Source organism: Pagrus pagrus (assembly GCF_965226575.1).
Source record: "Pagrus pagrus genome assembly, chromosome: 19".
Taxonomy (NCBI): Eukaryota; Metazoa; Chordata; class Actinopteri; order Spariformes; family Sparidae; genus Pagrus; species Pagrus pagrus.
In genome coordinates, this window is record NC_140203.1 from 18,115,594 (window position 1) to 18,259,772 (window position 144,179).

Genomic DNA, 144,179 nt, shown 5'->3' on the forward strand with positions numbered 1-144,179 from the left:
ACACTCACACATATGGGGCAGGGGCAAATGAGGGGGGAAAAAAGAGACATGAAATAAAAGGCTATTAACAGAGAGAAATGAGGGATGAGAGAGTTACACCAGTTTTTCTCTTCCATCTCTGCTCTCCATCTATCCCTCAATCCATCTCTCTCTCAATTAGGAAATGAAAACTACGATCGTCTTAAGAGTTTAGAGATTACTCTCTGACCCTGATGTGCATCATAGGGTAATTCACAAGAAAATACCCCACTTTTTGACTTTTACCGTAATTATGAAAATTCAATTCACTTATGACTTTTAAACCATCTTACAGATCTTCAGCTTAGCGCAGTTCTCTACTTTTGGATAGAAATGCTTTGCTGATTTAACTTGTACAACTAAGACAGAAGTCGTAGAGTGCATTGACGTTAAAAGCTGGTGCATTAACGGTATAAGGTTTGGCCTTAACCATGATGGAATAAAACTCAGGCTTTTTTTCCTGCAGTTTTCAGTCTGCCTCTCCAACCGGAGTGTAAAATGTAAGTGCTGCGTTTCGTAGATGCGACTTTTGAGAAATTGCAGAACTTCACTTTTACTGCTGGTATGTCCCTGTTCCTATAGTATAAACAGTAGGAATCACTGAAAGTTTGTTTCATGGATGTATACTAATGAATACAAGCACACAAGGACTATTTCCTTTTGTATTTCCTCCTTCCTCTGTTGCACATCCTCCAGAAGACAAACGCTCTATTATTTAAACCTGTCAGCTGCACTGAAGAGGGGAAATAAACTTTTCTTCTTTTGAATTAATAAATTACAATAAAATGTGTGTGTGTGTGTGTGCGTTCGCGTGCGTGTGTGTGTGTTTGCAGTACAACAGTGGAAGAGGTCTGGTGCTCCGTATGTTCCATTTGCCCCCCTATGGAGCATGGAGCCCCTCCATCACCCATCATCTCCTGCGCACACACATACACACACGCACACACGCAATGCATGCCAGTTTGTGCTTCTATACTTGTGAGGACCTTCATTGACATAGCTCTTTCTCTGCCCCTATCCGGCCTAAGGGGTGCCTGCTGCTGGCAGGTCCTTCCACAATGCCCGGTTTTACACCACATGAGTGACAGCAGGCATCAAACTTTTTCTATTTGTTATGTGTTACTGTGATAATTGCAGGTCACTGAGACCTCATTAGACTTGACGCTCTAGTAGTTGGTTGACATTGGCAGTCATCCCTTCAAAATTGTTGCAATATCGATATCAAGGTATTTGGTCAAAATATCATTGGGGAAATTGTAGGCGATACATAGAGCTGATGATATCAAGCCAAATTGCTTTTGTTGATTTAACAAGCGTAGCATCTACACACACAGGTACAGTAAGTGGTGGATGCACTTTTAAAGTTGGTATACGATCCCTAATAAACATAAGTCTCTACGGAAGGTCTCTGTTCAGCTGTGCTGTGGATAGGAGGGAAGAGGAAAAGGGTTTGTGTAGATTTATGAATTATAAAGATGAAGAAGACAGATGGAGAACAAAGAAAAAAACTAGAGAAAACATTATTTGTGTGTGTGTGTGTGTGTGTGTGGATGAGAGGTGGTCAGAAGTGGTTAGAGGAACAGTGGCCTCCTCATCCCCAGGGCGGTGAAAGAGCCAATGATGGCCTTTCTGCTGCTGCTTAGCTGATAACACATAGTAGCACCACCTAATGTCCTGTCTCTTCTCTCTCACACTTTCTTCCTCGCCATCTCACTTTACTATCAACACTCGCTCACTTACTTTCTCTCCCTTCCCTCTACTTATCTGTCTCGCTCTCCATTTATTTCCCCCCGGCCCTCTCTCTGTCTCTCTGCTGCTCTTGTCTGCAGGAATGAATCAGACGTAAGAGGCCAAACAAGATTTTCAACCCATTGCTTTTGATTAAGTGACTTAACACAGAGGTCTGCGGCCCGGCAATATCACTAATGGTCCGAAGAAAGAGAGATAGTGTTTGGGGGAAACGGAGAGAGACAGAGAGGGAGGGCAGGAGAGACAGACAGAGAGAGAGGGAGAGAGGGAGAGAAAGTCAGACGTGGGCTAAATCTCCCACAAGTAGTACCATTATCCCCAGCTAAAGGAGAAAGTGATTATGAACTTAAAAGGAGCTTTGCGCTCATAGCTTTCTCCACAGCAAGTTTAGTTGGAGAATTACGATTAAGCTGGATTTAGATTCACGCGAATGCCTTTTTAAACAGGGGAGGCAGAAGGAGAGAGGAGAAGCCCCTTGTGTTGCAGAGTGAACATCTCTAACAATAGTGGCACCATGCTGTCAGCACACAGCTCACAGTTGGTTCAATAAGGACTCATTGGATTTGATAATCATGATCAAGTGCTGAAATTTGGTAGTTTCCAATATCAAAAAAGTATACAGTTTGTTTTTTTTATTCCTTCTGAAGGTCACAGGAACTCAATGAGGAAGTTCATGAACAGATGAGCGTTTCTAAATTCCCCGTTTGGGTTTTTACAAGCCGATAGTTAATTCTACAAATGTTGCTTTTATGGAAATGCAAAACATATGTTGCTACTTATCTGATTTCCTGCAGGATATCAAAACAATTTGGGATATGATCTCCGTGATGACAGGATATACTTAAAACACCCCCACCTCCCCCCCAAAAAACATGAAAAATACATTTTTGTAATCGTTTGTTTGCTGGAGATTTGTTTGCTGTTTTTGGATGATTATTTTTAAAACCAAGAATAACTATTACACACCATAAACACATGCAAAACATATGTTTTTGTTGTGATATATGATAAGGGCTTTGCCTGGTCCAATAATTTATCATAGGAGATAATTCCTTTGTTGTTACCATCTAAAATGTTTTTTAATTTTCTCCTTAAGCTTTAGCAATTTAACTAGTGCTTATAATCCAAGTACAATAAGAGAAAATGTTCCCGTCATCACAGTCAAGCTAAAATTAAATTAAAAGTAATGCAGTTCCACCGAGAAAGCAGCCATGTGATGAGCTTACTCACAGGCCTTAAGGGACAAAAATGTGATATTTGTGGTATGCGATGACGCTTAAAGGACACCGATAAGACATGAAGTGACATATAAAGACCATTATAGGATTTTGGCTGCTGTGAATCGCACTGCTTAAATGAGGCAACATACGGAAAATGAATTAAGTTGCCTAAATTTCACTGTTATTGCTTTGTGCATCAGTCACAGTTTCCAAGAAAATAAGTATTCTCTCGTCGAGGTGTTTGCACGAGTGTGCTGTGAAGGAGGATATGTGCGTTCAGGTGCTTGAGCTTCCACCTGCATGTCTGTTTGTGTACATGTGAGTTTATGTGTGTGTGTGTGTTCCTCTCTGCACATTAGCGGTAATTATAGTCAGTAATAACCCTAACGAGGAGAGAGGGACAGGCTGCGTTCAGAGCAGCAATTACAAGTTAATCAGCTACCATGTTGTTGGGAGTAATTAGGCAACGCTGTGAAGAGGATTTAGATCTCAGATATTTACTGCAGCAGTGTGGGAGTAGGTGTGTGTGTGTGTGTGTGTGTGTGTGTGTGTGTGTGTGTGTGTGTGTGTGTGTGTGTGTGTGAAAGAAGGATAGGTGGTGTGTGTCTGTGTGTGAGAATCACTGCAGTCAGGAGACTTTTAAAGGGATTTTTCTTAACTGTTTTCCCTTGGGCTCCTATGTCTACAAACCATGCTGTTGTTTTAGCTTAGGTGTCAATTAAGATTGAGCATTTATTTCCAAATGAATTAATTGATAAATTCGACCACATTTCACTTCGGCATCAACCACTGCAAAATGTGTGCCAGCTTGTCTTTTACTTGGCGTGCACGTATCCTGATTTTGCTTAAAATAAGATGGTACAAGTGCCACCCACGAGTCATGATGGGGTAATCTTCATTTCTTAATTACAGAATATTCCATATAAATAATTGTACATTTTGAAACAGAATGAAAAGCAATTCAAATCATCTGTTTAAATGATTATGTGCCAACAGAGGTGACAGGAGCTGGACAGTGTCAGTCCACCTGCATATAGTTTACTGCAGCATTACTGTGCATATACTGCTGTGTCAAGATAATTAGGTGTTAACGTGTTTTGGCGTTGAACGTGTGTGTGAGGCCTTTTTTAATTGTTTGACTGGGAGGAGAAAGCTGCTATTCAGCTCCCTGCCAAGTGCCATTTAGGCTGAGGTGCTAATAGCAGGGGTCTGACACTGATACACACACTTTAATTGTATGTTGTGTTAATGACACGCAGAGGAGGAGGGAGGAAGAAGGGTGAGGGGGAGAAACACAGAAAGAGACAGACAGGGATCAGCCAATGACCTGTGTGATGCAGAGAGACTGTTCTGACAGCTCATTGCCCAGTCCCGTCATCCCTGCTGTGTCTGTATGTCTGTGAGTGTGTTCGTGCTTGTGTCTGTGTGTGGGTACGTGTGATGAACATATTCTCCAATGCGTGATTAGCTGATAAACACATTAAAGTTATGTATCAAATTACCATATTAAATGTTTTTAAGGTTTCATTAATTTATTTTTCGACAATTCTAAGTACTGAGAAGGGCAGTGTGGACAAAATTGCTTTTAATGATGACTCTATATGATATCATTTAATTAATTTTATTTCTGTATTATTCAAAATAGCGTGCAAAATGTGAAAATTAATTTGATCCTTCATTTATTTTTCCTTTGTTCTAATCATTTTTATAATTTTAAACCGTATGTAAAAAATTTAACATTTTGATTATTTAGGCTCAGAAGTCAGCTGGGGGACATGTCCGAACTACATGTAAAAACTGCAGTAAAAAAAGTGGGCTGAAATAAACCGTGCCTTGCACCAGTCGAGCATGTGTGTATAAGTCGTTCTAAAACTTGATTACATTTCCAAGACTTGTATTTTAGTTTTCAAAGAATACATTCTCATGTGCTCATGATCTTGCACTGTGACAGTTTTTTGGTCAAATTTAACAAATCACCATCATGCAATTAGACTTGATAAATGTGCTGCAAGATATTTCAATCCAAACTTTTGTTGTTTGTTTTTTTTTGTCACAGATGATTGAAGATAGATTGTAGATTGTATGGATGAACTCTTTAGTATAATATTAATTAATGATCTCTTCACCTTAAAAAGTTGACTACTATCATTAAAGGTGTCCAATAATCAGCTTTACTTTTATACCAGCAAACCGTTTGCAATTGAGTGTCACTGTTTTTCAAACTAGTATTGACAGTTATCCGTCTTAAGTGTGGGTGTGTCTTTGAGCATGTGCATGTTACTTTGTGTGTGTTTGGGCGGAGCTGATGCAGTTGCAGATGCAATGAAGCCGTCACGTTCTGTGCTATCAGAGAGAAAAAATTGTGTGTGTGTGAGTGTGTGTGCATGTCAGGGTAAATGATAGAAGAGGGTTGGATTGACCTCCTAATTACTGCAGCGGTGATGGGAGGAGAGACACGAGGCCAGAGGTTAATAGCTGGGTTGTCGGACAAGAAGGCAGAGCAGGGAAGAGGGACAAGGAGGGGGGGAGCAGTGGAGAGTAGAAGGGAGGGTGAAAGAGGATGGAGGGAGGAGAGAGTAGAGAAGAGGAGGAGATGGACGGATGTTGGTGTAGTTGGCATGGAGAAAATGGAGCACCAATATTTCTCAACACATTTTTCCCTTAGAGATTTCAAGAAGTTGAGTTCATGAACATAATTAAAAAATCTTTGCTGCACTGAGCCACAATTCATCCATTCCAGCAAGTCCTGTAAACTACGTTGTCATTGCCTTTCAAAACAACCCTTAACGTTTAGTTAATTTTAAGTAAAACCAATTTCATCATGGTGACTGTGACCTAAACACATTAAACAACCAGGTATGTGTGCTTGCATGTACTTCATTGGCAGAACCTTGACTTATGACATTACGTTGCAGTTGAAAGTTGATCCAGGTTCATTATTTCTTACATTGTTTTGCTGGAGGCCCTTGCATTTACAACCAACCTGCACCGACTATTTAAACGGATGTGAGGTCTTGCTTCTTAACTTCTTACTTTTAAGTGTGACAAAGCTGTCATTCTCTGGTGAAGCCACTGTAATCCACCCACCCACCTATCAGGTTTGAGCTTATCCCTGAATGCATTGGGTAAAAGAGCAGAGGTACCATGAAACGACTGCGTCTTTCCTTTCTCCCGCAGAGTGACCATTCCCATCACAGGCTCTTAAGGGCTTCACCTGTCATGACATTGGTTGCATGAGTCAGAAGGCCTTGGGAGAAAATTTGACCTTGGTTAGGAAAGCATTACTTTTCATTCCCATGCTGTTGTTGAGTGGATCGTAATCTAGGCCATGGGACCAGAGCAAACATTGTAGTTAACTGCTGGTGAATAAAAAAATCACAATTAATTTAGACAGGCCCCCTCCAAAATAAAAGCAATTTCCCCTCTGTGTGCGTCTGGTACAGTTTGTCTGTTGCCTGGAGCGGTGAGAGGCGATTAGAGCGCCTGAAAAAGGGGGTTAGAAGACAGAACCTCATCAGGAATATGGAACGGCTCTCGGAGACAGACAGAGACACACCAAGTGACACCTATAACCCAATTAAAACAGGAGCAAATGAGAATGAAAAAGACATATTGAGTATCGGTGAGGACTTACATGCAAATAAATCTGTAATGTTTAGGGAATGGGTGCTGAAAAACTGAAGTCATTTCTAGAGATATAAATGTTACGGACAGGTTTCTGACAGTTTGTGGATATGTCTGTACGGGAAATCACTTGAGCTCAGTTTTATTTTCAAAGAACATATCATGTACAGACAATTTAAAGGAAAAGCCTTCTCCATTCTCCAATAAGTGTTCAATTGATTTCCTTTTTTTTCATTCTTATCAAATCATTCAAAGACCCTCCATGTCCTGTATGAAAGCAACCATACTTTACATTTTCTCGTCTCCTTCAGGTTTTCCCTACAGGTTTGTCACCCATCTGTATATTAGGTAGGTAGGTAGTCAGGTAGATCTAAAGGTATTAGGTAACTGGGTCAGCTGGATCCTGTAGGTGTCACTCTGCTTGAATGACTAAGAATATCACAGACTAAATTAGGTCTAATAGTCACAAAAGATGAAGTGAGTGTCTGTCTTTCATTTGATTTTCATCATTACTAAAAGTTAAGATGGAAATGTCATGTGTGCAACACAAAAAATCAACAGTTTTCATTTTAACACATTTCATGACAAAAATAACTAACTTTATGTAATACTTTAAAAAGTTTTGTTCAATAAACAATCACATTAATAACTTGATGCTGCTGCTTGATGCTGTTCTGCTTATCTGAATTGCATTTTTCATTACAAACCATGTTAAAATAACAATAAATAAGTGTCAGTAAGATAAACAGTAAAAAAACGACTTATAATTGAAAACCAAAGAATATATCCAATACATTGAGAATCAAATTGGTCAAAACTAATTAAATCAGCATTTCAAGTAATTTAAAGCACTGCTTTCCCATTCTATGCTCCTAAGGCAGGTTGCTCCAAAATACTTTATCTTTTACAACAACAGAAATAACAATTAAGTTTTGCCCTGGGACAACCGCTCATAAAAAGATAGCAGTAAACATGTTGGGGACCCGTACAAGAAACAATGAGGCCATGCCGCTTGTTTCAGGTCTCAGCCTGCAGTCTGAGAGAGAAGTGACGTGAGAGCACTGCAGAGTCTGATTGTAAACATTATGGAAACACTGATGGTGGTGTTCTTGTTTGTAATTAATTGCCCTGATTGATTCCGACTGCAGCTCGCTTTTGAGTGGCATTTCATCATGATGTTCTTTAGTTAACACCCCCACTCCCCGCTAATAAGGCAACAATTAAAACAGTCATTTGCATCTAACATTATACCCTCTATTAGCTAGTGAGGGAAGAACGTAGCTGAAGGGGGCAGAGGTTGCTGTGTAAAAACACAAAACAAAATTTGTGTGTAACCATGCAAACACATACACAAACACACACACACACACACACACACACAGGAACGGACAGTCTTGTGCACACGCTCAGACTTACACACGCTCTCCTTCTGCACTGCCCAGCTGATTTATGGGAAATGTGACTGCCAGTTCCATGACCCTGCGACGGTACTCCATGTCCGACCCTTGGTACCCTGACACACACACACACAAACACACACAAGCAGGCACCCAGCCATCACTCGTAGGAATATGAGTTGCCACGCCAAAAGACGGGGGGGTCCACGGGCTGTCCTTGGGGCTGATTGGCTGAGAGTTGTCAAACGATCACGGCGGCGGCGAGCAGGGGGCCTCTTTCCCCCCTAAAATCAATTTCAATCAACGTGGAGACGCAATATTATCAAATGTCAAGTCCACCGCGGCCCTCGGCCCCGTGCTGCAGCAAAAAATTATTCCTGACAGCCACTTGGCGACTTAATTAAGTGCAAAAAAAGGGGACGAGGAGCGAGGAGGGGAGGAGACGGTGGTGAAAAGGAGGGAAGGAGGCGGGTAAGGAGGGATGGGGGGGGATTAAGAGTCAAAATATCTCAATTGGTCAGTTGGTCTTTTTCTCTGGTTGACTGGTCGTATTGACAAGGCCTCAGAATGATAGCCTCACAGGGGAGCAGTCAGGAAGGGAGGGAGAAGAGGGGGGCTGGATGGAGGGAGAGCGAGGAAGGGGTAAAATGGGTGGAATATGGGAAGAATATGGAATGATGAAGAATCAAGAAAGGGAGAGACAGAAAGGTAAGATTGGGGGAAGATGTGAATTGATAGAGGATCGGTGTAGGGAGGGAAGGCTGGACATAAAGGGGGGGCAGATAAAGTTAGAGAGGAGACAAGGAGTTGCGGGTGAGGAGGAAGGATGTAGCAAGGGAGTGCGAGAGGAAGAGAAAAAAGCAGAGGAAGAAAAAGCAGGCAAAGAATGTAGAGATGGACAGGTTGAGAGAGGGCTAGACGGAGGGATACAGGAAGAAGAAGAATAGAGGAGTAAGTGGTAGTTTATTGACAAGGATCTCCCTCCACACAGACACACACACACCCTTTCATCTGCTCGCCGGCTCTCTTGATATTGAAATGATTCCTTGGGAAATAAATCACATTTCGATTGGCTTGTAATTGCTGAGGATCGATCAATGTGCTCTGCTCGACCCTCCAAGGGATATTCCTCACTTTATCCGCAACACACACACTTGTATACACACACTCACACACACAAGCACACACACACACACAAGCACACACTCAATGGGGACCTTGAACCTCAAGGGAGACTTGATACCTGATTGGGCGAATCAGTAAACATGAGCTGCTGATTGTTCCTATGCAGATTAATAAGAAGGGGGAGGTGATCGAAAAAAAAGAAAACGAAAATGAGAGAGAGAGAGAGTTGGTGAAAGAATGGGAAGGAGAAAGGAAAAAAAACAGGAAAGAATGTAAAATAATAACTGAACTATAACTGACTTTATACTGAAATAAAGTCATAACAATGTGAGGCAAAACATCAGCCAGAATATAACTAGTAGAATATTTATAGTACCATAACCACCGTGTTATTTCCCACCAGAACATCTCACATTTTAAAATGCTGTGTGATTCATGAATGAGTAATTTTGATCAATTCTGCAATCAGTCAGCGGTTAGAGGTCCATCTCCCCTCATGTTAAACTATGATTTATAAATGGCTAGAGGTCGTTATGACGCTACGGGCACTGTATCAGGCTAAATGAGAATGGCCTTTCTACTCATGTTCTCTGTATGACAGGGACAAGCAGGTTGTCAATACAGAAATGACCCTGCTGGAGGGCTGAAAAGACAAACACACACATACACATACACATACACAGGAGCATACAACCACATGCCTGTTTGCACACATTCAATAACACAAATGGAGACATACACACCTGCAGGTGTCCGGTGCACAGACACTAAAAGGTGTGAAGCAAGCAAGAAAAGTTTTAAAAAATGTGAACATGTAAAAAGCTACATTGCTCATGCAGTGTCCCCAAATACACAACTAGAGATTCACATACACAAACATACACAAGACACACACTCATGCAATGGATGAGTCAATACTCACATTGATCACCTTCAGATTTACAGAAGCCGCACGCACTGTAAACAGCGGCATGGATTTTTCTGTTTCCATAAAATACATACACAATTCATTCACCTTTTAAAGGCAAATCAATGTGCTTCTGTGGACGTAGAACAAATTTCTCTCGCATGCAGTGTAAAAAAACAGACAGGGTTGTTATTCAAGCATACATTAAACCTGGAGAAAAGCTGCTGTTGAACTGTGAAATATATTGTCAGGGATTCAGATTTATTTGCACAGCTGGAAACAGCTGATTGACTCTATTTTGAGTACTCTTCAGGAGTGTACATGTAAGTCTTGATTATGTCTATTAAAAAAAAGGAAAAACAGGAACAATGTTCTGAGACTCACTAGGGAGTATATACCGTGTTTTTGGCTCAGCAAAAGAGTCTTAAAATTATTAACTCCTTTAAAAACAAACTTACATGGTGTGGTTGAATGTGCAATTAGATTTCTTACTTTAACTTTACCTCTGTAAGCCAACAAACATGCTAAAATTTTAAGATAAGAATGAATAAATAAAGATGTAATGATAATACGAAACAGTCTGCAGAGATTAATATTTAACAGGAAAAATCAAACTCCAAAGGGAACACAAAAGCAAATGTTTTATCCTGAGAGATCATCACTGTGTGTGTGTGTGTGTGTGTGTGTGTGTGTGTGTGTGTGTGTGTGTGTGTGTGTGTGTGTGTGTGTGTGTGAGTGAGTGTGTGTGTGTGTCTCAGTAGTGGAAGTGCTGCAGAGTTTTCAAACTAGCTGATTATTCTGGTCTTGTTTGCATGTTTATTACCTTTCCATTTAGAAGAGGTTTTATTTTCTAAACATTTCAAAGAGGCAAACATCAGTGCCTCAACATCTTAAAAGCTTTTAGTGAATTTGCAGAGTAATGCTTTTTATTTGTCTCTATGCCCGAAAACAAAGCAACTTGACATAGGTACATTACTCCCATTTAACCAAAAAGCATTAATGACGTCAGCCATCATCCGTTGTAGGGGGATGAGGCCATTTTTATAAAATATAGTCTTATTTGGAGTAAAATACACGAAAAGCATGGTGCTCTTTAGGGCATTGTCAGCTAGATGCAATCAGGATAGAGGCAAAGCAATACAAATCAACCCCAGGTCCAAATATGGTCACTTCAGGCTTCAAAGAACCAAGTTACCGACCCCTTAATGCCAAACTCAAGGCGTCAAAATAATAGTCCACAAAGCGAGAGTGGGTTTACACTTGTTCCACACAAAAGTTAAAAAACCTAGGTTTGCATAGAGGTATTTTCATGTTAAAACAGGAAGGGGTTTTCCCTAAAGATTCCCTTAAGTTGAACTTGGGTCAAACTTGGAAGGAACAATCTCTGGCCATATACTGTATGTGCAGCCCTGTTTTGAGAAAGTTGTTGGTTCAGTTTTGTGTATTTCTATGTATCTCTACGGAGATACATTATTGTTCCCATCTGCAGCATTAATTTGAGATAAATGAGCTCTCATCTTTGTCTAAAATGTTCTAAAATCCCATCAGATATTGAGCCTTTGGGAGTTTTTAAGTTATTTCCCACCCTTTTGTTTTGTAGATTTATCCTCAATGAGGGAGAAAGGCAAAGCCATTCATATATACTGTATATATTAGAAATGTTTGTATTTATGGGTGTTGCTTTCTGTAAGTCTAAGTTTGGATGCTTATATCACACACAAACACTCAAACACACACATACACCTACACACCTAAGGGTGCTTTGTGTAAATAAGCGTGCCTGCACCCCTGTAGGGAGGTCAGAACACCCATCCATCTAACCCTGCCTACAGTCATAATACACACATACACACACACACACAGTTTCTCTCATTCACACGCCCACAAAATCTGTCTGTCTCTTTCTCAACACACAACAGACACACACCTCTTCCACCCTGCAGCCATCATTTACTGGTTTGTGTTCAGAAAGTGTTTTGGATGTGTAACACTAGAGATGACACGGGAAGACACAGGAAGACAGAACACTGTCCAGAGGTCACTGTGTGTGTGTGTGTGTGTGTGTGTGTGTGTGTGTGTGTGTGTGTGTGTGTGTGTGTGTGTGCGTGTGTGCGTGCGTGCATGTGTGTGTGTGTGTGTGTGGCTTTAATGTATTCGAGCTAGAGAGGTGGCAAACACCTGCGGAGTCCTTCTCATGCTGCTCACTCCTTAATGTCTTTGTCCCCTGTATACTAACACACACATTCACATAGACAGGCTAAATGAGGGATTCAAGTTTTTTAGACAGAGGAGCTTTTTGTTGGTTTATTTTTTCATTTGATGAGAGGAGAATTGAAAAGGATTTTTGTTGTGTAACTCTCTCTCGCTCTCTCTCTCTCTCTCTCTCTCTCTCTCTCTCTCTCCCTCTCCAGAGAGGTTGTGGTACTTTAGCCTCTTCCTGCGAGCAGACCTCTCATCACCCTCCCTGATGATTTCTAATGTTTAGGGAGGGACTGAAACACAGAGAAGATGGAGGTGTGGATGGATGGAGAGATGGATGGGGGGGAACACAGCAAAGAGGTAAGAGGGAAAATGCAAAGGTATGCAGGTGTTATTTAAAGACATGTTGATAATAACAATAGTTTCTTTATTTTGTTATATTATTTTCCATGTCCATTTGAAAAAGAAATGCTTAAAAGTTATTCTATCTCTTAAACCCCTTGACCTGCTGGTTGGTCAGTTATGTAGGTACGTTAGTCTGAATTTTGGGAAAAAATGATGTACAAGACGTCTCAAACATCTCCATTTGATAGAATGGTGCAGCCATATAAAACATGATGTATTGAGTTTGAGGTGTGAACACTGCTTTAGTAAGAAGTAATGAAGAATACACAAGATACTATGAATGTGTGGAATAAGATATTTTTTCCAACCTTAATGCTACTTATAAGCCACGCACCCATCCACGTGTTGTCAATATTGTCTGATTAAACCTCTAGAATGGTAAAGGTGTCTAATGAAGTAAGTGAAAACACCTGTGTGAGTGGATCTTACTTGGTTCTGGGATATTCAGAGCTGCAGAAGAATGTTGTCCTCCACCAACACCTCCCTCACCTGAATTGTTAGACCAGGAGAAGGACAAGGGACATAAATACACCTTGACCACAATGTTTTGAGATGTAAACACAAAAACTTCTTGTCTACAGAAATCCAAAACGCACACGATATCGATCTGCTAGCTACGACAAGCTTATAGTTAGTTTTATTGATCATTAGTTTTATTACTTCTATGATATGTAGGCCAGCTATTCACCCTCAATCAAATTTGATTGAATGAATTAATGTATGCATGGCAGAGATCAACATGAGTCATCAAACGTATTAAAAATAAAGAAAAGAAAGGTCTTGTGATATAAAAAGAACAAGCATAGAACAAGAGACAGGTGAACAACAAAGATATCAACACTGGATGAGAACTTGAAAATGTTGGGGTTTTTTTTCATTTCCCTTTGTCCTAAAACATATACGGTAAGAAAAAGGAAAGTTGATCTTGAAGTTACTGTTCATTAATTTTATGTGACCATGTGTATGTGATGTATGTGAAATTTGTGTGTGATTTAAATGTTTTTTTTTTAAATTGGACCCAAACTCTGAATAAGAAAACTGTATTGAATGATGGAACTTTTGCAAAACAAATTAATGGTTGATTGAACCTAAAATTGTCTTCCTTGTTGCTTTGTTTTTCTAATTTTGTTAAGTTTTTGTCATTATTCAAATATTTCAGATTGCGCTTCAATGTTGTCAGGATACTGGAATTTCTAACTTTGATACAATACCTTGAAATGCAGTAATATTTGACACCATTTTCTGATACCACTGAAAAAAACTAAGAACACGCAGGGCATAAAACAACAAATAAACAAGGCTTGTTTACTTTATTAATCACAACAGCAGCTAAATCAAACAGCATTTGAAATATTCATAATATATGTATCAAAAAAGCAAGATTTTTGACAACACTAAATAATAGAGGATGTTGTACGCGCTACAGACTGTAAACTCCCCTTACACAGACCTGTGATTTAAGCTACAGTTGTGTTTTGATAAATTTGATTTGAACAACAACTATTTAGAAGATTACTCATTTGGGAGAAAAAATCGATATATGCGTACATACAACAGATCTGTGGCAAAGAGGTGTGAATGCAAACTTTGCAGGCTGACTAAAACCTGTCTACCCATGTACATACAAGGTTATACATTTACAGTACACATACATGTGTTCATACATGAATGCATAAATACACGCAGTAACATTAACATAAATCAGTACATTTTAACCACAACATAAAATAAGCATGTTGTGGTTACGGGGCATTAGCAGTTGTATTTACCATCCTGACCATCACTTAACAGCGCTCACTGTCTCTGTGTGTGTTTGTGTGTGTGTGTATGCACATGTTTGCGGGCGTGTTAAAGCTTTTAGTAGGACACAGACCAAGCAATTCCTCATCTCTAACTGTCAGAGAGACCTCATCTTGTCTCTCATTGTTGTTCTGTGGTTCTGGCAAACACACACATACACACAAACACACACATACGCACGCCTCGAGAGTGCAGGTCCCTCCTGGTTTGCCCAGCCCACACACAACACTCCACCTCCGCCCTCTCACTCCTTTTATGTTCTTAAATATTGATAAGTAGCTTTGCAACATTAATATCTTAGATGGCTTACAAGAACACTTAAATAAAATCTCACTCCCCCTCGCTCCCGCTTCCTCCCCCTCCTTGCCTCTCCTCTGGCCTCTCACTTGTTTTTCATTTGTGTAATGCATTTGTCTGTTTGGGAAGCGGAGGAGGGGGGGATTATAGGGAGTGTGTATGTGTGTGTGTGTGTGTGTGTGTGTGTGTGTGTGTTTGTCTAATGAAAGTGGGTACTCCTTTTTGGATTTGACAGACCTTTTGGTGTGTAAAGTGGTGTGTTTTACTGGAAAATCAAAGCAGGGTCACAGACTAAATTGTTTCTGATTGGCTGGCATGTCTTAATTAAAATCATATAGCAAGACACCTTTTACATAGTTCTGGTTTATTAAACTGAAATCGACAATAGCGACAATATTAATACAAATACCTTTACCAGTTCTCTCACTGGTGAAACTAATCTCCAGTTTGAGTGACCACAAACAAACTTTTAAAAATGGATGACAATTGAAACAAATGTTCCTTTAGTAAGAATGCCCTAATAAAGAAAAACATTAAATCACTAAAGAATATATCTTCACCAACACCTCATCCTTTAATTTCTTAGATCAAGAAAAAAAACCTCAAAAATAAAACATGACAGATTCCTGTTTATACTGAATGTTTCAGACCTTTGAGAGAGTTATGAAGAACTGGATGGTGCAAAATAAGGGAAGCAACACCATCACCACCGTGATCACTTTTAAGTCATTTTGGAGAACAAAATCGTCAGAGGTACATATCTACAGTGTTGTTGCCATGCATTGTCTCCATTTCATTTTTGTGAGGTTGGATGTAAAGTGAATGCAGAGTGTATTTAGGTGTTTGAGTGAGTGAACAGACAGAGAATTAAGAAAGGGAAGATGAAGCTCATTCAACCACAACCTGCTGTGAGAAAAATGTTGATATAATCACGTTTAAGAAGTGGAGAGAAGCTTTTTTCACTTACAAGAGATGACAGTGATTTGTTAACTTAACCCACAGTACAGGGCCCTTGTGTGTGTGTGTGTGTGTGTGTGTGTGTGTGTGTGTGTGTGTGTGTGTGTGTGTGTGATTTGACAAGTTTCAATCCTGCTGAGGTCCTGAGAGGCTGATAGAGAGTTTTAAAGGGATTAGAAGCGGATTAGGGACCAACTGGGAGGGATTAGCCCCCCGACTCTCATAGCTGCTCACATAGCAGATAACAGACACACAATGCCTTTGACACACTCACATGCACATATATACCCAGTGTGACCTCTGGACAGTGTTTTGTCTTCCTGTGTCAAGTGTCTACATAATGTTTAAGATCATTTTACTAACCTTCAGTCAACTTTTCACTGCACTTCCTTCAAAGTCGAATCATTGTAATAGATGTGTCTAAAAATAATCTCAAAAACAAACCACATCTGGGTTATTATGTGAGTACACAAACACATGCGCACACAGACAAAAAGGGCCTCTTGACCGCGTATTTACCCGAGCGCAGCCTCTTCCTTCAACAAGACAAATATTTGGTCCAGAGCGCTTGCCACTTTTGTGTGTGTGTGTGTGTGTGTGTGTGTGTGTGTGTGTGTGTGCGTGCACTTGCGTGTGTGTGTCGCAGGGTGGTTTTTCCGGGGGAAGCCAAATGGAGAAGAGTGATAGGCCGACGTACGGCGAGGTTCATCAAAGTCACGGCGCACGACGGCACTCATTTTTCATTGGCTGAGGGGTCCCGCGCACCTGCAACCTGCAGCAGCCAGCCCACCTGAGAGGGAGGGAGGGAGGGAGGGAGAGAAGAATAAGAGAGAGAGAGAAGGATGGTGACAGAGAAAGAGAGTAAGAAACAAACATGAGAAAGAGTCGCTTGAAGAAACAAAGAGCATGAGGGAGGAAGAGAGAAAGGGAGACACGGGTGGTTGGGACAGTTTGAACGACAGCGTTCTCCCTTTTACATTTCACACCCGGACGCTCCTCGCACCGCTGGGGGGGAGGAGGCAGGGAGGAGGTGTGGAGGAGGCGTGTGTGCTGTGTGTTGTTTTGCTCAAGGGAGAAAGATGGGCAGATACATTCTGAAGATGTTATTATTATACGTTTACCTTGTTTTGGGCTCACAGGGGGACAAAAGAAAGACACACACACACAAAGTGTGCACACACAGATAGAGCACATATCCACATACTTGCACCAGCAGACACACACAAATACAAACGGATATGTGGTAGAAGTCACACTCTGCTTAAAGTTCACTTTGCTAAATCAAAAAGTTGTATTTATTTTACTCACTCTGATGAGACCCTGAGATACTGTAATTTTCCAAGAAAGGAAACAAAGAGATAAATTACATGAAATAATTTGTGATGTATAGTAGTTTTTACAGAGGCCCATTTCTCATGATCCGCTATATGAAAAATATTTTTTTAAAGTAAACCGCTGGCTTGTATCCAACCTGTCTGATTATCTGACTACTTTTCCCACTCAGAATGTGCTGTAGTGATGACGCTATGTTCATGGATCTCAGCTATTATTCTAGTGATTTCTCCTTTAATTTATTCCTGATCGTCACATTCTGAATAACTTCAACTATCTACTGACATCTAACTACTCTTCTTGTTTAGATTATTTTAAAAGACTTATTTTCAGAGGACTGAACCTGTTGCTTTTATAACATGGAAGACACCGTAAGAGTAAGACATGTCAGTGGACATGTATCAGCCAATCAGACACAAGTGCTTTCCAGAATACATATACTTTTTTCTTTAAGTTTTACTTCAGAGCATATTCGGGTAGAGTGATTCTTTAAACACCTAGATAAAGATAAAGAGGTACAAGATAAAAAAGTATGTGAAACATTAACAGTGATTCAGTGTGTGTGCGTGTGCGTGTGTGTTTGCGTGTGTGTGTGTGGTGGTGGGCATGTGTGTCACCTGCAGCAGGTTGAGGTCATCATAACCGTGTGATGTCCATCGCGCCTGTCAACACACGTTTGATTGTACACACACCTCGCCGTTGCCCCCGGCAATAGAAACCCAGCGTCTGTCCGCTATACTACACGCTATACTGGACCCATCACTCAGCCACTGTCACACAGACACACACACACACACACACACTCACGGAGACACACACATGCAGGTAAAGACACATATAAATGGACACAATGTGACAGAAACACATACTCACATCCGCATGGTCCAGCAGACACACGTATCACTTACACACTCCCTGCTGCCGCTTGGGTTCAAACATACACACTCTCACTCGCTCACAACAGACGGCTTACACTGGAAATGAAGCTAATCCATCACCTGGAACACACACTCACACACACACACACACACACACACACACACAGCAGGCATCGTCACCTTCACAGCTCACCTACTATCATTGTGACATCCATGCCTGCTGGACACTGTAGCTGCTGTGATGAATTCATATAAATACACACATATTCACACACCCATGCACAAGTCACTGTATAGAAGACCAATAAAATACATAAAGTCCTTTTAGATTTAGTTATGTATATTTTATTAAGTTCCCCTTCAGTTTGCTTTCATCCTTGCTTTTGTCTTCTCGTCGTCTCTGTCACATCTCTACACTAACACTGGTCATGAACAGTCCCCTAACCATCCTGCCGCAGCAGACACAGTCAAACACATTTCTACACATATCATTCAAAATACTCCAGGATCGAAAACAAACAAACAAACAACAAACAAACAAACAAACAAACAAACAAACAAACAAGATCTTTTATCGGACACCCAACAATGACATTCCAACAAAAAAATGCTAAATGCTCATAATTGCTTAAAGAGGAGGCTCTGGCTCCAGGGCCCTCTGACCCCTCGGTCCTCTGGGCATGTGCCTCATAAGCCCATTCAGAAATCCATCCGTTCCTGTACAATTTCATTAATTTAAAAGTCACACCTAAAACTGAAAAAAAAAAGGTAAAGATAAAGTGGAAGAACGATACAACATGACATAGCTTTTCCTGCAATCAACGTTTTGAACAACAGTAATTGAGACAATAAGAAGTATCAGATTCTCAGTTTATGTTAAAGTAATAATACACTCGTGCAATAATTCGTTCAGAACTGAACATAAAGGACAGGCTTGAAATATCAAAATACATCTCTCGAATATAGACCATATCTGCTTTAAACAAGTTATTGGTCACTGTGGTCATTCTTTCTCTCCATACCAGCAGTGAAGCAATTACTACAGGGGACAACACAAATAAACCCATCCTCTAAGTAGAGTACTTAGAGAACAGGTGTAAAAAATAAGGATTAACATTTATATTTCAGTTAGGTGTGTCAGGGCCTGCTGCTGTGCTTGCCTCTTCACAGGCTTGACTCACTGGGACATCTAAATGGAACAGAAGCGTTATGAGTGTTTCACTTGTACCGTCCCCTCTCTGACAAGTCAAAATACCATCTGTAAAAAAGGCCCCTTTATTCATTCAAATGAAAACGCTACAGCAAAAACAATCCACAGCCACGACCAATGCAAAACAAAAAAAAAGAAATGATCCCCAAAAACAACAACGAGAACACAGAATTCCTTGGGGAATCACTGGCGTGCATGTTTTGACAAATGTTCGCCAGCAGCGCTTCAGTCTCGTCCAGCAGCTTGCTGAAGGCTACAGCAGCGTCGTTTCGTTGCTCTCTTGTTACTGGGCTGTAAATTCAGCGGATGGCTCCTGTCTCTGCGTATTGATCCGCTCCGTCACCTTGAACCTCGGTATTGACACATGGGGCGACGCTGAGCGGGGAAAAGCGGCAATTTACAGACCCTCAATTATGACATTCATAGATGATGTCACAACAGGGGCATGGGGCTTTTGAGACACACACACACACACACACATACACAGACACACACACAGTTCGTCGAGGGATTGAATCCATTTGTTTGAGCTTTGTGCACCAAAATACACACTCAAACACACACCAAGCAAAGGCTTTCCATCCTAAACAGCACTTAATAGCACCCTGTGTGCTCGTGTGTGTATCTGCACACACATACAGTACCTCTATGAGTGTGTCTTTGTGTGTATAAACTCTGACAGTCGATCTAATGTCTGCTGTCCTCTGGTTCCCCAGACAGATGGTTCACTGGACCATGTCATTAGCAGAATACAGTTGGCCATTATAATGTCATAGTAAATACCACGTATTAGTAGTATGATAGCATGAGGCCAAACATACTCTGCACCCTGCTGAAACCCTCAGCTCTGTATCTATTGTCCAGTAAGGCCAGGTATAGCAGTAAAAGCCATGTAATTACTGCACAACAGTCAGACACAAACATTTTTATTTTCTTGCTTGAACCTTGTTTGCATTCAGTAATACAACAGCTTCCAAACTGTAGCCTAGAGCTCAATCAGTCAGGTTTGTGACCAGGAACATCTCTTTAGGGAAACCTGAAAAGGAAATTCTGTCCACTTCCTAAAAAGTGATCATGTACAGTAGCCATCCTTCAGCAATGCAGCCCAGTCGCCAGAATAAAATGTTGCCATTTTACAATTCTGCAAACCTCGGACACGTTAAAATATGCATGTGTCCTATGTATGTTTTTTTTCGGTATTTCTACAATACGTGTCATATGACATTACTTTATATTATAAGCTTATTGTCACGTACAGAGGAGAAGAGGATGGTGGTGTCTTGACAGCTTTGCAAGACAGCTGCCAAGCAAGAGACCACTGTAAGCATGAACATTTGTAAGCATGGAACCACTGAATATTTTTAACAAGACATCTGGACATCTCCAGCTGTGTTAGTGGCAGCAAACAGAGGAGCCAAAGACACGACCTCTTCCTAAACCTAACCAAGTGATTTTTGTGTCTAAAGCTAAACAGACCATAAGCACAACTTTGTCATAACATGAAATGGAAAACTGGACCCAAAGATGTATAAAGTTGCAAAATAGAGAGATGTAAAGTTGTAAAGTTTCGACATATTCGTGATTTGCAGGAACGTACATTACCAAGATTTGTTCTAGTGAACAACACTATTGAACACTATTGTGGGAGGCGCTGGTCTCTGTAAATCAGACGAAGGGTAGAAGATGAGGGAAAATGTAATGCTTCTCAAGCTCTCAGGGATGCATTCATTTAGTTGAGCATTGTACATATACAGTATTATTGGCAGATTAATGAAAATAATAGTATGCAGGCCCGAACAAGGTTTGACTTCCAGCAAGTACAGTATTATGTAGTATTGAGAAAAAACAGCACTCTTTTCAAAAAGAGCAAATGACTGATTTTGGGGCCTTTTGCCTCCTTTAAAATAATTATAGTCTTTCAATGACCCAACTTTGGGTCCTGACCTTCACATAAAGTACACTGCTATATTACATTACAAATGGATTTCAAATTGAAGCCATATCATATGTCACATATCTGATTCAGTAAGTAGTGGCCAGGGGCCACCCAGCCATCGTTAATACTGTATTCACAATCCATTGATGAGATCATGAAAAACTGTGCGCGCGTGTGTGTTTGTCCTCCTAAGACTCACCCCTCTATGTATTGACACACAGCACACAAAGAGAGACACACTCCCTGGGGCCTGAGTGCTCTCAGCGTTGACCGTTGAGGATGTGGGTCAGAATGAGAGGGCAAAGAGGGAGAGGCTCTCAACGGCCCACACAGATGGGCCATAGTCACACACACTTAGACAAACACACACTCTGGGAGGTCAGGGTTCACCTGGAAAAGCTCTGGTCACCGTCCATCCATCAGTTTTATTACTGAGCCATGTCAAAACAGAGAGTGGACAAGAGATGTGAGCTAGAAACAGATTGCTGAATTAGAAACATCTGACAAGAGACTAAACTAAAAGATTTAATATAAGAAAACCGTGGCGATAAAGTTCTTGTAATGTTAATACACTTACATGCTTACTTTGTGCACTTTGTCTTTTTCATAGAAGGCCTGCATGTATTTATGAATGTCTGAGTGAGTTCATGCATCATATGTACTTTAGAATGAGGTCTCCAAGGTAAGTGTGTCTCTCGCCGTGTGTATGTGTATGTCTGTCTCCCCTTATTTCCCAGTTTTCCCATGGGAGAATGGCGGCCATTTTGTCCTGTCACTCCCCCGTGCTTTTTTTCCCTCTTCGCCTGTCCAATAATGACAGTTTAATTTGCCAGCCAATTACACCTGAGCGGTATTTAAATGAGCCAATCAGGACTTGTGACAGGATGACTAGTTGCTCCAGTTAGCACTCAGACGCAGAGGTCGATTTACTCTCTGACTCACTTAGTGATGTTGTTTGTACTGTTTGGCCAACAGTATTTATTCTGCTCAGTTCTATTATATTTGTGTATTTATTCAGCAGATATATCACTTACTGACAGTATATACTGTACACTATGCACATTATACAGGTTTAAATACACCATTAAAAAAAGGAGGTTAGTCCGTGAAAAGTATTACTTTTAATTAATAGAATATATACTGTATTTTGTGGATTCACAAAAGGACAATAAAATTAAAAGGAGGAAGACAACGTAAAAGAGGAAAGAAGAGAAGATGAGGCAAAGCAAAATGAAAAGAGTGGATGGGAAACTGAATGAAACAAAAGGAAGAGGGACTGACAGAGGTCAATCCTAATCCCCTCTTGGCCCGTGTGTAAATAACGTCTAAGCATCTTATCCTGCTCATTTATGTAATGGGGGCCTTAACTGAAATACTGTGTTCATAAGCTTCTGGAGGCCTTATATGTATTTGCACAAGCCTTGTGTGTGTGTATGCGTGTGTGTGTTGCCACACATACTGTATTTGTACAATTTGTGTATAGACATCTGAAAGTGTAATTGTAAAATGTTTTTTTTGTATGTGTGTTCTATTTGTTTGGGTGAGTGTGTTGTTGGGTGTGTGTGCGCACTCCTTGATTAAACAGCCCCTTTAATCTCAGCTGCTTCCTGCTTTCCTAAGATCCCCTCCAATAAGCGTAAATGCCTCCTGACCGCACAATAACTGTAACTGTGTTTTTTAATACCAGCCGATGGTAAGTAAAAATAACCTGAGTCTAATATCTTCAGATTAAACACATCTTTTACAGTCCAGCTTTGGCCTGCTGTGCTGCTTTAAGCTGTGCCCCCCTAAACACACACATACATGCACAGATACACAAATCCGTAGACACCACCATGCATACACACACTGAACACATAAACTTATAATCACAGTGGCATAACCATACTTAAAAATATTAAATGTAGCTAGACAGCTTTGCAAATTGCACTTTTAAATAAGTGACCTGACCTGTGAGGCCTTCTGGCACCCTGGAAAAATTACTCTGCTTGACGAGCATGCAAAACCATCAAAAGATCAAATTTGGCTGCATGCAGTCACATAGGGAACCTGTTAGAGTAATGACTTACTGTGGTTAGGCCAAAAGCAAGGCGCTAATGCTGCCAGAGTTGCAGATTTAATTGCCACCTGGAGTAGGAGTTAGACGCTAACTTAGGTCTGATAATGTAGCAGGTTGATCCATCAGTCCGTCCATTATGAAGCTGTATGTGATGAAACGTTGATGAAATTTGCTGCTTTGAATGATCGGAAATTGAACTGATTAAACGTACCTAATCATACTTTAATCACACTATGTAAATGAATTAGAAGAGAAAGAAAGGAAAACAGGAGGGTGGAAAAGGAAAGAAGGTAAGAAAGCAAATAAGACTATAGAAATGGGTAAACAAAGGAAAGAGACAGATGGGAAATCAGGCTTACGTTTTATGTGTTTGTTAATTATTTCTCTAGTTAATTTCCTTTTGTATTTAGATGCCTTGTTAATACTGTTCATCTGAGATTCATGCCAATAAAAATATTGAGAGTGAGTGATGAGGATAAGTCGGGAGAAGTCTAACAACCATAAGAAAAAGGATTGATAATTAGAGTGAGGTACGAGAGATAAATGGTGGGAAATCAGATGAGGGATAAGTAGAAAGACGGAGAGGGACATTTTGGCAGTGGTCCAGTCATCACACTGAGTATCTCTTATTGAATTGAGGGTTAAAGACTCAATGTCTATAGTCACAGAGAAACACACACACACACACACACACACACCATTGTTCTGTCATGATATCTGGACACCTCTGAGTGAGGGGTCGTTGCACATAAAAACACACACACACACACACAGACGCACACCTGGAGCAGAGCATGCTGGTCTTTTCATAGAGCAAGAGGAACCCCGCTGTGCAACTGAGAACATCCTCCATTAACTCCATTGCACACAAATACACACATACATGTACATGTCTGTCTCACTTTATGCCATAGACACACACACACAGTGAGGAGAGGAAATAAAAGGAAGGGAAGAGATTAGACGAAAGGCAAGATCAAAGGAGAGGAGGGGAAATATGAAAAGGGAACAAGAAGAGGAGGCAAAAGAGAAGAAAAAGATGAGAAAAGATCGAGTCAAGAAACAAAGAAGAGGATAAGAAAGTAAAGAAAATGAAATACAATTAAAGAAAGAAAGAGAGAAGATGAGAAGAAGGGAAGGAAGTCAGGAAAGAGGGACAGAAGAGAGGAGAAGGCATGAAAATATAAAAGTAAAAAAAGAACATAGAAGGGGGGAATAAAAAACAAGAAAAGGGAGAAGAAAGTAGTGGGCAAGATGAATGGCAAGAGAGAGGAGGAGATGAAAGAAATACATTAAAAGTGAGAAGAAGGATATAAGGAAAGGATATGAGAAGAAAAAAGAGGGAAGGGAAGTTTTGAGGAGATGTAAGGATAGAAGGAGAGGAGACAAGAAGAAAAGCAGATGGAAAAGAGATGTCAGAGGAGAGGGTGAAAAAGAAAGAAACAAGACAAAGAAATGAAGAAAAACAAGATAGGAGATGAGAAGAATGGAAAGAAGCAAGGAAAGGAAGTGAGAGAAGACAAGAAGCAAAAACAACAGGAGAGTGAATGTGGATAAAGAAGAGAAACCGCAAAACAGCAGCCAGGAGATGACAGAAAAAGAACAGCTGACATGAAGGGCACGTAAAAAAGAGAGGAGGAGAGAAAAGAAAAGGAAAAAGAAGATAGTACAAGGAGAAGGAAAAGGGGAAGGTGCGAAATCATGGCAGGGGACTAAAAGTGGAGAAAAAACAGAAAAACAGTTAGGAAGAAAGGAAAGCGTAACATGAAGAAGACGAGCCAAGACGAGGGAGTGCATCGAACGCCTCCTTTGTTTGTGCTCCATCTGTGTCGGCGTGATTGCAAACAAAACGAGCATCGGCAGCTCAGTTAGTTAGTTAGTTAGCAGGGGAATCAGTGAGTACTTAGGCCCCAATTATCCACTAAATCTGCCTCTCTCTCTAAATGAGATTATTGCCACACACAGAAGCTGTGGCTCCCATTGGGTTCCATTAACTTTGATTACTCCTCATTATTTACTTACAGCTCTGCCACTGTTATTGCTTTCACTCACACACACACACACACACACACACACACACACACACACACACACACACACACACACAGAAAGAAGAAGAGAGGATGGGGGGGTGCACCATACAGGGAAACACACATATAGTGATATACAAACACATATTAAGTCTGAGGAAGATACACTTAACAAAAGCACAAAGTGTAAGTATAAAGACTAAATAGTGAAATGGCATATTTGCGTATAGGGCTAGAAAACACAAGTCCTGAGAAGAGCAAAAGGGAATTTGGACGCAAAGAAGACGGATGCATAGAGAGCAGAGAACAAAAAGACTAAGAGAAGAAAAGAGTTAAAGGGTTGTATGTATGTGCCAATGGGAATGAAACGAGAGGGTGAAAACAAAAGGGGTGAAGAACAGAGAAAATGACTATTTAAATAGAGAGACGGAGGGAACCAGCAAACACCACCATGAACATTTCATTTCATTGCACACATGCTGGTAATACAGTTTTCAGGGAAATGGCATCAAAGAGAGAGGGAGCTGAAAGAGAGAAAGAAAGCAACAAATGGCTATTTGAGTCATTCTGAGTGAAGCTCAAAGACAAAAGGGTAAAAAACTAAGTGGAAATAGAAGAAAAAAAGAACAAAACATACAAAGACATAGAGAGATGCAGCATGAAAATGGAGAAAGAAGGAAGGGGGTGTTAAGACAGTGACAATAAGAAAAAGATTATCCTCACTTGAAAAAGACATAAAACAGCAGCTTTGCTTGTTCGTTTCCAGTATTTACAGCGAAACAAAATGATTTTTAGTGTTTGTGACAATGACGTTGTGAAGTCATAGTTGTTAATAACAACTGTTGTCTGTCAGCGGCAAATGTAGAAGCAGTGATGTTACAGTGCTGGTGGCATGCAGGGGTGAGGGGATTGAGTGGCACAAGCAGATCGGCCCATCAGGATTTCTCCCAGTGCTCCTGCCTCTTCTCTCTACTTTTAGTGTGCCGCACATACAAAACACTTCAAGCACCATCAGAGAAGAGCAGGCAGGTGAGGATTGAAAGGAATTGTCACCGAGTGCCCCCTGGTAATGCAGTTTATTTAGCGCCATTATGAATGGCCCAAAGAACCTGTTATGGATAGGGCAAAAAAGCAGCAGCTTGTGAGAAGAGCCAGTGGGAAAGAAAAAGTTACGGTACACCAAAGAGTAAAGTGTGGAAGTGTTAGTACTTTGTACTGGTGAGTATCAGCTAGAGTGCTGCTGCACAACCATGTTGGAATGCGGTGAGGATGGACGCTTCACTGGTTTAAATCTATCGTACCATAAATTAACCATGGAGATGGCATATATACAAACAAATCATATTGATTTATCAAAATACTCTCATCTCAAAGTACAATTTAGCTTTTATCAGAGCTTTTGGCTGTAACCTACAGCCTTCATCGCAATGTTTGTTCAGTGAGCAAAGTGGACCCCTGAATTAAGATTTCCTTTTCTGTTTGTCAGTCGTCATATGCATCAGAAAACATTCATGTAAGGTGTGTTGAAAAGCAATGACAAACAATATATTTGTGTTATATGCAACTGAATGAAATTTGTTACTAATTGTAATTTTCAAAAGTAAGAAAACTCTTTTATTTGAGGTCTTACCAAATAAATGTTTTGAATTTTTAAGCATTCATACGAGGTGGTTGTGGAACAGAAATTGTTGAACAAAAATAAGTGCTAAATTAAATTGCTAGAGAGGCGGAGAGGATCTCAGTCAACCCCTAAGCAAACATTTTTTTTTTTCCTTCTCTTTGACAAGGAAAGTAACACTTGTGTTTTTAAAGAGGCCCCTCACCACATAAGAACCCCCTCCCTCAAATCGTTACTGTAGAGAGGAAACAAGTTTGTTTGGTGACTGGAGAGCTGTTTAGTTGTTGTTTTGGGGCCGTGCCCAGCGCTCACGGCACACTTTACTTTAATGCCACACTTTGTGCACTGAGCTGCCATACAGGCCAAATCACCAGGGCACATGTGTATGTGTGTGTGTAAATGTATTTTGGCGTAGTGTGTGTGTGTGTGTGTGTGTGTGTCTGAAACCCATTACCACATCAGCATCAAGAGATCACAGCTGTTTCGCCTCCGAACTTTCTGATGGCATAAAAGAGAGAAGACTATACAGAAAGCCAAGGGAGGGAAAAAAAGGAAAAAGCAGAGTGAGAAAACTCAGCTCTGAGGCCTAATTTCACCGACATTGTCCCTCGCCTAATTGCAAAAATCCCTCCGTCTCTCCTTCCCTCCCTGTCGTGCAGCTCTGTGGCGCTCCAAGGTAAAAAAGAAGTCGGGTTCTAATTTCATTTCGGTTTGTCTTAGGACAACTCTTAGATGTTTAATTCTATCCCAATTTCATGTAATCAGGCAAAAGACTTCCCTAGAGGGAGGGCAATGCAGGCCAGGGCCAGGCGTGTGCTATTTGCAAATGTAATTGGTCCACCTTTATTCTGCTCTCCCTGATGTTCAGCCTGTCTTTTCTCTTCTCTCTCCATTATCTTCACATCCCTCTCTCTCTTTCCATCTCTTCAGTCGCCCCACATCCTCCCTTTCTTCCCATCTCCTTCTTTTTCTCCTCCCCTGTCCCTGCCCTCCCCTTTAGGCGAAGACAGCGTGGTTGTTATTGTGATTTCATATTTTCTTCTCATCCCTGCCTCTGCAGCCTCTGGACATTGACTACAAAATCCATTATCATTTGTATATTTTAATTATGCAAATGAGGATAGCTCAGCTGGCCTGTTGGAGGCTGCAGGGGAGAAAGCAGGAACTCCATTGCGGGTGATTACAATTCATCCGCTCGTCTCGCTTTAATTGTAACAAGCTAATTACCTTGTTTCCATTTAGTTTGAACAATGCCAAATAGAAAAGGGAACAGTGATAGCTTTGGCTAACTCACATTGCGAAGCTAGCTGACAGGCATGAAAGGGAGAGGGAGGGTGGATGAGGGGAGGAGTGACAAATGAAGGAAGTAAGAAAGACAGAAAGAAAGACATTGGTAATGCAACTGAGACCAGAGTTTACAACTATGCAAAGTTATGCCTGCAAACAGGGTAAATATTCAATATGTGTTTGCATTATTTGCATTGCAGGATAATGTTGCATTAAATTGCAGCAAGAAATGTAGTCAGGTTGAACTTTTTTGCTGTGTTTCTATGTCCGTAGCCCTCTGCATCACCACACCTGCTGTACCCACTCAGTAATCGCATTGAATTACTTTATTTTTTCATTCAGAGCTAATGCTGGTGTGAATTCACTCGTGACATGTATGACGTTAAAAAAAGAATTGAATGCAGAGTTGCATGTTTGATGATGAAGACTAACTTACCTAGTGGTCTTTGGAAGAGAAACTGTGGTTGACAGCTAATATCACAAGACCGACAGCCTGCATTAGGTGTTATGTAAATTCACAATGTTTTTTTCTTGCTTCCCTACGTTTGTTAGACACTACAGAGACTTTGAGACATTTCCTCAACTATCACACAAACTATCTAAACTTAATTATGTGACCAACTTTATTGATCTAGCACGTTCATCTGGAAGTTAATTGTGTGCCTGTGAGCATGCAGGTGTTAATGATGTTTATGTCAACGGATTGACCTCTTGCCAACATGAAAAAACTTGAAACAAAAATGTAGATGTAGAAACAGCACTATTTTTGAACATTTTTGGGGTTGTTACTCAAAAAAAGTATGTTTCACAAATCACTTGTCACTTTTTGAAAAGATAATGCATTAGTTTACTTGTTTACTGCCTGTAGACGGTAATTTGTTACACTACTCAATACATTATTTTTGCATTACCCCGCAAAACACCTGAGATAACAATTTAATGTTAAACTTTAAAGGTCCAATTTAAAAGATAGTTGATTTTCGAGTCTCATTCCCAACTTGTCACATACTGTACTGACACTGGCCAACCCTATCTACCAAGCCAGAATGTCATTAGTTAATGACCTGGAGAACCCAAAACATCAGAATTTGACAAGTTTGGAAAGAGACTCAACAATCAACTTTCATGCAAATTGGGCCTTTAAATGCTGCATGTCCACATATCAGCACACATTTGCAAGATATTTCATTCCTCCTTCCTTCCTATAGGATAGTGACAGAATTCAAAGTGGTCAAATACATGCCTTGAAAATGTGATTTTTTTTTTATGAAGATAATTGAGGACGTTATGTAACACATGTAACAACAAAATTATTTGATTATTAACTATATGTTTACTGAATTTAAGAACAGTAACATTACTGCTTTACCTTCTAACACTGTTCTTAAACCCTTCACATTGCAGTCAAAACCTTCTTCTCTTCTGAAGCTCGTTATAGTTTACTATTAAAAAATAAGGTATTATTCTCAGTGATACTGAGCCAAATTTACAGAGGTTACTATTCTGGTTAAATGCACTCCTGTTTCAAAACAAGCCAATGTTGTTGCAGTGGCATCGAGATCTTAAAATGGTTTACACAGATATGATGATAAAGCTTTTAAGCTTTCAGTGAAATAGTTTGAGATCAATAATAGAGTTAGAGTCAACTAGATGCCATCTTAGATGATATAACAACCCCAACCCATAACCAATACTTGGGTCATCAAAGTTTCAGTGCCCCTTTTCTCTGCTGCACAGAATAAGAGTTCAGAAAAGGCAGCTTCTCTCTTTAGACAAAGAAAACCCCTGCAGACTCTGTGCAGTGAAGAATTGGTCGAGGAAAAAGCTGATTATTTTATTCCTTGAAGAGAAATATTGTCAAAAAAGTTCTCCCTACATTGAAGAACAAAGGCTTTCATCCTGGACTTATATAGGCTTAAAGCGCATAACAGACTCATAGTCCGCTTGGATCCCTCTACATCAGACCAGGTTTGCGTTTCTGCCAGAGGTGCTCAGTCTCATATTCACTCTGTTCAGAGGTTTCTCACTGAAATGAGTCCAGGGCTTCTGGGGATCAAGACCAGGCCTCAGCTGAACAAGATCTCATTATCTCTCCCTCACAAAGACCCATGTGCACACAGATGTGGGCACGTACTGTACATAGACATACACACAGAGATATATATTCACACATGCACACGGCCTGTCATGCCACGATGAGCAGCATGTCACAGTGAGGGACCCTGTATGTGTGTCACCATGAACACTCCAATGTGAAGTATATTACTGATTTAAAGGGGATAATATATTCTGCTAAGAGAACTCAAAAGGCCAAACATGTCTCTCTTTTGTATTTCCTGTGTGTTTGTTGTTTCTCATCCTTGCCCTAACACACATTTGCATACAGTACACAGGTGCAAATACAAACTGATGTACTCTAGCAAGCACATGTGAATAAAACTGAACCTACATGAACACATTCACTTTTGACATACAAACTCATGTACACATAAGTGACACACTCCTCACACACACACACACACACACACACACACACACACACACACACACACACACACACACACACACATATCCACCTTATCTCCTGTCTTTAAGAGGCAGCTTGGCATTTTCCTCTTGCCAGCTCCCACCTTCTCCGTGCCCACCTACTTTGCGTTGCCATCTGGGAGAGACTTGAAAGGTATTTGAAACTGTCTTCCTTAATCATTTCCCGGATCCCGCAGGACACGCTGCGTGACGTGACGGAGGAAGGACTGAGGGAGGGAAGGAGGGAGTGAAAGAGGAGGAGGGACGGGGGAGAGAAAGTGATGTCACATATCAGTCAAGTCCTCTCCAAGGGTTCAGGAGGAACGCCCAGTGACACAGATGGAAGGAGTGAAAGACTTGAAATGAAACCAGGTTTTCTTAAAGGTTGCAGTAAAATAAGTGTTTTCATTATGGAGCTGCAGGAATTAGTAATATTCACAAGACCAGTTATGTGACTCAAGTTATAATCTTTTTGCAATGATCACTAAACTGGGTCATGGGCCCCATTCTGCCACCACCTGCATCCCTTCTCCATCTGTGACATAACTAGTTGTATTTTATAATAACATTAGATTCCATGTTGAGAGGCTGGATTCACTCTCTATGTTGCCTGGCCATTAAAAAGTTCAATAATCCATGCTTTTGCTTCTTATCTTACCCCCTCATGCTTTATTCCTTCATAGGCATTTTTTGGCCAAACACTCAAATTAAGTAAATTTAGCGAGCCAGTGACAATAACGCAGTATTGTTTAAGGTTGAGAATACCAGTGGTTTCTAAAGCTTTTTTTTTCTGAAATACTCTTTTTACTTTATTGTGATAGAGGGGTGTGTGTGTTCTGGTGACCCTGAACACCTGACCTTGGGTCTCCAAAGACAACTGAGTCCCACAAAGGGGCCAGACTAATCATTTCACCTCGTCCGAGCTAGGATAGAATGCCCACCATCAATGATGTTTGGTCTTGGAGCCCTGTTCATGTGTGTGGAACAGTATTCACTGAACATCCTCTGGAACCAAACTCTTGATTAGGTGAGTTTTTCAAGTAGTCGGCTGGATTGAGACCTTGGCAGTGAAAGCTTAACAATAAGGTCAGTTTTTTTGTGGGTAGGTGTTTGGCTATGCCAAGGTTGTCCTTGTCATCAATTCTGTAGGACAAACTCTCTAGTCGCAGCTGATCTGTGTCAAGCTTAAGAGGTTTTTGAATCAGAGTCAGCACCTCCAAGTCTGAAGCCCTGGTAACAGGTAATAGTGGATTGCTCCATTCAGGTTGAGAACAAGTTATTGCCAAAAGTAGTGGATCTTGGGGTCTTGTTCACTTGTGAGCGTAAGGTAATGCCTGAGACCGACAGGTGGATCACTGTGGTGTGGGCGTTGTACCAGACTGTTGTGGTCAAGATCGAGCTGAATCTGAATTACCAGTCGTTCTGTATTTTCTACCCCGCACCTATGGTTGTAACCTCTGCCAAGTGACCACAATTATCACATCAAGGATTTAAGTGTTTGGAATGGGCTTCTTTTGCCAGATCCTTTTCAACGTTAGAGACAAAGTAAGGAGCTCAGACATCAAGAATCGTCTCAAAGTAGTCCTGCTGCTCATTTGCCTTGAAAGAAGCCGGTTGAGCCTGGGGATATCCCTCAATCGGGCAGAGCAGGAGAACGTGGCTGGGGAGAAGAAAGTCTGGACTACCTTGCTCACCCTGCTGCCACTGCTGCTATCCCAGATAAGCAATGAGCCATAGGTAGGCTGAGCTGTGGTAATCACAGTGCATTGCTGTCCTTTCACAGAATATTCTGGACTTTTTAATGTCATTCCTATGTAGCATGTTCGCAAATAGCTTTCTCTCAATACTCTGTACTGTGTCTCTGTCCAGGGTGCTGAAACACAAAAATCAAAGTCTTGGCAGAAAAAGGTATTTATTTTTTTACTTTTTGAAAGGGAAAGTATTTGGGATTCAGTGTTTGTAACTTTAAACTGTAATAATCCTTATCTTGAACTTATTAAATGTACTGTACTTTAAACTAAAAAAGTCATATAACTCATTGTTTGATCTTATCAGATGTGTGGAGAGCTGCATATGTTTTAAATCCTAATCCTTAAAACCTATGTCACACAACAATAAGACCATAATGGAAACATCTGGGGCCAATAACACCCATTATTTTCTACTTACATTCGGAACATTAACTTATATTTCTAAGCTGTAGACAGTCACGCATATTAGTGGGTACATTTGTGTATCATTGCGTGTTTTAATGAATAGTAAATCTCCTGTACTTCAGTCCATACTTGTTACATGGAAAATCAAACACCACCCACCAAAGCTGATCATTTATCATAATAATGAATTAAACAGATTCACAGATGGCATTCGAACAATCAGTTTTGCTTTGAGTTTCAGCCATACTATATACTGCCATAACTTTTTTGCTTTATAGTACTAGATTCTAGTAGAATCAAAGTATGAATAATTAAATCCACCAAGATTTAAATTTATATATATATATATATATTTTATACTGTGATTATTTACATCTCAAAAGGTCAAGGAATACTTAACCTTAACTGTAACCCTTTGCACGGAAATCTGCCGCTGGTCTAACCTCTGATCCTATTACAACTCTCGATTACTTTCAGATACAGATGTCATGCTACGATTAAAAGCTGCTGTAAATACCAGAAAGTCTTAATGTACAGAGACAGAAAGTGAGTGATTTGATATCCTTGGTAAATATGCAGCGATCACAGATCACCCAGTACGGCAGCTAAGTGACTTGATGCCTATTTGACCTATATGCGCAGTATTACTGTAAACCGCCGTGTCTCTACCTACCCCTTCACTGTTGTTGAAAACCCCATAACTTAAACCTTGGCATTTGTCATATGTAAATAATAAAATATAGATTTGAATTACACATGCCCAGACAAGTTTCAGCAGTTCTCAAGAGTTTAGAGTCCAAGCAGCGCACTTTTCTTCACTTCAGTAGCCACTAATAAGCTTTTTTTAGGCATCTATGGGATTTAATGATGACAGCATCCATATGTCCATAGCCATATGTCATCCGACTGTATTTCTGTGTGTGCATCTGTTTACTTGTCTGTGTGTGTGTGTGTGTGTGTGTGTGTGTGTATTGGTTGGCTATATATAAATAGTGGTGGGCAATCTGTCATCAGTTACTAAGTACATATTACTGTGATACACAACTCTCCAAAAGTCTTGACTTCTTGTTCACTCACCTTCCAACTGTAAATAAAGATGGCCCCTGAATGTAGGCGTACCTGTCGATAAGATACAACATGTGAATAAGAAAACCTTGGAATTCCCCAGAATTACCTCTTTTGGTAGACGTTAGCGGTGCATGTACAAAGACGAGCATGCTTGTGGGTGTTTATAAACTGCGGTAAAAGCATTGAGGGAAATGCACAAATATCTATTATTGAGACAATATTTCACTCTTAGATATATTAATCAACTAAGAAATAATCAGGATTTAAATCTCTGTCATTTATTTACAGAGATTTTTGATTAATGCAGCGAAAAACACATTGAGATTAAAGATTTCAAAAGACATTGTGCAATAATCTTAAATGTCAGTCTACATTTCCATTTCACACATACAGTACTGTACATGATGTACAGTATGTACACCCAAACATGTGTGCAAATGTTAAAAGCTATCTCCGGAATGTGTCTGGCCTTTGGCCGAGGATGAACCTTATGTTTCAAATACATCTCAGAGGCTTATAAAATTGTGAGCTGCATCAGCCGGAGAGACGACAGCCATATGTACTAATCCCACATCCCTGGTATGTAGGAATCATAGCCTCTGACAGCACACCTAAAAGTTTGTCCACTAGTTATGCTTCATGATATGATGACTTCTTTGGCTTTTCAGCCATGACCAGCTGTGATTTAGATCACAGTGGGAAGGCCAATAACACACCAGCAGCACTGTCTGCCTGTCTGTTATGTGTATATGTTGGATTCCATTTTCTGTAGGCTGTTATTTGATCTTTTAATGTCTGCTTGACCGGACCACATAATTCACAATTCCTTACTCTGAACAGCACAGCAATGAAATACTCTGTCTCACTGGAAATGTCAGATCAAAACGATATTGATATAATAAGAAATCTTTTCAGGTGCAACATTTTCAGCCTTTTATCAATGGACAATATTTGTTGAAACAATCTGCCTTTCTGTTGAGTTACTGGAGTGTTTATACAGAAAATTGTCTTGCATAAGAACATAAACATTAGATCAGAAGATAATGACAGGTATTAAAATGCTCTTTTACTGTCTGCTGCTTCCCTTTGCAAATGCAAATCTGTTAGCATGCATCAATCAAATGGCTACGAAGGCTAGTGGACAGCACATTTAAAGATCTACTTTCTCTTAAATATCTTGTTTATGACCTCTGGCTTTCAAATACATCTCAGCGGTTTAGGTTGGGATCAGAGAGAGAGAGTGAGGCAAGAGGAGAGAGTTAGAGAGGGAAACATGGAGAGGGATTTGAACGTTAGTGTTCATTTAGAGATCAGACACTCAGAGGATCATTTTTGTGTCTGAAAAATAACCATTTTAAATCGCCTTTGATTTTTTGCACCACATGACCCTGCATTTCTCTCCTGTACTCATGCCTGAGTGTGTGACATGTACATGCACTTGTGTTGAAGCAAACATCTGAACTGCACACACAAACAAATACTGCATGGGTAAAACATTAAAACATTAAACCCATATGTGATTGATGAACATCTCATTGACTGCTCCCGTTCAGCCCCAAGTGCGTTAGTAAGGTGCACTGTAAGGGAAGTTTTGTCACCATTTGTAAGTAATCCATGGATGCAATGCAAAGATGAGTTAGGGTGATAATAGGGGCCTGAATTTTGCAGTGTTCCTCATCCAGAAGAAACAGGAATGAACCAAGCACTTTACATCAATAATCAGTGCCTGGTCCACTGACTCCAAGATTTTCCAAAGAGGTGATTTAACAAAAGAGGAAAGAAAACCAAGATTTTCCCGAACCTTAGGGATAAGGCGGCTTAAGGGGTCAGAACTTCCCCAACATATAGACACATTTTGATCATCAGATTAGGTGCTGTATCCGAACATTTCAGTAGTTTTTAAAAACTCACAACCTAACATTCACACCGATGTCACACACACACAGTCATGGATGTGGGTGTTTGGAACATATATATATACACATTTGACTTTCAACCTGGTCAGACATCATGTCTTACAAACTATAGTTCTGAAGGAGATTGCCCCAGCCCGGCAGAACTTCTGCTTTGTCAACTCTGAAGTGAAAGAATTTATCTACCATCAAGTTTTTTTTGTTTGTTTTTTTAAATAGAGATAATGCAGAGATTTATGATGTGTTGCATTGTGCAACATTTTTAGGCTTAAAAGGCTGTGTAATTAAACATTTTCTGCATAACAGGGATAGAGGTATTTTTAAAATGACTTACTACACCCAAAAGGAAGCATGTACAAGGCAAACCAAATAGGACCCAGGACAGAACTTTGGGGAACATCAAAACAGAGTAACAATGAGGAGGCATAGTTATAAACAGTAATTTAAACACTATCAGAAAGGAGAACCTCTCCAGAGATATGTCCTGCATCATCATGCATTAAGATGTCTTTGTAGAGTTCAGTGGTTGAGCAATATCTTGTTTGAAATAGATAGGGCCATGATCAGGTTGTCTGTCAGTACAGACAATGACACTTTTAAACTTAACTGGCACTAAATGGTCTAGCCCTAACCATGACCATAACCAACAGCCCCAGAAGTTTACCTCTGTCCACATAGTTTTAGCCATCTTGTGCACGACGTATCCTGTAATGACCTGTACCACTTTTTATGTCAACCTGTTTTTAAACATCTGTATTTGCGTGTCACTTCCTGTTGCCTGCTCACAGAGCACTTTCTTTGTCTGTAATGCTCTGCATTAACGTTCTCATGATTAAACTTCTGGGCCAATCAGAATAGCAGAAGGCCCGGGATTACCACTGCAACATCTGGGGACTATGCTAATGGACCGCATATGTTTTTAATGTTTAGATTTAGACATCAACATGTTGCTCTTAATTTCATCGAGGAGAGGAAGAGAGGGTGAGTGAGGATGGCATGGGGGGATTTACTCTTAAAATAAGTAAATCACGACTGATGACAAGAGACCCACCCAAAGTGTGTGAGTGTCCCTGAGCACTTAAGGAAGCCCAAATAGCCCCATCTGTCAATTTTACACTGTGTGATTCTTACTTAGCGCACAGAGCCCCTGTAAGTGTAATATGCTGTGGGGATTTGATAAAAACCAAACACACACGCCAAAGACACAAACATATTTATGCTCTCAGCTATGATTTTTAATCCACGTTTTAGAGGAGTATTTCAAGAGTCAGAGGCAGGGCAGCAGGCCAGTTCAGGACAACTGGAACTAAAATAAAAATATTTCAGTTTTTCTCTCAGTGTTGTTTGAAATCTTCCGTACAAACAAACCTGACTTCCCAGAATAGGATTTTTTAACTAAAAGAGAAAAGAAGGATAGGATATGTTTAATTCCAGTTACATTCAGTCTTACTGAACTCTGACTTCGAAACAGAGAGATTCACTATTTTCCAGCCAACTGGGATTGACCTCTGGTTACAGTTTATAGAGTTGCTGTTTCAGTCTATCCTTTTTTGTTAAATGTCATGTTAATAGAAAACAAGCATCAACAGTGCCTTAGTCAGTTTTTTTTAGTTTGACTTCATGCTAAAATCAGGATGCTAACATGCGCCCATTGACAATGCTAACATGTCATGATTAGCAGATTATATTTACCAATTTCCCCATCTAAGTGAGGCCCATTCGCGACACAAAGTGCAGCTGAGGCTGATGGGAACATCATCAGTTTAGCAGGTACTGTGATATAGTAGATGTTGAGCTATTTCATGAATTAGTGAAAAGTGACATTTTGACCTGCTAATGGCACCTGGGGAAAAGTCAGAGGATCGCCAAAGTCCTCATGATTGATCTTCTGGGGACCATGAATATGTGTACAATATTTCATAACAGTACATCCAACAGTTAGTGAGATATTTCAGTCTGGAACAAGTAGTGGACAATCCGGCCAAAAGACACACGGACCAATATTGCGATCCTTAGGGCCACGCCACAAGATGTTGCAGTCGACTTTAGAGTGGCAAACAAGTTGACAAGCAAGACGTTTTACTGTATGTTCAGGCGTTTATAAGCAGAGTTAATCAAACTCAAACTTTAAATGTAACACCACTGTGTAACAGCAGGTTTACAGAAAATCCATTCTGGTCACAATTACTGTACAAAAGATATTTAACTGCCCTGATTATCACACTAAAATGTAATCAAACTCAAAAATAAGTCTTGTAATTATGTAAGGATAATGAACTGCATGAGTGAACCTCAGTTGGTGTCCAATGTTGGCATTAAAAATGTTTTTCTTCTCTTATTCATAACATCTGTCATTAGGTTGTGAAAAATAGATTATATTAATGTCGAGGAGAATGTTAATCCACCAAAAATATCATGAAAAACATCTTGCTGGGTCTCATGTTTGTGTATGTACTTATGCCAGCGAGCATTATGCCAGTTGTATGTGTTTGTCAGTTTGCACGTCACTCAGGCTTGTTGTGTTATCACCATCGCAAAGAGTAAAGACACAAATTTCTGTCATCATTAGTGCTGTCAGATCAGTGTCACATATCCTGCGTGTCTCTTTCAGCCCTGCTGTTAATCCTTCAGTTCACACACTGTTGTAGAAGGGTATTTACGCATCAGTGGATCAGCAGTAATTCAGTGAGAGATCAAGCAGAACAATAATAATAATGATGATAAGAGCTGTTTTGATGCTGAGTTTTAATGTGGGGGATTAGCACATCAAAAACAATACAGATGTAAAATCCACACATATGTGCTGCGGATGATCCTGTTTGGAAGTTGTTGTGTCAAGAAACAAGGGATGTTTTTTTGTGAAAAGTCAGTCCAGATACATTTGCAGAATTAAAAAAATAAAGTGAAGAATGTAAAGGGACACTGAAGCAGTGTCACTTTAGTACTTTTATACTATAAACATGTCTGAAAAATAGTAACTATCGACAACTTTTCACTGACAAACTAATCAGGAATAACTAAAAATAACCCAAAAACTTCATAATGGAGTTTGAATAATTCTTTTGCTCATAAAAATTATTACATATTTGACAAAATAACACACTGTATGTGTTCTTTGTTATCTGCAAAACCTGCTGTGTGTGTTTTAATCTCCAGCTGCATGCGTCTGTGTGTGTCTCTGTGCTTGCCTCTTGTGTGCGCCTATCTGTGTCCTGCATATGTGTTTCAACTTAAGCCACATCATCCTCTCACTCACTCACACACACACACACACACACACACACAAAGAAGAAAAAAAAGAGAGGTAATACTTGTTATTTAAACACCAGAGCAGATAGGCGGCTGAACAATAATTATTTTCTGGAACAATAATTATTACCATTTAATTCTGTTGTTTACCATTTTGCCCGGTGGCCCCTCTTTAAAAGCCAGCCTCTATCTATAATGGCGAGCCCTTGAGCAGAACTGCATTTAAGACAAATATCAAATAATTAAAAATCAAATAATTGAAAAATAAAAGTGCTGCTTTTTTTGTGTTTGAACATTAATTGCCAGTGAAATGTGTGAGCTGGTTCTTCCCAGGAGACCGTTCTTGGTAAAGTTTGGTGTCAGATTTCATATTTTTCCATATTCATTTTTTAATTTCATGTTTTACAATGACATGAAGTGATCGCTTGGAGTTATTTTATCCAAACGGAAGCATTTTTCTTTTTCCTTCATATTAACATAGACGATTATTTGGCAATTTGTCAAAAAGGAGAGCGTTGGAAGCTTTTTGCATGCATTTTGTGATTTGCTTTTTTTCCTTTATTTTGCCATTGTTTTAGTATCTGTCTATTCTTTTCACATCATATAAACGATAAACAGAGATCAACTCTACACTGTATAATCTGGCAGAGATCTCTGATATTGTACTGTATGTTTGAGGGGATTACAAGCCGGATCGCAGGATTACACAATTAAAGCTTGTCTGGGGTGCGGGGGGGCATTCTGACAAGTGATGACACAAACACCAGGTACGCACACGCACACACACACACAAAAACACATGCTGGGATTTAAGCATGTATTCCCTGACAGTGAAAAAAACATGCTGATGAAGGAATACAATACTGTATTATGTTGTTTTTTTATTTGAGATTGACAATCATCCAAGTTCACTTATCAGAATGATGAATGTTTACATCTCCAAAGGCTCAACTCACACGCAATATAGTGGATTTGCAACCAAAGAGGAACCCCACATTGGACTTCAATGGCCACGGTATGCACAGGCCTCAAGTCACAACTTCTAAAATCTTGGCACATCTTCCTCCTTTTCTATGGGAAGGGAAATATTTTCTTTCCACTCCATAATGAAAATTCCTGGCGCATTACCAAAAGCTATTTTGAACGTGTGTTGAGTTTTTGTAGGCTGAATAAGTTTTCCTTGGGGCAAGACAGCTGAAAAAAGACACACAGATAGGAAAGAATACTTTCAGAGAAGCGTTATCCTGGTTTCATTTTCTAACATGAGAATTGCTGTATGATCCCAGACCATTTTAACTAACAACAGTGTTCTAATGGGATGATCTCATGTTTTAACCAATTGTCAGAGGGACAGTAACAGAGGTGTTTACACACCCACATTTATAGTGAAACAACTGCTGATTGATATAGCTGATGAGGTCACTGATGGCTGTCTTTCTTCCATCTGTTTGATGTCTGTGGGAAACCAAACTCTTTCCACTCTCTCCTTTTTATTCATCCCCTCCATCCTCGTATCTCCGCATCACTCTCTATGTAGCCTGGTGATTAAGCGGTAGATTAACCTCCAGTCCTCATTAATAATAGAGGAATAGAAAAAGCCCTGGTTGTTCCGCTTCCTGTCTGCAGCACTAATAGAGCCCTTAACGTCCACATTAACGCAGCTCTTGTTTACTCTGGCAGATGGACAGACGAGGCAGAAACATGGAAAAGTGGAAAGGCGAGGCTAATAGATGCATCACATGTGGTGAAATGCATTTAAATGACATGGCCAAAAGTATGTGGACAGGTGAACCTTACACCTGTATATGACTATTTGATATGTAGCAGTAGTGCAATTTGCAATCTGAAGTTTTTTCACAAGATTTTGGCACCTGGATGCAGGGACTTGCTTCCATTCAGCCACAAGAGTGATGGTGGACAATAAGATCGCAACATTTGACTTTATCCTATTACACTTCAGTGGGGTTGGAGTCATGGCTCTGTGCACAAATCAAATTCCTCTACATAAAATTCAAAAATTGCTTGCTTTATTGACCGTGCTTTGCGTATGGGGAACCGGGAGCACACTAAAACAACCAACACATTCTCCCTCTCAACTTTTCATATTCGGCAGCTTGGTCAAACTATAAACCTCAAGCTACCCCTCTAGTAAGACATTATGACTTTTGTAACGTTATTAATGTTGTGAAATGGTCACAGTTTGGTTAGGTTTAGGCGCAAAAAGTTAGGAATTGGAAAAGATCATACTTTGGGATAAAATACCTACATTCAAGTTAATTTCCTTACGTTACATAAATAAAAGAGAAATCATTCTTGATTCTTGGTCACAAACAGGATGTGAACCCTGGTCCCCAGAGGAATGTCCAATGACTGACCCACCCAACCACCCTGTGATTGGACTTTCCTTGCTATTTACACTACTACACTAGAGGAGCGCTTCAAGAAACACTGCTACAGCGTCAAACATACAGCCACTGACCAGGCTGCTGTACTGAGAACAGGCAGAAAATAACAGAAAATGCTGAATCAGTAAGATTTTTTTAGGGATGAACAGGGGTGTCTACCTATTGATCAGATTCAAGCTGCTACTCTTGTTCCTTGATTTACTGAGGCTCAAACTTCGGCCATCCTGTGACCCAACAGGTTGCGTGTTCGATCCCAGCAGTAGTATGTGCTCTGACGTGCCCATGAGTAACACATGCAGCCCTCACCTCACCTACTGTCAGTTGCTGTATGAGCTCCAATAAAATGTAATAGTACAAACACAGGAAAGAGACAAAATACTTTCAATTCCATTAATCATGCCTTTTCTTTTCAAATGTGCTCATATCGTTTAGGAGTTAAGCACTTCACATATGAGTACTAGGTTAATAACAATGAAGAACTAAAGGTTTTGTTGAAAAATAAGCTTTCACACACACACGCACACACAGATCGAGACAATACTGAGTACAGGCCTTATGGGACGACATTTGTGGTAATTCATTCAGAATCCATTTTAACGCATTGTGCAGGCCTAAGTGCCAATCTTCCTTTTTGGTGAGTTTCCATGATTTTATGTCCCATATAAAACGACGCAGTTTCCTTCACAATGGCCTATTTAAGTTACATTACCGGCGAATATTCCCCAGTAAAGAAAATTAAGCCGTGATACTGTGAGATCATCTCGGTTAGTTATCTTCTCCCCGCCGAGATGTGTCGCTTTGACACCCCGTGGAGAGCTGAATGATTCTCTTGGACGAGAGATAATAGTCTTATACAGAGTGTCGCTTGCCTCTGATCTCTCTTTTCTGTGTCTCCTTGCCTCCCTTTGCAAACCTGATCCAAAAAATATGCTGTATGTTTGGTGTTGTATAATGCTGTTAACCATAATTAGACTTACATGGGTTGACAGAAATGAAAAAACGGCGTATGTGTCAGTACTGTTACATTAAGATGACAGGACAGAGGCTGGAGGAAGCGTTCTTCCCAGTTGTCTCTTTATTTACATTCTAGTTTAAAGTTGCTTGAAGATGAATCCCAAAAATGTGACAATTATCAACTCAGGTATCGCACTGCTGAATCCTAACCTAATGTGATAAGAAATTATGTTTGTAAACAATATAACACGCACAAACAATATGAATGTACCATTAGTTCTACTGACATGTTACTGCTTCACTTTCTTGTACTCTCTTTCTTAGGAAAGATGATTCAGATATATCTGATGATAAGACGTTTAAAGAACCAGACCAGTGGTTTAACGTGTTTTAGCCCATTAACCTCAAATTGTATGGTATGTTACATTACTGCCACCAGTTTTCTATAGCATACCACAAGGTTTTTAATAGATTTCCCGGCTTAGATTGATATCAGAGCTTTCCCACAAGCACATGAACATGAAAACAAAACATTTCGAGTCCATTATGAGAAGATGCTAATAAAACTTTCACCACAAAATAAAGCCAACTAAATACTCACTGGATGGATTTTAAGGCCAATAGTAGTAATGTTTTTGTAGTTGTGTTGTCCATCTCTGTGGGGGAAATTGGGACACTTGCTCATGTACCACTCTGCTAATGAGAAATGTGGATCACCTGTCCACATTCAGCAAATTGAAATGAACATTATCACATATTACAGTTGGTGGGTGTAGTTTGGTAGAAAGAAAATAGTTCCATCATGAAACTGCTCACAACAAAGTCTGTGGATTATCTTGAGTAACTGGGTCATGATTTCTGCTACGAGACATTGCTGTTGAGTTTTTCAAGTGTATTTTTCCAGCTCCTTGAGTACCACAAGCCGGGTACCTTCTAGTTCCATTATATTCTAGAGAAAGCTGACATCCCTACGGCTGATATCTCCAGAAATCTGCAACTCTCATCAAAATTATCGAGATTGGATAAACAGCAATACAGGTAAGAAAAATATGTATTTTTGATTTGATTTTGGAGTTTAACAAATCTACCAAAGTCTTTATTATGTTGAATGTTTGCATAGTCCAAACAATTTCAGGCTTTTTGCTTGCTCGTCCCTCAAACACACAAACAAACAAACAAACATACACACACAAACACACACACACACACACACACACACACACACACACACACACACACACCGTACCTCACCCCCTCTGACCTTGTAGGCTCTCTGCTCGCCTTTAAAGCGCACTGTAGCGCCCAGCAGTCTGCCTGCACTGGAGCTAATTGGCTTCAGCTCAGTGTTCAATGTTAACGTCTCATTACTCATTCCACTTAGAATAACTTGCACAAGTTTGCTTGTGTTCAGGGGTCATTAAAAGTCAAGCAAGCCTTTAATTACTAAGCCAGATCGTTCAGTAAGTAAAGTTGCGTCTCCCAGCAGCTCTGAATGTACAATATCAGTCCTGTTCAAAATCACTCATGAAACACAACTGCAGTCATCACATGGTGAGCAGTCAAAATGTCATGTAATGGCAAAATCAAAGTAATCATGGGAAACAATAAAGATATATACATTCACCATAATACATAATGGTCTGCTCCATTAGGTACACCTGTACAGTGTAATGCAATCCAGTACACAGCTCTACCATTGAAGCGTTTTTATTGACATTGTCAGAAATGTAATGATTTTACTTGTAATGTTTATTATTGAGATCATTTTTGGTGCTTGCGTTGTGCTGGAGTGCATTATACTGAAAGGTCTTTCTAATATTAGGCTCCTCATGCATGTAAATGTGGTGGCCAGATTATTAGAAACATCTCTCAGTATAATGTAGTCCAGTTCAACACTGCTGCAAACTACAACCTCAATAATAAACATGTAGTTAAATAAATACCTCTCTGTCAATCAAAGCTGAACATTCACGTTCATCACGTTAGATTGCACAAGTGACCTAGTGGCTAGTGAGTGGCTAGTGAGTGTTGATTTACTGTAAGACTGGTTGTTTTTGACCTTTCACCCCTGCATCAGTGTCTCAGTGTGAAATGCTAAATAATTCCAAAATATGAAAAAATAAATAATTTATATATATATATATATATATATATATATATATATATAGTCAATTTTAAAGTTTGTTTCAACACTGTATTTTAATGGTCTGCTCCATTTTCTGTGTGTTCAGAGACAGAGTAGATCACCTGATTCCGTCTCAGAGGAAGATTTGTCTGTATGGAAGTAGAGTCAATTTAACTAAATTAAGTTAGATGTGTTTTTTTTTTCTTTTTTTTTCAAAACTCTGCAGGGGTATTTTGTGATAGATACCCAAAATGTCTCTGGAGTTACAGATTTGGAGCAGGTGAGTTACAGATCTGGAGCAGGTAAGACCTACTGTGTCGTTAACCTACTCTCACATGAACCTGCAATCAGTCTGTGTCTTTTCTGACACAGTATCATAATTTCTATATGGACTTACTTCAAGTGTCTCTACAATGTAATGCAAACTAAATGTTTTTTATAACCTGCTACAAACACATATCTTGTTGTGTTGTATGTTTTTATATTCATGTTGTGATTAATTGTCTGTCTAAATGGTTCTAGTTTTATTATTTTTTGTTTACTGTTTTTAATCTTCAGTGGTTATCACAACAGGTTTTTATTTATTTATTTATTTATTTACTTGATCTTGTGTTATTATACGCCACCTTCCATTTTTTATAGTTGAGAGGGGACGTGTGAAATACACACAAGCACTCACCACTGCACAAGTAATTTGAGGGATTAAGAAACAAATGCTCTTTAATCTTTGACCCCCTTTCATGTATATCTTGCCTCCATTACATTATGGTCAAATTAATTATTATGCACAAATGTGAGAAAAAAAACCTCATTACTTTATGTTGAATGATAAACAATAAAACAAACAAAAAATAAATAAATAAATGACTAAAATCCTCTGGGGCCTAAGCATTTAATTATAAACGATTTAAGGCCTTTGGTGCATGGTTGATAAAAACACTCAGCCTCTCTGAACATTGCATCATGTGTGTGTTTTGGGTTTTTTTTTTTTTTTTAGAATATTTTTTCAATCATTCACTCTGGCTAATGTTGCAGATCTTCGATGAAATACGGGAATCTTTAGTGGTTGGTCTGCCGTGCTAATTGGTACAACCGCCTCAGGCGAGCTCACATCTAACAAACTGAGGACAGCGAGACCATGTAAAGATAGAAACATGACAAATAAAAGCGAAATCAGAACAGATGGCTTTGTATGAATATTACACACGTGCTGCTTCTACTGGGAACATTTCAAATAATGATGTAAATAAAACGAAAAATGACCAAATTGTTTAAAGCATTAAAATAGGAACAATAAGAAGAGTGTAGCCTAACCACGTGCTGCTGTACGCCCAGATGTGTCAATTTAACTAAAACTGTGAATATAGTTCAACATTGTTTTCGCAGCCGTTTATTTTAGCCTACGTAGGCCTACTTTATTAATATTGCAATAAAACGGATGTAAAAAGAGAGTCATGACCCGCGGGACGCGCGCACGCAACGCACGCGCGCACAACCAACTCCCCTCTCCAAATCCACAAAATAACGTTTTTTTCCTCATCAAGTTGAATGGGCGGACTTAAAAAACAACGTCAGCACTCGTCATTATGATTTTCCCCAATTTATGTAAGATGTGTGTTAATTGTAATGCACAGTTAAATCTTGGCTGCAGATCAACAGAAGAGTCCCATTCAGTAAAAGACGTGCGGCATTAACTAAGGATTAAAACTGGGGCATGCAGGGCGACTGTGCACCATATTGTAGCCTACATCTGCCTTTAAATCCACAATAAATTAATAAAAGCACTGGCGGGTTGTTACAGTGAGGACTGGGATGTGTCGTTTGGCACATGGTTAAACACTGGTTATATTTTGATGAAGAAATAATCTGAAACAATTTGGACTGAGGCCGGGAAGACTTTTTGTTTTATTAAACCAACCAGATTAAATTCGTGTGACAAAATTCACTTTTTTGGGGGGGAAATGATTCATAGATATAAATATAAAATCTAGGCTGTGTTGTGAGTCATGTTTGCTCCAGTGCTTTTTGAGAAAAGGAGGTGATGCATTTCAATATGGTAATCGCTCACCCGGGGCATGTTTCATTTATTGACAGATTTGATGTTAAATGTCTCAAGCTCACTTAGTGTTGTAGCTCTTCATTTATTACGTTTGGAGCTCTCCCTCTCTCCCTCTCCCTGTTCCTCCCTGCTTTGACCCTTCGAGGTCACACAAGCAATTCTTTTTTTAAACGCATGATTAATTTCTCAGTAGGGCGACCGGCTAATGCATTATGAAAAAAAGTGAAATGTATTCCAAAGGGGCTAATAGCGCTATTGTATTCCAATAAGCCTTTTCCTGCTTCACATGGTTTAGACATGCTCCGCTTTTGATAACATGTCAGTGACATCTGTCTCAGGGAGAGAGCAAGTTGTGCATCATCTCAGCTCTCACTAAAAACGGTTGAATTATTGTCCTTTAAAAACAGGGAATTTGTCGGTAATTGATTCATTAGTGATATCAGTGCAGCTATATACTTAGTTCATTGGCTTCTTGTTGTTATAATAGAAAATTATGGCTACATTTCTTGGCGGGAGAGTATTAAAGCTTCCAACAAATAAATAAATAAGTAACACATAAAACATATATACATATATATATGCATAGGCTTTAACTGGAGCAAATTCACAAACGTGGACTAAAAAAAATCTGCGGGTAATGGTTGAAGTTACGCTAATAATATTGGATGTGAAAAAATCCCATAAAAGTTACGAGGCCGTGAACTCACCACTGAGCTCTTTGTAATTCTAGAAATATTTCATGATTTTTTTTTCGCTCTCAAAATGATTGTTTATTAGCTCTCAGAGCGAGTCTACCTGTGTTTTTGTATCCTATTATCATTTCCTCTCATCTCTCTATTGTGACGTCAGCCGTCTCAATAGCTGCGGCCCGCGCGTAGCCCGCGCCCGTCAGCCCCCCCCCACCCCCCCGTCCCATCGCAGCCAGTGTTCCCGTGGCGTCCGTCCGCGAGACAAAAGCACGCGCGGTGACAGCCTAAATTGGTTTGAAAAGGAGCAGATGGGGCTCGTGCTCTCTGCTGTGTCGCTTACGCACAAACACACACACACACAGACTATCACAAACAGATTTGAGTGAGGGTAAAAGTGACCCTGTCATGTTTATCAAGATGCTATTGAGAAAAGATTGGGCGAGAATAAATTACAGCCTTTTTAACCAGATTGAGAGAATTGCTTAGACAGAAAAAAATAATAATTTAGCTGGATTAAATACTAATTGTTTTTTTTCTTTTTTAACTTTAACTGTTTTTGTGAGTTTCAGAGATTTTATGGATAATCTGGCGAAGGGGACTTTTCTGTTTGAGAGTCTTCAACATCTAGAAAAGAAATGGCTACACTGAGTTATAACTCGCTCGAACAGATATCAGGATACAAATATATTCTCTTTTAAGACTTGCCAAATTACTCAAAAAAGTGTGTATGCAGGGTTCAGAATCTGAGACTGAATAAACTTACCAGCTGCTTTATTGCATCACTTCTTGTTTTGACCCCATAGTAATTATTTATTTAATATTTAATCTGAATGCATGCAGGCCTATATGCCTCAATAACAGCAGTAATAATGTGCATCCTGCAAAGTTACTCTAACCTCAGCTCTTTTGGAGAAAAATTCATTCATGTTTCATCCAAGAATACTTCAGAGAAGGAGTTTGTTTAACCAAGCAAAGGTCCTTTCTATAACAACAATCCTGAATGTAGAGTTCAGTAATAATCTGTTGGTCGCTTAAAAAAACACGTGTTCTGTTTGACATGTGTGCATTTACACTGTGAAACTGTCGTCCCACTGGCGTAAAGGCTTTGTTTTCTCCATCCCAGACATGAAACATACAGTAGGCCACAGAAGGATTGTCCTGAAAACAACTTCATTAAGTTCTTTTAATTAACAAGCACAATCAGTATTTGGGACACCACTTCACTGCATCCCCATGCAGAGTCAAATGAGATCCTTTCTTGCCTCCTTCAGCCATTTGCTGATGACTATGAGGCAGCTAATATCTGGGTTACAGACTTCATATTTAGGTCTGTGCCTTCATATCTGTAATTTGCCTGCATATTTTTAGTGGAAGAAGTAATTGAGCAGCAGGAGCAAGATGCCTGGTTTAAGATCTTGGAGCAGGGCTGTAGCTAGGAATTCCTGGGCTAGGAATTCCTGAGAGAGTCCAGAGCTGGACCCCCCGATTATGTTCTTACGCTGCAACTTTTGAGGGCCACCCCTGCCTTGTACAGAATTTGGCACTAGCTGGGAGCTCCTCTGACCACTAATTACAACATACAGACTACAGTATGCTGTACTGTCAGATGTTATTCTGATGTGCCCATCCGTCTGCTGTCTCAATCTTTACTTTTTCTATCTTCGGCCCTCTGGTCAGGCTGAAGTTTTTTCTCCCTGTGTTTAAAAGCCACATTTCTGATGCCAGGTTCCTTTGGCTGTCTGCTGCCAACCTCGCTTTTATCAGATGGTTGGGAATTCATTTGCAACTCAGGAGTTGTGTATCAAAAGTCACACTCCTTATTCCAACCCTTAAATATCTAAGACACCCATCAAACACAGTCCACCAGCAGACCTCCTCTGACATGACAGCTTGTAGTTCTGGTTGCAGAGCTGTCACTTAAGGTAGCAAGCAAACTAAAAACTAGCTAAAAACGATGCTAATCTTAAAATTCCAGCTTTGCTCTGCCGTGTTGTCATTAAAGTTCAGTTCAGTTTCACCCTCGGAGACTTTCATCGAGTCGTTTCATCCGCGCGCCACCGTGCATGCGCAGGATACCGTCCGGGCTCGCGCATCCGTTCCGTTAGTTTGACTAGGGACGTCATATTAGCGGTTCAGTCGGACGGGGCAGCACGGCGCGTGAATGAAAGGAGGAATAAAGTGTGTGTGCGTGGAAAGGTGTGCGTGCCTGTGTGTCCTGGACGGTGGGCTGAACTCGCGCTACACGCCAATCAAACGCAAGGCAGGTGCTTGGTCGAGAGAGAGAGAGAGAGAGAGAGGGAGAGGGAGAGAGAGAGAGGGGGATTAGGACGGCGCGTGGCGTCTCTGAAAAGCGAATAAAGCCGGCGCGAGCGGCGCAGTTTACTCACATCTCACGAGCTGCTCACTCGACAGTCGGAGACAAAAGCCGGTATACTCAGTTCATGTGTTTCCCGGATATAACTCCGTGAAATCGGTTAGTTTACGTGTTAAAAATGAGTTTTTTAGAGCTTTGTAGGATAAATCGATTTCTCTCGTGACAGGGATATTTTTTATTTATTTTTTATTTTTTGACGCTGTGATCGTTTGGGGATTATTCTCCGGAGTCAGAGGTAAGGACTGCTCGACCACTTCTGATGTAAAGTTGGTTAAAATGTTGGTCAAACTGTGTGGGACAGAAACAGATGCGAGGCTTCAAAATGATTCAGAGACGAAAACGTTTGCGAGGATGTGTGTGGATAACTAACATTCCTTTGCATTCACTTAGAATTGCTATATTATCATTATATTATTATTATTATTATTATTATTATTATTGTTGTTATTATTATTATTGTTTCTTTTTTTTGCTAAAACTCTCCCGTTTAGTCAACTAATATTGTTCTCTGTAAGTTGAACATGATGCCTGACTGAAATGGCCTACACTGTTACTTTGCTAGAAACGAAACTTTGAAATGAAATGACAAAATGACTTCGATATATTGTGTAATATGAAGCCAGTGTCTTTAACTTGAGTTAAAGTGTGCATACTGTGTTGTTCGATCCACACAACTCGTACCGTATCAGTTCATATTGCGTTGTAATGAGTTGTTCTAATTCAAAACCTGCCTGTTTAAAACATTGTAATTATATATTGTATTGCGCTATTATAGTAATGTTTTCTTGATATAATGTGTAAATAATTGGTCATGAATGTTTGTGGAATTAATTTGTTAAACAAACATTTGCTGACATTGCTGGAAAAAAAACCCTGAAAGTGTTTTCTCTTTTTTCGGAAGTTGTTTGTATGTTTTCTGTTCTTAAAACATATAACACACGAGATGTAAAATTTCTAAAATATAAATTGTCAACTTTATGAGATATTTAAGCCCGTTTCAGGAAATATAATGTGATTACTAAGTAGACTTTTGATATAAAGCAAAAAAAAAAAGTGCCATAATTTGTAATAGCGTGTTAATTTTGCTGTCATCCAACACATGAAAATTTACAGAGGCACACTTTCATTTTACAGTACATTTTCTGCCAGTTTTATTATGATTCTTTTGAAAATATATGTAAATAAATTCGGGGGGAAAAACGATGGAAGAATACATAATTTCGACGAGACAGTGGCACTAAAAGGAGGCTGACTTATTAATAAAATAAAATTGTGGTCTGATCGGTGCCAAAAAATGTCACATTTCTGTCTGTCTTTGGAATGAACTTTTTAGGTTACAACGTTTTCTTAATAACAATTGAACTACATCAAAACACAAGATTGAAACATTAATTTGTGCCTATTTGTTTTGGGGAAAATCTTGATGAAATTGTACTTTCATGAAGTTTGGCAATTATGTATTATTATTACAATTATTAAGAGTGTGTTATTATTTTCTCTCATAGTTTGTTCACTGGCCAACTACTGTTGAAATCAAACCAAGGCAAAAACATTCATTACTTTAGAGCTATGAATGAAGAGCTATAAAATGCTGCAATGTCTGTCATCTTGGGGAAATAATTAAATAAATAAAAAGATAGGCTAAATAAAACAATTTCTGTTTTAATATGTTTTGGGTTTTTTTTTATTCAGAGGCGCAACAATAAAAAAACCATTTTGTTTTCAACCAAACACTTTGTAACACAGATCAATGATAATTCAGTGTTTGTTTCTCCTGTGCCCTCAATAATTTTGTGAGAGTACTTAAGATGACAGCAATCGCATGTTTGGGTCCTTTTTTTTATACAGTGATGTTGTATATCCAAATTTAGTATGTTTAAAAAATAAAGTTTATTTAATTTATTTCGGTGCTTGTCTATAGATTGGAAATCAGACATATTTAATTAAAAATGCATTTAGTTTAAGATATTACCTTTTTTCCTTTCTTAAAAACAATTTCAGCACATCATCAAAGTATTCATCGCCTCACTATGTGGTAGGATCAGTGTATATAATATGAATTAGATAGATAATAAATCTTAATTACTGTTTCATACTGTGTGTACTACAGAGAGTTTATAAACTTTAACAAGAAGTATTTTTTTAGGATTAAAAAATTAAACGTTGACCTTTTCTCTTCCCTTCTTCTCATGCAGGTCTTTCTACAAACACTTTTCCTCCATTATGGACAAGACCCATCTTTCAAGCTCTAATGATATTATAATGACGAGCTCAACAGGCCCCTATCAGCAGGAACCCCTGACTCCACCTAGACCTGCCCATCACCACTCCTCATCCTCTTCACTATCCTCCCCCTCTCCGTCCTCCTCACCCCTCAAGCCCAACCAGGTCGGCCAGGTCATCCTGTACGGCGTTCCCATTGTGTCGCTGGTCATTGATCACAATGAGAGACTCTGCCTGGCACAGATTTCCAACACACTCCTCAAGAACTACAGTTATAATGAGATTCATAATCGTCGGGTGGCGTTGGGCATCACGTGTGTCCAGTGCACTCCGGTTCAGTTGGAGATTCTTCGGCGGGCCGGTGCCATGCCCATCTCTTCACGCCGCTGTGGCATGATCACCAAGCGTGAAGCGGAGCGCCTCTGCAAGTCCTTCTTGGGAGAGAACGCACCGCCCAAACTCCCCGACAACTTTGCCTTCGATGTGACACATGAGTGCGCCTGGGGTTGCCGTGGTAACTTCATCCCAGCACGCTACAACAGCTCCAGGGCCAAATGCATCAAGTGCTCCTTCTGCAACATGTACTTCTCCCCAAATAAGTTCATTTTCCATTCCCATCGCACGCCAGACGCCAAGTACACCCAGCCCGACGCTGCCAACTTCAACTCCTGGCGACGACACCTCAAACTAAGCGACAAAATCCCAGCTGATGAGTTAGTTTATGCGTGGGAAGACGTCAAAGCTATGTTCAATGGAGGCAGCCGGAAGAGAGCGCTGCCCTCTTCATCCCACTGTTCCTCCATGGGCTCTATGAAGACTCTCCAAGGATCAGTGGTGCCTCACATGATGGGACCTGACCTGGGTGGTCAGAAAAGAGCCCGCTATGAAGATGAGGATGATCTGGATGGAGGCAGCTTGTCTCCCCGTAAGACACCTCGTAGCTACCCTGTCATACCTGTGCCAAGCAAAGGCTTTGGCATGCTGCAGAAGTTCCCTCCCACTTCGCTTTTCCCCTCGCCTTACCCATTCCCAGCATTCGGCCTCTGCCAGCAGAAAAAAGATGACAGTGATGTTTCAGGTGCGCAGAAAGGAGCAGGGTTGTCAGGTCTTTTGTGGCCTGGGCGCAAAGACACTTTTTATCCTCCTTTCTGCATGTTTTGGCCACCAAGAGCAGCAGGAGGAATCCCCGTCCCCACCTACCTCCAGCCTCAGCCCAGCGCTCTCTCCTCCCTGGCAGACAACCCCTCTCTCAGGCAGGCCTTTTTAGATCTCTCAGACCCCAGCGAGCCTGGAGCTGTAGCTGGCAATGGAAACAGTGTCAGCACAACCATGGCCCCTGGCAACGGAACAACCGCACCCCGATCTGGGCTGTTTGACCCAGAGTGCACAACAGTAACCCCTGACCTTCGCCCTGTGACGTCTGAAGGCTGGCTCAAACTCCTGGACACCCCAAATCTCCAAACCAGAAAGCCAAGCTACGGTTCGGCCTTCCGCCCTGTGATCAAGGATGCTGAGAGCATCGCCAAGCTCCACAGCAACAGTGGAGGAGTCACTGGGGCAATAGATGAGGACTTTGGGGTCGTGGTGGCCAGGTCGGACCGCCACCAGCGGCTATCGCCGAGCAGCAGCTGCAGTTACGGAAGCGAAAGTGGAGGCGACGGAGAGGTAGAGGGAGTGGAGAGTGAGGAGGAGGGGGAGGTGGATGTGGAGTCGTCGAAGCAGGAGGACGAGGAGGAGGAGGCGAACTTTACAAACAGGCCGTCACAGACTCAAACCAACCTGTACCTCTCTGCACTGAGCGACAGTCCTGGAGAGGAGAGGGGGAAGGAGAGAGGGAGTGGCGCGGTGTATCCCAGCACCTCCCCTCCCTCCTCCTCGGACCTCATCCAGCAGGAGTCCCCCAGCCTGCCTGCCTCCCCTACTGCCAGCCTGCCTCTCTCCAGCTCCACCCCACCTCACCGAGAGGACCCAGCTTACAAAAACGTAAATATCCCCCCAGGCCACTTTAGCTAATTATTATTTAAATGGTGCTGCAGTCGGGCAGTGATGTGATCTGCATAAGCAGATTGATAGGCTGGTTTCTCCCTGTAGAAATTGAAACAGTCACCCCACTCTGATCCCGCCTAATAGGCCCAGGTGTGGATTGTTTAATGGCCACGGTGTGTTTGTTCTCCCTCTGTCACCCCAGCCTGTTAGGGCAACTCTAATCTTTAACCTGTCGACTCCCACATTAACCAGGCCTCCGAGAGGGAGACGGAGGAGGGAGGTAGAGTTATGAGGAGCATTTTTAAACCAGCACAAGTGAACTCATCCACAGATTAACATACTAGAAATACATCTCAAGGGAAAAATGGTTTTACCTTATACTACAAATTAGGTCATAGCAAAGTAATGTTACTATTACTATTATAAGTAATGAGTCAAATTTTTTCACAAAGAAAGGTTAAAAAGAAAAAGATTAATTTAAAAAAAATATAGCGCTTGAAATAAATTCGGAAAACCATGTTGATATAACAAAATAAACATCACATCAAAGAATCAAAATCAAGCGACCCGTACTTTATGTTCAAATCTGTTTAATTTATCTACTGTATACAATTCATTACAGCCGAGAGATTCTAACCGATCGTATGTTGTTTCCAGGTTCACAAAAATAGAGACGAAGGACTACCTGCGTACGCAACCAAAGACAACTCCAGCATTTCTGGTAAGCACAGACTTCATTTTTAATCTTTTAAGAATGGTAAGGGCAGATTACACACTATGAAAAATAAAATTATTCTCACAAACATTGCTCCACAAAAGTAGATTTAAATATCACATCAGTTTTGTGAAATCCAAAATTCTAAACTGTTAAATACTGTTATCTTAAAAGTTTACACATTATGTACTATTCAGTATTTGCAAAACCAAAATACAGTTTCTCTTTCTCTAATATATAATCTACAAAAATCACTTTACTTTTTGCTCTACTGTTTGCATCGGTTGCTTGACCCTACATCTTTCACCCTGCAGTCGTTTTACTACGTCTCGGTCTCATCAAATGTTTGAAAAAGATTTTTTACACCCTTTCATCAAATAGCATTACACGAACTATTTCAGCAAACTGTTACACACTATCTGTTTCATCAGACGTCCGAGCCAGTTGTATTATAGCATCTTTGTTTCATTTAGTGTCTGAGTGAGTGGTTTTATAGTGTCGCCGTGTCCCTGTGAGGCTCATATTCCTGTGACGTTTCATTTGCTCCTCTCATCTCCCACTCTGACCCTTTCGCTGAAGAAAATGTCTTGTGTGTGTTTTGTGGCGGTGTCGCTCACAAACACACACATAGGCATAGAGGACACACACCGTGCGCACACTTAGTTATCTCCATGTGTCCGGATAACCAGCTCAACCAATGGGCCTTACTGAAACTCTCTTCCTGTCTTGCCTCTCTGTCTCATTTTCTCTCAGATGAAAACAAAGAGCAGAATAGTTTCTTTGTACCGGAGAGTGAGACCTCAGCACCCGACTACTGGAGGGAAAGCTCAGGTACAAACACTCGATATGGTTTTGTGATTGTAGAGCAGCTGCAGACGGCAAACTACAACTTAATAGATGAAGATAAGACAGCAACATTTTAAAATGGCAAATTTTAAATAGATACTCCCAGAAGTCTTCCTATTAGAATGGCAGGGTTAATTTAATTTCTGCATTCGGTTTTACTGGAATGTAATTTAAATCTCACATTACTGGGGACATCTGAGGTCTGTATGAGACATCAGCTCGAATCATGATCAGGAAACAAAATGAAAACACTATTGCAAAGGCAGCTTTTGACTGTAAGCGGCATCTCTAAAAACTAATATACAGAGCAGCAATTTAATTTATTTGCAGCCAGACATTAAAAAGAATTGTCAATATTGAGAGGCAGATAAAAAAAATAACACATTATTTTATAAAATTTGTATTATGTAATGGCTTCATAAGCTACAGTTGGAGTTGTCTGTTGTAATTCAGCACGCGCAGTGTGGATGAAAATACACCATGTAGAAATGGCTGCACATAAAACAAACAATGCCAATTACAAGACTTTCATTTGGAAAATAATTTAACTTTACACATAAATTACAATGTCCTCTCATTACACAAATGAGACTCTTCAGCTTCAGCTTTATCCACCTCCATCTCCTCCTCCTCTCAGACAGTGAGTTCAGGGATTCATATAAATACAAGGAGAGATGGAACAGCAGTGGAAAGCTGCTTCTGCCGGCGCTCTGCCACGGCTGCTCTCTTTAGCGGCACTGTCGCCAGGGCTGTTACTCTTAGGGGGGCCGTTATAGTTCAACAAGAAAACATCAGCTCAGAGATAAGCAGCCGCGCTAGCAATCTCCATCCTAGACCCATATCGCCGACGACATAATTGCCTTTTTTTCCCTTCCTCAGCGCAAAAAACCCCTTCCCCGTTTGAAAAAGATCACAGCTTATTGCCTTTTTATATCTGTCAGGAAGACATTAAAAGTGCTTTATGACATCTGTGCCAACATTTATATCTACCCCCCCACTCCCTCAACCCCTACACACACACACCGTAATGATCCCAGCGCATAATGTATAATGTATTTCGAAAAATTACACGAAACAAATTAAATGAGACCACCTTTCCCCTGATTGCCAAACGTCTCCCTGGGCGGTGGGAAGCTCTACGTGATTAGAAGGCCTGATTCCTCCGAGTCCCACCACCCCCCCTCCACTGTCTTTAAACTCTCCCTCTGTTTCTAGGGAGAAAAAATAATCTAATTTTCCATTTATGTAATGCAAACCGCCTTGGCTTTGACTATTCACGGTTAATTGACTGTCAAACGAGGTTGTTATCCTCGGGCACTGTCTGCAAATTTGCTTGTCAAATGAGACAGAGAGAGGAGAGGAAAGGAGAGAGAGGAGAGAAGAGAGGAGAGCTCTCTCTGCTCTAAATGAGAGAGAGAGAGAAGCGTAGGGAGGCTCAAGGAGCCGGGATGTGAAATGACTGGAGGAGAATATACATATCGAGTCTGCTGGATCGCTTCATTTAAGGCGCACAATGCCTCATTGTCACAATTCAGACGTGAGCGCACACAACACAGTCATACGAACACAGAACAATATAGAAACTTTCACGGTGGTAAATTTGAAAACAGCATGTGATGAAGATGTTTGTTAGAAAGAGGAAGATGGTGAAGTTTTAAAGCAACAAGTACGGTAGATTCCAGGAGTCCCAAACAGTAAAATTGATTTAAAAAGAACACAGACAAACATCACACGAAATGATGCGTAACTTTGATAACACTGATTTCCATGAATTTACGGTTCTTCCATCCTCATGCAGACACTGATCATGGTAAAAAAATAACATTGCAATTTAATTGTTTAACTTGGAAGCTTGTCATTTTGAGGAAAATAGGTGGAACGGCCATTTAAACGTATACTTTTCAGCACAGGTCTTCAGTGTTAAGAGCTGCAGATTCAATTTACTTTAATTTACCGGACACAAGTGTCTTTCTTATGTTTCCTTACCAGGAAGCAATATTATCCGACAAGAGAAGACAGAACGTGTCAGGGAGCGAGGGCCGTAAATGTCTCCATCCACAGTGCCGTCAGAGTGTTACCACACACTTACTCTGACATCTAGAGGCCAAAGAGTGAATTACAGTGCTCCACTGAAGACTGGCAGGGCTGTTAGAGAGAGAGAGGATGAGACTGATAAGAAATCATGCATTGCGTATGAAGTACACTGTCTGATGTAGTTAGAATAGAGTGAAACAACAATTACTCCATGTGCCTGATATGTCGTAATGTCTTTATCTAAATGTGGCCTATCTCTCTATGTTGTCAGGTGATCAAAGCCATGGTGCTACTTCTCCTGTGCCGCTGAAGAAGGATGTTGAGAACATGGAGAAAGGTAAAGACTGTTCATTTGAGTCGCACTCACAATTCCCACTCATGTACCATCGAAAGTAAGATATCTTCACAGTATATTTATTTCTAACAATCCTTTTTGCATCTGCTTTCCTTCTTTTGCAGAGGAGCTCCAGAAGGTTCTCCTGGAGCAGATCGACTTCAGGAGGAGACTGGAGCAAGAGTTCCACGCTCTGAAGGGCACCTCACCATTTCCTGTCTTCCGTAAGTCATTTTTTTTTTTCACTCATTTCGCTTTCCTTTTTCACACTCTGAAGGGCAACTTCTCCTTCTCTGTCTTTTTTAAGTTATTTTCTGTTCTCTCCTCTGTACCTGTCTCCCTCGGCCGTCTCCCTCTTCTACCTCTTCCTCCTGTTTTTACAAGTCTCATTCATCCTCCATCAGCTGTCTTTTATCACTGTGCTCAATCAGTTACTCAAATGATAATACAGCTCAGACTAATCATAGATTTTTGTGCTAATTTCAGACAATTTTCAAGACCAGATGAAACGAGAGCTCGCCTACAGAGAAGAGATGGTCCAACAGTTACAGATGGTAAGACTACTAATGACACAATCAGTGCTGAATGCTGATGGAAAATAAATATAATTTCTATGCTTTTAAATGACAATTAAAACATCCTTTTATAGATACATGAATTAAAAAAACCTCAGTGCTTGCTTTGTGAAGCAGTCTTGGTAATGATTTTGAGAATGAACATAATTAAGACCAATTATGAAGCACTTTTCAATAAAATATAGATACACAGTTTGAACAGAAAAGAAAGAAATCAAAATCACATGAGGAAATGTGACTATAATAGCTCAATTATCCCTACAACTACAGTAGACTGTAGACATCCATGTCTTCAAACTAAAACAGAAATTAAATGAAGAATAAATAAAGCCCTCAATTGGATTCAATTGGACTCAATCTTCTGCTGTTGCTTATTTGTCCATCAAAAGACAGAGCCAATCGTTTAGTTTGTCTTTCATGGGTGAGCAGTTCCTCTGCAGTCGTCTGAGTGTTTCCGTCCACATCAATCACCCGAGCAGCTGGCAGACATGCTGACAGACGGTGTTTGTCTTTGCTTTCTGACACAAGCAACAACTGTACACGCTCGCATGCACATGGTCGCAAACCACATCCACCACAACACACGCAAGCGCATGCTGCATTCATGTAACCGCAGAGACAGGCGACTGAACGGGCATTCGAGCTAATTTACGAGCATGTGCGTGCACGCTCAAGTGCACGTGCACGCATAAATCGTTCAAAATTGACAAATGCGTCTAGAAGCAGCAGATGGATCTGTCTGAGAGTAATGACACATTCATTTCACACAGACATTCAAATGAACTCCAACAAATTTTTAGATTTATGTCCCTGCAACATGTTTTGGAATTTGATTGAACATCACACCTAAACTTTGTACATTTCTGACTTTTTCATTTCCCTTTTTTAAGGAGAACTTTATTGGAATCTTGTTATTATCGTTTCTTTTTGCCGAGTATTTGAGAATGAATAATGTTAAAATGTTAAAGTTTGACATTTGATCAACTACAAGGATTATCACATTTCAATTTCATTGTGATTTCATTATCAGCACTTACCAGGCCGTATCAGTGTAGCATATAAGAAAGAACAAAACTTCAGTATGTATATACTTATGTTAAAATTTTGTGTGTTTAGGATTAATTTAACGTTTGAATCAAACTTTTGTTTCTTTCAGATTCCCTACGCAAACATCATCAGAAAAGAAAAGATCAGCTCCCATCTCAACAAGTAGCTAAAAGGTGAGTGTTTTTGAATGAATTCAATGGAAACATGTCAACATAGGAAGCTGTCACACGAGGATATTAACATTTGATTATTTATAACACAAAACAGCTTTTTTTAAAGCTTTTTCTGGAAGCACATTAGCCTTAATTTGATAATTGACAGCCAGACCAACACTCACTATCTGCAAATTAAACTGGTATCTTTCACTTAGGGTGGTGATTTAATGCCAGTTCGTGAAATTAAATCACTTTTAGATGTTGAACTTGCTTGAGAATTAGTTATCCTGGTCCAGCAATCTTCAACTATGTGATAGCATATACAATTTTAGTTCAGAACGGCTTTCACTAGCTCACTAAACACTATCTGTAACAGACTTTAATCATCAAGACTTCAGTCTTTATAAAAACACTAAACATGAATGTGATACTAATGTTGGCTTTTTATTCATGTTTTGTCTTTGCAGACTGAGTCATCAAAATCCCACATAAGAGGAAGAAGCTGCCTGGATTTCTGTCCCAAGACTAATTAAAAAAAAAAAAACTGTTAAATGATAATTGACAGAGAAATATTGAAGAGAGACAAACACAAACGAATATGACATTTAATAGTATATATAGACATTTCTTTCATTTCACTGGGACTGCAATGTTTCTGCCTCTGCAGCACAACCTCTGTTAATAGCCCTGCACTTCAACTCTTTCTAATAGGAACACATTTGGACCAGCTCTTGCTGCTGTTTGGTGGCACGCTGGTAAACGTTTGACCCGTATTTCCTCTTCCCTGAGTCCACTTTATCCCCCAAACTGACTGAACTGAAAGGGGCCCAAACTGGCAACATGAGGGGAAACAGACGGACTCCTGCTCTTTCCGTCAGACTCAAAGCTTTACCCAACCAGGACCAAAGCAACCACACCCTTCCTTGTTTTTTGTAAATTTTAGGGCTGAAGACCACCAGGAAGGCAGTCATATGGCTCTGAACTTTTCCAAGCTCTTAAAAGACAAAGAGAAAAAGGACAGTCTGACTGCTGCTGGCCCAACTGTACTGTACATACACCAAACTGTGGATGAGGATGGACTTCACAACGAGATTGTTGCTGTTATTATTGTTGTTGCCGTGGGACCCTGAAGAGAAAGAAACATACCAACCTTTATTTACTGGCAACATTTGATCCCAAAGGGATTCTCCTCATCATGTCCAGTTGTGTTGATTGACCAAACAATCCCTGTGAATACTAAGTATCAACATGATGCACCCAGGTTTTATCTGTTACATTTCCCTCACTTGAATATGCCAGATGAAGAACAAAATAAAAGGGAACAAATTAATAAAGTATCAGTGTTTTGGGTTTTAAACCTAATGATGCAATTTGATCAGTATTAATACAGGTGGGTATCACAAAAAGGGTTCACGCTTTATGCAAACTGTACAGTAGTTGAGCAGTTTTAGTATTTGGGTGTGATTTCTCTGAATGTACAAAAAAACGTACAGTACGATGTTCAGTGCAGTTCTGATTTGACATTTTTCACCTCTTCTACTGTTAATTTCCGAGCACATTGAACAGCTGGAGAATCCTACGCTCAAAGGCACCCTGAAGGTGCTTTTTACCCTTCACCCAAATTTTCATAGCATTGATCGACGGGCTTCACTTCCTTTCAGAGGTGAAGGCAGCTGAATATATTTGTGGTGTCTTCAGATGGACGTTGAGAGGCCATTTCTCTGTGTTTGATCTCCAAATGAGCGTGGTCTGGGCCATTAGTGAGGAAAAGACTGAAGTTGGTCAGTGTTGTATATCTACCTGTAAATGATTTCACCTGACTGTATAACATGTCATACGTGTGAATACTGAACCTCACAGTCTGACTATCTATGTGTTTGTTTGTTTATTTATTTATTTGAGTATCAGGGCCTAACACCCTGATTGTGAAATATAATTTATTCTAATGTGAAAAGAAAAAGAACGAGACATGATGACGATGGTGCAGTCAAGTGTATGTCATAAAGAATAAAAATGACCTCACCCACCTTGTTTATAGAATGAAATGAATGAATGGATGAAGTTGTCATTTACTGAGAGAAATGTTATCCTTATAAACTGTTAATGCAGATGTATTTAAATATGTTCTTGTAGTTTCTCTACTATTTATGTGTAAATTAAAAGTCTATACAATAACCAGGATGTGGTTTCATGTTTAGGCCTATTAACTGACATTGCTTACCATTTTGATCAACTGATGCGTTTGTATCAACACAAATATATTGGTAATTACAGGGTTATTTCATTTTTTCACATTAACAGGATAAAAACATATAAGAAAAAGTCAAGCATCTCTGACAGGACAACTTATGAAGTCATAGGCTCACATGGTGGAAAGATAAATAATATAAAAACATATATATATAGTACATACTAATGAAATAAAGAGACCTCACTAACAGCCGCACAGGTAAGGAAAAATTACACATTTAGACCTGATGAGCATAATTATTTTGTGATTGTGATTATTGGTCAATATTCAAACGAAAAAGAGGCAAAAATTTGCTTTTTATATTATTTAATTTTTCAATATATGTTGACATTCTCTTTTTTATCTCTCCTTTTTCAAGAAAGATAACTTTATTTGTGGATATGAACCACAATGTGACCTGATTCCAGCATGAATAAATAATAATAATTATTATTATTAAAATAATAATAAAGATACATTTTATAAAATACATTATTTTTCATAAATTAAAATAAAAGTTTTTTCTGTTGTACGACTTCCGCTGCCCCTTTACGGCATCTGCATCTCTGGGAGTGGTGACCGGAGAAGAAGAAGGAGGAGGGAGGAGGAGACGAAGAAGAAGAAGTTGCCAGCATGGCGTTTACTCTGTACTCTCTCATCCAGACTGCCATCCTCTGTACTAATGCAATCGCTGTGTTGCATGAGGAGAGGTTTCTCAGCAAAAGTAAGTACCCTGCCATGTTTTATACGACGTACATTATACATTTTTAATGAAGTGACGCCGTATCGCAAGCTAACTGCAGCTAGCTAGGTGTGTAACCATGGATCTATAATATATAACTATAACTAACTAACTAATAATACATCCATGTGTGTAACGTCACTGCACTATTAGCTGCCTGTTTACAACACTGAAAAGACTCATGTTGAGGTTTTAAGGCAGAAAATTGAGGTTCCCTCATTAGAGTGTATAGTAAGATAAGATTTGTTTTTAATGGAAGCTGCTTAAGGGAAAATAAAAGGGAGAGCTACATGTTAAGGGGTTATAAATGCAAACATACAAACATATGCACTCATATGTTTCCCTCATCCTCTCACCAGTGGATACTACCTTTTTGTTTTGATATTTTTTGATAGACTAATTTATATTTTCCTCCTCCTGTCTCTTTCTCTGTGTCTCCAGTCGGCTGGGGTGTTGACCAGGGAGTTGGAGGTTTTGGGGATGATCCAGGAGTCAAAGCCCAGATCCTCAATCTCATCCGCTCAGTCCGGACTGTCATGAGAGGTAAGAAGGCTAGTTTCCTCGTGTCCTTGAGGAAAAACATTACATTTAATCGCTGAAATAAACAGTGTTGAGTGAGTGTCATGTTTAGTAGGACTGGGTATGGTTCTGTCACTGATGCCAATGAATAAAGGAGTTTTTAGTTCAAAAAACAGAACTATTCAACAAAATGAAACACAATTATCACTTGCATCCGTTTATAATATTGTCTTGAAATAAGACAGCCGCACAAGAACTTTTTCATTAAAAAAATACAGTATAAAATCAACCAAATCAGGAAATATTTAATCAGAGAATACCTGAACTCACCAGACTTTTGGTTGTTGGTTCTTTGTGCCACGGATGCATTTTGCGTGCTACCCTTACTACCGTAATATTAAAAACTTGAGGATTTGCAATTGACTTTGTGTTTCTTTCCTTTCTTGTTTCAACAGTGCCTTTAATAATAGTGAATTCAGCCTGCATTGCCCTGTTATTACTGTTTGGTTGACAGTGGCACACCAAGCGCCAACATGAAGCCGGAGGACCAGACATGTGCCAAAGAACAAACACACACTCACTTAAATATGCGTCATTCAGAGACTCCTGCCTTTGCCAAGTCATCAGGAGGGTGAACAAGTTTCCCAGAGAGCTGGCATGGGAATAGAAAACCATAGCCAAAGAGAAGAAGAATTGATCCATCACCTGCCTGGAAATATGGCTGGTGTGGACACCAAAAGGATGAAATGGAAATTGTCTTGAAGTTGTAATGTCACCCTAGATGAAGATTCGCTCACAATCCAAAACTTTTGAGATGATAACATATCATGATATCATCATGAATGGCATTTTCCATGTGTTTTATCATGATGTTACAAATGAGAAACTTGTTGGAGATGTTTTGTCAGCAGTCTGGGTGAGCAGTATCTAACTATTTATTAAGTGTTGTTACATTTCTATCCAGAGCTATATATAGCCTTTTTTTTTCTTTTTTTCTTTAGAAATGGGAGAGGTCTAGGAGCTTGATGAAAGTTAAACAAAATGTTCTTTTTATGGCTTCCTCCAATTTGTATTTTAGGCCAGTATTGTGTATTTTCCTGGCCTGATGTGAAAGGGTTTAGTCTTCTTACCAATTCTGAACTTGAATTCTGTTAACTGAACATTATTTAAGGCTGTATACACCTGGGACATGAGTCTGGATTTGTGCTTATGGTGTGTACTGTTTACACATCAATACCCTCTAAATGCCACAAACATGATTGGGAAGATGTATTTTTATTTTGTTTTATTTTGGCTTGAAATAAACATCTTAATTCATTTTCATAAAAACTCTTTCTTTTGTTTTAGTGTATTTATGAGTGTGGGGAGGTTATGGATCAATATGTTTAGTTTGAGCAGTTCTTTTTTCACCGGCCTCATTTTCCCAATCAAATCTACAAGTTAAAGCTTTGTTGTATTTGTAGCAGACCAGCAGTTAAGCCACTTTTTGGGGGAATTTCCAAGCTTTCATGGGATTGCAATTCATGGCAGTTCTTTAACTTGGCTAAGTAACTACTTTTCCTTGAGTATGATGTTCCAGTATCCTCAACTTCTACCCTGTGTAAATATTGACAGATTCCTGTGGACTGTTTGTCCATCCATCTCCACTTCATCGACAATCCCCATATGTTGAGAATTATCTAAGCTCCACAAACATTTTTATTAACACTACTATCATTTTGATTCTAAATACAAGGGACGGAGGGAGGGAGGGAGCGAGAGGGGGAAAAGGGGATCTGCTGGAATTAGAAGCATATGTTTATCAGGGAGATTTGCACATTAAAGCCACTTTGATCTGTGATTAGTCCGAGTTTAGCTGTGCGTTCGCAGGAAAATCTGTAAGCGATCACAGGCGACTGTACATGAATATGTATCTGCACTTCACAGGTCAGGATGTGTGGTGTTTGTGTGTCTGTGGTCTCAATAATAAATCATAAGAGTGGTGTTTTGACAGGTTAGTTTCCATTCCTGTTCATTTTAAATGAATTCTTTGTTGAAATTTATTTAAAAAGCAGACATCAAATCTGTATATAAAAATATATATAAAAAATTATGCCTAATGGACTTCACACCCTGAAAGTGACTAACAGAACAATAGATATCCCTTCAAGTTGGAATTTAGAATTTATACTGAAATCGGAAAAAAGAAAAATCACTTTCAGTGCATTTTAATGTTATTTGCTAACACAAAATGTGAAAAGATGATGGGCAGTAAGGGAATTTCAACTCCAAATGAATTATCTCATCACAACAAATAAAAATACGGAGTAGACGTGTTGAATTTCAATAACATTAGTTGATTTTTTCCAAAAATTCACATCAAACGAGAAAACCATGAAATCACAACCAAAACATTCCCTCAAAAACAAGTATTTTAATAAAAAGGATTTTAAAAAGACGGTACTGATTTAAGATATTTTGTCTGGACAAACACATTAAAAGCGTGAGATTAGTTCTCCAACATCATGTTTTTCACAGCTATGAGCAGCACAACATTTAAACATACATGAAAAATAAAAACAACACTGGGAAACTGTTGTTCACTATATCAAAAGAGGATTTGATCATTCATGTCTGGCATCGTGCAGAGAGAGGGTTATTATCGTTTTGATAATACCTCCCACCATATTAAATCTATCTGAACGGCCTAAATGACCCACTAATGCCATACATCTGTTGGTTGTTAGTGCGATGGGATGCATATGTTTTTTTTATTATTCTAATGAGTGATTAAGTGGTTAGGGATAACCCTCTTATCTGATTATAACGTATAAGTTGGAAATGAAATAACAGTGAAGAAGAGAGAGAGTAATATCAGAATGAGAGTGATATTAAAAAATGTTTTCCAAAAACGGGGGAGTAAAAAACAAAAAAACAGAAAACCTAAAACAGGATTTAAAAGAGGGTAGACGCAGTTGTGACGCTTGACCTGCGGGGGCAGCACTGAGCTCAATAAGGCTGAAACACACGTTTAACCAACGAAGAAGAAGCGTCAACAGGAAGCAGGAGCAGCTGCTGTTGCTAAAGGTTAGCATGGTTAGCAGTGCAGCTTACTGACATCCCAAACTTATACATTTTATTCAGTTACTGAGCAGTTTTGCCGATTAAAACCACAACATTTTGTGTCCGCAGAGGAGTCGCTTAATGTGCATAAATGAAAAGTTTTAGTTACCAGCTAAAAAAGCTGCTACTTTAGCTGTTATCATCATCCAGGTAAAGGTAAAACATTGATATTGATAAAGAAGGTGTGTCTTTTCAGACTGAAACATAGTGGCGTTTCATTTTTTTTAAGCTATACATGTATTAACTTTTGACAAGTATTATAAGTAATCTCACCGTGATGTGTTTGAGAGGTGCCAGCTTGTAAATATCACAACAGTTAAGAATGTTGTTGATTAAATGTGCAAATTTCAGTGATGTTGACATAAAATCACTATCGAGAGCCACAGAAGCGCCACAAGAATGTCACAGTATGTCCAACTGTCTAGTTAACGTGTAGGCAAAACTTAAAACATAAAAGTAACAAGACTGTCAATTGATAACAATATAATGATGAGTGTTAGAGCTAGAATGGAAAGCCTGTAAAGAAATATTACAGTGATGCTTAACAGGAGATGAAAACTGTGAAGTACACAGTTGTTACAATTGAGATGAGAAGCAAATGAATAAGCACCAGTATAGAAATATATAAACATTTTGAATATATAAATAATACCATGATTATAATGTTGTGCTGTAGGTGATAGTGACGCTGTCAAAGTTGTAGAAACAGAACAACAAACAGCAAAAAACGTATACTCATATTTAATGTAATCCTAATTTACTTCTAATATGTAGTCGTAAAAAACAATACCACCACCAACAAAATAAATCCATTATCTTTACCAGGCTTGGGCAGATGTTAGACATCATCGAACATGGTGAAATTAGCCGTTATAGGCGATATTTTTCACTATATCCAACAGCTTTGTGATTCTTCATCACAAAGCTGTTGGATATAGGATATGTTGGATATATGAGAGGAACTGCTCAGACTGTTTTAATTTATCATAGTGTTGTGTCTCACCTGGCAGGCCCTCTAGAGTTAGAGGGAAGGGACCCAGTGACAGACTAGCTGCACTTGATATTATACTATTACACTTACTATACATCTAATGTAAACGTTCCTATTTAATATTACTTTGTTTGTTTGTTTGTGGCACAAACAAACAAACTCATACTACGAATCAACATAAAATAAATAAATTAAAGTACTATAACTATATATTGTAAGAAACTAATATAAACTACTATAACTATTGTAACTGGCAGTGTTGGAACAAAGCCATTGTTAATGTTGCTGATTACACCTGTGCTCATGCTTCTACCACAGTTATGTTCGCTGTGAGAAGGCCTGTAACCTAAGACACTGAAGGAAAATAACATTCTTTAATTGTTTTCCCTTATTGTCTGCCTGACGATTCAATGAAAGGACCTGCATAAACACTTGATAGTCATTGATAATGGTTAAAGTTCACAAAGTCATGTAGAAAACTCAATACATAGGTCAGTGTTAGAGAATCATGAAGCTTGTTCAGTTACAGCCTCAATTTCCCTTAAACGCCCATGCCACACACACTCACAGACAAATAGGCTTATTCTCAGCTTGGCACTTTCCTCTCTCCACCGTTTCCTGTTATTAGTTGAGCTAAATACAAATAATAGACACATGATCTACAGGCTGTGTGTGTGTGTTTAAGCTATTTTGGATGGCATTAAGAGCATTAATTGTACTCTCGTATTGATAACTACATGACAGAAATCCAAGCATGTCTAAATAATGGGGGATCACACAGTGAAAGAGCAGTAAAATACAATCCCAAAATCTGTATTCTAGGCAGGAAGTCATAAATTCTGGGTACAAACTGGTCAATAATCCTCTCAGTTTGGTCCTGATGCAGGTTTGAACAACGCAGTAATCTGATAAATTCTACCGACATTTTAAAGATTATACCTTCATAATCATAATTCATAATACATTATTAAGGCAGAATAATCTTTTTTAAACTGACTAAAGCTCCATTTACAGCGGACCTTGGTTATATTTGGCTGTTTAAAAAGTCAGAATCAGAGACTGAACTCCAAGCAGCTCTTATCTAACAGCAATGCTCAGTGGGTGCAGGTTTTGATGAAGACTGAAACCTGTTGAAAAATGGCCTCTATTGATTATATGGCTGTTTTATGTTCATTCAAATTAAGTGAAAGTCGAAAGCCAAAGGGCAATGCGGAATATTAATGCTGCTTTTAGTGCATTTCTATATAAACAAAATAGCCACTGAATCTCCACCAGCTGCAGAACATATTCAGGACCTCAGCTCACGTTCACCATCCGTCCTCCTCTGCAGGTCTCCAGCATGGCGGGCAGACGGGCTCTGAAGGCCGTGCTCATCGACCTCAGTGGAACTCTTCATATAGAAGACTCAGCGGTACCCGGGGCGCAGGACGCCCTAAACAGGTAAGAAAACAGCCCACGCGCTTTCTAGGATTATTGCATTATTCATTTCATTATTCTAGATTAATATGGATTCTGAATGTGCCTTTAACTGCAAGATGTTTATGCTTTGGTGCTGTCAGGTTACGGCAGGCGTCTGTAGCTGTGAAGTTTGTGACCAACACAACAAAGGAGAGCAAGAGGAACCTACTGGAACGACTGCAGCGTCTCAACTTCAACCTCCAGGTAAAAACATCCGGGGACATATTTCATTTAGTGGAGATGCTTTCACTGTGATTTTGAAAAAATGTAAAATAAAATACGAAAGAGGAATCAGGTGTGCTGCTTCTGCACTGAAGTTCAGTTTGATGCTCTTGCCTTAAACAGAGAATCATATGTGATCTGTGAATCTGATCTGTGAATTCACCTAAAAATCAGCACATAAAATGTTGTTGTTGCCTCTTTTCCTGCCTTTGTTTTTGAAAAAGAATGTTCCCTCTGCAGGAAAAAGAGATTTTCACTTCACTGAGTGCAGCGAGGAGTTTGTTAGAGCAGAAACAACACAGGCCGCTGCTGCTGGTGGAGGACAGCGCACTGGAAGACTTCACTGGTAGGGAGCTGTGTGTGTTTGTGTGTGTGTGTGTGTGTGTGTGTGTGTGTGTGTGTGTGTGTGTGTGTATGTTGGGGAGAAGGAAAGAGAGAGAGAGAGACACCTTGCTTCAGCTGTTCATTAGTTTTTATTTATTTTTTCATTTTTATTTCTTTGAAACTCATTCGTTTCAGCAATCAAATCAAACAACCTGAAAATGAAAAGTCACTGTTGATATTTTTAATTATTGTTCATCACTCAGTATTTTTCAGTGGCTAACCTTATAAACAAATATACATATACAAAAGCCACCTTATTTATTGTTGCCTTACAGAATAATCAATGTACTATGACTACATTTAATTTATCAACGAACCATTTAGTTTGTTTCTGTCAAAAACAACCAATGGCCAATTAATGAGAGCCCATAATGTTTACTTATTATGACCAACATTAGAAAGTCCCAAACTAATCAATTTAACACAATGTGTAACAAAGAAATACTGTTTGCATTTCTGTCCCTTCTGTATATGATTCTCCAGGTATTGATACATCAGAGCCAAATGCTGTCGTCGTTGGACTCGCTCCTGATCACTTCAACTACCAAACACTCAACAAGGCTTTCAGGTGGTGAACTCATTGATCAGACACATTCTTCAGTTGCAATTGCAGAATCATTGACTCTATAGTAATTTTCCTTCTTTTTTCTGATGATCATTTTTTATAAATGCAATGCAGCCTGTTAATCATGTATACTTGTCCCCAGAATGATTCTGGATGGAGCTCCTCTCATCGCCATCCACAAGGCTCGGTACTACAAACGTAAGGATGGTTTGGCCCTCGGCCCCGGGCCCTTTGTGACCGGACTTGAATATGCTACAGACCGTAAAGCTACTGTGGTGGGGAAGCCAGAGAAGACGTTTTTCACACAGGTTAGAAATTGATTTTTCAAGAAAATAGAAGAGGCTTTCATATTTATCACAAACATTTAAAATATGTTGTTGCCTGACCAACAGAAGAGTTTACGAGGCCTCATATTTTCTTTTGGTCGTTTCCCTCAAACAGGCTCTGTCTGATTTAGGATGTAGCCCAAATGAAGCGGTCATGATAGGAGATGTAAGTATATTGTCAGTTGTGATTCAATAAGCAAGTTAATAAAGTTAATTTTCAACATTTGGTGCAAACACATTTCAGTAAACAATACATGGAGAGTGTAGGCTGTTGTTAGAAAATCAAACCTGAGTCTGTTACCGTATACAAATTTATTTTAAAATATACAATGTTAAATTTGAATAATGAATTTGTTCAATACATACATTCATTTTCACTATTTGCTAAAATAAACTTAGTCATGTTTAGAAAACTTTGAACCCCAAAGGAAAATAAAAGTTCTTCTGTTGCTGTTTTTCCACAGGACGCCAGGGACGATGTGGGCGGGGCTCAGAACGCAGGAATGTTGGGAATTCTGGTCAAAACAGGTACGACAAAAAACAGAAACCTCCATCTTCATCTTCTCCTATAATGTCCTCATTATATCTTATGTATCAATGTTTTTTTTCTATATTTTTTACTTATCTCTTGGCTTCCCACCTTCTCTCCTGTCATCGCTCAGGTAAATACAGAGAGGGAGATGAGAATAAAACCAACCCCGCTCCCCACCTGACATGTGACAGTTTCCCAGACGCTGTCGAACACATCCTGAAGAATCTGCTATAAGCTAGTGAAGACAGAATCTGTCATTTACACATGAAAACACTCACCTCCAGTTATCACTGTTAAAGACTGTTGGCCTTTACTGTAAATAACTTTCTTTCCTCCAATGTTGAGGAGGAACAACCCCGTCTGATTAAGGAAAAATAACCGTCCTATAATGTTAAAACTAGAAGTGAACCATACATTTCAGAAGTACCCACTGCCTGTTGCCGCAAATACACGTTTTGTCATTATTTCCCAATGTAGACGTCCAAATAAAAAATATTCAGCGGATGACTATTGTTTATTTCATTGTGCTTAGGATCTTTGTACACATAAACAAAATGAAGATCGACTGCATAAAAAAACAGTAGTACTGGCTCAGAATAACAGATTTCAGGTTGTTCAGAATTTTTGTATTTCCACATTTATTTACATTTATTTATACATTTATTTATTTCAGTGTCTTGCTTTCCCTTTTCAGTATTTTACTTTGTCTTTTTCTTGTTTCCTCTCAGAAGACAAACTTAAAAACTAATTTGACAGGCAAAAAGGATGAAATAAAAATGTGCAGTATGAGAACATTGACTGATGTCAAATATTCCACCAGGAGGCACACAGAGGGCCTTAATTTCATTTAATTATATTGCTAAACTAAAGTTATTACACAGGCAATGTCTTTGTAAGAGGATGTTTAAATGTCAGGGTGTGTAATGTGTGACCAAAATATGGACCTTTAAAATAAGATTGTCAGACAGACTCGTACTCTCTCTCCCAGGCTGCGTACCTGTCCATCAGGTTTCGGGCCGAGGGTTTGGTGTGTGCGATGACGTCCAGGAAGTCAGCTGTTGTCACAGTTTCCAGCTGGATGGCAGGCATGTCAGAATCTCCTGTGGAGGAGAATCCCAGTGAGGCTGCAGTGTTTTATCAGGGACACTTGACAGAAATACGGCTGTTAATGGCAATCTTATTGTTGTAGGTCGTTGAACCACTACCTTCCTGATGGGACTCAAGAGCATCGAAGATCTTGCGGACTGGTCTCATGGCGGCTTCCTTACATACCAGTCTGATATCAGAGCCAGAGTAACCCTCCATCCCCTGGCACACACACACACACACAAACAGGCAGTGATGGGCACTGTGTTGTGATCGTATTGTATATTCTCTCGTCTCAGTCGTAACAGACATACATATAGTTTACAGGAGTAAACAGGTTTTTTTCCAGTTAATTTTAATCCAAACATGGCAATAACAAGGGGAAGAAAACGCCAAACAAATAAAGGTCAATAAACACTTAATAAATTGTTTGAACTGTAACACACCTTCGCCAGAGTTTCATAGTCCAGCTCGGTCCGTAGCTCCACCCCTCCCGTGGAGCTAAGAGGAGGTAGCCAATGAGAGATCATGGCTTGGCGAGCAGGTGTAGAGGGAAGACTAACGAGAATCCTTTTCTCTAACCTCCTCAGCATGGCATGGTCCAGTTCCCTGAGAGGAGGGCAGGAACAGTTACACAGCTGTAGAAAACAGTTTGCTTCTTGTCCAAATATCCTGAATTACCCGAATTATTGAATTATTAAAAATTGTTGTTCAACTTGTTTTTTCATCTATTTTTTTCATTTTAATTAGAGTAAAGCGGGGCAGCTGTAGCTCAGTGGGTAGCGCAGGTGACCAGCAACCAGAAGATCACTGGTTCAAATCCTGGCTCCCCTGGGTGGAACTGAGCCACATGTTGAAGTATCCTTGAGCAAGATACCATACAGTAGCACAGTTGGCACCTTGTGTCAACAGAAAAGGGCCCTGCAATGAGCTGGCCCTCACCCCCCATAAACTGGGATCGGCTCCAGCAACCCCCAAAAGATAGAGCAGCAGAAAATGAGATGAGAGGTGCAGAAAATTGACTGGTGAGTATCATTCCTAATCATCAGATACCAGAGCCTTGGGTTGTGTCAGTATTTGACGACTTCAAATGACAAAGATAAAATACTAATGACCACTGAGGTTTGTATTTATGTGGTGTGTGTTTACGTTAAAGTGTTACCAAGGCAGGTTGGAAGCAGCCAGCACAAACACCAGGTCCTCTGATCTCGCCAGTCCGTCCATCTGAACCAGCAGCTCAGTCTTCATCCTGCGGCTCCCCTCGTGTTCTCCTCTGAAACAAGACATCGGTCTGCTGTTACATCAAAATTTATATTCACCACCGCATCAGGGTGGTGAATCAGGCATTCAATACTTTCAAATGATATCCATACTCAATAAACATTAACTGTACAATTGATATTTTGTACAAATGCCTTTTCTTGTAAAAGAAAATACTGTTCCTGGGATTTCCACTTTACAGACATTCACAGTTTTCAGTTATCTGTCTTACTTGGGGAAACCTTGGCAGGACACATAGCTGTTGGTGGCCAGGCACATTGGCTAATGCAGAAAGTGAACCCCTAACCTACGACAGTGGGGAGTAACATTCCGACCACTTAGTGGTTGAGCTCACCCCATGCTGGTTCCTCTCTGGCTCATCACTGACTCCAGCTCATCCAGGAAGATGGTGGATGGGGCGTGGTACCTGGCCAGCTCAAACAGAACCTGCAAGCATAGAGATAGACAGAGTCATACATATCCAAGCTACAAAACTCAAGGTAAAGCAGACGATGTGTGTAACATACAGTACGTAAACTCGTTTGTGCTATTTGTTGTATTTGATCTGTTGTGTGTGTTGTAGAATTAACCTACCCTGACCAGTTTCTCAGAGTCTCCTCTCCACTTGCTGACGATGCTGGAGGCTGAGATGTTGAAGAAGGTCGTCTTACACTCTGTAGCCACGGCCTTCGCCAGCAGTGTCTTTCCTGTGCCTGTGTGGATGTGAGTCAGATGGTCACAAGACGTGCATGTCAGGAAGAATTCAAAAAGTGAAATTACTTTCAAAAGACCATTGATTGAGTTTGCTTTCATTCAGCACCGGAGGTCTGACCTGGGGGGCCATAGAGCAGCAAGCCTTTCCACGGAGACAGGATGCCTGTAAACAGCTGAGGGTACTGTAAAGAGAGAGAAGGAGTCAAATATATAAACTACAACAGCACACTGTAATTTTACAGCTGCAAACACATTCTTCCAGCAACAAAACATACATTACAATTCTCTGCAGACCAATCAGAAACTGAGCCGAGTGCAAACAAAACTGATTTTCGCTTGATTATAAAGCTGTGGGTGCTGCAAATACCACTTACCGCACAAATTAGTCTAAATTTTAGGTGGCAAACAGAGGCTGACTCCAATCGCCAAACTGACCTTATACCCAAGAGAATATATAATAATGGAGACAGAAGTTGGGCATTCTGGGAAGGCGGAGGTGCGGTGTTATTCAATAAAACAGGCCAGCAGAATAGAGGACAGACACATCAGTCCTCATCTCCGTCTGTAAATGTCAAGAGGATGCAGACAACCTGATTTGTTGTCATCATATCCATGAGAGGTCCAGGTGATGATGATAGAAGTGTGTACATATTTTCCCAGTGTGTGTGTGTGTGTCCCAACTAATGTGTTTATGTGTCAGGTTTTGTTTGTCTGTGCAATCTTTATATGCAGAATCGCAAAATTGTGTAAATATAGGATAATATATAAATTCTGCATGGTATAGCACGTGTGTGTGTTCCTTCCTCCCTGTCCATCTATCCATCTGTGTATGTATGTGTTACCATATTATCCCAGATATAGATTTAATGTCAGCCTAACAGAATGGCCTGACCCCGCCACCCTCCTTCTCTTTAAGCCCTTTAAAGGAGATGTATTCAGAATCGAAGACGGGCGAGCGGAGCTGAAATACCAGCGTGCTTGGGCAGCGGCCCCACCTTAATGGGATAGACGACGGCCTCTTTGACTAATCGCTTGGCGTCCTCCAGGCCGATGATGTCCTCCCACCGCACATTTGGGCTGTGCAAATAGATGTCCTTTAGGGGGTGAACACACACACAAACAGGCAGAGTGAGGGATGCATGTGGAAGCTGGAAATGGACGCACACACACACACACACACACACACACACACATCCTGGTGCGATTAGGCTTGTGTAAATAGGTGTCCTTTAGACTGAAACATCAGATAAGGGAAACAGATAGAGCCTGGGCCTTCATTAATACAACAGATCAATTCATTCACAACATAGCTCTTCGCTGCTCTCTAGTGGACACATTTGGTATCATATAAATCACTTAAAGCCTATTTTCACATCCTATAGCCACAACTTGACATAAATCCAGCTCCTCTACATGTTTTTTTTTTTAGCATGTGTGCTTCTTGTTTGTCAGTGCTGGCAATCTAGTATTTGAGTGTGTGTGAAGTACCCTGCTGATGATTGCAGCCAGATCTCTCATCTCACCACTCATTCCAGAAAAGCCGCTCAGAGGCTTCAGCAGCCGTTCCTGAAACACAGCATAGAGAATTAGCATTAGCAGTTTTACTATTGTTTAATTACCCATGCATTTTGTGTCATTCAAATGTCTTGAGAAATCAAAATAGGAACTAAAATGATATTTTTTCATGTTTACAGACTGGATTAAACGCTCATTATGAGGATTTTTGCTATTTTCATTTCCTCAGTGTTGCTCTGAGGCATCCGTGTAAATACCATGTGGTCTGAGTCACTGCCAGCTTCTTTGACAGTGTCATGGATTGGACCTTTGCCATCACTCATCTGGCCCTAAGACAGGCGATACAACATTTTGACTCGTTTATGTTAAAAATGTATGTTTGTAGGAAATCTTCAAAAATGACAGGAAAATCTCATTGGGATGACAGGATTTTCTGGGGAAAAACAAATAAAAAAAACAATCCCCTTCATCGATGAATAACAAAAAGAAATTCCCCAGTACCTTTCTGTTCATGGCTGCCTCCCCAGCTGCTCCATTTCTGATGGAGGAAACGTTGAGAACAAACTCGGACAACTCTGGAAAAACTGAGGAGTCATTCTCCTGGAATATGAAGCGCAGGCATCACGATGTTACAATAATCTCTATTTATTCTAGTTTTCTCATATTGGTTATTCTGTGTTTACATTTGTATGTGAGCTGGCCGCTGTCTTCTTGGCTCCATTTCCAGACTGTGGGCTCTGGGAAGGGTTGATTTTGGGGAGAGGCTTCACAGCTGAACCTGGACTCCTGACGCACAAAGACAGACACAGAGGAAATGAATTTTAGACTTTGAATTAGCTTTTTGATTTGTATGTTACTAATGTTGTGTATGTGTAAGCATGTATGGACAGTGTTTGACTATAACATCCTGAACATGAAATAAAAGTCAAGTTGTGAGACTCACCGTTTTAATCCACCACTTCTTGCAAATTTATTTTCAGCTTGACCTAAAAAAACAACAGAAAACATCAGTTAAATGCAACTGAGATTTAATGAGTACATCCCAATAATTCAGAGTTTAGCAGCATTTTTATCCCATTGAACGCGAGATATGATTTCAGTCATGACTTTACCTGGCCCTGCTGTTCTCCTGATGAGTTTGGGGTATTTCTGGAACTTGACGTAGTGATAGCTCTCGTACTCCATCAGCACCATCTCCAGGTCGATGTTGTCACAAACCTCGAACCTCTTCACACCTCCATTAGTCTCCTGGTCCAAGGCCACCGCTGCAGCCACGTAGCTGGTGAACAGACACGCGACACGAGAACTCATACACATGCATGGCGTTGGAAATGTCACAAAGCAACACAAACAAGGTCAACTATGTGTGCTGTCTTGCTCATTGAGCCCACGGAGTCCAGCGTGATTTAGCTGAGATGTGTTTTGTTGATGAATTGCAGATAAAGCACAGACACTTGCACACAAAACACTCACATACCTGCTTCCTCAGTAACGTGCATTATAGTAACTCCATATATATAAGTTAATTGCATTTTTGTTCATTCACGTGGAATTTAAACATTTGCTCATCAACCACACATTTCCTAGCACACATCTTCGTACCGACCCTTGCCCCAGCAGGTGTTGGTATATGAGGATGAGGAGGCTCTTCCTCCTCGTCTCAGTTCTCAGCTCATCCTGTCGGGACAGCAACACAGAACACTGAGACACAGTAGCACATCAAACACAATGATGTCAACAGCAATCATTAAAAGTTTGGTTCAGTGAGTGTGTGATATTATCTGTGTTTTGATTGTAGGAGGAAAATGACCAAAAACAAGATCTTAAGGACTAACAAGTATCAGGTCTTTGTCACTTGAATTTACAGGAAAAGCACAGGTGAAAAAAACCTTTCTTTAATGGCTATGTGTCCCTGAAAGTCATGACACAGGAAGACTTCATTAATGATATTATTAACACCTGTGTTTGACATGTGAAAAGGTCTACAGTTCAGTAATAGTATTTAACTATTGTATTCCAGCACCCTTTCCTCTCTTGGTTGTTTACACATGTGGAGAGCATCACAGTGGGGAGGACGGTGATACATTGTGATGAGGAGAGACACACTGCCAGCAGAGGGCGACAAAACGCACCAGATGAGAACCAGCTGTGTCGGTATCTAGGCAACCAGCGAAAGCCGATTAATTGTGGCTCTGGATGTTTGCAAAGTTAGCCCGATTAGCTCAACTGCTAACTGCTTCACGGCGGTTTATCTGCTGTTTGCTGCAGGACATATGTATAATATATAATGACCCATCCCTGGACACATATGTTACTTGTTTAATAGGACAGTCATTGTGGCTATAAGCAGAGGTAACGTTAGCCAACACGCCCCTCTCCCCCGAGGAGCATTGCTAGTTAGCTAAAAGTTGGTAGCTGACCAACAGTCGTCCGTCAAATCGCCTAGAAAACGCAAACATACAAAACTCCTCATTCACTCACCGCCTCCCGGGCTTGATGGGCGATTTTCATTGATTGATATGAAAGCTCCATCATGATTGTGAAAAGTTTGTGAGCCTGTAAGTCTGTCAGTGTTGTGCTGTACGTCTGTTCACCGTGTTTTTGTTTCGGGTCGTATGGTTTTCCCCTCGTGGGCTACCGTACATACAGCTGTACCTTTACTGTATTTTGTCCTGGGACTGCCTGTATGTCTGTCAATACAAACAAAAAAAAGACAATATATACAATAATACTGTTAATAGTGACAATGCCACATTATAGTAAGCTTTTATTTTTAGCATAAAATAATTACATGACTTCAATAATAATAATAATAATAATTTAAAAGAAAGATTTCTAAATCCCTACAAAACTACAAAACCCAACAAGTTCAATAAATGAGTATGAGATTATTTGGGGTTGAAAGGTCTGGAAAAGAAGAGAAGGAAATGTTTTGGTCTAAGAAAGACTTGATGTGACAATTAATTAAAGCTGCCTAGTCTTAATTAAAATTAAAAAAAAAATATTTTTCCAGCAAATCAAAAAGGTTTTCCATACAGAATATCACATACACAGCTTCAACACAAATGGTAATTACAGTTGAGATTAGTTTAGATTCAGTTTGAGTTACTAACAAATATTGCTGTTGTTGAAAAATTAAGCTTCAGTCTCATTTAGGGGTCATATATGTTGTTCCTACTAAATGATGTAAAAAGATTTAACTCAAAAAAATATCCTCAGATACTGAATGTGTCCACTGGGGAGCAATGAGGAGCTTTGTTGTGTCTAAATTGAAGCTATCTATTATTGAAGGCCCAGGTTTTATCTAGTTCCCTTATCTGATTTTTCATTCCAAAGGACACCTATTTATGCAACCCTAATCGCAGGAGGACGTGTGTATGTGTTTGTGTATGTGCATACACATATTGGTTTTCTACCAGTGTGGATATAAATCTTGTTTTGTATTATTTTGGATTGTTTGCATCCATTCTTTGCAATTGTTTATACTTGCATCCATAAGTCCAGTGTTTGTGTATGTTCACCCCTGGGTTTGTAGGGACACAATCGGCCTGGAGGACACCAAGCGATTAGTCAAAATGTCTGTCGTCTATCACATTAAGGTGGGGCCGCTGCCCGGGCACGCTGGTATTTCAGCTCCGCTCGCCCGTCTTCGATTCTGAATACATCTCCTTTAAAAGCCTTAAAGAGAAGGAGGGTGGCGGGGTCAGGCCATTCTGTTAGGCTGACATTAAATCTATATCTGGGATAATATGGTAACACACACATACACAGATGGATAGATGGACAGGGGGAACAGAACATCAGAGTAGATACACACTAAAAGCCAAAACAGCACATGTGCAATGGTATGTGACACGTACAAAAGCATGCACATTCACACACTCACTTCTATACATGCACACACAAAAGCAGGCACAAGCAAACACAAACCCACCTAGAATACACACACTTCTATCATCATCACCTGGACCTCTCTCATGGATATGATGACAACAAATCAGGTTGTCTGCATCCTCTTGACATTTACAGACCGAGATGAGGACTGATGTGTCTGTCCTCTATTCGGTTGGCCTGTTTTATTGAATAACACCATCTGTTCACGCGGCATCTCTCCACCTATCGCAATCCCTGAACGATGTGGATAATGGTGAATAAGTTAAGTTAAATCGTGTGTGTAAATACTACAGCTTCAGAACTAAAAGAACTACCCTCAGCTTGTGTTTACCTTCTTAGATTATCCCTACTGTTTATTTCTGTTTGTTCTGAAGAATTTGTAAGAGATTACTGTACATACTGCAATTATAGGTCAGTACATGACCAATATGTACTGCAATTACACACTTTTGTGATAAATTTGATGACAATCCCTATATTCCAGTGGTGCTATGACTCTAGTAAAGGCTCAGTACAGGTGAGTTCTTTGAGACTGATCTATATTTGAAGTGGATGTAGTACTCAATAATAAAACAGGCTTGCATCATTTGCCTTCAAAAACATTTATTTCTTTTGGCACTGTTAGTTTTCAGCTTTACCTTATAGTAAATTGCACATCCGAACATTTAGGAGGTTTTTTCCGTTTTGCCATCCATCCATGAGACCACACTGCTATTGATGCTTCGGTACATAAGCCAAATTACTCCAGTTTTGGGTAGTTCAGTATAATACAGTATAATTTAACTCCTGTGGAAACCTGGTACGAGCCGGGATAGGTTCAGGCAGGTTCAAATGTGGAAATGGTGGAACCAGCAGCAGTGATATGCTTGTGCAGTGCAATCACAGGTGAAATACACAAATAATATTTCTAAAAGGCTTTGATTTTATGCCAGTATTACGTAGAGGACGAGGCCTGTGGACATTGTTTAGTTTTGGCCCTGTTGGGCTAGTGCAAAGTTCCACACAATGAACGGAGGCAGAGTAGTTTCACTTCGTCAGAGCACAAAATCATTCAAGTTCATCTCAACAATTATATTGTCAAACTGATTGTACCAACACTATTTCAGCTCATAAAGCTCCCTGAAACATTTCAGATGCAGTTTTTGAAGTAAGTCACCTTTTACAACCCATCCCATTAAAGGAGTACAATTACAGTATAACACAGCAGAAGTTTGAGGAATAGAACAGCAGCATTTTCCATTTCAAAGGGCTCCTGAACTTGTCCAAAGAATAAATGTAGTGTGTGCAGTATTATTATATCGTAAAGTGATTAGATTCAATGTATAAACCTTTACCAAAGTTTAGAGAAAGAAAAAAAAGGACTGGAATCTTTCATACTAAGCCTAAAAATGTGGGAATTGCTCCTTTAAAAATTCAAATTTGTTGTAGTACAGCAGCTCTGAATCAACTGATTAAACACCGTGACAATAACTATAACCATTAAAACACTGCCGTCTCTGAGCTGGCATGAATCAGACTTTGACTCATGCTGAGCCAGAAACAGGACACCGCATACACATCTCCTCAGGTTTTCAACATTTTCAGAAAAATATATAGTGTATATACACAGTTTGATTGTGAATGAAGAAATGGAGCCAAATGTCAAGACAGGCTTGATTTTTGGAACATACATGCTTCTTGGCTTATTGATGCTGGTTTCCATTATCGGTTTAAGACAATAAATAAGGACTCTCATTAGGCCCAGATGCATATACATATGAAGTGGGTGTTACCTCAGAAAATAGTGGCTTTGCATTATGTATTTTGTTTGTTTTACAAGCCAAATTAAACGTTGCATATTTGTTTCAAAAGTAATTCCTTGGTCCAGAGTTTTCATATCACAGCTTCAGTATTTGATAATCGATGCTTGTTTTTCAAAGTGGTCTGCTAAAAGAGTTAACAGGGACTTTAAGCAGTGACGGTAGAGGGACAGCTACGGCCTCGCCAAAAACAGCTGATTTGGTATTTGCCTTTTTTTTCCTCAAATGCCGTTGCCGTCCCCTGAACTGTTGCTGCTTAATGTCCCTAATACTCCAGTGCCTGATTACAATTTATTGTAATTTCTTTGGGCTTCCATTCTTTAAAAATGTGGATGCTGTATTTTTAATGGGTACTGAAGACTTTCTGACTATGTGGGCAGTTTGAGCTCTCAGAGGAATGTTCATTGTGTGCAGTAAGATGCTGAGTATCAATGTGGGACTCTGGGGGAGGGGCTAAGGCTTCATTCGAATGATATGTTCTTGTGTTTTACCGATTTTGGTGAGTGGAACAGCCTTAAAATCACTGGTAGGTGTTACAGTTTGATGTACAGTAACAGGGTAAAGAGAAAGACTTGAACACTTTCTTTCACAGAGCCTTAATGAAAAGGCAAGGGATGGGATCACCTGTACTGATGCAAATTTGAACTGTCTACAATTCCGGGTTAAAATATCTAAACTCTGAATGATCTGACACAGATGTTTTCCTCATGCTAGATGTCAGTGGGCAGGGGTAACAAGGTGTGCGATGACAAGGCGACCTTTACATGTCCCTGTGCTGGTGTCCGAGCCTCAGAAAACGCCGGCCTCTGTGAGTAGTGTGCCAGCCTCGAGCAGCATTCCCTTGACATAGACGCGTACGGTGTAGAACATCGTGAGGAAGTCCTGGGTGCTGAACAGGGTGTCTGCCAGAGCGAATCCCAGCGTGGAGGGGATGAAACCTCGGCCGTACTCCACCATCCACGTCCCGGCGCTCCACTGGACCGACGTGGCCTCGCCTACACTGTGTACGATGGTGTCACCTGTGAGGAAAAAAGAAATGACAGGAAGATTTGTTTATCTAGTTCATTCAGCATAGAAAATTATTTCATAAGACGACATACAATTTCAGATTTAAATGAGTTACCAGGATAGTATATTTCACTCTTGGTTGTCCCCTCCTTCCACTGTCTGAAGGTGCCGGATATGATAGTGTCAGAAATCTCAGCCCAGTAACGACCTGACGAAAGAAGAGAGCAGACATGGAGTCAAGTTTCTCTTAGTGTCAGGTGATTATACACCAATCAAACTTTTGGAACTGATTTTTTTTCCCCCATGTAAAAAGGCATAAGACAGGACTTTTCCATCCCCATCGTTCCTCACCCGAGTGTCCTCCTGTGTCCACCGCGGTACCAAACAGCAGCAGGTACTCTGTGACCGAGGCGTGGAGGAGGCACATGGAGCCCATCCAACCTCCAGCGTTCACAAACACCCACTGCAGATCCTCATCTGGCAGGATGTGGCCAGGATACCTAAGTTCAGTTACACTTCATTAGCTGGTTTTTAAACACATGACAAGTATTCACACTAGAAACGTGACTAATAGACTATGAAAGAGTGATGGATGATTGTTGTGAAGGGCATGATGGGCCTTGTTTACTTTAAAAAAAAAAAAAAATAACCAGAGAGTTCCTGGATCCCCGTATCTGAATATATTTTACTAATGCAAATCAATGTTATCATTACCTCTTCCTGAGCTCCACCACCACTTTGGAGAAGGCCTGCTCATGGTCCTGTCCTGAGAACAGACAGCATATATAGCAGGCACTGAGGGGGACAACTTGGACCACACACGTTCGTGTTTTACTTTACTTTGCATTTGAGTGAACTGCAGCTTGGTCTCGACATAAAACTCCACATTACCAAACTCACCTGCGTACTGTTTGGCCAATTTGGCGACGTCTTCTTTGTTGAATACATACTGCTTGGTGGCCATCCAATGCCGCAGCAGCAGCACAACCAGGACGGTGACTGCGCCGAACAAAAACAGTTTTAAACTCGTTCTGACTACAGACATGGTTAAAACAATACTGAACAGACAGAGAGACAGCGACAGGTCAGACTACACGTGGAGAAAGGGGCAGACAGGTATCTCCAAACACGCCATCAGCAGAGGAGGCGTGGAGTCATGGGAGGACAGCTGCTTCCGGATAAGTCGGGGGCGGGGAGTGGCTGCTCAGCCAATCAGAGAGCGAGTCATTCGCGTTTGTGACAGCAACTTCGAGGTTGCCAGCACACTGTAAAACCCCCGTTAGGTAGTTTTTATTTATTTTCAATATTTATATAAGAGAGGTATCCATACAGATACATTTTAAAACGTCATGTTAAATGAGAACACTTAGTTTTCATTGTATTATTATTTTATTGTTTTCACCCTTATTTCTGGACTTTTAGAGGTTTGTCATAACACGTTGATTTGTCCAAAGAGCACGTTTGTTCTCGCTTGTCAGAAAACAGGAAGTCGGCTGTTGGTTGTGTTAGCTAAAATCCAGGAGTAGTTGACAGCTGAACACCGGGAGGTGAGAGTTGCCAAACAGCACCGACTGACCGGCCGACATGAGCGACAATAAAGAAGTCAGTTTTGATCCTAAAGGTATGAAGCTTTGTGAGCTTTCGGCGGAGAGTAATTCCAAACTCTGTTTAAAATCTTGCACTTTTACCTTTGCCTGCTAATGTCCAAAAACAATGTTGTTGACCAAATATTACAACAGATTTATCCAACTACAGTGATTTATAATGGATTATTTACAAGCCGAAATTAACGGTAGGTCATAGCATTTCATAATATGTTCAAAAATATATTTTACCCCGAAGCTGGCTTTTTCGATAGTAGAGTAACTATTAAATTAACGCTTTTACAACGGAGTTCGTTCACAATGGATCTCCGTTTAAAAGAGAACATACAGCTATGCTGAAATCAATATATGGTGGTGTCAAGTCAGTCAGTCCAGTGCAGTGACACAATTACATGATGAAGCTCATTTATCATGCCTGCCTTCACCTATTGACAGAGAGCTTAGTTAACTTATTGCTCTACAGTACACAGGCAGCAGCTGGGCAGTCTCGTGACAGGAGTTCCTGCTGCTTTTACTGTAACAATAACAAACTGTCATCACTATTATTAACCACATATGAACCTTAATCATATGTGCCTGACTGATTTTTGATGTGTTGTTTATGTGTAGTGAAAACAGCATCATCATTAAAAAATATATATACATTTGATAGATTTATAAGTGAGTAATTAAGTGACAATAAATCATTGGTTACAGCAATGCTTGGAAACATTCAACAATACACATCAGCTGTGACCCCTAGTTGTTAACAGCACAGATAAAGAGGACTAGATCGTTTAGTGGACTTCATCAGGTTGACATCTTTGAACTTGTTTTCTCTCAAGAGACTGAGTGGGCTGCTCTCTGTAGGTGTGAGGGATTATATTGAGTTGTCTTTTGTCTTAACCCCTCAGAGCACCAACACCTGCGTTATAACCCTCTGCGGGACACATGGGTCCTTGTGTCGGCCCATCGCATGAAGAGACCGTGGGCAGGTCAGGTGGAGAAACCTCCTGAGGAACATATACCTAGATATGACCCCGGTAACCCACTCTGTCCTGGGAACAAACGGGCAAATGGAGAGGTAAGAACAGGTAGATACAGGGAATTCAACAGATGCATGAAGGCCAACATTATACCACAAGTAGCTTGTTATGTCATGGTTTCCTTTGAATTCTAGAACTGTTAAACAGGTCTTACAGTCCTTCAGCCACTACTTTTACCTTAGCTCCACCTCTCTGTCTGTCTGTCTGTTTTCTCCAGGTAAATTCAGACTATGACAGCACTTACGTGTTTGAAAATGACTTCCCTGCTCTTCAGCCAGACGCTCCAGATCCCGGTGAGTGCCATTACTGATGCTGAAAAATACTATAACAAGTAACTGTGTTACCCAACAGAAAATATTATTAGAATATTATTAGAGCTCATATTATGGTTTTGGGGTTTTTGCCTTTCCTTTATTGTGTTGGCATATTCTACACTATGTAGTTCTTAAATTGTTACTGTTGTGGTCATCCACACTTGAGTGAAATGCAGTGCCATGAAATTACAACCAGAAAGATTGTTTGCTGAGGTTATTGTGTTTATTTTTGCATCAATTAATCAGTCGATTTAAAGGAAATTAATTGCCAACTTTTTTTTTTTATTATTGATTAATTGTTTCAGTCATTTTTCAAGCTAAATTGTCAAACATTTGCTGGTTTCAGCTTCTCAAATGCAATGATCTGCTGTTTTTCTTCTTTTTTGTCTTTACATTCATGTATTTCTGCAGGTGTGAGGCACATGATATTTTATTTTTGAGATAGTTTTATGGCACAATCAACTATTTGATCACGGCTACTGGTATATCAAAGTGCTGAAAGTAACAAAGCAAATGAATTGCTGAAAGTGTAACACATTATCGACACTTATGACAACTCACATCTGCTGTTGTGTTCTTCAGGTTCCGATCAACATCCATTGTTCCAGTCTACAGCTGCCAGAGGCGTCTGGTAAGAGCGAATAGCAACATTTATATGTTACAGTGTCTTTGGTTTTTTACCGATAAACTTAAAGAATGCAATGTTACAATGAGATAAATATTAAACACATAGGTAACATGATTAACATGTGGTTAGAATGTCAAAATATATTTAGGGATGCATCTTAATCAGTGTTCCTTTTTTAAAAAATGATGATGCATTCAAATTTACGGGTAATTACATCTGAACTGATGGGTGCAATCAGAGCAGTCATGCTGAGGCACCTCTCGTTCATTGTTGTCATCATCGTCATCATCATAATCAGCTATTAGGTGAAACTAATTTTGTTAATCAAGGCGCTGCGTGCCACCTGTTTTCAGGACATTTTTAACTGTGCAAAAACAAAATCACAAATCCTCCCACCACACATATATTAAGATGGGTGTGTGTCCTCTGTGACACCAGCAGATGGGGATGTTTTTTCACCACTCTTTCAGATTTCAGTCCGGTGATATTTACCCCGGACCCTGTGGGTTGGTAAAAAGGGGATTAAAGCTTGCTTTATGGCCAAATCTTGCTTATTCCTGGGAGTGTGTTATTCAGTCATGAAATGTGGACAGCTTTCTGATCTGTAGACTCTGACTGTTGGATTTATTCACTGTCAGAGTTGATAGACAGTATGAGAAGTCTAACAGGGACTAATCCTTTGTTAGTGTGCACTTGCGACATCAACAGAGAATTAAGTTGCACAAAACCTTCGCTGATAAAGTTTTCTTTCTCCGGAAGCTTGACCTCACATGGCTATTACTGTGCCATGGATCAATCAGTAAATGAAGCTTCATAACGGCAACCCACTCACTTGTCCTCAGTCTGTAGATAACACTTTGTTTTAATCTTTAAAGACGTTCGGGAACAATCCCACGTTTCGGGAATCCTCGACTGATTCTGCCTGACAGCAGAGTTACACAACAGCTGAATAATAGATTAAATCAAAACACTGCGCTGCATGTGCCGGTTGAAACCCGAACCTGGTGTTTAAATCCCATGCGTTGGCAGATGTTGAGTCTGTCAGTCCTTGCCTGACACTCGCACTCACAGAGTAATAATGCAGAGATACAGCACTGATGGATGTGCTGCGCTGTGTTTGTATCGATTGTTAAATTACAGAGTATTTTTTTCTTCCCCGCAGATTTAGTCTTGTTTTTTTGAAGTAGTGGTTGTACTGTTTGTCCTTTTTTTGACCAGTACTGTTTTTGTTGTGTGTGTCTCATGGTCACGTCAAAGAAAGAGGAAGTTGGAAACTGGACTACTTGTTGCCCCGCAGCAACATTCAGAGAGCCAATTAGAGGGCGAACAAAATGGGAAATGGGATTTGGGGGATTTGGGTCATGGGAGAGAAAAGAGAAATGGGGTGAGGAAATTCCTAATGACTTGTTGTATTACCTCGTCTCGATCAGAAATTCCCTCTCAGCGAAATGGCACAAAATCCTGGTACAAAAGATTTAGCAACACCGTTTTACAGGTCTGGTGGTGTCAGGAAAGGATCTATTATGTAACTGTTATTCCTTAAGAAGCCCTGCAAATGAATGATGACAGTTCATCTTATGTCAGTTGTTACACTTCACATTAATTACAATAAAGCAACATTTTGCAGCATAATCCAGAGAGCCTCAGCCCAGTTGAATTTGAATTACAGGAAAGCGTACAATTCTAGAAATAATACAGTTTCTTTGGGATTCAAATGTAACTTTCAGCTCTTCAAAGGAAATTTCTCTGGAAATCAACAACCGCCTCTAAATTGCACCCAACTTTATCCTCTATAGATAACTGTTGTATCACTTCCTGGTTCTTTCTTTAAAAACTCAAATGAATGAACAGGTTATCACTCTGTACTGCTCAGAACACTCTTTTTTTGTATTTGTCACACCAAATGACATAGTAATAATAGTCAAGATATTTAGTTTAGATATTTAGATAATTAGAGAAAATATTATTAAATTAGTCTTTAAGACATCATTCAACCAACACTGATAAAAATGATAAAACAAGGCCCAAAAACAGTAATGCTAACTTCTGTGGTAACCAGGAAACTGACGTGTATGCTTGCTCTTGTTTTAAGCCATGCTAGCGGTGTGGCAGTGTCAGTTGAGTTGTAATAATCTTTGTGATGCCCTGACTTTTTTAGCTAGCACCATCATTGTCAGGTCATAAGGTCAAATGTAGGCATTATGATTCCTTTAAAGCAACACTATGTAGAAATTTTGTTTGATTTGGTGCCGCCCACCGTTTCTGAGTGCAACACCACTGCCGTAAATACAAATCCCAGGTCTGTAACAATTCAGATGTAAGGTAGGTAGGTGCTAACTACAAACACAACTCATTACATCACAACAATGCTATGTCTTGAAAACTTGTTTGTTAAAGTAAACATATATGTAACGCTGTGATCCTACCCTCTCACTGAAGTTACATAGTGCAGAAACAAGTGATGGGGGGTGGAGTGGGTGAGACAGAGACACCATTCACCCTGTTACAAGACACTGTTGAGAAATAAGAAATAAGAAACTGTTATTTTAAGGTGAGAAAGTTACATAATGTTGCTTTAACTACAATTGTCAATGTTACACCTGCTTAGCATCAGCATGTTAGCATCGTCACTGTGAGCATGTTAGTGTTGGGTTTCTGTTACATTGTTTTTAAGTGCTTGTCAGAGGTCTGCACACACACACACACACACACACACACAGTGCTGGCAGCTCCTATAATAGTCATGAACAATTCATAAATACGACCATTCAGTTTTGCTCAGAGCATAAACACCAGAGTCAGGATCAATTATTGATCAGGTACTAGCTGTCGGGGATCTCAGAAGAGCCCGTCTGTCGATACAAATTTCATTTCTCTGACTCTGACAGTCGTGCTGGTATCCCCGGGGTCCCACAGGTAAAGCTTGAAGCAAACATACACATGGACATGGCATTCTCTTAAACACTCACACACACGCTGAGGATGGGGGATTAACGATACACTCTTCTAAATTCTTTACAGTGGTTAAAACATGATTACAGCCTGTCCTGAGGCCGTGTTTCTTTTCAGTTCACATCAGATATCTCTTTTTTTGCTGCTCATTATATCTCCCCTTGACCTTCTACAGAACTTTTATTGTTGTCAAAATACTCTTTAATTTAATTTAATTGGGTTTCACAGGATCTCAAGAATGAATCTCAGCCCTTATTAAAGGACATCTGGGTTAATACTAATAGATCAAAAACATCAATCTGATTCTGCAAGTTGTTAGGCTTACTGTTTTTTTTTTTCTTAAGTGCTACCATCTTTGAGTTCGTCTGAAAGGCACCGACAAAAAAAGAAAATCCAAAGAAAAAGATGTCAAAGAAGTCAGGTAGCTGTTTTTGACAAGTGGTCTATGAGAAATAGACTCATTTCACACCATTCAGCACTGTACGTCAGATATGTTACAGCATCACTTTTACTTCTATAACAAGGCCAATCCTGAATACAGTAGATCAAGGCTTTTTTCAAAACATGTCACGGAAAACTCAAACAAGACAGCAGTAGTACATTCATGACTTATTAATTGCAACGAGGATTACAACAGCAGAACATCATAATAAATAATAAAGGAAACTAGACAGCCAGACAGAAAGACGGATCTAAGACAGAGTGAGAGGTGAAGAATGAACTTCTTTTGAATAGTATTTTTCTTCCAAGGTTTTCACACCTGGGATCAGTGCAAATGAAAAAGTGAGAGAAATGGAGTCAAGTCAAGTCAAGGTACCCATTAGCAAAAGTCTCTTCATCCAGCACAATCATCAGATCCATGTGTTTGGTTTGTAACCTGCCTGTACAACTAAATCCTCATCAGCTTTAGCTTTACTTTGGGTTGAGTGCTACTTAACATGCTGTATGCTAAACTAAGATGGGTACTGCGGTAAACATTAAAACAGCACGATATTACGAGATATAACAGCACTGTCATTGTTAGCATACTAGCATGCTGATGTTATTTGCATTTAGCTCAAACCAGCACTGTGTCAGCCTCACAGTGCTGCTAGCATTGACGCAGACTCTTATTGCTGAATCCAAATGTCTGGACTTAACCGCTCCAGCAGACCTTGCAGGCATGTTCCCGGGAAGTCTGTGAGTGCTGAGTGCTGTCCAAACCCACAGTTCATCCAGTCCACAAGGGGCCTCAAGCGGAATTTCTGCGGACTTCCAGAGAGTTCAGTTGGCGTGCAGACTTCACCAGATTTCAGTGATTTAATTACACACAATTCAGTGCAACATGGATGAGACGTTATAGTTTTTCAATTGCTGACTAAAAACCCCAAAAGAACTCATTCTGAATGTTTATACATTTGATTATTAACTTAATCAAAACGTTACTTGAATCATGTAGGCTAGAAAGAATCTTCAACCACATTATGGTGCTGAAATAAATAGAAGTATAGGCTACAGAGGCAGTGATTCCCAAAGTGTGGGTCACGAGAGGTCATTTATAAGTCTTTACTTTTCAATTGTGTAAGTCATTTTTAAACTTTTATATATTATACACATACACAGTGTTAGAAGTGTTGTTAGCACATGTGACTAAATACCAGAGACGCTTGATAATATCAGCGGGTAAACCATATAGCTTTAAAGAAAAGGCTTTAGAATGAAATATTGACATGAAATTAACACTTCTTCTGGTGTGAGAGGTTGTTAGGATGATGCTTCAATGCTCAAGCAACGTGAACCGTGGGTTAAGTAGTAGTAGTAGTAGTATGGGCCATGATTATAAGAGCACTGTAGGCTTAATTACATGTTATTTCCACTACAGGAGATACTTGATGTTCCCTGCAATTAGGTGGGAAAAAATGTGCTCATATTGGCCCGTCAGTCGGCCAAAATGAGTTGGGGAAACATCGGTATGTCTTGCAACCCTACTCATACACTGCTCATGTTTCAATCCTTAGCATGACCCTCACAAGGAGGAGATATTTTAGCTCAGTTCTCACGTACTCAACAGATTTTTACCAATGCATGGGAATTGATTTACTGTGTAGCTTAAATTCTGCAATACTGATACCGTGAATCATCATTCCCACACACATCTCTGATGCCTCCTCTCTGCTTCTTTCTTCATGTCTTTTTCAGTAAGGTCATGTGTTTCCATCCCTGGTCTGACATCACCCTCCCTCTCATGAAAAAGCACGAGGTTGTCAAGGTGATTGACAAGTGGGCAGGGCTTGTTGAAGAACTAGGCGCCACGTACCCCTGGGTTCAGGTAGGGGATACACACCAATTCCTGTTCACACACACATTATTGATGAATTTCTCCCGGGGCTGGAAACGTGTAAAATTGCAACAGGTAAACTTTTCATCCCGCACTGCAGCGTCACTGATAATTCTGTGTTCTGCTCTTACCTATTTTTCATTTTAATGCGTCTTGTATTGGATTGGATAAAACTTTAATGATGCCCCTGGGCAAACTCGCAAAACTCAAACAGCGGCAGCAGAGAGAGAAAGATATGAATAAGATAATATGTCAAAGTTTATACGACTAGTAATTTAACTCTTCCTTTATCACATGCTGAGACTAATGCAGCCATTAAAGATGCTGTGTTTCTATTGATAGGCATTGACATACATCTTTACTGGTTATGTTACATTATTAGGTATACAGATGTACTGATGAGTGATTCCAGGAGAACACACATAACCCCTCATAAGCCATCACCGCAAGCCTAAAATCCTGAACAAATTAACTTTATTGTGTCTATTTCAAAATGGCCAGACATGTATCTTTAGCTGTAGGATGAATTAGGATAGAGCTTTCCCTCATGAATCCTAACCCTCCAAATATATTCCAGCCCATTTCTCTTGTCCAGACTCTGTTTGACCAGTGTGTGCTTTGTAAAGCATCGACAGTCTTACCTTATGTTGACAGACAAAAATGAAACCCCTAGAGATACTGCATCTTCTACAATTCTGAACTATTCCCACTCCCTTACCCTGGATTGTGGTAGACGTCGGTAGCTTTCTCTGCATGACTGTGAATCAAAATTCCTTCCTGAGATTCAAAAACACCTGGCTTTGCTGTATCAGAACAAGACACTCAATCATTTGGGATCCCTAAAAAATCTCACAAAATAAACAAAAGCACACAGCCGCAAGGGAACTAGAAGTGTTAACTACCAAATATCAGCACAGAGGACAGCACCATTCTGCCGGATTAGTCCGTTCCTCCTGAGACAATTCTGTTGAGTCTCCTCAATCAACATTTCTAAAGTACTACAGAGACTTTTGCCTTTGACTTCTGGAGGAAAAAAGCATTTTTCTGTAAGTCACAGTTTACTCGGACAGCCCAGTGCTGACATCCAAAGTACTTCTCTTCCTCGTCTGTTAATATGTTTATGGTCTTTTTGATTTACCCCACCTTTATAGTGTTGCTCTACATACGAGTGTAAATGGTAAACTAACTTTTCCACGTATTTTCTGTTTTTAGATCTTTGAGAATAAAGGAGCTACGATGGGTTGTTCAAATCCACATCCTCACTGTCAGGTAGGAGATGCAAATGTATTCCTTTTACTTAGACGTGTGCGCAAAATGTGTAAACATGGAGTGATTTCGACTGCATGAATAAATTATTCGTCCTTGAAGTGAGAATATGAAGTTCAGGAATACATACTTTACATAGTTAAGCACATATACACAATCCATGTCTTTCAGCACAGCTAATTTCACAAGGCAGCCTCCGTATAAAATAACAAATGCTTTTATGGTTCGTGTCATTTGTAGAATTTGCACATCAAGGGTGCTGTTCAGGAGCTCAACATAAAAGCTGTTATTTGAGTCTTCATTTAGAAATCAACAATGACTGTGTGCCTTTGTCACATTTAGTGCAAGAGCATATTTGTGTTTTTTATTTCTTCCTCTTCTGATTTGATTTGATTTTATTTCATTTGTTTTATTTTTATGCATAGTCTCATCTCTCTCTGTTTGCCTATTTGGAAAAGGTGATTCAGGCAAGATGAACAACTTGAGACATTTCCTGTCAACCTGTCGCTTCACAGTGTGTCGAGAAAGAGCACAATCAGGACAAAAACAGACAGACGGTTAGCTGGGGTAAACAGAGTGATATGTTGAATTTCAAACAGCGATACTGTTGTCAGTGTGGTCAAAATAATATATCAGCTCTCCAAGCAATGTAGAAAACAAGTGAAACTGCCTTCAAACACAACAACTGTGAAGCGCACAAAGGAAGGACAGGCCAATTTATAATTTATAGGTATTGCTTTTATAGATTCATTCACTCTTCTAGTAAGTAATTTTGTGTTCACTCTGACCTATGAGATGGATTTCTGATTGGTCAGGGAGGCTGCTCTGAGTGGAGCCATTATGCCACATGTATATGCAAAAATAATAATTTACATTTCACTGTAAAACATGAATAAAACAGAGCGAAAACACAATAATAATAACATATAAAGAAGTTGTGGAATGATCCCAAAACACCTGTTTGGAACATTACACAGGCAAACAGGTTCATTGGTAACCAGTGATAGTATCATATGTTTGTATGAAAGGGGCATCCGTTTGAAATTATGGTAAACAGATGAAAACCACTTCAGATAGCAGATCAAGTAAGGCAGCACACAAAACAAATCCTGCTATTTTTTACCGAGTATGTTCCCAAAATGTTCAAAGGAATAGCTAAAAAAAAAAAAAAAAAAATCTGCCTTCAACATTTTTACCAACCTAAAGCACACTAATTAACCTCATTCCCAAAATGTTGAACTGTTCCTTTAAGAATAGACCCTTTTAACGGTAGACTTTTTTACTGGTCAATGCTGGAAGAACACAAGTGGAATATCTAACATTAATGATAGCTGCGTTACATTTAGGTGAACTACTTCCAGGGCTCTGGTTTTGTGCATGCTCACTCGCTGCCATTGCTCACTGGGACATTTAATGGAATGAAGCCATCATTAACCTTATTCGTCACACCTGCTGTTTTCTTGCTTTTCAGCAGCGGTTTTGCCAAATTTCCTTTCATACTGTGTTTACAGGGGACAGAAATATTATGAGTGAAAGCAGAAAAAGATGCTTCTAATGACAGTATCATATTTTTACAAAATAAAGTACAGTGAATAGAAAATTTGCAAATGTTTACAGCCTCTGAGATGAAGATCTTGTTAACGGTGTTTTTGTAATGTAGCTGATTGTATTGATAAGTTCCTCCTCCCTGGTTGATTAGTGGCATTTTAAAGGCTTGAGTCTGTGCTGTAATATACAAATTAACAGCAGAGGGCAGTATGTGACCTCATTATAACATGGTTTTAACACACCATCATAGATGTTTTTTGACTGATCAGGTCAGATTCGTGGTTGAGGGTTTTTTTTTATTTGTTGCTTAAGAAAGTTGCTTTAAAAAGTACAGGAAGACACTGCCACTGTTAAAGGGGACTCATTAAGATATAACCCCTATAACACATGTGTTCAGCTGCCAACAAAGCCTTGCTTGTAATTGCTGCCAGATCAAAAACGATGTGTTTTGTTTTCATGTGCTCCGATACAAAAGAATTTCAAATCAAACCTGGATCCGGGCTTTGATGGAAGCTTTTTTTAAAAGTTTCAGCAGTTTTGTTTCTTGGTTCTTTTTCCTGCAGTCCAGATTTCCTGTCTTTTTTTTTTTTGAAGACATCAAAGTCCAAGAAAAGAGTTAATGCGTAAATTTGTGTGTACAGCCAGACAATCCCTTCAGGCCAAAAACGTAAGAAGCAGAAAGATCTAAAACTTTGAAGGAGTAACGAACAGAAAATGTAAATCATGTTCTGGAGGCAGCGTTGCTTCTGATAACTTTGGTCTCGTAGGGACGGAGCTGTATGTTTTTTTATGTAAAAGGAGGAAGGAAATCGTTATGCCGCTGGAATAGTAATGCGCGTTTTTACGTAAGTATGCAGTATTAATTCTGTGGAGTGCTTAGAGTGTGTTTGAAAACATTTGCCTCTCAGGCGTGGATGGTTCCTGAGTTCATATTTACTCACCACTCCTGAAGAGCAACACTTGAAGTTAAAAGGAGCGATGGTGTCATAATAGCTTTTAAAAGTGATGCCTGTTATTTTCAGAATTTCTGTCCTGTGGGAATAGAGTATATCTTTGTTTTTTCTCTGTGTATTATCTTTACTGTGTTCTCTACTTTTCTGTGAGAATGATAGATCCATGCATACAAAAACGCAGGTGTACAAACAGGCCCACGTCTACAGATGTTGGCAGGCGTGCGAATATAACAACACGCACTGTTGTACATTCCTGGAGGCATGCAGATGTACAGTATTTGCTCACACTTCAACCAGTGTCCGTCCAGTTTGGTGTTTCCCGGATCACGATCATAAACATGCCTTTAGCCAATGTTAAAAAAGCCATCATGTTAATATAATGCTAAACTACTTTCTGCTTCCAATGTGCAGAGAATCACAAGGCCTAGGGCAAAAATACAAACAAACGCTGATAATTTCCAGCTTTTTAAACAAAGATATATTTCATTTTATAAGCGCATTTAGTATTATTCATGCATCTAAACCCAGGATGATGCAGCTTTATGACATGTGCCCTCAAGGAAGAGACCAGCAGGACACTAATACACTGCCTCCGAATGTAAAAAAACAAAACAACGCAGCTCCTCATCAAATGGACCCTTAATGCATTTCCTCTATGAAGTTAATGCAGCTTTTTCTCCCTGTTTATAAAGAATTTGTAGGAGCTTATGACAGTGAGATTCTTGCACTACATTCTGGAATGTTTAATCAGGAGACAATTTGCCTCGCAGCCTTGAGCGGCGCTGCTTGAAGCGGCAGAGAATGCCTCTGATTATTACTCTGTTCATGCTGATGCAATATTATAATTGGAAGACCCACTCCTGGTGACACAAATACAATGTAATAGGCCTAATATCTCTCTAACAATTAAGACAAAAGGGTAAAAACACCCTATGGGAGCAGTTTACAGTCAACAATAATGCAAAGGAACCAAATTAGACCACAACCAGCTATAAACACACGCAAACAGCTTTCCTCCACCGCTCGGCAATAACTAATCAATATGCTGGTGAAGGTCTTACTCATCAGAGCATGAATATACACACACTTTAATACACACTTTAACGCTGTCGGGTTGCATGCATATACTTGTGTCCATTAGCTTGGATGATGTTATGACAAACCCATATATAAAACCCCCAATTGAAAACCTGAGTACGTTCTCATCCCAGGTAGTGATTTATCATGCAGCAGCGAGTCAGTAGTTACATTTTAAAGTCATTTAGCACTCTTTGCCGGCTTTTACAGCCATTAAAATACCATAAAGCACGAGCATAAATTATCCAGATGTCTGTCGTGATCCACAAAAAGCTTTCTGAAATGCAGTGGAAGTACGTTACGAAGCTAATTTCACAGCATAAAAGTGTTTTCCCCAAAGCGTGATTGAAAAACGAAGTGTACTGCTGTTTGTGGAAGTGAGTAACGCAGACAAATGTTTTCCACGAATGAAATGACCTGCAGTATCTCATCTGTTTTCGAGCATCAAACTGCCTGTTTTTCTCCAGGGAAGTTTACTTTTCCATTCACAGTCAATACCGACGTCTCGTTGGCGTAAATACTGTCTGCTGCAGAATGACAGTTGGTGGCTGATGAGAGGAAAGTTTCAACGACGTGTTTGTCTCAGTTCAAACAGCTGCTTTAAACTTGTATATCTATATTTAGAGTTGTTATTAATCACAATCAGGCAGATCATTTTGTCAGTGAGTGTGCGCTTCTGTCTCTGAGCACATGGATCATTGCTCTGACATTTACATCTGTTTACTCTAAACTTAAATATTTTACAACTGCTACAGCTGTAATTTAGTGTGACTTCAACAATATGCTTGGGAGTATTTGTAGTGTGATGCATTTGTTTCTCCGCAACCCAATCGCCAGAATACATATTGGCAAAGTATGTTTTTGTGAACCATAGATATGTTGAAACTTTTAATTTCTTTATGTTGCAGCGTTACGTTTCTCTATGTTCATTTAACAATGTTACATTGTAGCAAGACTGTGCTTATGGTCTGGTTAGGCTTAAGCACAAAAAACACTTGGTTAAGGTTCGGAAAAGGTACGATACGGTACATATCCTATGACACATACAAATGTTGAAAGTTTTAGTTGTTTGCAAAAACATTAATTAACTAACATTTTATCCTGGAGACTTACAGCTGCATTGCCAACTCAACAGTACCATGGCAGGAAAGCAGAAACTGTTACAATTTAGGTTTTAGGCTGCAGAGATGAAGACCTAAGTACTGACACACAGGCAGGATCGGTTGAATGCACTGTACTAAGACAGAAGTCAAATAATTGGCCCATCTAATTCAGCAATGTGTGGGCAGGCAGTAAGTACAGGCCAACAAGTCCGAGAGGGCATGCTACAGACAAGCAACAGGTCATGAACTGGCTGAAAACAGCCTGACTGCATCACCAAGTGGGCTGAATAGATGATTTGGTGGAGTGGAAGGTGCTGGTTTAAATGAAAATGGAGGTTTGTAAGGAAACATATTTAGCTAGTCCGAGACTATTTTCAACTAGATTTTGATTTAAACCTATGACTAGGCTCAAAGCCCCTGAATACTTGACTTCAATGTGTTCCTCTGTAAGATTTAATATTCAGTAGTAAATAAGTAGGAAATGAATAAGAATCAAGAGTTTAAATCTTAAAAACTCAGCTAATCTGCTCGAACAAGACTGAGTGGTTGTGGTTTAATCAGATTTGGTTGATACTGACTGGCAAACAACTCTGACTGGCAAACAACTCACCAACTATCAACAGATTTTGGTTCAGATATTGCTAAATCCTGATTTATGAACACCTTTTCTAATGTAACCCTGCCCACTTCAGACTATTGACAGAAGTTCAAACCCTCCAAAAAATCTGATAAGAAATAACCACAACTGTTCTAGTTTTGGCAGAAAATGTTGTGCCATGTACTTTCAAACCCTAGCGCTAACAATCTGCTTGAGAAAACATTTAACAGGACCTTTAATGTCTGTCGATAGAACCTGGCTGATGTTGTTCACTGTGATGAAGTACCGGTCTTAATTATGTTTCAGAGTCTGCAGGTTGATTTTCACACTGTATTGATATAAATGAAAGCCAGTGCCTGCCAGGGGAAACCCATTTATCAATCTAAAAAGTCTGAATGGAAAAAATGAAAATGAGTTTTGAAACCCAGAAATCTGTGCACCTGTGAACCTTTATTGATTGAGTGGTATTGATAAATGACCTCATTAAATCGCAGAGTTAATGAGGTCATTTGAAAAAGCAGGACAATTAGGCAGGTAGCTTGTTGCCCCTTTTATTTTCTGAACAGAGAATATTACACACTTAACTTGGAAGAAGGTTTTATAGATTTCTCTCTCATCATTATCTTCCTCCATCTCTTTCCTGCTTCCTGTGACATCATAGGTGTGGGCCAGCAACTTCCTGCCTAATGAGCCTGCTCTGTCAGACCGCTGTCAGAGATCCTACTATCAGAAACACGGAGAGCCAATGCTGCTGCAATACGCCAGACAAGAGGCTGAGAGAAAGGTACTGTTGTACACATAAACACAAAGACAAATCACGTTTTAAAAGAACATTTAAAGCTAAATTTTACCCTCACAGACTTGTTTTTCTGAATTTACCGTCAGGCTGATTCCACAGCTGCACTATGATGATTTTTTTATGACTGAATAAACTGAATAAACAAACTGACCTTAAAGGACAACACAATTTCATACTGTTCTACTCTGTTTATATTTTGCGGACCCTGCCAACTTTCTAGCTTCAAACAGTGATCCGGGGACCTTATTTTCCTCTGAGAACAGCTTGTTCATTCAGTTATGGAAAAAAATAATATTTCAGCGTTTATATTTTAACCTCATTGATATTGTAAACATTACAATTCTGAGTTTTAATTTATTCTTTTCAAAACTACAGTGCTCCTTTAATAACCATATAAAGATGGCAGCTTTTTTTCAGGAACTGTGACATTTTATTGAAGTCAATGAGAGGTGTAAGATGTGCAAATTATTGTTAGTGTCAGGGACTTCAATCTCTGATAATTGTTTACATTATCGATTAATCTGCCGATTATTTTCATCTCTAATTGTTTATTCTATAAAATCTCAAAAACTATTAAAAATACTCAACATACCATCTTCAGGTTGCTTCAGTGGTCCAACCTTCAGTCCAAACGCCGAAGACTTTTCATTTACCATCCATTATAATGAAGAAAAACAGCAAATCCTTCTATTTAAGAAACTGCAGCTGGCAAATGTTTGACATTTTTGCTTGTAATTGACTTAAACAATTAAACAATTATCAAAATAGTTGGCTAGCTTATTACATTTTCAATTGACTAACTGATTTATCGACTAATCATTGCAGCTCACTGAAGCACTAAAGTTGAAAAGGAAGTTTAACTTTGTTGAGCCTGGAATAATAGTTAGAAAAGAAATATGGCGTCCAGATGTGCAACAAATCTGGCATTACAGTCTTTAGAGGTCAGTCACAGTTTATGAAACTGTGTTGTGAATGTTGTGAGTAAGTGAAGTAATACATGGCTTATAGGACCAAGATTTATTGGCATACAGCATTGAGATTGCAGATTACCACCAACTGAATACCCCTCGCCTCATACTCCCTATGGAGGCAACTAAAAACATTAAAGGCCCTCTCTAGAGGCAGTGTTTGGTTTGTCCCTTCTGGGCAACTGCAGAAACTGGCAGTAAATGAAGTGCTTCTTTTATATTGCCCAGTGGACTCCCCCCCTCACTGAAATTTGGATTTCAAGACCATGTGCAATATCAGGAGTGATGATGGGGAACCTTTAAGCTGTGTGATAATGGTTTATAATGAACTTCAAAGGCTTGCTTTAAAAATGAAATATCTCAAAATATGCAAAACAGTGACATCATGTTTTTCTCACCCTGACTGCCCTCACTGCCTCTCCCTTCATCCGTTCACCTTCCACCCTTTCCCGCCATCCTTCCCTCTCTTTCTCTTTCTTCATCCTTCTCTTTTTTTCCCCCATCAGCATCCTCTGCCTGTCGTTCAGTCACTGAAGCGTGTGATTGGACAGCAGAGACACTCATTAGCATAATGCTGCGGCATCCATCTTCAACCTGCGTGAAGATTAGAAAACCAACTCCGCTTGTGTGTGTGTGTGTGTGTGTGTGTGTGTGTGTGTGTGTGTGTGTATGTGTGAGGGATTTTCCAGCCATGAGTGTGGAGCAGTAGCAGTAACCATCCCAGACAGGGTCTAACTGAGCACTGAGCACATTAAGCATGTTGGCAAATGTCTTATTAGTAAGCAGACATTTGGTGGAAACCGTGAACGAACTTTTTAAAGGAGAATTAAACTTGACGGAGCCATGACTTTTTAGTTTTGCTCCCTTGAGTGTGAAGCGATGACTCACTTATGCTACTTTATTATTTAATACACTTAATCTCTGGTTATATTCTCAGCTAAAACCCTTCTTAAGGGTTGGCTTTAGTCGTGTTTATCCAGTGATGAGCCAATCTGGCATCCCCTTACCTTTTTAGGCTTTCAACACCGAGTTTAAATGGTGATAAACAGGTTTTAGGTTTTTGTTATTCGGGTCATACAAGGATAATTTGATGTCACTTCTTATCACCCTTTTTCCCACGTTTTCCTGTGTTGATTTGATCTAGTGTTGTGGAAGAGGTTTTCTCTGTTTTAGACCTAAAGAAAAGCCTTCATGCCATTACATTTTTGCTTTAAAATATACAGCCATTTTCTTTGTTTTTAAATGTATAAATGTTCTTCCGTACTTTTCAAAACTATGAAAATTCCATTGATCATTTGATTTTGTTTATTAAGGTTTTTGTTTATGAAAATGCAGGATGTAGGATGCTGAATGACAAATGTTAATTTAATTTAATTTTGAATTTTTTGTTTGTCTTAAAGGTTAAGTTTGACTTTTTAGATAAAACGCTCATTAGCTTTCAGTCAGCAGTAAGATGTGACTTTCGATACCACTCTAATGTCTATACCGCAAATGCATATGGAGCCAGCAGCTGTTAGCTTAGCTTAGCATAAACAGGGGAGAAAGGGACAACAGGACACCAAGCCCCCAGGAAGAGCGCCAGGCTTTGAAGCCAACTTTCGTAATGGCCAAACTGTGTAATTACAACATCACGTGATGCACTGTGGCCCAAAAAGACTTTTTCCCATAGGCTTTCATTGTGAAAGAAGTGGCTGGAAAACTGTGGATACTTTTTTTTGAGAGTCTCAACCCCCACAAAATGACTAGAAAAGTCTAGAAAAGCCTCAAGATTAAATCATTTTATCTCTATTGAAGTTAGCTGGGCACTCAACTGGAAGTTAGTTGGCTTGGTCAGCAGAAGTCTTTCGTGCACAAGCATACACCGATCAGCCACAACACTAAAACCACTGACAGGTGACGTGAATAACATTGATCATCTCATCACAAGGCGATGTTCTGCTGGGAAACCTTTGGTGCTGGCATTCATGTCACAACATATCCTCATACCTAAATGACTGAATAAGTCGATTGTCAGTGGCTTCCAAAAATATTTATAACACCATTCCAAAAACCACATAGGCATTGCAGTGTACCAGTGACAGGAGGTCTGGACCTTCATTGTACTTGGTTAGGTTTAGGAAAACATGGTGGTTGGGATTAAAATACCTACAAATTACATTATGATCGTACCGACGTAAAGTAAGCGACTTAAGTTACGTACATGGTGAGGCTTAACTACTACGTCGAAATAAGTCACCTTTGACCTTTGCTTTCACACTGGACATGAACAGCAGTCTCCTGAATGAAAATCCTGCTTTTTTCCCAAACTGTCCACCCCAGTCTCCTTCTGATGCTGACTTTTAGCCCTTTATACTACTTCACCTGACTTCCTCTGTTGCTGGCATAATAATAACTACAGCCACTAGAGGTCACCGTCGAACAACAATTGTCAATATTGCTCATGATAAGCTGCTTTCACAGGTGGCCTAAGTGGTTGTGTTCCTGATGAGGTCGGGCTGATAAATCTCCAAAATTCTATGTCAGAAGTTTGGGCAAAGTACACCAACTTCTTTGATGTTTTTCATCTTAGTGGGTCCCATTTCTGCAACTTCTTAACTTTTCCTGGAACAAATCACAGCCATTACTTTCGTTGATTAGCCACTTCACAGACAAAGCTGAAATCCAATTGAGGTCCAACAAAAGAAGAGGGTTTTTCTACTCTGATTCAGCTTTGATTCAAGCGTAGATGAGGAGAAGTCTTTAAAGGATTGTAAAGTATTAAATTCTTCTTCAAAATTGACTTTGGGCTTGATGATAGAGTTTAGAATTGACCAAAGAAATTTGTAAACAAAGTAAGACAGAGGCAGAGAGAGAGAGGACAAAAGAAGGAGACAAAAGAGTGGATGGAGACGACAAGGACGGACACAGAGACACAAAGTCAAAGAGAGAGAGAGATGCGAAGGCGAGAGGGAGAAGAGAAATCAGACGGACACTGATTCATTCAGGGAATGAGCTTATACCTGTTCTACTGGGAGTGTGTGAGAGTGTGTGTGTGAGACAGAAAGGAGGGATAGCATTAAGGGTTCGAAGAGAGCGGAGTAGACACTAGACAGCTGCTCATGGGGACTGACCTTTATAAAATCAGAGTGGAAGCAGAATTGTGTGTGTGTTTGCTAGGATGCCTCCAACTACTTGGTCTTGTCTGTGTGTGCGTCTCTCTTCTCGCGCCTGTCCCTCTGAGCTGGGGTTAGGACCGTAAATTGGCACACTGCAGTGTTTGGAGGAGTTTGAATCGGGGTTCGGCTCCTTGGTGACACTCTTGACTTTGAAACAAAAACTTTCTAAGCTAATTGAATGATGCTCTGTGGGATTTGCCGTCCGTGAGGTGTCTGCTTTAGGACATCCTCCGCTTCCTCTCTCACTCTCCACTCCTCCTCCTCAATCTTCCCTCTCCATCCTGGTTTCTCTCTTATTTTTCGATCTTCATTGTACTTCTTTATAATCCTGTTAAAGGCAGTGGAAGAGAGGATGTGGAAAAGAGAGTGAAGCAGGTCGAGAGGGTATATTGAAGAGAAGGAGAAAGCTGAAACTGGACCAGAAAAAATAGGTTATACGTTGGAGCCGAATATTCAAAGTCAGTGTTTTTAAGTTTAAAAATCAATAATAGAGACGTAGTTTAAAATTATTTGTTGAAAGGGGACACTGTAATCGCTGTGTTATTGCAATAGGCAATAAGTATTATTTCTATACTCCAAATACAATCATTAAGAGAACTGACTGCTTAGGAAATCTTAGGGATTACGCACTAATGCATGGGCAAGTTTGTTCAAACCTCTGGAAGATTTGCAGCCCAGGATGCCCAAACCCTCTCTCTCTCTGCTCTGGTTTGGTGTCTGGTTATGTTTTTGTTAAATTAGTTTCCATACTATTCACACAAAACGGCACAATGTATGCATCTTGTATAAATGCACAATTATGCAATAATTAAAAAATCCAAGGTCCAAGAGATACACCCACGGTCCATCCGACAATAAGCCAGAAAAAAGACGCTCTTGATATTTTGACAAGTTGAAGAGTGAGTGATCATTCAACAGCACAATGCTTGGTAGACAGGACCTGTGAAACCAAATAACATTGGATAAAAAAAAAAAATTAGTGACCACTTGACACCAAAAATACAACCTGGGAACACTCAAAAAGCATGTGGAAATATGTGCCAGTGGGTTTTTGGAACAATTCTACTTCTGGACTCTCTAGACCTTCAGCTAGCTAGCTAGCTGGATATATGGAAAGGAATCACACACTGTACACAAACTGATGTAGCTGGTTGTAAAAACAAACATAAGTATCATATAACTATGTTGCTCTACGGAGCTTTTTAGCCCCTTTTTGCTCATTGTTTTGATTTTGTGGCACATTTAGTGTATGTTCCTTTTCAGGAAAGTTGCTCTGATAAATTCACTGCATGCAACCTGCCCAACACCAAACAGCGGCTAGCTGGTGAATATTGGAGAGCATGAGGAGCATTCAGCAGCTATACAGCCACACACTTTTGACTTGCGTTCCTCAGGTGACCAGAGGATATGAATGCCAATGTTGCTTCCATCTGTTGTCTAAAAAGCCTGTTGTTTGCTAACAGCTTGGCCATAACAACTCGATAAGGTTGTTATCTGTCAGGATTGTGCGTTATTCATCTTGTTGTGGGATTCTTCTGCCCCCAAGTGACCAAAAAAATCAAATAATACAGGTTCAAGAACTACACTCGACTGGCTATCGACCGTGCTGCAAATTGTTGTTTATGCTCTGAGGCCTTTACACACCAGCATTTCCATTTCAGTTTGTGATGTGACTGAGTTATTGTGTTTGGAAAATGTATTTTAACATGCAGTTGCTGGAAGTCCAATGCAAAGAAAACAAGAGACGCAGAGCTTGTCCGTGTTGTTTTGGGATTAGTATGGAGCTGATTCCCACCACATTCCTACTGCTGCTGTACACACACACACACACACACACACTGAGCTAATCTATTTCTGATGGATTGTAATACAAAGGTCAGGTCCTGTTTGTGCCCACTCATCAGCTTGTTAAATCTCAGCTTCTGACACATTCTGCATTTAAACAGTTTATGATAATTAGGCTTCTTGCTGCAAACAGCCAATCCTGACTGACTTGTTTGTTTGTTACAAAATAAGAGCGTGCTCATTCAAGCTTTTCTCTATATTTTCTTCCACTTAATATTCCCTGTTTTTATTCACGTCTTTCTGGTCTGAATGCATGAAGGGAGGTGACTTAATAAGCCAAAGCAGTGTGATCAAGTTCATGTATTTATTACTGTCTTTCTTTATTTATATACGTGTGTTCGTTATAAAGTATGGGGGTAAATGTGATGCACGGTCATTTTCATCAGCATGTTAAATTAATATTCAGTGTAAAACAGTAATTACCTGCTTCATAAGCACCAAACAGGCAGAGAGAGGAGAAAGACTGTCAAATAACAGGGTGGGCATTAAAAAAAAACACAGACTGGATGAGGGAGTTTTGAAGAGATGTATGTATGTTAAACCAGTACGCTCAGCCTGTATTATTTAGAAAGCAGCAGTTAAAAATACTTAATTATGTCAGGGGGGTCTGGTTTGACTTTGCCACTGAAAAAACAAACTTTTCTTGGATAATTTCAACTCAACACCTGGTGTGCTTTCATTGCTCCTCCAGGGAAGTGTACTGCCATATTTAATATGCACCTGCTCTACTTTCTAATGCAGCATAGACAGGGAAATGATGGGCTGCTGCATTTCCTGTAAACGTGTCTGATAGAATGTGAAATTGGCCAACAAGCCTTTAGAGAGGCAAAGCCCTGACCCCACAGTCAGGCTAACCATGTTGCACTAGCTTCAGTAAACTACAACTCACATGAGAATTTCCCTGTGCATCAGGGTGTGTACCATGGGCTTTTTGTAACTTTTTCTTTCTTACCAGTGAAGGTCATATCAGTCTTTTCTAAGGGTTTGGAAACAGGCCTGCACATTCAGCTAAGTGCGAATGTGAATGCTGATGCTTTTTTATATGTTTACCATGTTCACCATCTTCGTTTAGCAGTTTATCATGCTAACAATTTATCACCAACGGGAACCTCGTTAATTTAACCAGGTTTGACTATACAAAAACATGTCTCGATTATGGCCCTGGATAAAAAATGAATGGTTCACCATCATTAATACAATTCATCCTGACTGGGACAACCACAAATGTCACCATCATGGTGGCACTCATTAAGAGTCATTGAGTAGGGTTAATCCTCTGGGAACCATGAATGTGGGTAGAAATTTCATGGTAATCTATCCAGTAGGTGTTGAGTTTCCACTTGTCTGGCCTTAAACCATCAACCTGGTGACATTTAACTCATATTGCTGTTGGTCTTATATTACACAAATTAAAGAGTCTGACACTATTTATCATTTATTTGATATATTATATGTTAAAAGATGTACTATGCCAGTCGAGACAATAGAGAGAACTTCACAACTGCTGCGTCAAGTTAAGTTGCGAGGCAGGATTTGTGGTAATTTGCATTGTGACAAATGATTTTGAATGATGTCGCCCGACTTCTGAATGAAACCTGAAAGTTCTGGTTTCACTTCAGCTATCTGTTAGTATATATTAGTGTTTTTGACTTTGATGAAAAGTTCATAAATGATCATAAAACATATAAAATATCTTTTACATTCAACAACGTTTCAATGTTGTCTCTTTTAGGAGCGCCTGGTGGTGGAGAGTTCTGATTGGCTGGCGGTGGTTCCATATTGGGCAACGTGGCCCTACCAGACGCTGTTGTTACCACGACGACATGTCCTCAGGATCACCGACCTGACAACAGAGGAGAGGGAGGGTGAGTGTGTTTGCGAAGATACCGACAGCGTGAGTGACTTGGAGCGCGATAAGGCAATTAAGACGAGTTTAAGGTGAGTCAGCGGCTCAGTGGGGAACCTGCAGGTTTGATTCCCAGCCAAGGTGCCTCCTGCGTGTGTGTGTGTCTCTTCCATGATAATTCACAACACATGCAAGCTTCTCAGTGAAGGAAACTTTTATTTTACACCCTTCATGGACTTTTGCTTCATGGAATATGACCACATTCCCAAATCAGAATTTTATTGAGATTTGCTTCCCTTTCGTTCTTAAATCGTGGTGTTTAAATGACTCTAGCAGGTGGTGTTGTTGTCAGAGAATGAATTCTCTGAAGATCCAGGTGATCTAGTGAGATTACCGACCATTCTTTCTCAAGGACAAACACCACAGCGTCTTTAAATTAACTAAGGGCTCATTTGGAAGACTTCTGTTGACAGTCGCGAGTCTGTTTATCTGATTGAGCCCGTGCGTAATGAAGTCGCGAAGCCCGAGGCACATAGATAAGAAGGATGAGTGGGATAGGTGTCTTCTGAGACACAGCCCATTACCGCTGTTTCACACTGAACTTCGGAGACAAATCAGCGCAGAATAACAAATCGAATTCGGCTCCTGCAGTCGGAAGATGTCAGGAAGGATGATGTTTTTGTGGTCTGAACTAACGTCTGATTCAGTGCTTCCAGTCACATCAAACTATCGATTCACAGTTTTTGCCTGTTCTGTAGTTTGCTTTAGCTTCTTACTTGCTTCAAATTCGAATCCATATTTTGACTATTCCATCCGTCCAGGATTTGTGTTACAGAGAAACTTGTTTGTGTTTATCTAACTATGCGCTTTGTATTTCTTTCTCTGACTTGTTCTTGTGTTCAGGCATTTCTTTTATTTTTAATTTACCCTCAAGAATAATAAAAGTTTCATCTTCATTTCACTTTACAGCATGTCTAGTTGTACGTTTCTTTCTCACTTTGCAGTGGCTTTTTTTTTGTCCTACTCTTGTATGCCCTCGCTTCAACTCCCCTTCCTTGTGGCATTCATTATTAACAATACTCACTTACAAATGTATTCTTTCTCCCCCCTGCCTACCTTCCTGCTGTCTTCTAACTATATCCCCCTCTCCTGTGTCTGTCCGTCTATCAGGTCTGGCTGACATTATGAGGCGCCTGCTGACGAAGTACGACAATCTGTTTGAAATCTCTTTCCCCTACTCCATGGGCTGGCACGGTAAGACAAACAGTGGGAGAGTGGGAGGGTTGAAAAGGAAAAGTTTTGGTATAAATGTGATAACCTGTTTTAAGTCTCTTTCGTAGAGTGAGACAAAGAGAACGGGACAGATGGGGGCAATGATTAAAGATAATTTTAATTTTAAAGTCAGTTTGATATGTGAATGAGCTCCACTCACAGTCGTCTGAGGGCTCGTCTGAATCTTAATCTGCAAAAGCCAGTCATGAAATATGTTAAGACTTTTCACAGTTGAGGTTTTAAAAGACTCTGTTGAAAATTAAAGCAGAGTGACAAGCGATAAAGTAGGAAGAGATGCATTCAAATGCTTTCACACCTTGCCTCATGTTTTTCTTCACACCCTTCACAGTCCTGCCTCTCTCACTTTTTGCACTCTCATTTCTTTATCCCCTCTTCTCATTCCTTTCTTTCCTCCTTGAAGTCAGCATTCACTCTGTGTTGTGCTGTTAATTCTAGATTGAAATCATTTGTGGGCTCTCTGCACATCTTTCCATCATTTTCTTTGTAGAATTAGAATCTGTGGTTTGGGTACTGTGTTCCAGTCTTTTCCCTCTGAAAAATTATTTGTGCATTATTTTATGCACCAACAAGGCATGGGTAAAGAGCACTCATAGTGTAAATCTAAGTTTTTTACGATCATATAAAATAACATAGGCAGATAGAAAACACTTTTGGATTTTATCTCCTTAAAAAGTTTTTGAGTTAAACAAGGTGTTATTAGCATCTAAGGACTTATACACTGAGCCGATACATAGTACCGTTAGCATTAATGGTGATTCGCTTATCTTTACACCTGATTATTATTAATCTTATATTCACATTCCTTATCGCTCTATTTTTGAAGAAGAATTAGAATGTTTTTGAGAGAAACATGCTGCTAAATGCTAAATATTCAAAAGCTAGTTGCTAACTGTGCCTGTGTAGCATTTGGTGCTGGTAGGTCATTGTAGACTGGGGCTTTGGAGCTTTCTTTTCTGAAAACAGCTGGAACAGATGCTGATGAGAGTGATCCAAGACAATAAAGTGTGGGTGGTTAAAAAAAACAACAACTAAACAATGAGCTGAAAGATGGTAAAATGCTACATATAGCTGGGGGGAACTGCACAGTCGGGTGATAACTATGGATTTGTCGCCATGAGCGACACCTTCCACATTACATATAGTCATTTGATCTACTGCTAATATAAAATATTGATTACAGCAGCTTTAAGGTTGATATACTGAAAACAACCCGATGGTTTCAATCTCTTTTGCTGAATATTTTATACTGGAAGAAAAAAGTTTTCCCACTTTTAGTTTATGAGGTCTGTGAGTTAGACTTGTTTGTCTCTGCTGCCTGTCCTTCCAGGTGTTGTTCAGACTTTCTTCTAGGAGCTGGCTCACAAATTCGTATCCCCCGGAGAAATAGTGAATAATCATGTTAGAGCGAATGCAAGAAGGTTTTACTTTTGTTTGCTGAACTCTTCTTGGCCCCTGGTGCCGAGAGGAGTTGTAATCCTGGTGTTTGAGCTCAACAAACAACTGACACATCAGATATGAGCATTTTACATACAGTGTGTCGAGCTTTATATTAACCTCATTAATTAAAAACTAAGGCTTTACATAGTGAGTTTGGTATTAACTCCAGACAATTTCCATGGCTGAAATTAATTAAGTGAAGACTTTTTTGACACAAATCTGCAGTAAACTACAACATTTTCAGAGTTTAGGTTGCTGTTTTCAATGTTTGCTGCAATTTTCTCATCATTAACATGTTCAGTTTAATTTCAGTTTTCTGTTTCACCATTCTGTGTCTGGATCCTGCTTCTATTCTCCTGTGGTTACTTTGGCACTACAGCAAAACACCACTGTCAGAGGAAGCAAAACAACCAGTACAGAGACAGCGAGCACGAAGATAAGCAAGCAAAAAATGCTCGGAAATGTCATCTTTGCAATGAGGGCCGAATAACCTTTTCCTTTTGAAGGAACATGCAGAGTGAAGCGAATTTGCATAGCCAAAAATCCAAAATACATCTATTTTGCATCACAGCAGCCAAGAGGTGGTTATGAATCTTCTTTTTAACTATGGCAACCGAAGGGTTTAATTGGCTTGGTGTGATGAAGTAGCTTGCACAAACACAGAAGACGGCAAGCTTTGTACAGACAGGTGAGGAACATCTGTCGAGACAACTGCGGTTCAAGCACAGACATCCACTGATATTTACCTGCACTGAGACGTTGAGTGAATTGTCTGTTGTGAGCGGGTTCAAGCTGGAACAAAGGTTAGCAGAGAGCAGTGAGGCGATGAGTGATGTGTGACAGAGAGGAGAGCGGTGTCATCACGGCTGAGTGGTCTGAGTGAGCCTGGTAGAAGCCAAAGGTGGCAGGTTCAATCCCTGCAGCATTCTTGTCCTGCTGAGTTGTTTCAAAGAGTGGAAACCCGGCTGTTCACCAAATGTAAATTAATACAAAGTTACGAGTGGTCAACATATCGTGTGTTGAACATCGCCATCCCAATGGGGGTGATCTCTTCCAGTTCCTCCATCCAGAGGGCATGAATTGCTAAATTGTTTGTTAAGTATTGAAATGATGTGAATATGTTGGTGTTTCCTTTGTCACCGTTCTTTAGATGCATCTTGTAAGCAAGTAGGACATGTTTCTCTGACAGACCTCAGGTGTATTTCTGTTGCGCAAATGGCATTTTATTTTTGTCAAAATTGTCAATGCTTGCTTGGCCAGTCCACCACTTTGGTCCACACTGAAAATCTCAACAACTGTTGGATGGATTGCCATTAAATTTTGTTCAGACATCAATAGTTGATGATGATGATGATGATGGCTATTCCCTGAGTCTTCATGTGCAGTTAAGATTGAAATTTATTTACAACGTATAGCAACTTTTGTGCGTCGGTTTCATCCAGCCACATCATCAGGACAGAACTTGCAACATTCCCACCAGCCTCATCTGTACTGAGTGTTAATTAGCATCTATTAGTATGCTAACAGGCTTGAGGGGCGTGGATGACCAGGGGAAACAAGGAGTGAAGCTGAGTTCAATAGTGATTTAAATAATGGAAACAAACAAACGAGATTTTTCTGGCGCTAACATGCTGACCTTCATTTCATTTAAATTCTGCTCGGATCCTTTGTTAATTGTTGCTTCCCCAGTTACTGTTAGTGATTTGATAATTTGGCTTTTGTTGTCCATGAAAAGTTTGAGAGCCACTGCACTAAATTGCGTTGGTGATCACAGATGACATTATACCTGTTGAACATAATCATGTTAGCACGATCAATGTGAGCATGTTCGCTTAAAGCACAGCTGCCAGCCTCATTGAGCCATTGCATAGCCGTAGACTCTCAGTCCTGTTCAGACATCGAATGGAATAATTGGAACAGTTTCAGAGTTTGCTGAGTTTCTAATTAAATCAAAGATATTATACCTTCAAGGTTAACGGTGTCCGTCTCCACTATTTCAACATAGACCGACAATTACCACCGACAAGAAAAATTCTCATTAACAAGGCCAACCTCCTCAATAGTTTCCATCAGGCTGTGTACCTCATTCTCCTTCTCTTTCCCTTATAATGTTTTATCTTTTTCTACTCCTCCAATTCCAAATTATGGGCTTCTTGTGATGGCTTTCATCTTTTATGAACAGCTTCAGGCCGCTGAGGTGTGCACATAGTCCTGACTAATAAGAACTAACGACCAGGTTGAATATTCAGGAAAAGACCATCTTAGGCCATGATTGTATCATCTCACATCCATTTCATAGAATGAAGGGCTGTAGCTTTGTTGACATTCATCACCTGCCAGTCTGTTTTTTAGGAGTTTTTTTTGGGTTTTTTTTGTTTAAAGCAAGGCAGCCCACATGAAAGATGGTTTATAAATAGAGAGAGATGATACACTGGGAATGAAGTGTGGAGGAAAGGACAGAGGGCATGAGAGGACACCTTTTTTCTTTTCTATTTTATCTGATATCAAATCTTTGAAGTAAAATCTCAGTCTAAAACTTGCCTGTGGTGAAGGCTCCTACAGATCTTGTGTTAAGTTTTGGCTTTAATCTCCTAGTCTGTTTTATTTCTAAGATAGAGACTAAACTCACAGGTCAAGGTAGAGATATGTGTTTTTTGGCAGGTAGTCGATTCATCTTATTTTCTGTGGCACACAGGGTGGCAGATGTTTTCCTCCATTTTCCTTTTAAGTTTTTTACTTCTTAAGTGAAATTTCTCTTGAAGCAACTAATGATACCAAAAATTCAGCCTTTATAGTGTCCTCATTAAAACGTACAATGCCAGAAGACGGTGTAATACTACGCACACGCGTGTTTCACACTACCTCCTACTTTGTCTCTGGGTTTTCAAACTACACCTGCCTGTCTAATTATCTGTGAAATGTCACAGTTTGGTTTATAAGCAGCCTCATGTTTCTCGTTATGCCAAAAAATTAAATGAGTGAGAGGAAAGTGTCGAGATGAAGACAAGGAAGAAAAGATCAAGAAAGAGGCCAAGCAGCCAAGTTGACAATCACTTTGGTATCACATGTTAAACACAATAAACTAAACGACTCCTCCTGACAGACCACATGGATTTCCCATGTTTTCCACATGTGATCACATGTTGCCACATATGCAGCCCATAATTTTGGTACCGCATGTTGTAAGATGTGGCACCACATTGTATCATTATAGACATTTTATTCATGAAATATGACCCAGTTTCATTTTAACTTGACAATAAAGCTGAAATTGGTGTTTTTGTACATTTATTAGTGAGGTCTGGTTGAACAAAATTTTGGTGTTTTTCACATGTAACCCATAGATTTCACAGGGCAATATACATCGGCGTAACATTGGCATACACATATGACCATATTTGTTTTTGCACATGCAAAACTCATGTTTTTTCCTGTATGGGCAACTTTTATTGTGATTAACAGCAATTAACAGGTCCCCTGATAATATATTTTTTTTCATGCAACATGAAAAATGTTAAGGCAGAGTGAATCTGATGAAGCAACATGCAGAACGTCCTTGTTGGTTTTAATGTAATTGCTAACAAAATAGTGTCAATGGTATCCTGGTGTGTGCTGGAATATTGATTTTTTTTTTTCTTTTTTTGTGTGTGGTTTGTCCTGTACCAGCTGCACCCTGAAGAGAAGCACTGCTGTGCAAAGAAGCTCTTCCGTCTTACCAAATATGTTATGTTTCCAACTGTTTTTTAATTGCTAGAACTTTCACTCCCAAAATAACAGTGTTATTTTTCACTTTATCGTGGGGGATTAAGGGAAAATAGACTGCTGAGATTATAATAGGGCACGCAGCGTGTCTGTCGCACACACACATAGACATACGGCATACACATTGACCACCTAATTTTGGGAACAAACACTGATCCACACACACACGCACAAAAAGAGCTGGCCCACATAATGAGTTGCGTTATCTCCCCATCTGTGTTTGTGCTTTATTTTAGCTCATTTTGAAGCAACCAGCTTTTATTTTGGGGCTAGGCTTATTAGTGGCAAATATGAGGAGAGAAGAGGTTGGAAGGAGTTTGAGTCGCCTGGGAAATTATGGATAAGCTAAATCTACCTGCTAAGTCCTTCAGGAGGAAAACACACAACACATTACAGACTGTTTTAACTGGTTGGATAAAGGACTGGGACACAGCAGAGGAGAGATAAACATGAAGGGAGGCAGAGAGTTAGTCACACTGAATCATTACAGTGCTTTGCAATACGCTGGATATACTGCATAGAAGCAGTAGAACATGTATCACATATACAGTATTATTACTGCATTATTACACTGTTACATCTGGTGGGCCCCAATCCAGAAATATCTGTAATTTCATTCTAAATTATGCACTCTTTTCAGTTCTCACACACATGCAGCAGAACAAACACACCCAAAAACCAATCTAAAAGCGCTTAATTGTCTACTAATAGGAGCCTCCATCTCTATTCATCCCTTATCTGGACTCCTCAGTCCTTTCATTGTTCTTCCTTTTTCTTTCACCATTCATTACTTTCCTTTATGTCAACCTCCTGTCTGTGTCTGATCAGAGCCCACTGTCACGAAACTGACTCTAAAGGAAAAGCTCTTATTGAGAATATAATGTCTCCGAGGATTGATGAAAAAACTTTTGTGTTTTTTAAGAGAGATATGTTTTTGCTCCCACATCTGATTACCTTTTCGCTAAAATCACAAAGCAGCACAGGCAACAAATAAGGCAGCCAGATGTTAAATACAGTCTCAACTCACTGAAATGTATCTGCGGTACTGAATGACCCTCATGAGAGGATTAAGAGACTTGTAATTAGAGACTAATATTATCACATGGCCTGTGTTCGGTGAAATATGGTTTGTAATTTGCTGCAGAATTTTTATTCTACTAATTGCGGACATGGCAGATTGGAACAGGATTCAAATAAAAAGACTATATCTGCACCTTTCCAGCTAACAGTGCTCTGGGGACCTTATTTCCCTCTGAGAAAAGCTTGTTTTTTCAGTTATGGAAAATAAATATTTCTGAGTTTGTATTATTACCTCATTAATATTGTAAACATTAAAAGTCTGAGTTTGAATTTGTTCTCCAAAACTACATAGTGCCCCTTTAAAGTTGTAAAAACACTCAACCCACCTTGATTATTTTTACCAGCCAGTGTGACCAAAGCCTCTGATTGACTGGGTGAGTAAAGCTGCCGCTGTGTCTCCAGTCTAATGTCTTCCTCCCTTTTTTCAGGAGCCCCGACTGGCCCCCATTTAAAGGAAGACAACTCTCACTGGCAGCTGCATGCTCACTACTACCCTCCTCTGCTGCGTTCAGCGACGGTTAAGAAGTTCATGGTGGGGTATGAGATGCTGGCCCAGGAGCAAAGGGACCTCACCCCTGAACAGGTGAGTACTGGAACATACCCTTGTGAAAACCCTGGTTTATACAGTAGGGAGACTGACATGTGTTGTAGGTTGAGCTTGTTGAGACTTGCAGATACATTTCTGGCATCTAGTTGAGTTTTTTTTTTATGCAGAGCTTTTTGCAGTTAAAAGGTGGATGGTGATGAGTCATAACTCGTATAGCAGCTTTAGAGATTAAACTTGTGACCTTTACTATGGAGATGTCTTTTAATTTATTGTGTTACTCAGTTTTTCAAGTCCACTGATTTAAATGTGAGTTACGAAATAAGAGGCTTTGTTTTCACCCCAGGCCATCAAAGGCCCATCATCTAAAGCTGACCCTTTTGCTGCATACTAATTATAAAGCAAACACAATTGCATTGAATTCCCTCTCTGTCTTTGCCTTTAAAGCTGCACTGCTGTGTTCTTGTATTTTTAGGCTGCTGAGAAGTTAAGGAACCTACCAGACGAGCACTATAAAAATAGAGGGAACCAGGAGAAAGGAGGTGGAAAAGAGAATGAAGATGGAGGAAAGTAAAAGTTAAAGAGGAGGGACAGCTCTATTTAAACGACAGTATACTTTTTTTGGGAAATAAACAGTGGATGTTTTGCTTTTTGTTTTTGAAAAAAAAGTCAAGTTCATGATAAATAACTGTGACATGATTCTCTGAACTGCTGCAACATGTTGAAGTGCCTTTCCGAACACAGGACATTAAAATATTCTTCCTTGCACAATTTACAGTACATGTTCATATTTTAAAGACATTTCTGTGCACACAGAGCAGTACACGGCTCCTTTTTGCAATTATAAATTGGACTTCTAACAAAACGTGCTTAGGAACCCATCCTCCATGTTTCAGGGAGATAATGAACATTATTCTTCTCCTCTCTGCTGTCCCTTCTGCAGTATTTAAACAAACTTTGTTTGTTGTTTGGTTGTGTTGGAAACCTTACAACCACAGAGCCTTTTTCTTCCAACAACACAATGAGTTTTTTGTGATTCAAATGAATTCCTTTGTTTCTCAGGATTGTATTTTACATTGAAAGCAATTCTTGAATCAGTCCAACAGCTTTCAGCGTCAAATGTGTGACAGAGTTTTATATTGAAAATAAATAATTTGACAGATGCCATTTCTCCTGTTTATGTTGACAGAGTCAATATTATCCTGAAATAACACTGAGTTTGCTTCATGGCATTGAACACTTTTGAACACAGAACAATACTATTCCAACCCAATTTTCAGAATATATGTTGGCAATGTACATTTCTTTAGGTTCAGTTTTCTGTTTCATGTTGTGACAATACTGTGCTTATGAGCTGGTTAAGTTTAGGTATAAAAACCACTTGGTTAGGGTTAGGAAAATATCATGCTTTGGCTTAAAATACCTCTTTTGTTGCCACAAGCACGGCTGGAGACGTCCCAACTTCTGGTCAAAAATATCCATGTTCTGTTGCCACAAACACAGCTGGAAATTGTTCCAAGGTCCACTTAAAATATCCAGTGGCGCCATGCTTAAAATTGTTGAAAGGTGATGGTCCATCGTTAAAAATATCCAGTGGTTCCGCACTGACAAAGGTTAAAAAGCATGCAGTCTCGAACTGTAAGTCAGCCACCACCCTCTCCACCTCCAGATGTGACGTTCAAGTCATAAACATGTGATGCGAGTGTGATATGACACTTATTGTTGAAATGTCAATATGGTATGCAGCCTATTACACGTACAAATGTGCACATATTAGTGGTTTGCAGAAACATTAACTGCAAACATTTTATCCTGTCGAATGCGCCATGTATTCAGTGGTTGAATCGCTTACAACTTGTCATTCATACCAGCTGGAACAAGTCAAGGATTAAATACAGAATTTCGATGTTTTGGTGGTACAGTATGTACACTACACTGCTACACTGCCAGATGTGTTCATTGTACTTATTCGACACTACACCTGCCAATGGGGGAACAAAAGTGCTCTAAATAAGACAAGAGGTCGGGGATGGCTAATTAATGAATGAGGGAGTGATTTGGGACAAGGCATAGTTTTGAATATTTTAGCACCATGGAGAGAGAAATGGAGAATGGGATTCAGCGCTTCAGCACCATGGAAAGAGACACTGAGTGGCTGAGTTGGACTGTTTTAAGCACCACAGAGAGAGACAGAGAGACGTGAGGTGAATGTTTGAGGATGGGATCACATTTTTTAAGTGCATCTTAATAAAGAGTGCGGCAGGGATGAGGCACTCTTGCAGGCTAACAGGAAGTATTAAAACACAGCAATGTGTATTTCACATTATCTGCTTAATTTACATTTGTTCCGCACGCAGTCTTCATTATAATTAAATACTGAATATAAAATTAGAATTTGAGTATCAGCTGTTTCTACAAGTATATATGCAGGGAAATTCAATCGATACTCTAACATATTAAAGCTGAAAGGACGGAGATACACGTGGACTTGGATACCTGCAAGGTTCAAAACAACTTGAACATGCAAACAAAAATGCCAAGTGCATTTTTAACATGTTAAATGAGGTGTGCTCTCACCATGACAACAGCAGATGGTAGTGTTGCTTAAAAAGTGAGAAAGATGACCTGGATATAAGCTCAGAATCTGACTGTGCTTTAGCCTAAACCAATATTGTTAAATGCAATTTCCCCTTCTTTTTCTTCAGTTGGACTAAAAGCCTCACGCTTGTAAACGTTCTCTCCCTCAGCAGACAGGTCAGGGTCAGTCACAGAATAGCACCACTAGAGCAAATAGGTGCTCAGTATTGCGCTGAAGGACACTTGAGCAAGATGTGAGCCATTATGAGGCCAGAGTCTGTCTCCTGGAGTGCACAGATAGGCTTTATGTCTGTAAACACTACTCTGCTGCAGCCAGTTGTTCTCAGTGTCAGTGTTCAACCTCTTAAACACAGTTACAGTGTTCATGGTGCCTTTTATAGAGAAAACTAATTTTGTGGAACAACAGTACCAGATAATGGATAATTAATACAATGAAAGGCTCAAAGTGAAACATGCATTGCTGTGAGAAAAATGTAATTTCTTGATCAGGCAGTAGAATTAGGAGCAGTAGCAGTTGATGAGATCGAATAATGCAAAAGCAACAGATGGCACAGGACAGACAGTGATCCATTAAATGTATCAACAAATTCATAAAAATGTAGTTTTTGATGGCTTGGGGCACACAAGTACAGGACTGAGTCTTGTATTTTGCATCAGAAGCAGTGTTATAAAAAGTACCCAAGTCATACTTGAGTAAAAGTAGTGTTGTAGTCAAGACCGCACCAACCGAGACCAAGACATTACTGAGACCTTGACTAGGATTTTCCTAGACAAGACCGAGTAAAAATGCCCTCGATTCCAAGACAAGACCAAGAACTTCAAAAAATGGTCTTGAGGCCGGTCTCAAGACCAAGACCGATCTCGAGTACTACAACACTAAGTAAAAGTAAAGACGTGTTAAATATATGTTAAATATACTTTAGTAATGAGAAAAATCATCCATATAAATAGTACTTGAGTAAAAGTCTTAAAGTATCTGATATTAAATGTACTAAAGTATAAATAATACAAGTAAAAGGGAATTATACTTCAAAAGTTAATTATACAATTATCATGTAATCTGCAAAGTAACTAGTAACTAAGTACAATATTTGCCTCCAGAAAGTAGTGGGGCAGGAGTAGAAAGGAGCAGAAATACTTGAAATACAGTAAATGTACTTTGTTACATTCCACCACTGATGAGTAGTAGCAGTAGTAGTTGTAGTAGTTAGCAGTGCAGTAAAAAAGTACCCAAAAGGCATACTTGAGTCAAAGTAAACATATCGTGTTAAAACAAAGTCACCTATCACTTGAATAAAAGTCAAGTATCTCAAATTAAATGTAATTAAATACTAAAACTACAACTAAAAGTAAATTATACATATCTGTATTGATATACTGTATACGAGGGGCTAAAATACTCCCATCAATGAGGGTCCTCACAAGTATGTAAGTACAAGTCTGAGTGTGTGTGTGTGTGTGTGTGTGTGTGTGTGCGTGCGTGCGTGTGTGTGTGTGTGTGTGCCCCGATCATATTTTAATTAAAGCAATTTCAGCTCCAACTGCCTGTCAAATTAGTCAGATGGTAAGTATTGGTAAGGACCATATGGCCATTTCTCCCAGAACTACCTAAGTTTTATTTTCCACCTGTCAGGAAGCCTCTGGATTCACTTCATTTCAGCGTGATATCAAAATCAATTCGCAGAAGCTCTATTTTCACGTCGGCACGGTGGAATCTTCCCGGGGAGTTCTGAGGTTAGTTGCTACAGTAGACTGTGCAGGTTTGGCATCTTGGTGAGTCACCGTGCGCCACATGGGGAGGAGAGGCGTAGTAGAGGGTGTGTGTAATGCCAATCCAGCAGTGCGCTGCAATTTATGGTGCCAAGAATGAATCTGTTTTGCGTAGTCAGATTAACACGGTTCCGTGAAAGATTCAAAAATTCAATCAATTACAACTTCTCTCTCTACTAATAACTCCCTCAGATCTGTCCAGGCCAACTAATCCTCCATCCAAAACACCGGGTAACCGGGGAAACAGCTGCATGCGCCATCTTCTTTCCAACAAGTCTGGCTACAGCGTCCCCTGGAACTCCATATTTTCCAATCACAATCAGGGAGCATAGCATAATATACATATATCTGCATATATTTTTTAATCAAATTATCATCTTGTGCATGCACACAAGATATAAAATGAGTGTTACGACCCCTCCAAATGAGGTCTAACACAAGACAAAACAAGTTGTAGTTTAAAGGAAGGTACATTTATTAATTAAACAACAAACAAAGGGAAACCCCCTAAACAATCAAACTAACAAATGACTGACTGCATTCCTGGTCAGAGTCAGGTGGAATGAAGTAAGATTGAGAGAGCCAGAGCCTAGTGCCCTACCCCCTCTTATTGGATTTTCCCAATCAGCCAGACTGCTATCACCTGGCAAGGCAAGAGGCCAATCACCAGCCACAGTGACACATCCTGGCCGGCAGAGAGGGAGCATGTAATAATGAGCACCGCACAGGACTTTTGGGGCTCCACCTGCCTCAACTACTTTAAGTGGGATGTACCATTCACTCAGGCGCAAGTCAGTCGAGTCAGGAGGTTATGTTTCTCCTATTGTCATTTCTCCATAAATACTTGGTTTTGTTTACCCCATCCTGAAAGACGAATATGGAACTAAAGTTCCTTTGCCTTCTTGTTTCTAGGAGTTGCATCATTTAGTCTGGCCTCACCTTCTTATTTTTCTGAGATCAAGAGGAACCTTTGACTCAATTCTGCTTTCCCCATCCCCACATTCAGCTCATATTTAAGGTGAATTTCACTTTTATCATGCATAAACATTGCATCAGATATTACTTATCCATCTTATATTTTCTGCTTTTTAATTTCTTATTTAAGGTGTAGCCCTGTCCCACAAACACACACAAATATTTTCGGTGCAGTGCCAGTTCTATGTGAGCTGGGATCCACAGTGATAGTCTACATGCGATCTTTGCGTGTACTTTTGTCATCATGCATCGCCATCAGTCAAGTTTACAGTTTACATCGTAGTCAACCCAAACGCCAGAATAAATGTTGCACTGGTGTATCTTCTTTATGACTTTTGTTTTTGTCAGATGCCATTTTAATCCATTATTTCTTGGCTTTGTGGCGGACTACAGACTATCTATAGGTTGGCAGCTGGACACCACTGTTGAAGAAAAAGCAGATCTAGCATGTCCTCGTTTATTAGGAAAAAAATCTGTTTCCTTCAGCCATTATCGCTCCTTCTTTTTTATTGATTCACTAACCATTCCCCTTCAGGCAAGAAACTTTTTTTTTTTTTGCAATATTTCAGCTTTTTTCTGGTGAGTGGGGGGCTGTAAATGTGCAATGGCACATGGGCAGTGACATATCCACACAAAGCAACACACACTCACCAGTTTCATTATTTATACTACTTCAATCTCAGTTTCTCCATAAATTATTGATATTGATTCCAGGTTTTGTTAAAATATACGGTTGAGCAGTGCAGATGTGCAGGTTTACAGACCGAGAGGTTCTCTGAGGGCATGGATGTTGATTTGACAGTTTGTCTGTGCGTGTCGAGTATGTGTGTGTATGTGTATGTGTGTGTGTGTAAAGCCCTTTTTATGTACTGTGACAGACCTCATTCATTCAGGTCAATATTTATCCAGTCCTCCAGGCTCACCGTGGATCCTCTTCTCATCTATTTCATCACTCCTTCGAGACTCTGTGCGTGTGTCTGTGTGCATGTGTGTGTGTCCAAAATATATTTTTTTTATATTTCTTTCTCCACACAGATAGCGAGGAATATGTGTGTGTTTGTGTCAGTGTTTGTGTGTAACCTCAGTGTATCTCCTCAGTGGCAGAGGAAGGAGGATTGTTTTGCTCTTTTGCCAAACAGATTCTTGTTGCTCGTCTTTTTTCCAATTCAGGTTGAGAATTGTTCTCCCAACACAGCTAATGATGCCAAATTGGCTTTATTAAATCTGATTAGTGAGATTTGCATGTCCTCACTCTAACAACATGTGATGTGTTTTTAAATTTTTTTTTTTTTTTTAAATAACTACAGGAAGCAAGCTATTTGAACATTCAACAAATGATTGCAGACGGTGGACACAATTACTGAACAGCTGTGTGAGAGCCTTACAACACAATACACCAGGGAGCTTACTACTCACACCTCCATTTTTCAAACAAAAAGTGTGATATAAAGTATTATAAAGAGCAAGAGAAGTCCAATGGGATAGAGATGGTTGGGGTGGTTGGATGTGTCATACACTGGACATTTCCCCTGGAAACCGAGGTTTGCTTTGTGATTTTGTTTTAAAGTTATGTTACTTAAGTAAATTAAAATACGTAAATGATGTAACCTATGTAACATACGTACATTTTTGTTAAGTAATTTTTGTTTAAGTTAAGTTACGAGACTGCTTATGAACCAAAGTACGATATTTTTCTGAACCTTACCACATAGTTTTGGTACCTAAACCACCAAACAGCAGCTGTTTGACAACATTACAGCAAGTCATAATATGTGAAGTGTTCGTCAGCAAGCTTTATTATATTACATAAGCTTCATATCTTACGTATTAACTTGGCCGCGGAGCCCTTCACATGCAACACTGATGCTAAAGGAGTAGGTAAAGCATCGTAGCTCCACAGACAAAGCTGATGTGTTTGAGGCGTTGTGAGTGAGAACATGTTGGATTAATGATGAACAAGTGGATCATTTTGTTCCTTTTGTGGTGGGCTGTTGAAATGTACTTCTGCACAGTGCACAGCCACACACACCTGCACACACGCACCAGTAAAGCCATTTTATACAAATGTCTTGAACCCTGTAATTACTCAAAAAAGTGCTGTCAAACTTTTTTTTTCTGTTTTTAGCATGCTAGTAGCTAGAGACTGTACTTAGGTGTAGCAGTGCTTTGAAGTAGATGCTAACTTTAGCATGCTAACACACTCACAATGACATTGCTAACAAGCTTACCTGTAAAAAGGTATAACGTTTGCCATGTTGATCTTACTTTTTGCATGTTAAATCAAATACCGTATTATATATATCAAACTGGCATAATGCTGTCAATCATACCGAGTCTAATTTACACCTCTGATAAGCTGACCTTTACAGTTCACTGAGGTTCTGACTGTCAAGATGACATTAGATTTATTAAAGAATTTATAACCTCCTCTCCTCTCCTCTCCTCTCCTCTCCCATAGATGCAGGCACAACTAACAGCTCAGTAGACTCCAATTAGAGGAAGGCGTGAGCGAGCCTCTCTCCTGCTAATCTGTCACCTCGCTGGGTGCTAGAGACCCTGAGATGAGAAAGAGGGAAGAGAAGGATAGACAGGGAAGTTGGAGGGCAGGGCATGCAGGGAGAAACAGCAGGCGGAGGAGGGTGAGGTGTGGCAGCGGGATGTGAGGACACCGCAGAGTGACTTCATTTGAATTTAAAAGAAAATAATTTAAAACTTCCACCTTCCGCAAGCTACAGCCTCAGACATTATCCTAGTCGTATCAGGGCCTCCCCGGCACAGCAGTGACAATTTACTGTTATATAAGACTATTGTTTTGGGCTGTATTATATTGGAGGGTGTTCCTGCAATTTGTCTCGGTTCATAGCTCGAGTGCCTGTTGTTATGAGGCTATGACACAGCACCCTCCCACTCCATCTGTGCACTTCATTGTCATCTTCAACAACAGCTCTGACACACTGTATCATCTTCATATAAAGTTGATTTACTGTAGCTATTGTTTTAGCAAAGAACTGCTTAGCCTACATCCAGCGAGAAACATATTGTCTATGGGCCGCCGTTAGATTGCTAGATGTTCAGTTTTCTTTATGAGCTAGTTGCTAGCTTTGTCTGCCTGCTGTACAGTGCTGGGAAGGTATTATATGCCTCCATGCTGGCAACAGCCGTGGCTGAAGGTGTTATTTTTTAGGGATTTCTGTTCGTCCCGTTCTTGTGAACCTGATATCTCAAGAAAGGTTTTAGCGAATGTATTCAATTTATCACTGAGTCCAAGTGAAGATTTCTACCAAATTTGATTAGGTTTTGGTGGCCAGGGGTCAAAGGTCAAGGTCATTGTAAACTCATGGCGCCCCATTCTCTTGAGCACACTAACTCAGAAACGTATTGAGGGAATTTCTTCCAAATTTGGTAGAAATGTTCACTATGACTAAAGGCTGAGCTGGAATTTGGTGGAGGCCAAAGGTGAAGGTCACTGTCACCTCACAAAACACATTTTTGGCCATAACTCATAAAGAATTTAGGATGAAATTTCACACAGATGTGCATTAAAACAGGATAAAATGGTGCAGTTATGACATCTGATATCACAGAAGTCAGAGGTTGAATGTCATAATATTCTGCAAAAAATGTTCCGGCCATTATTCAATGCTACAACTCTGGAGCAGCAACTTGACTGGTGTGCAGAGGCATACACCCACAATGCGGTAATTCTATTCAGTGATTTTAGTTTTCTATTTTTGCTGACAGCAGGTCCCTACTTTTGCTCGAAACTGCATTGATGGTGATGATCTGTGGGCTATTAAACCAAAAGCTCCAAAGCTGCAGAGTTGGGTGATAATTCTGCATCACAACAATTGACCCCTTTTCAACAGCAACTACTATAAAAAATCTAATAGCTTAGCTCCATCTTGTGTATACGTATCACATTTGTTTAGTATTTGCATGTGTGGAGGTGGGCGTGGTCGGGGTGTGGCTGCGGGAGAAAGAGAGAGAGGGCTCAGGAGAGCAGCGCCAGGTGAGTGATTGGCAAAGCTGGCATTTGTTTACTAATCACGGTCTCCCTTTAAATCCAGCAGCGTGCAGGACCTCAGATGGGAGATGGACGGGAGAGCAGCTGGGAGAAGCTGCAGACCGGCGCATGAGAAGTGATCGGACCCTTTTTGTTATATTGTTTTATGTTGAGTGTTTTGAGCAAATAAAGACAGGCTCGAAACCAGAACTGTGTGCTTTATTTCCTGCTGAGATTACCCACGGTAGCACTGAAAAGGCTACAGCATGGTGGGATGTTCTTACTTCCCACACATTGCTTTTCTGCTGTGCAGCAGCTTGTGACCTTTCTGTCTGATAATGCAGATATAGTCTGTTCAAAGCAGAGATGCCACACAGGAAGTGATATGTTTTCTTTTGTAGCACAATGCACTGGAATCAACAGGAAAATCATAATTTTAGATACACTTTTTAACTTTTGCAATGAATGATAAATGACAGGCACTGGTGTGAATTCTGCATTAGGCGGAAGACGGAAGATTAAGAACCAACAAAATACGAGAGAAACAGAAATCAGACAAAACCTTAGTGAAAACAAATGAGGGATTCAAAGATGGAGTTTCTTTTGGACCAAATCCAATATTTGGAACGTGTCCAAATGTGGCCATAGTTACACATTATGTGGAAGTATTCTGTTTTCTTTTTTCCTTTGACATAGCCCTCAGACAAAGGACTCTGCAGAGTTGAGTCTATAAGTATAGAAAGGCTAAATAAGGTTTAGCTCACCAGCTACCAGGCCTTTACACTATAAATCCAGACAGGTCCTCTTTCTGCACTCAAATTTGAAGAGAAGGTACAAGGGATTTATCCTTCAGTTGGAAAAGGCAACTTAACAGCTGTAAACTTTGAAATCAAACTTTCCCTTGTGTGCAACACTGGTGCATTTTTTAATTCTCAGACCAGCCCACAAGTTATCTCTGCCTCAGAGCGCTATTTCAAATCAGATCAGCAGCAGAGCTCAAATGAAGCTGAAAACTTTCACAGTTGGCCCATGCAACCACGCAGTGCTGGTATAATGGAAGTGAACGGAGAAGTGTTTTGACATGGGGAGACTCTCTAGAGAGCAAAAACTATGATCATAATATAACCGAAACACAATTTAGACACCACCACGGCACTGCCGTTATCGCAAAAACTTTATAAGAAGTCAATGAGAAGTGAACCAGTGTATTATCTATTAAAATTAACTATGAAAAATCAAACTTTCTTGCATGGATCATCCTCTTCTGTCAAAGATTTTCAGGCCAACCATGACTTCATTCTGCCTCGGAGCTCTGTTTGAAATCAGACAAGCAGCAGACTGCAAATGGGGATGAAAACTTTCACAGCTGGGTTTCGGAGTCGTTCACAACCGGTGGTACGAACATGAACCAAGGATACACTATACGGACAATCACTGAATTCAGGAGTTTCATTCAGTCCCATTGCTAAAGGTGTATAAAACTCAAAATTTTGGACAATTCTATGCTTCAGTTTGGGAACATGTCTCAGCATGACTGTTCCCCAGTGCACAAAGCAATGTCCATAAAGGCATGGTTGGATGAGTTTGTTGTGGAAAAACTTGACTGGCCCACACAGAGTCTTAACCTCAACCCCATCGTACACCTTTGGGATGAACTAGAACGGAGATTGCGAGCCAGGCCCTCTCGTCCAACATCAGTGTCTGACCTCACAAATGCTCTTCCGGATGAATGGGCAAAAACTCCCACAGACACACTCCAAAATCTTGTAGAAAGCCTTCCCAGAAGAGTGGAAGCTGTTATAGCTGCAAAGGGGGGACTCCATACTAATGCCTATGGATTTAGAATGGGATGTCATAAAAGCTCCTGTAGGTATAATGTGTAGGTGGTCCAATACTTTTATCCATATAATGTAGTTTTCATGGCGTAATGTAGCGAATCTCTAGTGTGACAAAGACAGAAAAATAACACTTTGATAAGAGACACTGTTATTACTTAAACCCATGATGTGGGCCTGCTTTATTCTATATATTGATGTCTGCTTAGTGTAGAGCAGAGGTATGTAAATTAACTACAGATGGCAGCAATAGACTTTTAACTAGTAACAGTGATGTACACGACACATTACAGATAACATTAATATCATTAATCCTGAATTAGCACTTGAGCATCTGTCAAAATGTTGATAAGTGAGTTGTCAGTTGTGTTACTGTGTGAGTGTGAAAGCAGGGAAGTGCTTCTCAAGATGAATAAGATGCAGAAACATTTCAACCACTTGCTGAAGGTGACAGTGAATATCATTATACTATTCTGGTCTCCTTCAATCTATTGTATTCCACTGAAGTCTATTTATTACATTTCATGGCATAAGTATTTAACCTCAAGGCTGCCATGAGTTTCCAAGGGTTTATGAAATCTTCAATATATGACGAAGTCCACCATGTGAAAATATTAGTGAGTGAAACATAATAAATGGTTTCTTGTGATAATTAAAAAGGGAAAAGCAGTGGGATCCATTACCCTCTTCCATTTAAAGCCAGATGTTGTAAAACAGTGCATGAGTGGAGTTAACTCTCTCAGGAATTAGCGACGCTCACTTTCATTGGTTACAAATGGATATGCTCAGTTTACTGTTGACCAAAATCATGAGCCCGTTCAATGAACACTCTCCTTTAGCTCATGTACAACACACTGGTTATCATGCGCATGGCATATTTTCTATAGAATGATATACAGACTGTATTCTGCCTCCATCTTCATCCCTGATTGTATCCTCCTCGTTCTTACTTCCTCTTATCTTCATCCCTTTATCATCATCTTTCTTATTCTTTTACACCCCCCTTTCATTTTCCACCATCTCCCTCTTCTATCTCGGCTCTCTCATCCTCTCCTCCTCCTTCACCCCCAGGATAATTTATCAGCATAAGTGCTGACTAAGCAGCTGTTGGTGTTATCGTGTATTTTTATAACATTGACAAGAGGAACAGATACAATCGATAGCCCCACAGGGCCATGTAGGAGTTACATAGCTGCCGAGAGAATTGGCAAGCAGATGGAATTCAGAGGCTCAATATTAGCTGCCGCAGATTCCCTTAACAACAATTCATAAAACAGAACAGAGGGCTGCTGGATTATAATATTTATTAGTCTGCGAGATAAACAGGATAAACACGCGGCTTTATCCCAAAAACTTTCACACTCACATTGGAGAGAAATGGTTAGATCTGGAGAGGAGACGGATACATCTTCATCCACCATCAGATATTTATAAAAAATGACACAAATGTTACTTTAGTAGATAATGAAATGAAACACACACACACACACACACACACACACACACACACACACAGACACAGACACACACACACACACACACACACACACACACGCGTGCTGAGAGGCTGCGATTGATAACCCTGATGCTGATCAAATCAAGATAAGAAAGATTGAACGCCGTGGGACTTCTGGAATAAGCCTCCAGGTCTCTGGGCTCCAAGGAAAAAACAACAAATGGTCTTTTATCCTGTTTGCTATAGCGCTGTTAAACAAACACTTGTGAACCTATGCTGTCCACTGCTGCTACGTGGATGTTATCTCACCAGCCACTCTGTAGTGTTTATTGTTCCATTTGTTGTCTTGTAGAATTTGTTTTATCATAGCTCTTCTCTACAGGGAGCGGACGAAACCCAATTTTACCCCATGGGGACAATCTGATTGCAGTTTTAATTCCCAAATGTAAATCTATCTTCGCTATCTGGCGTGGAGAGGCTTTGAGCTTTCCGTATCACATAAAGGAGGGGCTGTCCCACATTTATTTATCAAGCGTGGGGACGCATATGTTTCAACTCATCATGTGGTCTTCTTCACGTGTGATAAACAAAATCGCACTGGGGATACAGTGAGCAAACACTTCTCCTTATCTCAGATTGTTTTGTCTATCTTTGAATGTGTTGGACCCACCTCTTTGTTTTTTCCCCCAACACCATCTAAAACAAGTACACAAACAAAAAGAGAAGTACTGTTGGTGAATTATTGACATCATGTAAATGTAAAATCTGTTTAATTTCAAAGGTTATATTGATAACATCAATCAAATCATTTAAAAAAAAGAAAATACAACTACAGAGCTTGTAAAAAGATACAGAACAAAAGTAACTCTTTTCTTAAACTAACTAAAATGTTTGACGGGTCCTATATATGTATATATATAGATTTAGAATGACATGGCATCCATGTTTCCTCAGCATCAAGAGTCTTGGTAGTTGCTAGTTTGTGGCAAATAAAAACATGAAAATGGCTGATTTCTTCTGTGTTGCCCTAATGTTAGTTAGCAAACGTTAGCACATTAAAGTTAGCTAGAGTAAGCAACGGTTGCTGTCGCTTTAACGATGTTAGCAGCAGCGACATTAGCATTAGCTTGCGTCACTTAGCATTAGATAGCTAGCAGTAGCAATGTTAGCTGCATCAACATCTGCAGCCACTTGAGGGCACAGATGATCGGAACAACGGCGGTGTAATGGAAGAGGGGAGATGGAGTGCCACATTTAGTGGCTGCATGTTATCATTAATACCTTTAATTCTTATGCTGTGAGAGAAATGCAACCGCTCACATTAATGCAGCCGAATAAAAGTTGTTTTTTAAGATGAAAGGACAGGTTCGTTCATAAATCTGCCAAAATCCTTTTAAACAAGAATTAATGTGCATTGTTCTGTTTCTGCTGTAATGAACAAAGTGATAAACGTGCAGAGGTAGAAACAGGAAGCAGACTGTTTATCAATCTTCAAAAAATGCATTATCCCTTTCTGCTCAGCCAGTGCCGGGAAGTCTATTTTATACTCAACACATCCCTCACAAAACCACAGATGTCCGAAGTGGTACATACACACATGTGCGTACACACACAGGTGACTGCATTTTCTTTGCTGTGGACTTTACTATTCTACATCACTTCATCAATATGTATAAGATTTAGATCTCTTCCCTCTGCAGAGCATGCAGGGAGCAGAAAGGTCTTCTGGGAAGAAGATTCACTTTAAAACAAGTTAACACTGTTGTTTATTGGCAGTATTTTTATATCCCTATGGATAAGGAACAAATACAGAATGTGTGACATTATGTCTCCAGTGAAGCTGTGATTGATTTTTATAGAAGGACATATTTCTTCTCCCTACAACAACAGCAGCTGTAAATGTCAGGTTTTGGTGTCGGTCCCTTACAATCAAATAAGACCTCTTTCTGGGCAGAGAGACCAACATGCAACAATAGCACAGGAAGAAATGCATAATAGATGAAGCACATATATAATCTCGAAGATCCTGTTTATATTTTATATAGTTGACAGTAGAGAGCAAATATAAGGTGATAGAGGATGGGTGGTATAAGTCAAAGACAGCTGAATGTTTTACCGACCAGTTACACAAAGACCTGACAGTTATAGCACTCCTCACTCCAATCTACCATCTTATTATTGATATTTCATGCCTTCCTCATTGCATCTTTTCAACAAGTGTGCACACAATACAGCCAAAGATATAAATACACCAGCAAAGATGGTGAGAATCAGCCAAAGCAAACATGCAACCACAAAATAATGTCTAATAATGTGTTTGATTGGTATGAAAGATTAATGTAGCAGATGTTATTTCTGGAGAGAATTGAGCAACAACAGAAGGCTGGGAAATAAGTTTGCTTTTGATAGAATAAATAATGTAATGTCTATTGATTTACATCAAACAAATGTCAAGAGAATAAGTGAAATAAAATAAGTTTTTCTTGAAGCTGTTCTTTTAATCTCTTGGGTCCCGACCAAACCCAGCATTTAAATCTTATTTCTATGATCTGCATATGATTTGGCAAAGGCTTTTGACGCCAGATGCCCGTCCTTACGCAACCCTCCCCATTAATGTGGGCTTGGAATCAGCAATTACAAATGCACTGGTCTGTGCATCCCCAGTGTCTAGGGATCAGAAAAAAAAAAACTTATACTGCATTTCCTAGCAGATAAAACTAGTCAAATGTGTGCCGTTAAAACATATGAAATGCTTTTCCTATAAAGTGTGCTGTTAGAGGTCATTTGAAATGGTGACACTGTTGCTGACAGTCAATATGTCAAGCTTTTAACATTATAGAGACTAAAAGAGAGAGAAGAGAAGACAAAAGAGGAAGGGAATGACAGCAGTCGAAATGACTGTTACGTGAAATGTCAAGAAAACGAATGCTTTGTGAAAGCAGTAGGAAGTCAACCAAGAAGAGACTGACTGCGTGAAAACAAAAATAAGAGACATAGAGAGTGATGAAGTGAGGGGCAGAGGAGTGAGAGAGGAGAGAGTGCAGAGTAACTCAGAGAACAAAAACAGTGACTGGACATGTGTAGTGATTAGTACAGGGCAGAGAGCAGCACACTCAGGAGACTCAGTCTGTACAGTATGTGTGTGTGTGTGTGTGTGTGTGTGTGTGCTGAATGAGATCCTACATTCACTACAGTTTGCTCTTATGAACAAAATAGTAGCATTAAAAACGTTGAACTTTCCCAAATAGTCGCACATTTCCCCCCATTCTGTCCATCTTCATCCAGCACCCAATTCAACATAATCCTGACTTCACAACTTCACACCTTCATATATCAGTGCCAAGGTCCAAGACATGTACCCATTGCAGTCCCTGATGTAGAGACAGAATTAATATAGGAGTTCATGTTTAATTTTGTATAATGAACATAACATGTATCACCAACCATGAAATCAACAACGATATCCCTTAAAATTAAAATATCAAGAGAAAAAAAAGCACAAAACCTAACTTAAATGATTACCCATAAGCTACATTTTACCTTTCTTTCTGCAACTTTTTTTTTTCATGCAAAAGTAATTAATTCAGATTTCTTGCAACAAAGAATCTGAAGGAAAGTAGCTAAATTCTGGTATTGAATCGAGCTATTGAAAAAATCGGGCGGTGTATTCGCCAAAAATGGTGATTTTTCATTCAAATATTCATGAAAAATAGAAATTCCACTAAAATCCAATAAAAACTGCTGTGTCTCATTCTACCAGAATAACAAGACATTTGGCCGTTGATTTGGAGTTGATGGCTCAAATGACCTGGGAGCTATTGAAAAAATCGGGCGGTGTATTCGTCAAAAATGGTGATTTTTTGAAAAAAATATTCATGAAAAATAGAAATTCAACTAAACTCCAATAAAAACTGCTGTGTCCCATTCTACCAGTATAGCAAGACATGTCGGCATTGATTTGGAGTCGATGGCTCAAATGACCTGGGAGCTATTGAAAAAATCGGGTGGTGTATTCGCCAAAAATGGTGATTTTTCATTCAAATATTCATGAAAAATAGAAATTCCACTAAAATCCAATAAAAACTGCTGTGTCTCATTCTACCAGTATAACAAGACATTTGACCGTTGATTTGGAGGAGATCGCTCAAATGACCTGGGAGCTATTCAAAATATCGGGCGGTGTATTCGCCAAAAATGATAATTTTTCATTAAAATATTCATGAAAAATAGAAATTCCACTAAAATCCAATAAAAACTGCTGTGTCTCATTCTACCAGTATAACAAGACATGTCGGCATTGATTTGGAGTCGATGGCTCAAATGACCTGGGAGCTATTGAAAAAATCGGGCGGTGTATTCGCCAAAAATGGTGATTTTTCATTCAAATATTCATGAAAAATAGAAATACCACTAAAATCCAATAAAAACTGCTGTGTCTCATTCTACCAGTATGACAAGACATTTGGCCGTTGATTTGGAGTCGATGGCTCAAATGACCTGGGAGCTATTGAAAAAATCGGGCGGTGTATTCGCCAAAAATGGTGAATTTTCGAAAAAAATATTCATGAAAAATAGAAATTCCACTAAAATCCAATAAAAACTGCTGTGTCTCATTCTACCAGTATGACAAGACATTTGGCCGTTGATTTGGAGTCGATGGCTCAAATGACCTGGGAGCTATTGAAAAAATCAGGCGGTGTATTCGCCAAAAATGGTGATTTTTCATTAAAATATTCATGAAAAATAGAAATTCCACTAAAATCCAATAAAAACTGCTGTGTCTCATTCTACCAGTATAACAAGACATTTGGCCGTTGATTTGGAGTCGATGGCTCAAATGACCTGGGAGCTATTGAAAAAATTGGGCGGTGTATTCGCCAAAAATGGTGATTTTTCGAAAAAGATATTCATGAAGAATAGAAATTCCACTAAAATCCAATAAAAACTGCTGTGTCTCATTCTACCAGTATAACAAGACATGTCGGCATTGATTTGGAGTCGATGGCTCAAATGACCTGGGAGCTATTGAAAAAATCGGGCGGTGTATTCGCCAAAAATGGTGATTTTTCATTCAAATATTCATGAAAAATTGAAATTCCACTAAAATCCAATAAAAACTGCTGTGTCTCATTCTACCACTATAACAAGACATTTGGCCGTTGATTTGGAGTCGATGGCTCAAATAACCTGGGAGCTATTGAAAAAATCGGGCGGTGTATTCGCCAAAAATGATGATTTTTCATTAAAATATTCATGAAAAATAGAAATTCCACTAAACTCCAATAAAAACTGCTGTGTCTCATTCTACCAGTACAACAAGACATTTGGCCGTTGATTTGGAGTCGATGGCTCAAATGACCTGGGAGCTATTGAAAAAATCGGGCGGTGTATTCGCCAAAAATGGTGATTTTTCATTCAAATATTCATGAAAAATAGAAATTCCACTAAAATCCAATAAAAGCTGCTGTGTCTCATTCTACCAGTATAACAAGACATTTGGCTGTTGATTTGGAGTCGATGGCTCAAATGACCTGGGAGGTATTGAAAAAATCGTGCGGTGTATTCGCCAAAAATGGTGATTTTTCATTCAAATATTCATGAAAAATAGAAATTCCACAAAAATCCAATAAAAACTGCTGTGTCTCATTCTACCAGTATAGCAAGACATGTCTGCATTGATTTGGAGGCGATCACTCAAATGACCTGGGAGCTATTGAAAAAATCGGGCGGTGTATTCGCCAAAAATGGTGATTTTTCGAAAAAGATATTCATGAAGAATAGAAATTCCACTAAAATCCAATAAAAACTGCTGTGTCTCATTCTACCAGTATAACAAGACATTTGGCCGTTGATTTGGAGTCGATGGCTCAAATGACCTGGGAGCTATTGAAAAAATCGGGCGGTGTATTCACCAAAAATGGTGATTTGTCATTCAAATATTCATGAAAAACAGAAATTCCACTAAACTCCAATAAAAACTGCTGTGTCTCATTCTACCAGTATAACAAGACATTTGGCCGTTGATTTGGAGTCGATGGCTCAAATGACCTGGGAGCTATTGAAAAAATCGGGCGGTGTATTCACCAAAAATGGTGATTTGTCATTCAAATATTCATGAAAAACAGAAATTCCACTAAACTCCAATAAAAACTGCTGTGTCTCATTCTACCAGCATAACAAGACATTTGGCCGTTGATTTGGAGTCGATGGCTCAAATGACCTGGGACCTATTGAAAAAATCGGGCGGTGTATTTGCCAAAAATGGTGATTTTTCGAAAAAAATATTCATGAAAAATAGAAATTCCACTAAAATCCAATAGAAACTGCTGTGTCTCATTCTACCAGTATAACAAGACATTTGGCCGTTGATTTGGAGTCGATGGCTCAAATGACCTGGGAGCTATTGAAAAAATCGGGCGGTGTATTCGCCAAAAATGGTGATTTTTCGAAAAAGATATTCATGAAGAATAGAAATTCCACTAAAATCCAATAAAAACTGCTGTGTCTCATTCTACCAGTATAACAAGACATTTGGCCGTTGATTTGGAGTCGATGGCTCAAATGACCTGGGAGCTATTGAAAAAATCGGGCGGTGTATTCACCAAAAATGGTGATTTGTCATTCAAATATTCATGAAAAACAGAAATTCCACTAAACTCCAATAAAAACTGCTGTGTCTCATTCTACCAGTATAACAAGACATTTGGCCGTTGATTTGGAGTCGATGGCTCAAATGACCTGGGAGCTATTGAAAAAATCGGGCGGTGTATTTGCCAAAAATGGTGATTTTTCGAAAAAATATTCATGAAAAATAGAAATTCCAGTAAAATCCAATAGAAACTGCTGTGTCTCATTCTACCAGTATAACAAGACATTTGGCCGTTGATTTGGAGTCGATGGCTCAAATGACCTGGGAGCTATTGAAAAAATCGGGCGGTGTATTCGCCAAAAAATGGTGATTTTTCATTCAAATATTCATGAAAAATAGAAATTCCACTAAAATCCAATAAAAACTGCTGTGTCTCATTCTACCAGTATAACAAGACATGTCGGCATTGATTTGGAGTCGATGGCTCAAATGACCTGGGAGCTATTGAAAAAATCGGGCGGTGTATTCGCCAAAAATGGTGATTTGTCATTCAAATATTCATGAAAAATTGAAATTCCACTAAAATCCAATAAAAACTGCTGTGTCTCATTCTACCAGTATAACAAGACATGTCGGCATTGATTTGGAGTCGATGGCTCAAATGACCTGGGAGCTATTGAAAAAATCGGGCGGTGTATTCGCCAAAAATGGTGATTTGTCATTCAAATATTCATGAAAAATAGAAATTCCACTAAACTCCAATAAAAACTGCTGTGTCTCATTCTACCAGTATAACAAGACATTTGGCCGTTGATTTGGAGTCGATGGCTCAAATGACCTGGGAGCTATTGAAAAAATCGGGCGGTGTATTCGCCAAAAAAGGTGATTTTTCATGAAAATATTCATGAAAAATAGAAATTCCACTAAAATCCAATAAAAACTGCTGTGTCTCATTCTACCAGTATAACAAGACATTTGGCCGTTGATTTGGAGTCGATGGCTCAAATGACCTGGGAGCTATTGAAAAAATCGGGCGGTGTATTCGCCAAAAAATGGTGATTTTTGATGAAAATATTCATGAAAAATAGAAATTCCACTAAAATCCAATAAAAACTGCTGTGTCTCATTCTACCAGTATAACAAGACATTTGGCCGTTGATTTGGAGTCGATGGCTCAAATGACCTGGGAGCTATGAAAAATGGTCGATGGCTCAAATGACCTGGGAGCTATTGAAAAAATCGGGCGGTGTATTCGCCAAAAATGGTGATTTTTCATGAAAATATTCATGAAAAATAGAAATTCCACTAAAATCCAATAAAAACTGCTGTGTCTCATTCTACCAGTATAACAAGACATTTGGCCGTTGATTTGGAGTCGATGCCTCAAATGACCTGGGAGCTATTGAAAAAATCGGGCGGTGTATTCGCCAAAAATGGTGATTTTTCATTCAAATATTCATGAAAAATAGAAATTCCACTAAAATCCAATAAAAACTGCTGTGTCTCATTCTACGAGTATAACAAGACATGTCTGCATTGATTTGGAGGCGATCGCTCAAATGACCTGGGAGCTATGAAAAATGGTCGATGGCTCAAATGACCTGGGAGCTATTGAAAAAATCGGGCGGTGTAATCGCCAAAAATGGTGATTTTTCATTAAAATATTCATGAAAAATAGAAATTCCACTAAAATCCAATAAAAACTGCTGTGTCTCATTCTACCAGTATAACAAGACATGTCGGCATTGATTTGGAGTCGATGGCTCAAATGACCTGGGAGCTATTGAAAAAATCGGGCGGTGTATTCGCCAAAAATGGTGATTTTTCATTCAAATATTCATGAAAAATAGAAATTCCACTAAACTCCAATTAAAACTGCTGTGTCTCATTCTACCAGTATAACAAGACATTTGGCCGTTGATTTGGAGTCGATGGCTCAAATGACCTGGGAGCTATTGAAAAAATCGGGCGGTGTATTCGCCAAAAATGGTGATTTTTCATGAAAATATTCATGAAAAATAGAAATTCCACTAAAATCCAATAAAAACTGCTGTGTCTCATTCTACCAGTATAACAAGACATTTGGCCGTTGATTTGGAGTCGATGGCTCAAATGACCTGGGAGCTATTGAAAAAATCGGGCGGTGTATTCGCCAAAAATGGTGATTTTTCATTCAAATATTCATGAAAAATAGAAATTCCACTAAACTCCAATTAAAACTGCTGTGTCTCATTCTACCAGTATAACAAGACATTTGGCCGTTGATTTGGAGTCGATGGCTCAAATGACCTGGGAGCTATTGAAAAAATCGGGCGGTGTATTCGCCAAAAATGGTGATTTTTGATGAAAATATTCATGAAAAATAGAAATTCCAGTAAAATCCAATAACAACTGCTGTGTCTCATTCTACCAGTATAACAAGACATTTGGCCGTTGATTTGGAGTCGATGGCTCAAATGACCTGGGAGCTATGAAAAATGGTCGATGGCTCAAATGACCTGGGAGCTATTGAAAAAATCGGGCGGTGTAATCGCCAAAAATGGTGATTTTTCATTAAAATATTCATGAAAAATAGAAATTCCACTAAAATCCAATAAAAACTGCTGTGTCTCATTCTACCAGTATAACAAGACATTTGGCCGTTGATTTGGAGTCGATGGCTCAAATGACCTGGGAGCTATTGAAAAAATTGGGCGGCGTATTCGCCAAAAAATGGTGATTTTTGATGAAAATATTCATGAAAAATAGAAATTCCAGTAAAATCCAATAAAAACTGCTGTGTCTCATTCTACCAGTATAACAAGACATTTGGCCGTTGATTTGGAGTCGATGGCTCAAATGACCTGGGAGCTATGAAAAATGGTCGATGGCTCAAATGACCTGGGAGCTATTGAAAAAATCGGGCGGTGTAATCGCCAAAAATGGTGATTTTTCATTAAAATATTCATGAAAAATAGAAATTCCACTAAAATCCAATAAAAACTGCTGTGTCTCATTCTACCAGTATAACAAGACATGTCGGCATCGATTTGGAGTCAATGGCTCAAATGACCTGTGAGCTATTGAAAAAATCGGGCGGTGTATTCGCCAAAAATGATTTTTCATGAAAATATTCATGAAAAATAGAAATTCCACTAAAATCCAATAAAAACTGCTGTGTCTCATTCTACCAGTATAACAAGACATTTGGCCGTTGATTTGGAGTCGATGGCTCAAATGACCTGGGAGCTATTGAAAAAATCGGGCGGTGTATTCGCCAAAAATGGTGATTTTTCATTCAAATATTCATGAAAAATAGAAATTCCACTAAACTCCAATTAAAACTGCTGTGTCTCATTCTACCAGTATAACAAGACATTTGGCCGTTGATTTGGAGTCGATGGCTCAAATGACCTGGGAGCTATTGAAAAAATCGGGCGGTGTATTCGCCAAAAATGGTGATTTTTCATTCAAATATTCATGAAAAATAGAAATTCCACTAAAATCCAATAAAAACTGCTGTGTCTCATTCTACCAGTATAACAAGACATTTGGCCGTTGATTTGGAGTCGATGGCTCAAATGACCTGGGAGCTATTGAAAAAATCGGGCGGTGTATTCGCCAAAAATGGTGATTTTTCATTCAAATATTCATGAAAAATAGAAATTCCACTAAACTCCAATTAAAACTGCTGTGTCTCATTCTACCAGTATAACAAGACATTTGGCCGTTGATTTGGAGTCGATGGCTCAAATGACCTGGGAGCTATTGAAAAAATCGGGCGGTGTATTCTCCAAAAATGGTGATTTTTGCTGAAAATATTCATGAAAAATAGAAATTCCAGTAAAATCCAATAAAAACTGCTGTGTCTCATTCTACCAGTATAACAGGACATTTGGCCGTTGATTTGGAGTCGATGGCTCAAATGACCTGGGAGCTATGAAAAATGGTCGATGGCTCAAATGACCTGGGAGCTATGAAAAATGGTCGATGGCTCAAATGACCTGGGAGCTATTGAAAAAATCGGGCGGTGTAATCGCCAAAAATGGTGATTTTTCATTCAAATATTCATGAAAAATAGAAATTCTACAAAAATCCAATAAAAACTGCTGTGTCTCATTCTACCAGTATAACAAGACATTTGGCCGTCGATTTGGAGTCGATGGCTCAAATGACCTGGGAGCTATTGAAAAAATCGGGCGGTGTATTCGCCAAAAATGGTGATTTTTCATTCAAATATTCATGAAAAATAGAAATTCCACTAAAATCCAATAAAAACTGCTGTGTCTCATTCTACCAGTATAACAAGACATTTGGCCGTTGATTTGGAGTCGATGGCTCAAATGACCTGGGAGCTATTGAAAAAATCGGGCGGTGTATTCGCCAAAAAATGGTGATTTTTCATTCAAATATTCATGAAAAATAGAAATTCCACTAAAATCCAATAAAAACTGCTGTGTCTCATTCTACCAGTATAACAAGACATGTCGGCATTGATTTGGAGTCGATGGCTCAAATGACCTGGGAGCCATTGAAAAAATCGGGCGGTGTATTCGCCAAAAATGGTGATTTTTCGAAAAAAATATTCATGAAAAATAGAAATTCCACTAAAATCCAATAGAAACTGCTGTGTCTCATTCTACCAGTATAACAAGACATTTGGCCGTTGATTTGGAGTCGATGGCTCAAATGACCTGGGAGCTATTGAAAAAATCGGGCTGTGTATTCGCCAAAAATGGTGATTTTTGATGAAAATATTCATGAAAAATAGAAATTCCAGTAAAATCCAATAAAAACTGCTGTGTCTCATTCTACCAGTATAACAAGACATTTGGCCGTTGATTTGGAGTCGATGGCTCAAATGACCTGGGAGCTATGAAAAATGGTCGATGGCTCAAATGACCTGGGAGCTATTGAAAAAATCGGGCGGTGTAATCGCCAAAAATGGTGATTTTTCATTAAAATATTCATGAAAAATAGAAATTCCACTAAAATCCAATAAAAACTGCTGTGTCTCATTCTACCAGTATAACAAGACATGTCGGCATTGATTTGGAGTTGATGGCTCAAATGACCTGGGAGCTATTGATAAAATCGTGCGGTGTATTCGCCAAAAATGGTGATTTTTTGAAAAAAATATTCATGAAAAATAGAAATTCCACTAAAATCCAATAAAAACTGCTGTGTCTCATTCTACCAGTATAACAAGACATTTTGCCGTTGATTTGGAGTCGATGGCTCAAATGACCTGGGAGCTATTGAAAAAATCGGGCGGTGTATTCGCCAAAAATGGTGATTTTTCATTAAAATATTCATGAAAAATAGAAATTCCACTAAAATCCAATAAAAACTGCTGTGTCTCATTCTACCAGTATAACAAGACATGTCGGCATTGATTTGGAGTCGATGGCTCAAATGACCTGGGAGCCATTGAAAAAATCGGGCGGTGTATTCGCCAAAAATGGTGATTTTTCGAAAAAAATATTCATGAAAAATAGAAATTCCACTAAAATCCAATAGAAACTGCTGTGTCTCATTCTACCAGTATAACAAGACATTTGGCCGTTGATTTGGAGTCGATGGCTCAAATGACCTGGGAGCTATTGAAAAAATCGGGCGGTGTATTCGCCAAAAATGGTGATTTTTCATTCAAATATTCATGAAAAATAGAAATTCCACTAAAATCCAATAAAAACTGCTGTGTCTCATTCTACCAGTATAACAAGACATTTGGCCGTTGATTTGGAGTCGATGGCTCAAATGACCTGGGAGCTATTGAAAAAATCGGGCGGTGTATTCGCCAAAAATGGTGATTTTTCATTCAAATATTCATGAAAAATAGAAATTCCACTAAACTCCAATAAAAACTGCTGTGTCTCATTCTACCAGTATAACAAGACATTTGGCCGTTGATTTGGAGTCGATGGCTCAAATGACCTGGGAGCTATTGAAAAAATTGGGCGGTGTATTCGCCAAAAATGATTTTTCATGAAAATATTCATGAAAAATAGAAATTCCAGTAAAATCCAATAAAAACTGCTGTGTCTCATTCTACCAGTATAACAAGACATGTCGGCATTGATTTGGAGTCGATGGCTCAAATGACCTGGGAGCCATTGAAAAAATCGGGCGGTGTATTCGCCAAAAATGGTGATTTTTCGAAAAAAATATTCATGAAAAATAGAAATTCCACTAAAATCCAATAGAAACTGCTGTGTCTCATTCTACCAGTATAACAAGACATTTGGCCGTTGATTTGGAGTCGATGGCTCAAATGACCTGGGAGCTATTGAAAAAATCGGGCGGTGTATTCGCCAAAAATGGTGATTTTTGATGAAAATATTCATGAAAAATAGAAATTCCACTAAACTCCAATTAAAACTGCTGTGTCTCATTCTACCAGTATAACAAGACATTTGGCCGTTGATTTGGAGTCGATGGCTCAAATGACCTGGGAGCTATTGAAAAAATCGGGCGGTGTATTCGCCAAAAATGGTGATTTTTCATTCAAATATTCATGAAAAATAGAAATTCCACTAAAATCCAATAAAAACTGCTGTGTCTCATTCTACCAGTATAACAAGACATTTGGCCGTTGATTTGGAGTCGATGGCTCAAATGACCTGGGAGCTATTGAAAAAATCGGGCGGTGTATTCGCCAAAAATGGTGATTTTTCATTCAAATATTCATGAAAAATAGAAATTCCACTAAAATCCAAAAAAAACGGCTGTGTCTCATTCTACCAGTATAACAAGACATGTCGGCATTGATTTGGAGTCGATGGCTCAAATGACCTGGGAGCTATGAAAAATGGTCGATGGCTCAAATGACCTGGGAGCTATTGAAAAAATCGGGCGGTGTATTCGCCAAAAATGGTGATTTTTCGAAAAAAATATTCATGAAAAATAGAAATTCCACTAAAATCCAATAGAAACTGCTGTGTCTCATTCTACCAGTATAACAAGACATTTGGCCGTTGATTTGGAGTCGATGGCTCAAATGACCTGGGAGCTATTGAAAAAATCGGGCTGTGTATTCGCCAAAAATGGTGATTTTTGATGAAAATATTCATGAAAAATAGAAATTCCAGTAAAATCCAATAAAAACTGCTGTGTCTCATTCTACCAGTATAACAAGACATTTGGCCGTTGATTTGGAGTCGATGGCTCAAATGACCTGGGAGCTATGAAAAATGGTCGATGGCTCAAATGACCTGGGAGCTATTGAAAAAATCGGGCGGTGTAATCGCCAAAAATGGTGATTTTTCATTAAAATATTCATGAAAAATAGAAATTCCACTAAAATCCAATAAAAACTGCTGTGTCTCATTCTACCAGTATAACAAGACATGTCGGCATTGATTTGGAGTTGATGGCTCAAATGACCTGGGAGCTATTGATAAAATCGTGCGGTGTATTCGCCAAAAATGGTGATTTTTTGAAAAAAATATTCATGAAAAATAGAAATTCCACTAAAATCCAATAAAAACTGCTGTGTCTCATTCTACCAGTATAACAAGACATTTTGCCGTTGATTTGGAGTCGATGGCTCAAATGACCTGGGAGCTATTGAAAAAATCGGGCGGTGTATTCGCCAAAAATGGTGATTTTTCATTAAAATATTCATGAAAAATAGAAATTCCACTAAAATCCAATAAAAACTGCTGTGTCTCATTCTACCAGTATAACAAGACATGTCGGCATTGATTTGGAGTCGATGGCTCAAATGACCTGGGAGCCATTGAAAAAATCGGGCGGTGTATTCGCCAAAAATGGTGATTTTTCGAAAAAAATATTCATGAAAAATAGAAATTCCACTAAAATCCAATAGAAACTGCTGTGTCTCATTCTACCAGTATAACAAGACATTTGGCCGTTGATTTGGAGTCGATGGCTCAAATGACCTGGGAGCTATTGAAAAAATCGGGCGGTGTATTCGCCAAAAATGGTGATTTTTCATTCAAATATTCATGAAAAATAGAAATTCCACTAAAATCCAATAAAAACTGCTGTGTCTCATTCTACCAGTATAACAAGACATTTGGCCGTTGATTTGGAGTCGATGGCTCAAATGACCTGGGAGCTATTGAAAAAATCGGGCGGTGTATTCGCCAAAAATGGTGATTTTTCATTCAAATATTCATGAAAAATAGAAATTCCACTAAACTCCAATAAAAACTGCTGTGTCTCATTCTACCAGTATAACAAGACATTTGGCCGTTGATTTGGAGTCGATGGCTCAAATGACCTGGGAGCTATTGAAAAAATTGGGCGGTGTATTCGCCAAAAATGATTTTTCATGAAAATATTCATGAAAAATAGAAATTCCAGTAAAATCCAATAAAAACTGCTGTGTCTCATTCTACCAGTATAACAAGACATGTCGGCATTGATTTGGAGTCGATGGCTCAAATGACCTGGGAGCCATTGAAAAAATCGGGCGGTGTATTCGCCAAAAATGGTGATTTTTCGAAAAAAATATTCATGAAAAATAGAAATTCCACTAAAATCCAATAGAAACTGCTGTGTCTCATTCTACCAGTATAACAAGACATTTGGCCGTTGATTTGGAGTCGATGGCTCAAATGACCTGGGAGCTATTGAAAAAATCGGGCGGTGTATTCGCCAAAAATGGTGATTTTTGATGAAAATATTCATGAAAAATAGAAATTCCACTAAACTCCAATTAAAACTGCTGTGTCTCATTCTACCAGTATAACAAGACATTTGGCCGTTGATTTGGAGTCGATGGCTCAAATGACCTGGGAGCTATTGAAAAAATCGGGCGGTGTATTCGCCAAAAATGGTGATTTTTCATTCAAATATTCATGAAAAATAGAAATTCCACTAAAATCCAATAAAAACTGCTGTGTCTCATTCTACCAGTATAACAAGACATTTGGCCGTTGATTTGGAGTCGATGGCTCAAATGACCTGGGAGCTATTGAAAAAATCGGGCGGTGTATTCGCCAAAAATGGTGATTTTTCATTCAAATATTCATGAAAAATAGAAATTCCACTAAAATCCAAAAAAAACGGCTGTGTCTCATTCTACCAGTATAACAAGACATGTCGGCATTGATTTGGAGTCGATGGCTCAAATGACCTGGGAGCTATGAAAAATGGTCGATGGCTCAAATGACCTGGGAGCTATTGAAAAAATCGGGCGGTGTATTCGCCAAAAATGGTGATTTTTCATTCAAATATTCATGAAAAATAGAAATTCCACTAAAATCCAATAAAAACTGCTGTGTCTCATTCTACCAGTATAACAAGACATTTGGCCGTTGATTTGGAGTCGATGGCTCAAATGACCTGGGAGCTATTGAAAAAATCGGGCGGTGTATTTCTCCAAAAATGGTGATTTTTCATTCAAATATTCATGAAAAATAGAAATTCCACTAAAATCCCAAAAAAACTGCTGTGTCTCATTCTACCAGTATAACAAGACATTTGGCCATTGATTTGGAGTCGATGGCTCAAATGACCTGGGAGCTATTGAAAAAATCGGGCGGTGTATTCGCCAAAAATGGTGATTTTTCATTATAAATATTCATGAAAAATAGAAATTCCACTAAAATCCAACAAAAACTGCTGTGTCTCATTCTACCAGTATAACAAGACATGTCGGCATTGATTTAGAGTCGATGGCTCAAATGACCTGGGAGCTATTGAAAAAATCGGGCGGTGTAATCGCCAAAAATGGTGATTTTTCGAAAAAAATATTCATGAAAAATAGAAATTCCACTAAAATCCAATAAAAACTGCTGTGTCTCATTCTACCAGTATAACAAGACATTTGGCTGTTGATTTGGAGTCGATGGCTCAAATGACCTGGGAGCTATTGAAAAAATCGGGCGGTGGATTCGCCAAAAATGGTGATTTTTCATTCAAATATTCATGAAAAATAGAAATTCCACTAAAATCCAAAAAAAACTGCTGTGTCTCATTCTACCAGTATAACAAGACATGTCGGCATTGATTTGGAGTCGATGGCTCAAATGACCTGGGAGCTATTGAAAAAATCGGGCGGTGTATTCGCCAAAAATGGTGATTTTTCATGAAAATATTCATGAAAAATAGAAATTCCACTAAAATCCAATAAAAACTGCTGTGTCTCATTCTACCAGTATAACAAGACATGTCGGCATTGATTTGGAGTCGATGGCTCAAATGACCTGGGAGCTATTGAAAAAATCGGGCGGTGTATTCGCCAAAAATGGTGATTTGTCATTCAAATATTCATGAAAAATAGAAATTCCACTAAAATCCAATAAAAACTGCTGTGTCTCATTCTACCAGTATAACAAGACATTTGGCCGTTGATTTGGAGTCGATGGCTCAAATGACCTGGGAGCTATTGAAAAAATCGTGCGGTGTATTCGCCAAAAATGGTGATTTTTCGAAAAAAATATTCATGAAAAATAGAAATTCCACTAAAATCCAACAAAAACTGCTGTGTCTCATTCTACAAGTATAACAAGACATGTCGGCATTGATTTGGAGTCGATGGCTCAAATGACCTGGGAGCTATTGAAAAAATCGGGCGGTGTATTCGCCAAAAATGGTGATTTTTCATGAAAATATTCATGAAAAATAGAAATTCCACTAAAATCCAATAAAAACTGCTGTGTCTCATTCTACCAGTATAACAAGACATTTGGCCGTTGATTTGGAGTCGATGGCTCAAATGACCTGGGAGCTATTGAAAAAATCGGGCGGTGTATTCGCCAAAAATGGTGATTTGTCATTCAAATATTCATGAAAAATAGAAATTCCACTAAAATCCAATAAAAACTGCTGTGTCTCATTCTACCAGTATGACAAGACATTTGGCCGTTGATTTGGAGTCGATGGCTCAAATGACCTGGGAGCTATTGAAAAAATCGGGCGGTGTATTCGCCAAAAATGGTAAATTTTTCATTCAAATATTCATGAAAAATAGAAATTCCACTAAAATCCAATAAAAACTGCTGTGTCTCATTCTACCAGTATAACAAGACATTTGGCCGTTGATTTGGAGTCGATGGCT

At 39.5% G+C, this 144,179-nt stretch overlaps 6 protein-coding genes across 14 annotated transcripts; 4 read left to right on the forward strand and 2 right to left on the reverse strand.

The window, feature by feature from the left end:
* The first annotated feature begins 12,527 nt into the window (after window positions 1-12,527).
* skor2 (SKI family transcriptional corepressor 2) lies at window positions 12,528-61,584 on the forward strand. Of its 2 annotated transcripts, none has more exons than XM_084383151.1 (9): window positions 12,528-12,599; window positions 51,762-53,772; window positions 54,433-54,496; window positions 55,244-55,321; window positions 57,642-57,707; window positions 57,830-57,928; window positions 58,191-58,258; window positions 59,436-59,499; window positions 59,949-61,584. In XM_084383151.1, the coding sequence occupies exons 1-8, from the start codon at window positions 12,565-12,567 to the stop codon at window positions 59,490-59,492; spliced, it is 2,478 nt and encodes an 825-aa protein (XP_084239277.1). In that variant the 5' UTR covers window positions 12,528-12,564; the 3' UTR covers window positions 59,493-59,499; window positions 59,949-61,584. The 2 variants fall into 2 exon arrangements, with proteins under 2 accessions (XP_084239277.1, XP_084239278.1); XM_084383152.1 differs by lacking the exon at window positions 12,528-12,599 and adding an exon at window positions 49,617-49,801.
* Window positions 61,585-62,294: 710 nt separating this feature from the next.
* ier3ip1 (immediate early response 3 interacting protein 1) lies at window positions 62,295-64,290 on the forward strand. The gene is made up of 3 exons (XM_084382424.1): window positions 62,295-62,435; window positions 62,895-62,996; window positions 63,428-64,290. Exons 1-3 carry the CDS (start codon window positions 62,345-62,347, stop codon window positions 63,481-63,483), a joined length of 249 nt encoding a protein of 82 aa, XP_084238550.1. The 5' UTR covers window positions 62,295-62,344; the 3' UTR covers window positions 63,484-64,290.
* Window positions 64,291-65,960: 1,670 nt separating this feature from the next.
* hdhd2 (haloacid dehalogenase-like hydrolase domain containing 2) lies at window positions 65,961-71,056 on the forward strand. Of its 3 annotated transcripts, none has more exons than XM_084383244.1 (9): window positions 65,961-66,038; window positions 68,396-68,505; window positions 68,625-68,727; window positions 68,986-69,091; window positions 69,613-69,697; window positions 69,837-70,002; window positions 70,136-70,186; window positions 70,485-70,548; window positions 70,683-71,056. In XM_084383244.1, the coding sequence occupies exons 2-9, from the start codon at window positions 68,405-68,407 to the stop codon at window positions 70,784-70,786; spliced, it is 780 nt and encodes a 259-aa protein (XP_084239370.1). In that variant the 5' UTR covers window positions 65,961-66,038; window positions 68,396-68,404; the 3' UTR covers window positions 70,787-71,056. The 3 variants fall into 3 exon arrangements, with proteins under 3 accessions (XP_084239370.1, XP_084239372.1, XP_084239371.1); XM_084383246.1 differs by lacking the exon at window positions 65,961-66,038 and adding an exon at window positions 66,047-66,230; XM_084383245.1 differs by lacking the exon at window positions 65,961-66,038 and adding an exon at window positions 66,047-66,224.
* On the reverse strand, window positions 71,048-77,787 carry katnal2 (katanin p60 subunit A-like 2). Of its 3 annotated transcripts, none has more exons than XM_084383242.1 (16): window positions 77,722-77,787; window positions 76,734-76,804; window positions 76,240-76,406; window positions 76,071-76,113; window positions 75,811-75,913; window positions 75,629-75,727; window positions 75,385-75,456; window positions 75,101-75,178; window positions 74,608-74,706; window positions 73,731-73,794; window positions 73,493-73,611; window positions 73,254-73,345; window positions 72,801-72,911; window positions 72,085-72,247; window positions 71,758-71,860; window positions 71,048-71,652 (listed from the first exon to the last, which is right to left on the reverse strand). In XM_084383242.1, the coding sequence occupies exons 1-16, from the start codon at window positions 77,770-77,772 to the stop codon at window positions 71,513-71,515; spliced, it is 1,575 nt and encodes a 524-aa protein (XP_084239368.1). In that variant the 5' UTR covers window positions 77,773-77,787; the 3' UTR covers window positions 71,048-71,512. The 3 variants fall into 3 exon arrangements, with proteins under 3 accessions (XP_084239368.1, XP_084239367.1, XP_084239369.1); XM_084383241.1 differs by having other exon boundaries at window positions 77,609-77,766; XM_084383243.1 differs by lacking the exon at window positions 75,385-75,456 and having other exon boundaries at window positions 77,609-77,766.
* Window positions 77,788-79,585: 1,798 nt separating this feature from the next.
* Window positions 79,586-83,056, reverse strand: sigmar1 (sigma non-opioid intracellular receptor 1). The gene is made up of 5 exons (XM_084383983.1): window positions 82,729-83,056; window positions 82,543-82,594; window positions 82,180-82,328; window positions 81,944-82,036; window positions 79,586-81,839 (listed from the first exon to the last, which is right to left on the reverse strand). The coding sequence occupies exons 1-5, from the start codon at window positions 82,871-82,873 to the stop codon at window positions 81,610-81,612; spliced, it is 669 nt and encodes a 222-aa protein (XP_084240109.1). The 5' UTR covers window positions 82,874-83,056; the 3' UTR covers window positions 79,586-81,609.
* Window positions 82,632-115,103, forward strand: galt (galactose-1-phosphate uridylyltransferase). Of its 4 annotated transcripts, none has more exons than XM_084383982.1 (11): window positions 82,632-82,650; window positions 84,326-84,495; window positions 84,675-84,750; window positions 85,354-85,402; window positions 90,530-90,659; window positions 91,881-91,937; window positions 97,875-97,997; window positions 105,713-105,845; window positions 106,997-107,080; window positions 113,827-113,981; window positions 114,418-115,103. In XM_084383982.1, the coding sequence occupies exons 2-11, from the start codon at window positions 84,388-84,390 to the stop codon at window positions 114,514-114,516; spliced, it is 1,014 nt and encodes a 337-aa protein (XP_084240108.1). In that variant the 5' UTR covers window positions 82,632-82,650; window positions 84,326-84,387; the 3' UTR covers window positions 114,517-115,103. The 4 variants fall into 4 exon arrangements, with proteins under 4 accessions (XP_084240108.1, XP_084240105.1, XP_084240107.1 ...); XM_084383979.1 differs by lacking the exon at window positions 82,632-82,650 and adding an exon at window positions 83,229-83,449; XM_084383981.1 differs by lacking the exon at window positions 82,632-82,650 and adding an exon at window positions 83,229-83,375.
* Window positions 115,104-144,179: the final 29,076 nt, after the last annotated feature.

Bases quoted from the DNA above. Each gene is read 5' to 3' on its own strand.
- sigmar1 (XM_084383983.1), bottom strand. From the start codon at position 82,873: ATGTCTGTAGTCAGAACGAGTTTAAAACTGTTTTTGTTCGGCGCAGTC. The intron at 82,329-82,542 runs GTAATGATAACA...AACTGAACTTAG, and splicing joins GTGGTGGAGCTCAGGAAGAG to GTATCCTGGCCACATCCTGC. The intron at 81,840-81,943 runs GTAACTCATTTA...TTTTCCTCACAG, and splicing joins GAGTGAAATATACTATCCTG to GTGACACCATCGTACACAGT.
- katnal2 (XM_084383241.1), bottom strand. From the start codon at position 77,662: ATGATGGAGCTTTCATATCAATCAATGAAAATCGCCCATCAAGCCCGG. The intron at 75,914-76,070 runs GTGAGTCTCACA...TTTGTGCGTCAG, and splicing joins AGAAGTGGTGGATTAAAACG to GAGTCCAGGTTCAGCTGTGA. The intron at 74,707-75,100 runs GTACTTCACACA...CACCCCCTAAAG, and splicing joins TGGCTGCAATCATCAGCAGG to GACATCTATTTGCACAGCCC.
- skor2 (XM_084383151.1), top strand. From the start codon at position 12,565: ATGGAGAGATGGATGGGGGGGAACACAGCAAAGAG. The intron at 12,600-51,761 runs GTAAGAGGGAAA...CTTCTCATGCAG, and splicing joins GGGGGGAACACAGCAAAGAG to GTCTTTCTACAAACACTTTT. The intron at 53,773-54,432 runs GTAAATATCCCC...TGTTGTTTCCAG, and splicing joins AGGACCCAGCTTACAAAAAC to GTTCACAAAAATAGAGACGA.
- ier3ip1 (XM_084382424.1), top strand. From the start codon at position 62,345: ATGGCGTTTACTCTGTACTCTCTCATCCAGACTGCCATCCTCTGTACT. The intron at 62,436-62,894 runs GTAAGTACCCTG...CTGTGTCTCCAG, and splicing joins GGAGAGGTTTCTCAGCAAAA to TCGGCTGGGGTGTTGACCAG. The intron at 62,997-63,427 runs GTAAGAAGGCTA...TTGTTTCAACAG, and splicing joins AGTCCGGACTGTCATGAGAG to TGCCTTTAATAATAGTGAAT.
- galt (XM_084383979.1), top strand. From the start codon at position 83,413: ATGAGCGACAATAAAGAAGTCAGTTTTGATCCTAAAG. The intron at 90,660-91,880 runs GTAGGGGATACA...TTCTGTTTTTAG, and splicing joins CCACGTACCCCTGGGTTCAG to ATCTTTGAGAATAAAGGAGC. The intron at 113,982-114,417 runs GTGAGTACTGGA...TTGTATTTTTAG, and splicing joins GGGACCTCACCCCTGAACAG to GCTGCTGAGAAGTTAAGGAA.
- hdhd2 (XM_084383244.1), top strand. From the start codon at position 68,405: ATGGCGGGCAGACGGGCTCTGAAGGCCGTGCTCATCGACCTCAGTGGA. The intron at 68,506-68,624 runs GTAAGAAAACAG...TGGTGCTGTCAG, and splicing joins GCGCAGGACGCCCTAAACAG to GTTACGGCAGGCGTCTGTAG. The intron at 69,698-69,836 runs GTGGTGAACTCA...ACTTGTCCCCAG, and splicing joins ACACTCAACAAGGCTTTCAG to AATGATTCTGGATGGAGCTC.